The following is a 114,871-nucleotide window of genomic DNA, read 5'->3' as shown; positions in this document are numbered from 1 at the left end:
TAGTTCTTGGTATGAGCTTTCGTGTGCATGCACACTTCGTCAGATACTTCGTCAGAATTCTGACGAAGTGTGCATGCACACGAAAGCTCATACCAAGAACTAACTTAGTTGGTCTTTAAGGTGCTACTGGAAAGAAAAAAATTTTTTTTTGTTTTGTATATAAAGCAGATACTTTGAGGGGACTTTCATTCATTCCTCCTCACCACTATGAGCTGAATGAAATCACTTTGCGACTCTGAGTATATTTCAGTACATGTGAAAAGGATCTAGGGGTCTTGGTGGACCACAAACTTAAGTCAACAGTGTGATGCAGCAGCAAAAAACCCCTAATGCTATTTGAGGCTGCATCAACAGAACTATAGTGTCCAGATCAAGGGAAGTCATAGTCCCCCTCTATTCTGCCTTGCTTAGACCACACCTGGAATACTGTGTACAATTCTAGGTGCCACAGTTTGAGGAGGATGTTGAGAAGCTGGAATATGTGCAGATGAGCAAGATGATCAGGCGTGTGGAAACTAAGCCTTACAAGGAAAGATTGAAGGATGTTTAGCCTGGAAAAGAGGTGACTGAGATAAAATATGAGAGCCATTGAAATATACTCAGAGTCACAAAGTGATTTCATGCTCTTTATTCAGCTCATAGTGGTGAGGAGGAATGAATGAATGTCCCCTCAAAGTATCTGCTTTATATACATTATTTACACAATGGGCTGCACATGATTGGCTAATTCCGGAATTCTACTGTAAGCCAATCAGGTTGTGGATTCACTTCTATCTGGAGCATGATTGGGTGGTTCCTGCCAACCAATCATACTGCTGCATTGTTCTAGGACCAATCAGACTGCTGCATTCTGAATCCTATTGTTCTAGGACCAATCAGACTGCTGCCTTTTGGATCCTATTGTTCTAGGACCAATCAGACTGCTGCAGTTTGGATCCTATTCAACTCAGTACATAACAGCCATCTTCAAATATCACATGGGAGAGGGAACAAGATTATTTTCTCCTGCTCTGGAGGGTAGGACTCGAACCAATGGCTTCAAGTTGCAAGAAAGGAGATTCCGACTAAACATTTGGAAAAGCTTTCTGACAGTAAGAGCTGTTTGACAGTGGAACAGACTCCCACAAGAGGTGATGGACTCTCCTTCCTTGGAGGTTTTTAAGCAGAGGTTGGATGGCCATCTGTCATTGGATGCTTTAGCCGAGTATATCCTGCATTGTAGGGGTTTGGACTGGATGATCCTCAGGGTCCATTTGGCTCTGTGTAGGAAACCTCTGGCCTACCATAACCCTTTGCGTTCCACGGTTTTCAGCATCCCACTGCTTGCATCCAGAACGTATATTGTGTGTAGACCTCTGTGGACTTGTGGATAACCTGCCATGTGTCTTGACAAATGGAACTCCAGTCTACAAAAGCTTACACAGTGGTACCTCAGGTTAAGTACTTAATTCGTTCCGGAGGTCCATTCTTAACCTGAAACTGTTCTTAACCTGAAGCACCACTTTAGCTAATGGGGCCTCCTGCTGCTGCTGCGCCGCCGGAGCACAATTTCTGTTCTCATCCTGAAGCAAAGTTCTTAACCTGAAGCACTATTTCTGGGTTAGCGGAGTCTGTAACCTGAAGCGTATGTAACCTGAGATACCACTGTACATACCACAGAAAACTTTCAGAAGGGCAGCTGTGTTAGTCTGCTGCAGCAAAAGCAACAGAGACTTATGTGGTACCTTAACAGCTAACAAATTTAATTTGATTTTGTTGAGATTCCTGCATTGCAAAGGGTTGGACTAGATGACTCTGGGGTCCCTCCGAACTCACATGATTAGATTCATCATGGCACAAGCTTAAATAGGCTACAGTCAGCTTCATCAGACACATTATGCTCGTGCCATAATATATTTGTTAGTGCTTGCTTAAGGTGCCACAGAATCTTTTTTGTAATAAATATTTAAGGGACCACGAGACTCTTGGTCATTCTTCCTGAAAGAAATTCTCACAACCTATCATGACCACACACAAAAAAGACCACAAGCTACTGATCTGACAGTTAGTGCATCATCCAAGAATGTCAACTGGCAGACTTGAAAAACCAAACAGCCTTTGCTGGTATAAAGGGGTATCTTTGTTATGTACTTCAGTTCTCACCCTGGGCCAGCAGGGGGATACTGTAGATAGTTATGCAAATAAGGGATCGAAAGTGACGTTCAGTGATTGGATAGTTTTAGAAAGTTGTTACAGTTACATTGTACTGGAGCTCTATATAAGCAGGCTGACTGAACCCTCCAGTTCAGTTCTGTTCTGGCCTGTGAATAAACAAGAGCTGTTTGAAGAATCGCTGTGTCGTCTGATATGTTCACCCACAACTTAACAATCTTTATGTTCCTTACTAAATAAATAAAATTAAGCATCTCCGCTCTGATTTTTCCAAGTGTGGGTGAAAAGATATGATCAGACGTGTGATGCTTTTCCAGAATGAAACATTTCACCAGACTGCAATCAGTGTGTTTCTTATTCCCTCCCCTCTTTAAAAAAAATCAGAAATCTGCCCTCCTGTTACCACAAAATTTAAAAATATTTTATTTCATGCATTTGGGGAGGGAGAGAAGATAACAGCATTTACAGCATTTAACAAAGTACATTCAACAATGTGCCCCACATGCCAAAACAGCAGTATCTCTTTTTTCTTCCTATCAACAAATCCTTCTAGAACTAATAATTTACAATATTTAAAATCATCCATACCATGTAGAGTATGAACATATCTTGAGGATAAAGCGCTTTAACAGTGGTATTTATACTATGATAAAGGTTTGCAAAGTGGGCAGTTTTACAACCAGGATTCAGCACACAGCCCATGCCTCGTTCATGCTACGGTTTGGCAGTGTGTGATGCCCCATTGCTTTGTGGGACAATGTGACCCTTCTTATGTGCAAACGGATCTGGATGCGATGGGATCTTTTGAACTGGGATCCACCTGCTGAGTGCATGAACAGCGCAAAGGGGATACTGGCATTCTGCAAGCTAATTTCTCTTCAAGTGCTTGAGACCCTTTAAAAGCCTCTTCCTCCCCTTAGCTCAAACACAAACAAATGGAAATGGATGGATACTTCATTTTTTCCTCAACTTGAGTCCAAAAATTAACCTCATAACTGTCTCACTCGTCCAGTTTTCAACGCTGAAGTTCGAGAACACTTGTTTCTAGAAATGAGTGCATATCCCTATATTGCATATCCATATATTACATTAAACTGCACGAGCAGTCCTGTTCTGAAAGGCATTCGTTCACATTTCAAGCTTCAGAACTGAATTCCCTTTTAATTAAACCTCATTCCTAACAGGCTTTAATATTCCCCCGCTCCTCACAAAATAATGGGTAAGATTCCGTGTTAGTCCTACTGCAGACCCACTGAAGTCAATGGAAGTAAGCAATCATGAGTTAAGTTGGATTTCACCCAGTCCAATACTTTATAGGTGTCTTAGAGGAGGCCCTTTTGCTCTGGTTATGTGGCAGCCAGGGTGGGGAATATCAGGCCAAATGTGGCCCCTGGGCTTCTTGGGTCTGGCCCTTGGAACTCTCCGATATGCCTCTTGCTTGTCTGGATAGTAGAGAGGGAGGGTGTGTGTGTTGTCTAGAGAAACTAACCTAATATATAACGTAAAAAATAAAATTTATGTTCCGCTCACTTTTGCCTGTGGCCCCAGTCGCTGTTGCCATGTGGCCCTTGGAAGGTTTCCCAGGAGGGAATGTGGCCCTTAGGCTCACGAAAAGGTCCACCAGCCCTATATTCTAGCCTCAGAATGCAAAGAAGACACTTCTGTACCCAAAGCTATTGGTTTCCCTATGCACCATGTGGACAACAAGATAAAAAAGAACCCCAGAACTTGTCTCTTACTATCTATTTGGGAGGTGAGAGGGAGCGAGAGCACTCATTTTGCAAAGTAAGAGAGTCACAGCCTCAGCAGTAGCTGGGCAGCACAATAATAATAATAATAATGCACCAAGAAAGATCCTGAGCGTGGCCTGTAGTAGAAAGTCTGGTGGCTTTTCCTTTTGGGTGCAGCAAGACACTAAATGGCTCTTTGGTCCCTTCTAGCTGTTAGATCTGTGAGCATGTCTGCATTGTGAATTTAAACAACTTTCAATATGGGTTTCCCCCCCTGCCCTGGCTGCAGTAGCCTAGGAACTGTAGTTGTGTGGACAATTAAGGATCTGTAATTTTAGGTTTCCCAGATATGCAAAACCACCACTTCCCCAACTTCTTGGCAGGAAGGTGCAACTGTTAATCCAGTTTCACACCAGCTTCAGAGATCTGCTTAAGGGCTGGATCTGTAAAGTTAGATATACAGTTTCACTCCTAACCCTTTTTTTCCTGTGCAAGGACAGACAACAAACAACACCACCACAATCTATCTACATGATGATATAGTCTTTGGGATGAGATTGAAGTACTTTCAAAAGCAGCCACCCCCCCTTACACCTGGAACTTACCTCCTGATAGGCTATGCGCCTTTTCAACGAATCGAACAATTTGCTTCCCACCTCCCCTGCCTCAAACTTCTGTCTTGTTCTCCCTTGTGAACCTGAATTGCTGCAAGAGATTTTGATGATGAGGAAGCGAAGGTACCTGAGGAGGAAGCTCTTCACAACTCTGTACATATAAACATGGAAGGGGAAAGGGTGACATCAGTATATTGGTGACAAAGTCTGTGTATGCTGTGGCAAGAGCCGCCAAAATAAGCAGGGGTGATCAATGCGCCAACTGGGGTAAAATCCTGTGTCATGAAATCCAGGTCAGCCCAGTGAAGACCATAAAGAAAAGAATTGCCGTATTTTTTTGCTCTATAAGACTCACTTTTTCCCTCCTAAAAAGTAAGGGGAAATGTGTGTGCGTCTTATGGAGTGAATGCAGGCTGCGCAGCTATCACAGAAGCCAGAACAGAAAGAGGGATTGCTGCTTTCACTGCGCAGCGATCCCTCTTGCTGTTCTGGCTTCTGAGATTCAGAATATTTTTTTTCTTGTTTTCCTCCTCCAAAAACTAGGTGCGTCTTGTGGTCTGGTGCGTCTTATAGAGCGAAAAATACGGCAGATTCAGCAAATGTGGAACAACATAAAACTGCCGGGTGAGCAAATGGCTCTGTCAGAATCAGAGATGGAGAACCTGTGGCCCTCCGGATACTGTTGGACTCCGAATCCCATCATCTCTGACCAGGCTCACGTGGGCTGATGGGAAATGGGGAGTCCAAGTGCAAGTGGAGAGTCACGGGTCCCCATTCTCTGATTCAGAGCACCAAATATTCTGGCTCAACACCCCTTCAACTCATTTTCACTCTTGGATCTGCTCACACTTTTCAGAGGGTGAACTGAAGGCAAGAAGCAAGGCTAAGAAACTTGTGGGAAAATGAGCCACGTTTGGGTTCTCTGCCCGTCTTCATCCTCGGATAAGCAATCTCATACACAGGAACAGGGTTGTTTTTGTTTGGTGGCTGGAGTTCACAGTGCGACAGAGCACTCAGTATCCAATGAATGACTCAAAATAAGAGTTGGTATGACTGACAGAGCCTAGCATTTGATGCTGGTGTAGACAGGGGTCAGTTCCTCGCAGTATCAGTCCTGAGATACCAACCTCTGATTTTCCTGGGTGTGCGAATAAGGCCTTAGACACCATCTTGTGAAACTTGTGAACAGATCTTTTGGAAAGTAGGTCACGTTACAGCCCTGCCCAGGCAAAGCCTCTCTGCCTTTTGACATTTTCATCCTTCAGTATTAACATTTTCCCCAGCACTCCCTGCGGAGCGAGAATGAAATCCAGATGGCAGGAGGTTAGAACCAGCAATCTGCAATCAAATTCTTCAGGGCAAGTGTTAATATATGAAGAAAAAAAATAGCAACAGGGGAATCACGTCCCTTAAAAAATGAAAACAGAAATTCCAATGAGAACTGACATACATGCAGAGTCTGAGTGAACCTTCTCAAATCAAGAAAAGACTGTTCTTTTCATGGACTTGTCTATTTTACCAGCTTACTGTAATTCCACTGCCTAGTTGAAGCCGATTTTTGGAGTAGTACAGATAAAAAATAAATGAGTGGAACGCAATCACGCCCTCACTCAGAGCTGGCTGAATTCCACTTATACTGAAACACACCGTGTAATCCAAAACAACTGATATCTGGCACAAAATTCGGCATCCAGACAATCTCTGCTTGTTTTAGTTTTTATGGCTGTAGAGATGATCCGGAAAATATGTGCCTTTGCCTAGTGAAATTCTAGGTGCTCAAAGGCACAGCCAGAATGTGGGGGTGGAGAGGAGCAGGGCTCCAGCGTCACGCGCAGAACTCCTCGTATTTCTACTGTGGGCAGCAGAAGACATAATGTAAACGAAGCAAAACATATGCAAAGAACACACATTTGCTTAAAATGCACAACTGACTTAGGCCACACAATATAGAATACACTTTGGAACACAATCTGATTTTTTTGATTTTTTTCTTTTTTTTTGTGGGGTGAGGAGATACTAAAAAAAACATAGCCATGGGATCTGCTGTTATTTGCCATGTTTCCAAAGGATTGCTAAACTGGCACTGAGCAACTTCGATCAACTCAGGAAGGAGATGACCAGATACAATTTTCTGTGACTGGCTGGCGGGACATCCCCTTGCAACCAAAATTGAATATGATGACATCCACTTGCAGGCTGCTGAACAGCCTTTCCTTATCAAGGTTCCTACCATTTTAATGCTCCTTAGCATGTACAGTGGTACCTCTGGATACGAATGGGATCCGTTCCAGAGCCCCGTTCGCATCTAGAAGCAAACCTAACTAGCGACGGCACGTCTGCGCACGCGCACGTCGCTTTTCGCCGCTTCTGCGCATGCGCGTGACGTCATTTTGAGCGTCTGCGCATGCGCAAGCGGCAAAACCCGGAAGTAACGCGCTCCATTACTTCCGGGTTGCCGCGGAGCGCAACTCGAACGCGCTCAACCCGAAGCGCATTCAACCCGAGGTATGACTGCATATTCCCCTAAGCAATGCCTTTGGTGAAAAGTAGGGATGTCACCTGAATTAATCTTAGTTCAATTCTTCATAGGGGTTTAGTTGATTAACCAACTACACCCACATTTAAAAATGTCATCTAAATAATCATTCCGAAGAAACGAGATAGATAGTACTTTCTTTGGTTTTAGAATATGTACAAATGTGCCACAACAGGCATCAACGTAGAAGAGGGAATGTTTCTTTTAAGACAGCACTTGACAGCTGTAGTTTGCGGAAGCGCTTCCATAAAAAGAAAATTATATATATAAAAAACCCTGCTGGCAATTAATGGGGGTGGGTGGGCACTTTTTAATCAATAAAAATGAACAACTGATTAATCCAATTGACAAAAGCTGCAACCCTGCACACAGTGGCCTGGAAGGGGTTCCCATTGAATTTAAGGCGACTTATCTCTAATGGCTAGGATTGCATTGCATATGTTGCAGCTCTAGTAGTAAATCGTTTTGAAACATTACTTCTGCCTCAGGAAAATGTTTTTTGAGAGCTTCCATTGCAAATAAGCAAGACGGGGGTCTTTAACGTGTAAACTGGCCCCTTACGATTGCAGGAAGCGGAGCCAAGCGAGAGCTTGTGGATTCATTAGCAACCTCCTGTTTAGGGTTCCGGGCAAGGGAATATATTGCAGAGACAGACTGCTGTGGTCTCCATCTCTGGGAATTTAAACAATTATTTCTCTCCTAGGTGGGTAGGTTAGAACTGCTTCTCCTTTGGGTCCAAGGAAAAGATAGCTTTGCGGGAATCTTACAAGGTTCTACAATTCCCATAGTTTCACGTTTGACATGATCACTTTTGCAGTCATATCCCTGACTTGATAACTTTAGGATGGATTGCGAATACGTTTGCCCTCTGGAATATAATTGCCACCCGATATACAAAGGAATCCTCTTTGCTTTCTGCTCCCAACAGCCAAAGACAGTTCTATGTGCACCATAACTCTTTGCTTCTACGACTTAGTAATGGCTTCTCCTTTTTCAAACAGAAGTAGATATGTGCCTTTGATCTTTTGTGCTGGGGATTTATTTCCACTGGCTTCACGCCACGCCTGCTTTTTTTAAGGGTTGCCAACCAGGTGACAAGCTAGTTCTACAGAGCACCCGGCCCATTCTGCGGCTTTCAGCGCTTGTCTCCCAACAAGAGGCTGCCAAACAATCTTTCCTTTTTTGTTCTTTCGCGGCTGATCAAGTCCGTGAGACCCTAACGGACACGTCACGCAAGCAGATAATTCATTGGCGTTCGTAAGGCAAAATGTCCTCCTTACCAGCATCACCTCAGTTCCTCCAAATCCCTCCATCTCAGTGACCCATCAGCCCCCACAAAGCCAAGATGGCTGCAAGTACACTTTGGAGACTTGGCAAGATGGACGCCGCCTGGCCAACAAGGCGTGATTGTCAGCAGCGCAGCTGATATGGCAGTAACCCAAACAGGAGATTGAGGCTGGATCTGGAAGTTTGCGGTTTTTGTCCTGTTGCTCAGTCCTCCATGATGGTGTGAATCTTTGGTCCTTTCCCCGTCCCTCCCGATAACGGGAAGGTCTGCTAGAGGCTAAAGCTCACGAACGGGTGCCTCAGGAGGTCTTCTGCGGTGGGCCTTCGCTTCTCTTCCACGAAGATCAACTTGAGGAAGCTGCGGCAGTAGTCCGAGACGCCATCTGGAAGCTGGGGCTTTGTGGGCTGTGTTGCGATCTTGAAAATGGCGGCCATGGCTTCAAATTCTGCCCAGGGTGGCTTCTCGGTCAGCATTTCCACCACGGTGCAGCCCACACTCCTGCAAGACGACGCCAAGGGGAAGGAAGGAATTAGGAAAGAAGAGAGGCTTTCTTACCCTCACAATTCATTGATTATTACATTTCAATCCAACCTTACATCCAAAGGAGCCCAGGGCAGTAAACACAAACATGTTAACATAATATAATTAAATATATATATATATATATATATATATATATATATATATATATACACACACACACACACACACACACACACCGTATTTTTCGCTCTATAAGACGCACCAGACCATAAGACGCACCTAGTTTTTGGAGGAGGAAAACAAGAAAAAAATATTCTGAATCTCAGAAGCCAGAACAGCAAGAGGGATCGCTGCGCAGTGAAAGCAGCAATCCCTCTTGCTGTTCTGGCTTCTGGGATAGCTGCGCAGTCTGCATTCACTCCATAAGACGCACACACATTTCCCCTTACTTTTTAGGAGGGAAAAAGTGAGCCTCGTAGAGCAAAAAATACGGTATTTCAAAACTCAATCAATCACACATATTATGGTTTTTATAGCATTTATATCAATATACAAAATGCCTTAGGCAGTCCTTTCTGATCTTTCCTCACAACAACTCTCTGAGGAAAACCTGGCTGATAGAAAGTGATTCGGCCTGTTTTATCCATTGCCCAAAAGGAAGGTGGAAGTTGAGAAGTCTGGAAAATCTTCTACCACATGCAAGCTGAAGACTGTTACCAATACGTGCAAATCTCATTTATTTCCCGTTCATTTGTAACTTTTCTTAAAAATCCAGCGCTTATTGTTCTAACAATCTTATTTAAACCACTTTGTGAGATCTGCCTGAAAAGCGGAATGCCAATACTCTGAATAAAAAGGCATTCACAATTATATACACTAGGAGATTCCAGCAATAACTCTGCTATTGCTACCCGTCCACCTCAACAACCGAAACACATTTCTGGGATTAACTGAGATCTTACCACACGTCAGCTTTCCTTCCATATCCTTCCCCGCTGATCACCTCGGGGCTCATCCAGTATGGCGTCCCCGTGACGGACTTCATCCCTGTTCCAGACATACAGATGGTCTGAATGCGTTTGCTGGCACCAAAGTCTCCAAGTTTCACGTTCCCGGCAGAATCTCTCAATATGTTGGCACCTAAAGAAAGTAAGAAAAAAGCCCACTTCTGAAACAGAAGCTTAGTGGCAGAGCATGTTGGAGGATATGGTGGCACCATTCACACAGCGAAAGCTACCACGGAGATAGCAACGTTTTCAAAAGCAGGGGGTCCATGTCTTGGCTTCTGAAAAACCAGGGGTCTGCAGGACTTAGCTAATGGAGATCCTCTGGCCTAGATGGATCAATGGTCTAGCAGTCTTGCACTGTACAAAATGTTGAATATCTTGTTTAAATATTAGGGTTCATTATTGTTCCATCTTAAAAAGCAGAGACATCACCTTGCCAACAAAGGTCCGTATAGTTAAAGCTATGGTTTTCCCAGTAGTGATGTATGGAAGTGAGAGCTGGACCATGAAGAAGGCTGATCGCCGAAGAATGGATGCTTTTGAATTATGGTGCTGGAGGAGACTCTTGAGAGTCCCATGGACTGCAAGAAGATCAAATCTATCCATTCTGAGGGAAATCAACCCTGAGTGCTCACTGGAAGGACAGATCGTGAAGCTGAGGCTCCAATACTTTGGCCACCTCATGAGAAGAGAAGACTCCCTGGAAAAGACCCTGATGTTGGGAAAGATGGAGGGCACAAGGAGAAGGGGACGACAGAGGACGAGATGGTTGGACAGTGTTCTCGAAGCTACCAGCATGAGTTTGACCAAACTGCGGGAGGCAGTGGAAGACAGGAGTGCCTGGCGTGCTCTGGTCCATGGGGTCACGAAGAGTCGGACACGACTAAACGACTAAACAACAACAAATTGTGGTTGTTGTTAATTAAATCTGTTGGTTGCTTTATCTTGCCCAAAGTAACCCAAGGTGACTTCCGGCCAACTAAAAAAACAAAACGGAAAACTCACAGGTACAACTAAAACTGGGGGAGGAAGAACCTTATGCATGGGTTCTGAACAAATATTTAACTTTCTTTGTACCGGAACCAGTGTTTTTGCAACATTACATGGCTGAGTCTTTCCCCCCACCTTCAACAATCAGAATGTTTGCTGGCATTTCTTAACATCAGCTTAACTCAGCTGGTTGGAGGTGGTTCTGGGCTCATGGTCAGTGGTATTACGTGTTCCTTTTCCCCGCTGAGAGCATGCTTGCGGGTTGCAATAGGCCAGGCACAGGCAAACTCAGCCCTCCAGATGTTTTGGGACTACAACTCCCATCATCCCTAGCTAACAGGACCAGTGGTCAGGGATGATGGGAGTCGTAGTCCCAAAACATCTGGAGGGCCTAGTTTGCCTATGCCTGCAATGCGCCCTTGGGGTTTATGCAAAATGTGCCTGCGCTGAATGGATTGGACTTCTTTGTCGCTTACAGTCAACAAGCTCACCTAAGCGAGCGGAACATTCCCCTGGGATCTCCACCTACCTTTGATATCTCTGTGTACAATCATGTTGCTGTGCAGGTAGAAAACCCCTTGCAGGATCTGCCGTGTGTATTTCCGAGTCACGTTCTCGGTCAGGGCTCCGTAGGCTTTCAGCTGGTCTTTGATGGAACCCTAAAGAACGTGGGGGGACAAACAAGGCTCCGTTGGATACTCTGGATAATGGAACCGTGTCGTTTTATTAACGGCTCGAGCCATTTTGGTGAGGCTGGTCAAAAAGCAAGCTACATATCAAATAAGTAGCAACATTTCGAATCATATAATCGCAGGGACCCCGAGGGTCAAATGCAAGCTGTCCCATACAGAGATCGAACCGGCAACCTTGGAGTTATTAGCTCACGCTCTAGCTAACTGAGCTATCTGCCAGGCATTTATGAAATGGAGAAGTGAACTATTAGCTGACAGGACTGAAGGATCCTTCTTGCACCTGCTGAAAAGGGGGATATTTTGCTGCAGTTTCCTCTGATAAAGAGAGTTTAAATGCCAAGGGGAAGGGAACATACGGTACTCAGTTAAAAATGGTTGTTGTTTTTTAATGTGGAAATTGTCTTAAAGTTACCTTAAACCACAGGACAATACTGAAGATTCCAAATACTAGCTGCATTTCTCCCACCGTAAATGAAGCATACTGACATTTTAACACACATAGGTGTGCAAACTGCGTTTTCTTTTTCCCCGAAAGCATATTGAAAACATTTCAAAATAGATGCAAAATTGCTTTGGGAAACCACTGAGGACAGGAAGGGGCCATGACATCACGAACACTGGCCAATCAGTGGCTACCGAACCACCTCAGCCTGTATAAAATGTTATATCTTTTCGCAGTTTATATCAGCTGTCAGGCTCCGATCTCTATGTAACATTTCTCCAAACAGGAGTACGTTCAAAATTATTTCAGGAAAGCAGGGGCACAGGCCACGTGGGCTGCAAGAAAAGGTTTGCTGGTCGAAGGAAGATGAGCAACACAGAGAGCGCCGGTTTCAGGGCAGTGCAGAAATTTCCCTTCCCTTTTCGAGTTGAGGCGGCACAAAATAACAACAACAACATCTGTTTTTTGTAATAATGTGACGTTTCAGTGAGCCTGTTGGGCAGACCCATAACGAAAGCAACTGTGCCAAAAGGAATTATTGTGGAAATAAGCAGTATTTAGAGGGGAGAGTATAGCTGTCAACTTTTTCCCTTTTCTTGTGAGGAATCCTATTCGGAATAAGGGAATTTCCCTTTAAAAAAAGGGGAAACGTTGACAGCTATGGGGGAGAGGCACCAGATTTTGTCCTCGCTCAGGGAGCCATATGACCAAAGTCTGCTCCTGGGACACTGAAGGTCCTAAACAATTTGGAGTTTGGGAGCTCTGGGTTTATTAAGAAGTCCACAACCTTTACAAAAACGCCCATGCAGGCTGACTTACCCCTGGCATGTATTCCACGAAGATGGACAGCTTTCTTTCCTCGGCATCCCGCAAGCAACCGTAATACTGGACGATTCGCTCGTGGCGGAGGGTTTTGAGCAGCTGGATCTCGCATTCCAAGGCATTCACCTCCTGCAGAAAGACAGAAGCAGCTGCAGGTGGAAAAGGAAGGGACCGTGGGCATAGCTAGTTGTTCTGGGGTGCAGGGCACGGATGGTGTTCGTGCAAGTTTGGGCCTAATGTCCTTCAAACCCCGACAGTCCCTGAAATGTCGAGCAGCACGGCAAGGAACAGGCGTGGGCTTCCAAAAATAGAAGACGGTTTCTCCGTGCTAACTGGATTCACACAATCGCTTCCTTCTCCCAATATGAAGCCCCAACAGATGGGGAGAAAATAATAAGAGCATCCTGCAGATCAGAAAACCCAAAAGGTCCACCTTGCTTCAGCATCCTGTCTCCACCACTGGGCAGTCAGGTATCTCTGAGAAGCTCACATGCAGAACATGTTTGTGCCCAACACATGGTGTGGAGAGGTCTATTGCTTCAAAGGTGTTGTGATGGGATGGTGAGCTGCTTGTGCGTAAAATCCTGATCCCTCAGAGTTTGGCTAAGTTCCCAAACCTCTGTCTGTGATGGAGCTCCTTAAGCATGGCTCCATCAATCGCTCGTTGAATCGGACAGTGGGTGTTTACGGAACTTCTTCCAGCATAAAAGCTCCTTAACGGAAACGCGTCTTCTGGACTCTCGGCGTGACAGTTTCCGCCGAGGAGTGGGTGTCCCTACGGGAGGTCCTGAAACCTCCCCACTGTTCTCGCTTGAAGTGTCTCTGAGCCCTCCCTCCGACTCACTTTCCCTTGGAGCTCCACTTCTCCCCCTGCTGGTCCCCTCCTCCGCTGAGTGGTCTCTCTCACCCTCCATGAGCCCTTTCACCTCCTTCGTCTCAGATGACAGTTCCCTGACATCCACCTCCCCTCCAGGGCCCCCTTCACCCCCTTCCCTCCCCTCCTCTGCGGGAGGCGAGGGAGCAAAACCCCTGAAGGAACCTCCCTCATCTTCCGAAGTTTCGAACACTTCCCTCCACCTTTTGCTGTTTCCGGTTTCCAAGTACTCCTCCTCCTCGGAGTCTGTACCTCCTTCCACCTCCGATTCCCTGAATCCCTCCAGTTCCTCCTCCTCGTCGGTGGTGCCAAAGTACTCCCTCCGGAACCTCGCTACTGGCTGAGGTTTCCTGGGGAACCTTTGGTGGAACGTTTCGACCAAGATCTCGTCATGGACCTCCTCTGCCTTCACCCAGGTGTTTTCCGACTCCGGTTCCCCTTCCCACGCGACCAAATACTCCACCTGATTACCCTTCCACCTGGAGTCGATGATTTCCGCCACATAGTTGTGGCTTTCCCTTTCTTCTATGGCTGGCCCCCGTGTGGATACCCCTTCACCTTCCCCCCTGTATGGTGACAGTAATGACCTGTGGAATACTGGGTGCAGTTTCATGTGGTTCGGTAACCGGAGTCTGAAAGCCACTGGGTTGACCTGTTGGATGACCTCAAATGGTCCCAATCTTTTGGGTCTCAATTTCTTGCAACCCCCCTTGAACGGCAATCCTTGGGTTGATAGCCAGACCCGACTCCCCACCCTAATTGTTTCACCTTCCCTTCTTCTTCCTCCCTTCATTGGGATTTGAAACTGCGCGCGCGCGCGCTGTTCCAACTTCCATCGGCTCTCCGGGCGGGAAACTGGGTTCTGGAATCTCTGGAATGCGGAAATCCCTCCAACGCTCTCCTTTCCCCTCCCGCTTCTCCAAGGCTCTTGCCTCCTGGCGCGCTCCAATGGTCAGCGCTGATTTGGTCAGCTGGTCCATAGACTCCGCCCTGGGCGCCCGGGAAAGTTCGTCTTTCACCGCCGAAGAAAGCCCCTCTTCAAAGAGCATTTGAATGGGTTCCGCCGATAGGTCCCACCCCAATTTATGTATCAACATTGTAAACTCAGTCCAGTACTCACGAACCGATCGGCTCCCCTGTTTGCAAGCCATCAATTGTCTGCGCACCAGTCCCTGTTCAATCTCGCTGGAAAACATCAAATCCATGGCGCGAAAAAACTTCCTCGCGTCCTTCAGCATGTCACTATTCCCTGCCATCAGGGGCCTCACCCAGTCTCTCGCCCCGCCTTCGAGATGGCCAATCACAAACGCCACTCGCGATGCCTCATCGGGAAAGTCGTTAAACTGCAGTTCGAGAGCATACTGCATCTCTGTCCTAAAGGCTTGGTAGTTCCTGGGGTCCCCCCCAAACTTCTGCACCATTCCTGGCATCTTTCTTGCTAGTGTAGCGCCTTTTGCCTTTTCTGCATCCTGCGCCCTCCTTTCTTCTAGCCTCGCCGTTTGCATTGCTAGCTGGAGTTCCAACACTCTGTACCTTTCTTCCAGACTTGGACCTTCTCCAGCTCCTGCTGCTCCTCCGGCTCCGGCTGGGTTGCTCATGATGCCTCTCTGCACAAGCTGCTTTCAGGGACTGTCCGATTGCTGTGATGGGATGGTGAGCTGCTTGTGCGTAAAATCCTGATCCCTCAGAGTTTGGCTAAGTTCCCAAACCTCTGTCTGTGATGGAGCTCCTTAAGCATGGCTCCATCAATCGCTCGTTGAATCGGACAGTGGGCGTTTACGGAACTTCTTCCAGCATAAAAGCTCCTTAACGGAAACGCGTCTTCTGGACTCTCGGCGTGACAGTTTCCGCCGAGGAGTGGGTGTCCCTACGGGAGGTCCTGAAACCTCCCCACTGTTCTCGCTTGAAGTGTCTCTGAGCCCTCCCTCCGACTCACTTTCCCTTGGAGCTCCACTTCTCCCCCTGCTGGTCCCCTCCTCCGCTGAGTGGTCTCTCTCACCCTCCATGAGCCCTTTCACCTCCTTCGTCTCAGATGACAGTTCCCTGACAGGTGTATATTACTATTATTACAGTGGACGCTCAGGTTGTGAACGTGATCCATGCAGGAGGCACGTTCGCAACCCACAGCATCCGCAACCTGCAGCGCCGCATCTGCGCACACGCGGGTTGTGATTCGGCACTTCTGCGTGTGCAGAAAGCACATTTTAGTGTTTCTGTGCATGCGCGAGTGCCGAAACCCAGAAGTAACCTGTTCTGGTACTTCCGGGTTTCGGCGCATCCGTGACCCGAAAATGCACAGCCTGAAGCATCTGTAACCCAAGGTAAGGCTGTATTATTATTATTATTATTATTATTATTATTATTATTGGCAATGGCCGACTTGCATGGGAATTAAATTCCGGACCAATGCCAGTGGGGCCCTGGCAAGACCACCCCATCCCATTCCACCCCTTTTTGTGACATTTTTGGGTCACTTCCAGGACCGGCGTGAGGCACACAGTCACATACATATCGGATGCACCTAAACATTCCCTGCCTGTACAGTGGTACCTTGGTACTTTAACGGTTTGGCTCCCGAACAAATCAACTCCCAAACGCCTCAAACCCAGAAGTAAGCTTTCCAGTTTGCAGATGTTTTTCGGAAGTCGAACGTCCGACGTGGGTTCCGGTTGAGTGCAGGAAGACTCCTGCAGCCAATCGGAAGCCACACGTTGGTTTTCAAACGGTTTTGGGAGTCGAACGGACTCCTGGAACAGATTAGGTTCGAGAACCAAGGTACTGCTGTAGTGAGATTTGTATAAACGGCCCTTCATCCGAAGATCTGAGGGTGCTTCGCAGCAGAAAAATACAAAATGAGAATGCACAAAGAACAATTACTCCCCCTCTATTAAGCTGCCATGTCTAACAGCCATGGACACATCTACCCTCCTCGACTTTCCTCTGCAAAAGCAAGCACAAAGAACCAGGGTGCGCTATCTCTCTGCGCTTCCTCAATTGCTTATGACCCCATATTGCCCCCTCCAGACCTTCTTGTCCCACAAAGGAACACACACAAACACACACGTGTTGATTTGGGCAGGGGGGAGAGTTCACACTGCGTCTTATCTGGTCCACATACTCACTTTGCTTGTCTCTTGGCTGTCAGGGTCAAAGGGCACCTGCTTTACGGACAGCTCCCGGCCAGTGTCGACGTCGTAGCAAAGGTAGACCTCCCCAAAGGCACCTCGGCCCAGCAGCTTCCCAAGTCTCCAGTTCACTGGGGCCTGAAGCGCTACAAGGGAGGCAGAAACCAATGTCAGGGAGGGGTGGGGAGAAAGGCTTGAGACACCCTAGGTCTCCACACCAGTGCAGCCCTCACCATGTCAAAGAATTGCAACGACTGCATTTTTTTCCGCTTGCACAGAATATGATGGCACCTTCAGAACACCAGTTTTCATTTCGAAAACCAGAAGATACCCGCCTCTTTCTGAGCACAAGAGGGAAGCAAGCCCCCAGTTTTGATTCAGGAAAAAAAAACCAGTTCCTGAATTGTCAAAAACTTTGGCAGGGTGGCATTGCTGTAGCCTTTCTGACTCCAGGGGGTCTGCGAAGCCGCAATTGCGATTCCAAGCCTGATATTTCATACACTGCGCAACTGGGGACTCTCCAAGCCAAACACAGCTGTGGCCTCCCTGGCGCTTGACAACGCTCCTGTTACTGCAGTCCCTTCCAAAAACAGCCAGACCTAAAGGGTTCTGGAGTCCTTTAATGGTTCACCATAGATGGGGCAGGGACGCGGGTGGCGCTGTGGGTTAAACCACAGAGCCTAGGGCTTGCCGATCAGAAGGTCGGCGGTTCGAATACCTGCGACGGGGTGAGCGCCCGTTGCTCGGTCCCTGCTCCTGCCAACCTAGCAGTTTGAAAGCACGTCAAAGTGCATGTAGATAAATAGGTACCACTCCGGTGGGAAGGTAAACAGCATTTCTGTGTGCTGCTCTGGTTCGCCAGAAGCGGCTTAGTCATGCTGGCCACATGACCCGGAAGCTGTACGCTGGCTCCCTCGGCCAATAAAGCGAGATGAGCACCGCAACCCCAGAGTTGGTCACGACTGGACCTAATGGTCAGGGGTCCCTTTACCTTTAGCTTTATAGATGGGGTGCATTCAGCCGCCCCAGGAGTTCACAGGGCCTTTTTTGTTCTCTGTGACAACTGGTGGATCCCTCTAGCCAAGTACTACCAATGGAAGGTTTCCAGCAAACTCACAACGCAGGGGTTGGAAACCCATGGCCCTCCAGATATTGTTGGGACTCTGACTCCCATCAGCCCCAGCCACTGGGACAAATGATGAGGGATGATGGGAGTTGCAGTTCAACAACATCTGGAAGGTTCCTTTCCAGTGAAGCAATCCCTTCAAGGCCAGCTCACTTTGCTTTTTGAATTTCAGGACCAAACAAGACAAAACAAAACCCTCTTTGCTGGCAAAACGCAGGTCTGCTCTATGTTACATCTCTGTGGGAGCACCAAGTTTCTGTGAAGTTGGCAAAATGCAGAGCCCCCTATGGATCATGTTCACCCACCTCAACAGGCACGAAAGATCTCCACAATCTGAACAGCCTTTAAATGTGATTGCCTTGGAATGTTCACTACATTATGCAATTGCATTGGAATGTTTATCCTGTTTGTCATGAACTGATAGGTTCAAATGATTGGCAGTTTGCTTGACGGGGACATTAAAATGTTCTAGCAGGCCACGTAATCAAAATGAGAGTCATTTGCTGGGTTGCCATGCTATGCTTCGAAATGGTTGAGTGTCTCATCATTACTGAAACAGAACATTGATTGGCTTTTTCGTTTCGCTGGAAAATTTGCAGCGTGCAAATTCAAGGAACAAATAATAATAAATAAATAACCAGGTGTCCTGCAAGCTACGCCCTGATTTCTCCGCAGTCCAAGCGTTGGTTATTCAAGTCGGCATTCAGTTTTGCCGATGATGCACAGAGCAAGGCAAGGTTTCGCAAACTTGGCTTTCCAGTTGTTTTTTTGGACTACAATTCCCATCATCCCTGACCTGCTAGCTAGGGATGATAGGAGTTGTAGTCCAGCAACAGCTGGAGACTGAAGTTTGGGAAACCCTGGAGTAGGGAAGGCCCTTCCTAGCCCACCCCCCAACAGCCCCTTCGCTGGGGGGCCCACTTACTGTTCCTCGTCTTGGCTGGAGAGGAGCCGAAACCTTGGAATATCTTGTCGCAGTTGTGCCACCACTTGTTTCCCCCGCGTTCCTCGTACCGCAAGGTGACAAGCTTGTTGTCTCCATTGAAGCTTTTCGTCCTGCTGGACGGCATGATCTGGAAGAGGTTCTCCGGCGGCGCGTAACTCCTGGGGAAGGTTCTCCGGCCTTTCGGGACAGGAAGAAGAAGAAGAGTTTGGATTCGATATCCCGCTTTATCACTACCCGAAGGAGTCTCAAAGCGGCTAACATTCTCCTTTCCCTTCCTCCCCCACAATAAACATTCTGTGAGGTGAATGAGGCTGAGAGACTTCAGAGAAGTGTGACTAGCCCAAGGTCACCCAGCAGCTGCATGTGGAGGAGCGGGGAATCGAACCCGGTTCACCAGATTACAAGTCCACTGCTCTTAACCACTACACCACACTGGCTCTGACTGCCTTTTGGCTTAAGTGAAGCTGCAAGTGGGTACAGTGCACGGCGAATGCATGCCGAACTCTGCATCAGTGAGGACGCTGCCTTACACCGAGTCAGACCACCAGCCCATCTAGTCTGAATATTGTCTACACTGACTGGCAGCATCTCTCCAGAGAGGGTGACTTTTCCAGTTCTATCTCGAAATGCTAGGAACCGACACCTGGGCCCATTTGCATGCAGAGGATGATGATGATTGGGTGGCGCTCTGGGTTAAACCACAGAGCCTATGACTTGCTGATCAGAAGGTCGGCGGTTCGAATCCCCGCGACAGGGTGAGCTCCCGTTGCTCAGTCCCAGCTCCTGCCAACCTAGCAGTTCGAAAGCACGTCAAAGTGCAAGTAGATAAATAGTTACCGCTCTGGCGGAAAGGTAAACGGCGTTTCCGTGCGCTGCTCTGGTTCGCCAGAAGCGGCTTAGTCATGCTGGCCACATGACTCGGAAGCTGTACGCCGGCTCCCTCGGCCAATAACGCGAGATGAGCGCCGCAAGCCGAGTCGGCTACGACTGGACCTAATGGTCAGGGGTCCCTTTACCTTTACTATACCCACTCTGGGAGGCTCCCAACAGAATATTAAGAATATGAAGAACAAAATAAAACATCAAACATTAAAAACTTCCCTAAAGAAGGCTGCCTTCAGGTGTCTTTTTAGAAAAGTCAGATATTTGTTTATTTCCTTGACATCTGGTGGGAGGGCGTTCCACAGGGCAGGTGCCACTACCGAGAAGGCCCTCTGCCTGGTTCCCTGTAACCTCACTTCTCGCAGGGAGGGAACCGCCAAAAGGCAGTCAGAGCTGGACCTCAGTGTCTGGGCAGAACAATGGGGGTGGAGACGCTCCTTCAGGTCTACTGGGCTGAGGCTGTTTAGGGCTTTAAAGGTCAGCACCAACACTTGGAATTGTGCTCGGAAACGTACTGGGAGCCAATGCAGGTCTTTCAGGACCGGGCTTATATGGTCTTATATGGTGTTATATGCAGTGCGTTTGTTCTTAAAAAATGTTTATGGGTACTCTCTCATTTCGAGTCAAGGAAATCACCATTTTATAGTTCAAATGGTGGAAAATAAGTACAGTAAATGGACAAAAGTTCAAAGATTCACAAAATGTTTAGGGGTATGCGTACTCCTGCGACCCTACAGAAAAAAAGCACTGGTTGTATGGAAGGATGTGCTCATGCACTCAGCTACAGGCCTTTCCTAGTGCAGATCAGCCAGGACCCACCACCTGGAGACATTCGGTCTACTCACATTGTCGCCACGTTGGGGAAGGAAAGCTATTATTTGGTGCCCATCTTATAGGGGCCCCACCCTGAACGGCACCCCTCTCTGGAGCTCGAGAGCCAATGTGCTCAACACAGCTGCAACAAGCCCAATTCTGGTTCCCAGTTTCTGCCCAAGACACCCACCAAGCTGCCCTCTGCACTCTTCCCCTTGAAACCCACCGATTTAACCAGCCTTACCGTCGTTGTAGTCCTTGCGGCTCTGGGACAGGTGATACTGCCTTGGAAAAGTCCCTCCCTTGCCGAATCTCTCGCAAAACGGGATGTCAAAATCTGGCAAAAGTACAAAAATGACACTTACATCTAGTTCCTCTCCCCCTGCTTTGCCCACAACACTCTTGCATAATAAAATCCAAGATGGCAGCACTTACGTTAAGATTGTACACGGCCATGTTGAGATATTGGATCATGCTTTGGGTTGAACTAAGAGCAGAACAACAAACAATGGCCACAGCTGCACCTTGCATTTAAAGCATACTACTTTAAGCAACTACGGTTTTCCCCAAAGGATTCTGGGAACTGTAGTTTGTTAAGGGTGCTGGGAGTTGTTAAGAGATCACTATTCGCCTCACACAGCTACAATTCCTAGAGTTGTCGATCCCTCTTCCTAGGTAAGTCTGTGAATTGTAGCTCTGTGAGGGGAACAGGGATCTCTTAGCGTAAGGTTACCAGATTTTTTCTCTCTTGGCACCCATAACAAGCCACACCTCCCAGGATGCTTTGGGGGAAACCACGCCCATTATAGTGGCATCATAGTGATTTAAACGTAAGGTGCAGACAGGGTCTCTGGATTCTTTTTGCAGATTTTGTTGTTGTTGCTGCTGCTCCTCCAAGCTGCTTTTGTCAAGAGGGGAAAGGGCTAAGAAACTACACATGGGCCCCTCAAGGAAAATATATCTGTGGGGAAAACTGGAGGAAGTGTGGCTTCACCCTAAACTCAAATCCCGCCTTCTACGTGCCACATTTAATTGGTGCAAGAATGTTGCAATGGTAGCCAGCTGCCTCTCTGAGACATGACGGATGGTTCAAATGAAAGCAAGGAATGTGTGTGTGCTTGCTGAAAAGTAATAATTTTGCATATATATGCACACACACACACACACCACAGATCACCAAAACGGATGCAACTCGAGGGCTATCTGCCGGCACAGCATTAACCAGGCGGCAAATCTAAAAGGTATATTGTTGCAAAAAGCTTATCCCTGGGTTCACCGTCTTCCGCTGCCCAATTTTCCACTGCCGCACTTTTAACTCAGTCAAAAATCCTCCACTCACTGACCTCGCAAAGCAACTACTCAATGGTTACCCCTTTAGAATCGGGTTTCCCAAACTTGAGTCTCCAGCTGTTTGGGGACTACAACTCCCATCATCCTGAGCTTGCAAAATCAGTGGTCAGGGATGATGGGAATTGTAGTCCAAAAACAGCTGGAGACCCAGGTTTGGGACACCCTGCTTTAGAGCCAAGGGGGCTTTCCTCCCACCCCCTTCTAGGAGCAGAGCACGTAGCGATGGTCGCACAATCAGCGTGAACAGCAAGCCAGGGAGGGGGCCTACAAAGCCAGCTACATCCTCGACGCTCTGACGAACGGCCTTTTAAAGGGAAATCTGAGCGCTGCGACCCAGGGGGCATATTAAAACTTCACAGGATCCCTTGGCCTTATTTGACGCTCGACTTCCATGCCTCAGCCCAGCGGCACCTCCACGAGCCAAACATTGTCTTTTCATCCTCTGGGCCCCCTGCCACGCATTCATTTTTTAATAGCAGAGGTCACTACGATGCAGCAATGATGAAATTTTCCGTGATTTCACCAGCTGCACATGTGCGCTCAAGCGAAGGCTTCTCAAACCAGAGCTCTGCGAGTTAACGTGTGCGATTTTGATGTTCTCCATCTTCCAAAACGCCTGTTGTGTGGGTACGCTTGCCCAGCAGTGCAACTGCCCAATTTTTGCCACAGCTCCATCCCTCTGGCTTCTCAGGGTTCTAGTCCTCAGGTAATTTTGTTATCTTATTTACATGGGCACTGCTGAATTGAAGTAACCTATAAGCGGACCACAGTAAAGCTGGAACATAGCCCCGTGTGTTTGGGGGGATTCCCAGCCGTGTCACCTCCTGGCCAGCTAATTGGCTGGCTTTGGGGGCATGGCCTGCACTATTTAAGGTAGGACACAGCCGGTGATCTCCCTCTTTGCCGCCTGTCAGCTGTTCCTGCTTTTCCCACCCTCCCACCCTATAAGGTTTTCATTCTTTAACCTTGCTATGGACCTTGGTTGGTCGCCGTTGAGGGGCCTGGTAGGAATTTTTCCACTTGGCAAATTGGCACCAGCCACTTGGTTTTCGCCTGCCTCGTAGCAAATCGTCACAACTTCCTTGGTATTGGCGGTTAGGCATTGGTATTGCTCTGTAGATGGAAGAGGGGAGGTAGTGGCATCACCTGCCCCACATATTGAAGGGTAGTCCGATAAAGGATTCTGGGGGGCGTGGCCCTGTCCAAAGGTTAGGGCCTAAGGCACGCCCCCTGGCGGTGACCCCGGGGGAGTTCCTAGTTGATGTGCATCAGCAGGACTCCCCCTACTGGTGGTTAACCCTTCCTGGACTTCTAGTGGATGGGCTGAAGCCAGATATAGTCAGTTAGGACCAATGCCTAAGCCAATACCGTTCATCACCTGTAACCAATAAAGTTGTGGCCTTATTTAGCCCATTAACCGTAATAATTGTGTCATGTGCCCTTATTTCCACTGATGGGGATGGGAACTCGCCGCGCAAGATGAAGAAATACAACAGAGATAAAACCTAACTCCAGAATCAGAAATGATTCTTCAGTATGGGCCTAAAGTTCAGCAGGGAGCGGGTTCCGCAAAACTGTGCCAACAAAACGGAACTGGCAGATATGAGCTGAGCACGCAAGACTTCAAGGATCAGGTAGGGATACAAGAGATGAGACTTTCCAAGGAAAAACATGGAATGGCATCATTTCACTCAAGGACTTCTCACAGTCTAGCCTTCAGCAGTCTCATGAGATTCTCAGGGTATCTCCAGGGATGTTGGAAATGGAAACAGGAGCAGAAATTTCCACCATTTGCATGTTTGCCTGAGGTCAGGAACACAAGCAAACATAAGCAGCACTCGCTGTCGCTTTTTTTTTTTTTGGTCCGTGAATGTTGCATTTTAACAATGAGATTTATTTGCCACCCTTCGTCACAAGATCTCGGGGTGGTTTGCAAGACAAAAATACAAGCAAAAATAAAAACAGTTAAAACAAAAACAACAAAATAACAACTCCTCTCCCAAGAAATTATAACGTTTTCTGAATTGTCCTGATGTTTCCCTTCCACCGAAATGCAATGGAGTTAATTACGTGATTAATTTGCATTCATTTTGGCCGCAGCAGCTAGCGAGTAAGTGACATAGTTGTGGCAGAAGCCAAACTGCAATGGAACAGAAACAGTGCTGATTGCAACCAACGTAGGTTGGGGTGGAAATTGCTGCCTCTGTACATCCCTAGAGACCTCTCTTGGCGACAGTATACAATGCTGGTTCAGAGGAACTTACCTAGGCAATCAAGGCTGTCTTTGTCCCTTCTTGAAATAGGTGCTTGGCTAAAGGGGGGGCTGCATGAAGAGAAAGAGGTGCATTAGACCCAGTGACATAGCCCTGGTCTTCAGCATCACTTATTCTAATGCAACTATCACCAAAACAATAGTAAAGCTTTGCATTTATATTGCGCTTTTATCGCAACCCAAACCTCATGGCTTCCAAATGTTTTGGACTATATAACTCACATCATCCCTGACCATTGGTCACACTGGCTGGGGAAAATGGGAGCTGTAGTCAATAACATCTGGAAAAACACTGCCTGAGAGCAGGGGTCTCCAACATTTTTAGGGCCCAGGGCAAATCTGGAAATCTATGACACTGTTGTGGGTACTTCAAAAAAAATATATGTACCCATTTCAGAGAAGGAAAGCTGGTGATGCTCGCCAAACATTGCCATGCACACTTCAAACAGGACCGCAATACCTAAAGGACCGCCTCTTCCCAAATGAACCTACCCGGACCCTGAGATCATCTTCTGAGGTCCTTTTTCATGTGCCTCCTCCTCGAGAGGTCCAGAGGGTGGCAACAGGGCCTTCTCTGCAGTGGCTCCCCATCTATGGAATGCTCCCCCCAGGGAAGTTCGCCTGGTGCTTTCATTATACAGTGGACGCTCGGGCTGCGAACGTCATCCATGCGGGATGCACGTTCGCAACCCGCAGCAGCGCGTCTGCGCATGCGCGGGTTGCGATTTGGCGCTTCTGCGCATGCGCAAAGCACGATTTAGCGCTTCTATGCATGCGCGGCCGCCAGAACCCGGAAGTAACCTGTTCCGGTGTAACCCAAAAAAACGCAACCCGAAGCGTCTGTAACCTGAGGCATGACTGTACTGTACACCTTTAGGCGCCAGGCAAAAAGGTTCCTTTTTACCTTTTTAACCAGGCCTTTGGTTGATCTTATTGACATCCAACACCCTTTTAGAATGTGGCCTTTTTTTGGGGGGGGGAGGTGATTGGGTTACTGCTTTTGGTTTGATTTTGTATGTTGTGGTCTTATTGTAAACTGCCCTGAGGCCTCTGGGTATAGGGTGGTGTATAAGTTGAATAAATAAATAAGTAATAATAATAATAATAATAATAATAATAATAATAATAATAATAAAATAATAATAATAATTAATAATAATAATAATAATAATAATAACCAGACTAAAAAGGAGGTAACAGCCTCACCCAACAGGCAACCCCCAACTATACAAGAAGCCCCAAAGAAACAAACACATCTGGAAGGAGCAGGGCAGGTGTTTGAGGGCCTTGTGAGTCTCACAGGTGTGACTTTGGGGACCCCAAATTTGGAAAGCGTTTGAACCAATTCACGCACGACAGACTTGCAAGGCAGGCCAACGATACCATTTTGCCGTTCACATGGCAGTCTCCGCTGACCAGCCGTTAGAGGAGGCAACCATACGTCTCCCTTACCTCCTGGTAGCAATTAATGAAGTAAATACTAAACGGGGCGTCCTGGCCTGTAGTGCTTTCTCACACCTCAAAAGCAAAAGCCAATTAAGTGTAGTGCGGGGAAACGGGAGAGAACAAATGTGATGACGTCCTGGCACATGTTTCTTTTACTGGACGTTGCCAGGGAGACCTGGGGGGGAGATGAGGGTCAGTGGTAGCCATACGTCTCCTGTAACAGTCAGTGAGGGCCGTAGGCCACCCAATTTGTTCACAGCTAAGGTAACATCTGAGGTGGAGACCTCCCAGCTCATGTTCTTCATCACTAGAGAAACTACCAGAGACCCGTCTTGAGTGCTTGTGGAGGTGAACTGGGCCTTCTAGAGTATCCAGCTCCTTGCTAAGTGTGCAGGAAAACTTGAGGCAGACGGTCTTCCCCAACAGATGGTCCTCTCCAGCTTCTGCTTGAAGGCCTCCAGTGATGGTGAGATCCTTCTAGGCTCTCCTCCCATCTTGCCACCTGCCGGACATCATCCAGACTATGACCTCAAGGACCATGTGGGCAGGTATGGACACAGGCAGCCCCTTCAGGTATCTTGGTCCACTAGCCGTAAAGACGACCATATCTGGCTTACCTGTCTCCAGATCTATCCAGGGACTGACAGCTTGACGAGAGCGAGTCGTTTGGGCTGATGAACGGCTCCAACAACTTTTTGAGAGGAAAGGAGGAAAGAAAGCAGGGGAGAGAGAGAGAGAAAGAGACAGAGAAAGACTCATAAATTTTTAAAGAAACAATGAAAGCTCCCTCTTTTTTTGGCATCGAGACGCACACTGCACATCTGTGCTCGGCTTCTGCCAAAGCTCACTCGGAGCGATTTTGGATCTCGTTGTTGTCATGTTAAAAATATGAGAAAGGTCGCAATAGCATCACGGAACGAAAAGACCTAACCTTGCCAATGAGAGCAGCCGCTGGGGGCTTAGTAGGAAAATGGGGCACTCTCTGGGATGCCTGCAAGGAGATCATGACTGCAACAATCGTCTCCCAATTTGCAATTCCTAGCAACTGGTTTTCAGAGGGACGGTGTTTCCCATACAGTGGTACCTTGGGTTACATACACTTCAGGTTACAGACTCCGCTAACCCAGAAATAGTACCTCAGAACTTTGCTTCAGGATGAGAACAGAAATTGTGCTCTGGCGGCATGGCAGCAGCAGGAGGCCCCATTAGCTAAAGTGGTGCTTCAGGTTAAGAACAGTTTCAGGTTAAGAACGGACCTCCAGAACGAATTAAGTACTTAACCCGAGGTACCACTGTAGTGCAGGGACCATGATATAATGCTCCAGCCTTTCAGTTAAGTAACACAGTGGTACCTCGGGTTAAGTACTTAATTCATTCCAGAGGTCCGTTCTTAACCTGAAACTGTTCTTAACCTGAAGCACCACTTTAGCTAATGGGGCCTCCGCGCCGCCGGAGCACAATTTCTATTCTCATCCTGAAGCAAAGTTCTTAACCTGAAGCACTATTTCTGGGTTAACGGAGTCTGTAACCTGAAACGTATCTAACCTGAGTTACCACTATACGGTGAAGCTTGTGCCAGGGGGCATGCGAATCAGGAGTCGCAGTCCCACAAATGCTTTGCATGCAGAAGGTCCCGGGTTCGGTTCCTGGTATCTCCAGGTAGGGCTGGTGTGGGGTAGCTCTCTGCCTGAAATCCTAGAGTGCTGCTTCGAATCAGTGCAGACTATAGTGAGCTGTGAGGCCCAATGGTCTGATTCGGTTCCCTGTGTTCCTGGGTGGAGGGGCAATTAACAGTAGGCCAGCTTCAGTCTAGCCCAGGGGTCAGCAAACTTTTTCAGCAGGGGGCCAGTCCACTGTCCCTCAGACCTTGTGGGGGGCCGGACTATATTTTGGGGAGGGGGGAATGAGCGAATTCCTATGCCCCACAAATAACTCAGAGATGCATTTTAAATAAAATGCTCATGTAAAAACACGCTGATTCCTGGACCGTCCGCGGGCCGGATTTAGAAGGCGATTGGGCCGGATCCGGCCCCCAGGCCTTAGTTTCCCTACCCATGATCTAGCCAGAGTGATATGCCATAGGAAACTCTGCTACCCCTGGACCTGGAAAGTCAGGTGATGCGAAAGGGCCAATTGGGCACTACCGGAGGATATTAAGACTTACAGACCGGCTGTTATGTACTGAGTTGAATAGGATCCAACATGCAGCAGTCTGATTGGTCCTAGAACAATGGGATTCAGAATGCAGCAGTCTGATTGGTCCTAGAACAATAGGATTCAGAATGCAGCAGTCTGATTGGTCCTAGAACAATGCAGCAGTATGATTGGTCCGCAGGAGCCACCCAATCCAGCTCCAGGTGGAAGTGAATTCACAACCTTATTGGCCTACAGAAGAATCCCGGAATTAGCCAATCACGTGCAGCCCATTGTGTAAATAATGTATATAAAGCAGATATTTTGGGGGGACATTCATTCCTCCTCACCACCATGAGCTGAATAAAGAGCATGAAATCCACTCTCGACTCCAAGTATATTTCACCGGCCGAATTCCTTCAGTCTGGGCAAATCGTCCCTGTCCACCTCTCCCCCCCCCCAAAGAAAGCTAGCTGACTTTCTGTATTGTGGTGCAACTCCGACATGAAGAATTAGTCTGCGATATGCTCCTTCCTGGACCGTACCATTTCAGGATGCAGTCCAGGAAACCATGGGATTTGAATGCTCCCCCGCGTTCAGATAAAAAGCCACCTCCCTGCATGTGGAAGGCTAACAGTTCAGGGAAAATGAGACTCTAAAACGATCTTCCTTGGCAGGCTAGGTGTCCGAGTGCAAGGCTTTTGGAACAACCATCATAATTATGATGATGCGGGGAGGCACATTCGCTGAGGCAACCCTTCACTTGAACTAGTCCAGAAGGAGCTGTGCCACATAATAAAATTGATTCCAAGCAACCTAACCTAAGGAAAATCATCGTATTTTTTGCTCTATCAGATGCACCAGACCATAAGACGCACCTAGTTTTTGGAGGAGGAAAACAACAAAAAAATATTCTGAATCCCAGAAGCCAGAACAGCAAGAGGGAACGCTGTGCAGCGCTCCCTCTCACTGTTCCGGCTTCTGGGATAGCTGCACAGCCTGCATTCGCTCCATAAGACACACACACATTTCCCCTTGCTTTTTAGGAGGGAAAAAGTGTGTCTTATAGAGCGAAAAATACAATAGGTTGGAGAGCAACATGAGAGTGCTTCAACCTTGGGCATCCCCACATGTTGTTGGACCACAACTCCCATCAACGATGGGCCGTTACCCAACGGTCTGTGTTGACGGAGACACATGGTTGAAGCGCCTCCATTAGAAAGAATCCCAGGAGGTCAGAGAAAAAGCTCCCAAAGGCTTTGTTTTGCAAGGGACACCCAGTCACTTTTTGCCATCTTACGCCCTTCCCCAAACAAAGACAAGGCAATCGCTTCCAGGTTCTAGCTTACGTTTTGGTCCATCATCTCGGGGATGAACTCCCCTTCGCTGTTGATGCTGGTGTAGGAACCCTGGCGGGCGATCTGCTGCTGTTCTTCGGGGACGCTCCCGGGGGGCGGAGAACTGCGGCCGGTGTGCAGCGAGCCTGCAAAGCAGAGAAATAATAATATAATAATAATAATAATAATTTATTATTTATATCCCGCCCATCTGGCTGAGTTTCCCCAGCCACTCTGGGCAGCTCCCAATCAAGTGTTAAAAACAGTACAGCATTAAATATTAAAAACTTCCCTTAAGATGTCTTCTGAATGTCAGGTAGTTGTTTATCTCTTTGACATCTGATGGGAGGGCGTTCCACAGGGCGGGCGCCACTACCGAGAAGGCCCTCTGTCTGGTTCCCTGTAGTCTCACTTCTCGCAATAAGGGAACCGCCAGAAGGCCCTCGGAGCTGGACCTCAGTGTCTGGGCTGAACGATGGGGTGGAGACACTCCTTCAGGTATACTGGGCCGAGGCCATTTAGGGCTTTAAAGGTCAGCACCAACACTTTGAATTGTGCTCGGAAACGTACTGGGACCCAATGCAGATCTCTCAGGACTGGTATTATGTGGTCCCGGCGGCCACTCCCAGTCACCAGTCTAGCTGCCACATTCTGGATTAATTGCAGTTTCCGGGTCACCTTCAAAGGTAGCCCCACGTAGAGCACATTGCAGTAGTCCAAGCAGGAGATAACTAGAGCATGCACCACTCTGGCGAGACAGTCTGCAGGCAGGTAGGGTCTTAGCCTGCGTACCAGATGGAGCTGGTAGACAGCTGCCCTGGACACAGAATTGACCTGTGCCTCCCTGGACAGCTGTGAGTCCAAAATGACTCCCAGGCTGCGCACCTGGTCCTTCAGGGGCACAGTTACCCCATTCAGGACCAGGGAATCCCCCACACCCACCCGCTCCCTGTCCCCCAAAAACAGCACTTCTGTCTTGTCAGGATTTAACCTCAACCTGTTAGCCGCCATCCATCCTCCAACTGCCTCCAGGCCCAGGGATTCAAGTGCAAGTACCAGGAGCCTGCAAAGGAGAGCGACTCCGTAACGCTGTGGCACTTGAGAGTCGTGTTTTTAACTGGAGATGTTGGAGGGAGGACCTGGGACCTCCTGCAAGCGTTTTCCCACGGATCAAAAGGTGTTTCCCAGTTATCAGCAGAGAGGGGGCAGGGGGGCAATGCTAAGAGCAAACATCTCCACACAAATGGCAGCTGTTAAGTTGTGGGTGAACCTATCAGAGGACACAGCGATTCCTCAGACAGCTCTTGTTTATTCACAGGCCAGAACAGAACTGAACTGAAGAGTTCAGCCAGCCTGCTTATATAGAGCTCCAGTACAACGCAACAGTAACCACTTTCTGTAACTATCCAATCACTGAACGTCACTTTCAATCCCTTATTTGCATATGTGGACCTGAGTGAAAACTATCTACAGTATCCCCCCTGCTGGCCCAGTGTGAGAACTTCAGAACATAACAGCAGCAAAGGAAGCCGTTCCTCTTGGGCTGCAGCAACACTGCAACCACAGAGCAGAGCGCGCTGCCATTGGCTAGGGAGTCAGTACTGGGTTCAAGTCCACACTCGGCCACCATGTTTGTGATCTGCATCAGAGAGCAACATACAGGGATGTGTTGATGCTTGCTATTAGCACTAGGCTGTATTGCTATGAGCAATACGGTCCTGCTGTTTTGGCTTCCACCCAATCACCCCTGGGGAGGAGGATTTGAATGGTTTTATTTTACTTATGCAACTGTAAAATAAAATAAAATAAAATAAAATAAATTGGATGGGGACCAGGTCAGCGATCATCAGCCTAACTCTTCCTCACAGGGTGGTTGTGAGGATAAAACGGGAGGGGGAGAATAGGCCAATGTATGCCCCCCCCATGAGATCCTTAGAGATCTAGGAATCTAATCCTCTGCTGCTTGGCTTTCTCGCGCCCTTCATTTCTTTCAAAAGAGAGGGTTAAGGGGATGGAAGAGAGAGAGACAGTGTGGAGCAGTGGTTAAAGTATCAGACCTGGGAGACCAGGGTTCAAATCCCCACCCGACCACGAAGCTCACCAGGTGCAACCTTCGGCCACTCACTCCGTTTTCTCCGCCTAACCTGCCACGCAGGGTTGTTTAAGGGAGTTAAATGAGGAAGTCAAAGAATTGGAAGAAACAAGATTTACCAACTATCAAAGAATGGCAGATGAAGATGATGGACTATATGGAACTTGCCGAACTGACTGAGAGACTCCGAGACCAGAGAGAAGAGACGGTGGAAGAAGATTGGAAGAAGTTTAAAGAATATTTGAAAAAATATGTTAATATTTAAATTCTAGAATAGCTTTGGAAGTGGATATAGGCTGTAGGGTTAGAAGTAGAAGGTAGTGTATTTTAAAACAGTATTATTTGTAAGCGATAAAATGTGAAGATTTTTATGGTAAAAGTAAGTGTGATTAAAAAAATGGTTAAAAATTATGATATATGTAAACTGCTAAAGATGAGGTAAAATGAAAATCAGATGGGGGGACTTGGGGAAGCTCACTTAACAATGCTTAGAAAAAATAAGGATAAGACAAGAATTTGTTTGTATTGTTTTTTTCTGTTTGTGCTGTGTTTTTTAGTTGTGTTATAAAATGAATAAAAAAATGGGGGGGAATGAGGAAAGGGGAGAAACCAGTTCTGTCCCCTCGGAGCTCCATGGAAAACAAGACAGGATATAAAAGCAATAAACACATTAAGTCAGTGAATAAGATAGGGGCAGAGAAATATGTGGGGTTCTCCCACGCTCCAGGTTATTAAAAAGTACAGCATGTCCCACGAAGAGAGATGCCATTCCAGGCTGGCAGGCCCTGGAGCCTTTCAATGTCCTTTTCCACTCCGTTATTTTACAGCCAGATCCACTGTGACCTCGCTTGGCTGTTTCCAAAAAAGCAGGGGTGGTGCTTTGTCTCTGTGTGTGTGTGTTTTGCCTGGCTCCCTTCTCGCTGCTTCCTCACCACATCCAAAAGCTGCTCATCGGAAAAATGCCACAGTCTTGGCATCATTCCTCGCAGAGATCCAGCGAGGCGAAGGAAAGGCTCCGTTATAAGGATCCTGAACGGCCGCCGGCCATTCAGGGCGTCAACAACAGCAGTGGCACCCAAAGCAGGGCACCTCATCTGACCCCGGACCCCGGAGGGCGCAACGGGTGTGCTTGGTGCTGCACTTTGTGGGGCTCTGGGGTCTCGAACCAGGAACGCACGGGGCTCAGCAGCATGCGCCACCATGGACGTTTGCCACAAGGGGGAGCCGCTCCGTACCTCGCAGCCATTATTCTTGGGTCTCAGCCACCATCTATGCAGCCGATAGACCCTGCAGCCGGGCTCTGTGTGACCGAGCCCCAAGTAACCCCTTAAAATCTGACTGCACGTATGGATGCACCCAAACAGGAGGCTGGATCCTGCCCCCGGTATATGGAAGACTATGAATGTAATCTACTAATAGCTCCACCTGAGCAAACAATACAGTATTGGCCTAAATATAAGCCTCACTTTTTTTCTTTTTCCAAATTCCAACCGTGAAAAGTTAAAGCGTGACTTAAATTCGCGACCTTACAAAAATGGGCTTTTACTGCTGCTGAAACAGACGTATGCTAAAATGCAACGGGTGTGAGGGCCTGCAGAATTTTAAGGGAGCAGCTTATATTTGGGCATTGTCTTTTTTCCTCCTCATCCCCCTTGAATTTGGGTGCGGCTTATATTCGGGCCAATACGGTATTTGTGCACATGCACACACACACACTGAAGATTGAACTTATCTTTTTTTGTTTTTAAAAACCTTACTGCAAAGTACCTGAAACTCTGCTGTAAAGACAGACAAATTCTGCAATTCTGCTTTTCATTTCGAGAGTCGTTTTTCTTCCAAGAGACTGCTATCAAAACTTGAGGTGTATCTCTGCCTGCCCCCCTCCCCCCTCCTTATAATCATGAGGACCAGAAAGTTGCTTTGTTTAAAGGAAACAAAGTTTTGGTTTTCAGTATTTCCTGTCTTGGGGGGCCTACACCGCAGCCGTGAAAGTTTTCCATTCGGCCCAGGCATGCCATAATAATAATAATAATAATAATAATAATAATAATAATTGCACTTATCGCCATAGTGATTTATTTAGGACAACTCAGTAAAATCCAGGCCTTGGCCTCCATAATAATAAATAATAAAGCAGCCCCATAAACCCTGTGTTGAGCATCGGTTGTCCCCATTACAGAAGGACAGGAAGTTTATGGGTTCTGCCAGCAACAAACTTGCATCAGTTCCAAATTCCATTGGGTTATTGGTGTTTGTGTGTGGCACAGAGAACTGGCTGGCAGTCCAAAGGAAAAAAAAATATTGTTAACTTTGTTCGAGTACAAGAAGAGTCTGCAGTGACTCGATGTAACAGCACATTTTGTTTCAGAAGGAACCATCCCAGAATTCTGGGCACAGTCTCAATGGCAACGTCGAGGGAGGAAAGCTTTGACAATTAAGCAGAAATTACAGGCCCCTGGTTTGTGTCAGCAACTGGGGGAATGTGTGGCAACCTACCCGCTTCTCCAGCAAAAGACTGGGGCATTTGGTGGTACAGGGAAAAGAGCAAGTTGCCTCAAGGCATAGCTTGTCGGTTGGACAACTGGATGGGGTCAAATCTGAAGACCTTGAGAGCAGAGATGCTGGATTCGGCCCAATGCCTATTTAGTCCAGCATCCTGTTCTGACAGTGGCCAGCGAGATGCATATGGAAAACCTGTAAACAGGCCAAGAATCCATCAACACCTGTGATTCCCCAAAACTGGTATTCATACTGCTTCTGACAGTGACGATAGATTTATCTAATCAGATAAATCTCCGGCCATATACCCCTGCCCAGCGACTGTGCTCATCAGAGTGTTGAATGCTGAGAAGTGTGCTTAGCTTGCACTAGAAACCGGGCTTTTAGTGTTTCAGCTCCAGCCCCCTGGAATCAGTTGGTTCTTGAAAATAGACAAGGAAATCCACCACTAAGGCACTGTTACTGCATCAATGGCATATTGCAGAATACACTTTGGGGGGGCTGGGGACTGGAGCGGCCCCCTGTTTTCGGAAGCGAAAAGGTGGCTGTCACTGTCCTGGCAGACTCTGTGGGAGAAAGAGAAGCTGCGTTTCACCGACCTGTGGAATGCTTCCGTGTCCTCTCTGCATCTTTGTACAGGGACCCCAAGATATCTCCCATCGATTTGGAGATCCTCATCTCGTGCTGCTTGCTGTTGTTGGGTTGCAGAGACTACGGGAGGTACGAGAAGAGAGAGTTGTTAGGTTTCAGTCTCCTCCGCAGGGAGGGATGCTTAAAATATTCCAGGCATACGCATGAGTGCCGAAGCCCAGGGTCAACTGGGACTCCCTGTCCAGAACATAGCTGTCAACTTTTCCCTTTTCTTGTGAGGAATCCTATTCGGAATAAGGGAATTTCCCTTAAAAAAAGGGAAACGTTGACAGCTATGGTCCAGAAACATATCGCTGGACCCTAATCTGTAGTGGCTGGCACCCATGGGAACTGGTAGGGCGGAAAGCAGGGAGCCCAACAGTAGGGGGCGCCAGAGCCAACGACAGGCAGAGCTAATTTATTCATTCTCCAGTGAAGGAGAATCCACCACTTTCCAAGGTCAGCTGTTCCACGGTCAAACAGCTCCTACTGTCAGAAGGTTCTTCTTGCCTGGTGTTTTATCAGATCCTCCTTTCTTGTAACTTGAACCCATATCTGGGTTGGACTCCAACTCCCATTGTCTCTGACGGAGGGCAGAAGGAGGCTGGTGGGGAAATGTTCCCTTTGCACTATGGGTCAGTCTTCACTAGCCCCAAGGCTGGGGAGCCTGAGAGATTTTGCTTTGTCCAAAGTGGCTCAGGAAGGCACACGAGGAGACTTGCTCTCCTGCCAGAAATGGTGTTTTCCAGCTTCAAAATACAGTGGTACCCCGGAAGTCGAGCGGAATCCGTTCTGGAAGTCCGTCTGACTTCCAAAACGTTCAAAAACCAAGGCACGGTTTCCGATTGGCTGCAGGAAGCTTCAGCAGCCAATTGGAAGCCACGTTGGACGTCTGGGTTCCAAAAAAAGTTCACAAACCAGAACACTCACTTCTGGGTTTGCGGTGTTCGGGAGCCAAAACGTTCGTCAACCAAGGTACGACTGTAATGGCAAGGGGTTTGTCGCTGGACCCCAGGCAACCATGGAAGGTGAGAGGGAGACAGAAAGATTTGGTTCTGGTGGGTGGGAACTAGAGGGTGCAGGCTTGTGTAGAGAAATATCACACTACCACACAAAGTTCATGCCATGGGGTTGAATCTAGGGCAGGCACGTCCAACAGGTAGATCGTGATCTACCGGTAGATCACTGGACATCTGTGGTAGATCACTGGTAGATCACTGACTCCCCCCAAAGAAGCCCAAGAACTTCGGCTCCCCTAAAAAAGGCTAAATATTTTAGCTCTGCAGCCCATAAAAAGAAGCTCAACAATTTTGACCTGAACCCCCAAAAAGGGGGTAGATCACTGCCGGTTTTTAACTCTGTGAGTAGATCGCAGTCTCTTGGGAGTTAGCCACCCCTGATCTAGGGAATCCAAAGGGAAATCTGTCTAGTTAAGCTGAAGAATTAATCGCAATAGACTTTTTGCCAACTGGGCTGGGTTTTGCTTGAGGGCTGCTAAATGCTAACAGGACGGCAATTTCATCATCCAGGGGCTGTTCAAAAAGTGGGGTGGAGTAAAATGGACTCCAAAGCAGAGCTGAGTGAACAAAAAAAAAACCCTGAAATGACCAGATGCCAGTTCTAATGTGTCCCTTGCGACATATTTGCCACCTGATACATCATTAAAACACGCAAGAGCGTTTTGACTCCCTGGGACAAGAGCATCACATTTTGTAAAGGTAAAGGGACCCCTGACCGTTAGGTCCAGTCGTGACCGACTCTGGGGTTGCGGTGCTCATCTTGCTTTACTGGCCGAGGGAGCCGGAGTACAGCTTCCGGGTCATGTGGCCAGCATGAGTAAGCCGTTTACCTTCCCGCCGGAGCGGTACCTATTTATCTACTTGCACTTTGATGTGCTTTCGAACTGCTAGGTTGGCAGGAGCAGGGACTGAGCAACGGGAGCTCACCCCGTCGCGGGGATTCAAACCGCCGACCTTCTGATTCGCAGGCTCTGTGGTTTAACCCACAACGCCACCCGCGTCCCCATCACGTTCTGCTTTGTACACAAATGGAAGGAGGAAGGGGGTGGTTGGGGAAAGCGCAGCCGCTCTCTCACGTTTGTTTTCTTTGCCGTTTTCACAAACACTTTTAGGCTCTTCAGAGAAGGGCTGAGGTCCAAGTGTTCCACTGCCCGGTCCAAGTCTTCCTGGGATTTCAGGGGAATCAGGAGCTGGGAAAAGATTGAACAAACACCGTTGTTGCAGCTGAGGTACAAACAGAGGAAGCCAGAGAGCAGCCAGGGGCTTGGGAACTGGCGGGGAGGTGGGCAGTTGGACCCGGGGCACAGCAAAAGGAACCCGAGGCCCCCGGCAGAAAATAGCAGCCAAACATCTGGGGGCTTTGACCTTTTCTTCCAAGATAGCATCCCCCCCGGAGGAATCGGATAAAAGTTATCAAAACAACGGCCTGTGAAAGGGAAGGTGCAGAAGCGCTGCTGGCTCCGCTGGAGGGAAGACCTGTGTGGAAAAAGTAAATAAAAGACTCCAGAGACTTGGATCCGACTTGCAAAATGTTACCCACCAAGAGAGGGACACATAAACTGCAAACGCAGCATCCAGCTGCTCTTGCGTAGTTTGTCGGTTTGAAAACAAGACAGGCGTGCTTCTTAAAGGCAGCCGCTTCTGAACGCTGGGCTGCAGGGAGAGAACTCTTAGCATGCCCAGAGAATTAAACTGGTTATTGAATTCATCAGATAATTGCAGGTTCCCCTGCAAGCCCTGAGTGTTGAACCACCAAGGAAGCTGCTCATTGTGTCTCTGTGTGATTCCCTGCTCTGGGTTTTGTTTCCTTCCAGGTTTGTTCAGACGAGTGACTCATTTAGAAAGAAAAAAAAGAGAGATGGGCTCCTCTGAGAGCAAGGTAGGAGAGTACTTATTTTGGATATAAAAGCTGCTCCAATTTCAATTCAGAAAACAGTGTGCTTTAGCTATCCGGTCGTGGAGGCACAGATTTCATTTGCGATTATTATTGTTAGGAAAACTTACATCTAAAATAAACACCGACGGCAGCTCACAATATAATTTAAAAGCCGATCAGTCCACAAAGAGGCAAAACTAACATGCAATTTAAAAACACCAGGGAGAGCAGCTAAAAATTTGTAGAGTGTAATAAAAACCACTGAGAAGGGCCTCTCCAAACGTCCCAACCAATTGTATTTCTGCTGTTGAGACTGGGATTCGAATCAGGTCCTCTTTTGCACTTCCCAGACTAATATATGGATTGGAACTCAATTAAAGAGAGGCCTCATAAATGTTCAGAATGTGAAGCCAGGCCTTTGGCTGACTGACATGCAATGCCCTTTTAAATGTGTTTGTGGGGGGCGGGTATTGTTTTGCCTCTGGTTTTACTTTTATTACGTATTTTGTGTTCTTATTCTGCATTTTAATGTTGTGGAGCACCCTGTGATTTTCGGACGAAGAGCCATATACAAATTTAATAAAGAAAGAGAACAACGGTTATCCTTAAGATTTCGCACTTCTTCATAATTTGCGTTGAAGTTCTCTGCTCAAAAAAAGGTACTGCAATGCTTTAAAATACATTTATAATTGTGTGGATGGAGATGATGTATGTTTTTAAGCATGTGTTTCGTAATAAAATGTTTTTTAAAAAAACACAAATTGTGTGTGGATTTCTTTTTTTTTAGAATAAAATCCACAGGTAATGCCAAAATGGGGCAGAACAGACTTATGAATATGCATATGTGAAAGTAACATGAAGTTAGTTTTGTGAACAATGGGAATAATCCACCCATTCCAACTTTGTATTTGAACATTTCCCCACCCCTAATCAGTCTGGCCTGGAATTTGGAGCTGAACTTTGGGGGCAGTTCCCTGGCAGTCCCCTAACCTCACCCCCCCATCCTCCACCCCCAAACCTACACAGGCCTTCCAAAAAACTGCCTGTGCTTGGAATAAAATGTCCTACGGACTTAGGAGCCTCTCCACCAATGTTCCATGTGGTCCCGTGCCCGGTTATCGAGACGCCAAAAAAAGAGACACCGTGTTTGAAAACTTCTGCCTGTGGTCCTTTTGCCTAATTGCTTGTGTCTAGCAAGAAGGTTTTCTGCCTCGCTTGCCAACGAGGCTGCTCTTTACATGAAAGTTCCCTACCAGACACGGACCTAAATATAGACACACGTAAACCAGAGAGAGAGAGAGAGAGTTGGCAGGTTGCAGGCTCAGGAAATGGAGCAGAGCTTTCTTACAGCCGGTAAAACTGAACAGCTAAGTTAATGAGCCAGGGCGCCCGTGGCAGGGGGAGAAGGGGGGGGCACGATTTGCTGCGTGCTGATTCATCACCTCGCTAAGCTTCTCAAGGTTTGAGCCTGTGAGGGTGAAGAAGACAGGTGTAGGATATTAAGAATGGTGGAGGTGTCTTGGCCATCGTGCTGCTGCTCCCATGCAAAAACACATGTTTTTCAGCCTGAGAGTAAGAAAGAAAGCAGGTTACGGGGAGTTCCGTAGGTTTCCAAGCGAGATTTACATTGAACTGGGGGGGAGGGTGGCTGGGGAGCGGGGAGCCTACCTGAGATAACAATAAAAGCACCTTGAAAACAATTTGGATTAGATGATGCAACTCTATCGACAATTCCAGCACAGATGAAACAGGGGAAGATCTCCACATAATGATTAAAGGTAAAGGTACCCCTGACTGTTAGGTCCAGTCGCGGACAACTCTGGGGTTGTGGTGCTCATCTCGCTCTATAGGCTGAGGGAGCCGGCGTACAGCTTCCGGGTCATGTGGCCAGCATGACTAAGTCGCTTCTGGTGAAACCAGAGCAGCGCACGGAAACGCCATTTACCTTCCCGCCGGAGCGGTACCTATTTATCTACTTGCACTTTGACGTGCTTTCGAACTGCTAGGTGGGCAGGGGCTGGGACAATGGGAGCTCACCCAGTCACAGGGATTCGAACCGCCAACCTTTTGATCGGCAAGTCCTAGGCTCAGTGGTTTAGACCACAGTGCCACCCGTATAATGATTACAATTTATTAAATGTCTGTATCGCCCGTCACCTGAAGATCCCAGGGCAGTTCACAATAGAAAGATACAAAAATACATACCGTAGTAACAAAGAAAAGCAAGAGCACCTGCTCTCCACAACACACACAATTTAAAAGGCCAGATAAGTTTAATGAGCCAAAAGCCTGGGAGAAGAGGAATGTTTTTGCCTGGTGCCTAAAGCTATGTAACAAGGGTGTAAAATTATTATTGTTTATTTATTGTTCCTGTTCCTGTTGTTGTTGTTGTTGTTCTTATATTTATATCTTGCCCATCTGGGTTTGTTGGAAGGTATTTGGTAGGTGCTGAAAGAACAGCAGAGGTGGAACTTGTCTAATATTTAAGGGGAAGGTGCCACAGAGCTAAATGCCCAATTGCTAAATTGTGCAGAAAGGGTCTCCTGTTCAGGTGGCATTTGCAAGCCTCTCCCCAGGCAGAAAGCAAAGCAAAAAGGTTGTGCTGCCCTGGTGCTCGGCTACATCAAAGCAGAATATGGCTCCTGTAGCTTCCATAAGAGCAAGGGTTAATTAAGCAGTTTATCATTATTGTTTATTAAATTTGTTAGCTGCTCTTTATCCTGCCCAGGGCAACCCAAAGCAACTTGCAAGCAAATTAATAGACCCATTAAATGTTAGGTGCAAGGAAAGCTTTGGCAGGTGTCGTGAATGGCTGAGAAAAGGTGCCATTGTACCCAATACTTAATTTATACTTAACAAGATATAAAAGGTAAAGGACCCCTGGATGGTTTGTTGTTGCTGCTGTTTAGTTGTTTAGTCGTGCCCGACTCTTTGTGACCCCATGGACCAGAGCACGCCAGGCACTCCTGTCGTCCACTGCCTCCCGCAGTTTGGTCAGACTCTTGTTTGTGGCTTCGAGAACACTGTCCAACCATCTCCTCCTCTGTTGTCCCCTTCTCCTTGTGCCCTCCATCTTTCCCAACACCAGGGTCTTTTCCAGGGAGTCTTCTCTTCTCATGAGGTGGCCAAAGTATTGGAGCCTCAGCTTCAGGATCTGTCCTTCCAGTGAACACTCAGGGCTGATTTCCTTCAGAATGGAGAGGCTTGATCTTGCAGTCCTGGACGATTACATCCAATCAAAGGTGAGTATGGGGTTGTGGCGCTCATCTCGCTTCCAGGCCAAAGAAGCCGGCGTTTGTCCGCAGGGAGCTTTCCGGGTCATGTGGCCAGCAGGACTAAACCGCTTCTGGCGCAACGGGACACCCGACGGAAACCAGAGTGTACGGAAATGCCATTTACCTTCCCGCCGCAGTGGTACCTATTTATCTACTTGCACTGGAGAATCTGGTCTGGGACCATAATAAAATTCATTTCATACTTGCACTGGGGTGTTTTTGAACTGCTAGGTTGGCAGGAGCTGGGGCAGAGCAACGGGAGCTCACCCCGTCACACAGATTCAAACCGCCGACCTTCTGTGCGGCAAGCCCAAGAGGCTCAGTGGTTTAGACCACAGCGCCACCCACTCCCTAACAAGATATATATACAGTTTGATTTTTAAAAACCCAGCCAACAAGCTCTAGGGAAACTTTCTTAGTTTGCTGTAACCCGCCTTGCAGAGAGGAGATTGTTTTAAGCACACACACATACAAGAAGAAAGAAAGCAAACCAACCTCGTTGTTGGCGTATTGCAAGTCCATCATCTGCCCAAAAGCGTCCATGGCTTTCTGCAGAACTTCTTTGAACTTAACTGGCCTCTGGAACTGCATAATCCTGCAAGGAAATAATAGACGTTTTGTTATTTAAAGCGTTGCTCTGCCTCTGCTCCGTAATGTGGGGCAACAGTAGATTCTTCCCTTGCTTTCACTTCTGAAAAGCAAATACACATAACAACATTGCATGCAATTAAATTAAACTCAATCAGTTTTAAACAAATTAGCATATTGTTAGTACGGGTTACTCCTTTTGGTTTTTAAGGATCCTGAAGGACAGGCAGTTTCTCTCTGTACGTGTGAAACAATTAATGGAACGGAGAATGACTGTGGGCTTTATACGATTTAACGAAGCACAATGACACACATCAGTCTTCATGCAGCCAAGGAAGGTAATAATAATAATAATAATAATAATAATAATAATAATAATAATAATAAAATTATATTTCTATCCCATCCTCCCCAGCCAAAGCCGGGCTCAGAGCGGCTAACAACAGCAAAAATAGCACAATTTACATAAAACCACAGTCAATTAATTAAAATACATTCTACCTTTTCTCTCCATCGTGGTCAAATTTGATCCTGGCATTCCGCAACTGAGGAACGAAAAGAATTAGAAACCCATTAGCTACACAGCCGATGCAGCGTAGTGGCAAAAAAACGTGGGCTAGACAAATCTGGGAGCCCCTGACCCAAATCTCCACTTTACGGCGCTCTCACTAGAGGTTTTAAGTGAGCCAACTTCGGCCTCAGTTTGCCTCCCCTCCATCTGCAAAATGGGGGGAATAATAGCAAGCTGTCCTGCTGGGTTGCTAAGAAGCTCCAAGAAGGAGAAAGTACACCAAACACTTTGAACGTTCTCTGAAGCAGGGATTGGGAACCTCTGGCCCCTTAGACAAAGCTTGACTCCAACTCCCATCAATCTTTGCCAGAATGGCCAATGTTTAGGGATGAAGGGAGCCACATTCCAAGAAAACCTAGAGGCCCAACACAGAAGAAAACTGCTCTAGGTGTTATTGGAGTCTAATCCCCCATTGGGAAAAGAGTACGACAAGGCTGTACAGTGGTACCTCGGGTTACATACGCTTCAGGTTACATACGCTTCAGGTTACAGACTCCGCTAACCCAGAAATATTACCTCGGGTTAAGAACTTTGCTTCAGGATGAGAACAGAAATCGTGCAGCGATGGCGCAGCAGCAGCAGGAGGCCCCATTAGCTAAAGTGGTGCTTCAGGTTAAGAACAGTTTCAGGTTAAGAATGGACCTCCGGAACAAATTAAGTTCTTAACCCGAGGTACCACTGTATATTGTCTCCCTGCTTATTTAACTTATATGCAGAATTCATCATGCAAAAGGCTGGGCTGGATGAATCCCAAGCCGGAATTAAGATTGCCGGAAGAAATATCAACAACCCCAGATATGCAGATGACACAACCTTGATGGCAGAAAGTGAGGAGGAATTAAAGAATGTTTTAATGATGGTGAATGAGGAGAGCGCAAAATATGGTCTGAAGCTCAACATCAAAAAAACGAAGATCATGGCCACTGGTCCCCCACCTCCTGGCAAATAGAAGGGGAAGAAATGGAGGCAGTGAGAGATTTTACTTTCTTGGGCTCCATGATCACTGCAGATGGTGACAGCAGTCACGAAATTAAAAGACGCCTGCTTCTTGGGAGAAAAGCAATGACAAACCTAGACAGCATCTTAAAAAGCAGAGACATCACCTTGCCGACAAAGGTCCGTATAGTTAAAGCTATGGTTTTCCCAGTAGTGATGTATGGAAGTGAGAGCTGGACCATAAAGAAGACTGATTGCCTTCTGGATGCTTTTGAATTCTGGTGCTGGAGGAGACTCTTGAGAGTCCTATGGACTGCAAGAAGATCAAACCTCTCCATTCTGAAGGAAATCAGCCCTGAGTGCTCCCTGGAAGGACAGATCCTGAAGCTGAGGCTCCAATACTTTGGCCACCTCATGAGAAGAGAAGACTCCCTGGAAAAGACCCTGATGTTGGGAAAGATGGCGGGCACAAGGAGAAGGGGACGACAGAGGTCGAGATGGTTGGACAGTGTTCTCGAAGCTACCAGCATGAGTTTGACCAAACTGCAGGAGGCCGTGGAAGACAGGAGTGCCTGGCGTGCTCTGGTCCAGGGGGTCACGAAGAGTCGGACACGACTAAACGACTAAACAACAACAACCCACCATCAGCCCCAGGTGGTGCAGCCAATGTCTAGATGATGATGAGCGTTGTAGATTCAACAACATCTGCAGTTCACACCAACACTCCATACCAGAAGGGTACTTTGTTGGAGATCTGGCCCTGGCAGAGGTTGCAGGGGAACGGTGCCAAGCGCCTGGCAAGCCAGCCGAACAAGGTCAGTTGGCTGTGTCTGTTGTGACAGGTCGCAAGTGGTAACAGGCCCATTCTGGACCAGAGATCTCTTTGCCGGGTTTCCAGAAAAGAGTTCTAGAGTTCTAGAAGGAGCAGATAGCCAAAGTTTGTAAGCCTTAAGACAGGCTTCCTCAAATTCGTCCCTCCAGATGTTTTGAGAATACAATTCCCATCATCCCTGACCATTGGTCCTGCTAGCTAGGGATCATGGGAGTTGTAGGTGAAAAAAAATCTGGAGGGCCGAGATTGAGGAAGCCTGCCTTAAGAGCATAGCTGTCAACTTACAGATTTGAAAATAAGGGACCAGCAGCCTCGAAAATAAGGGTTTAGCAGCCAAAATAAGGGATAAACAATTACTTTGATAAAATAAATATTTTGTTGCATGCAAATGGCTTTAGATACCTATTAGGTCCATAAATTACCATATAGCATATATTCAACACAAAAAACAGCAACAATTTGTTGTTGACTAAGCACAGCTGGACACAGAAAGGGCCCCATTACCTTCAGTAGCTTATTTAAGGGACATCATCAATAAGGGACAGCAGCAGGACATGGCGCTGGGATAAGGGACTGTCCCGCCAAATAAGGGACGCTTGACAGCTATGCTTAAGAGATGGACATTGGGAAGGCCTGGATGATGCCATAGGGGCACAGGAAACTTGGCTAGTTTGCCTATTCTGCTTTCCAGAGATGAATCTGCGAGCGATTCCTGGGCCTTAATATGAGTGGAAAGTTTACATACTACAAATGGATCGCAGTCCTGGTTTCCCAACACACCCTAGAGTTGCAGTCCTGCAGTCCTGGGGTTTTTGCCCCTCCACTTCATAGGCACAGGCAGTTGGGTATGTGTCAATTTCGGCTTCTCTTGGTTTCTCATCTTTTGTAGACTTAAACTCAGTTCAGTTCTCCACACGTCTGCATCAGTTCGCAATTCTTTTTTTTTTAAGTCCTCATGAAAATTCATCAGCATTTTAGTGCAAATTTCTTCTAATATGCAATTCCCCCCCCCTTGCAATTTATCCTAATATACATTTTTTTTGCACAGCAATTTCCCCTGATGTAATGCAACTTGGTACGTTTATTTTTAAATGCACATGTGTTCATGCATATTTTATATTATTTAAGAAAATGCATATATTCCTTGATTGTGGCAAAACTTCTAAGTCATGGGTAGGCAAACTAAGGCCCGGGGGCCGGATCCGGCTCGCGGACAGTCCGGGAATCAGTATGTTTTTACATGAGTAGAACGTGTCCTTTTATATAAAATGCATCTCTGGGTTATTTGTGGGGCATAGGAATTCGTTCATCCCCCCCCCCCAAAAAATATATAGTCCAGCTCCCCACAAGGTCTGAGGGACAGTGGACCGGCCCCCTGCTGAAAAAGTTTGCTGATCCCTGTTCTAAGTGTTTTACAAGCAATTACCCTAGTAAATGGGTATTTTCGTGGAAATTACACGGCTAGAGAAATGCACCGCAAATTTCGAAGCAGTGGCTGAGTTTGGGTTTCTGTGACGCTTCAGAAAGTATGGATTTGGTAGGCTCACCTTTCAACACGAATGGGACTGAATTTCCCCCACATCCCTAGCAAGCGTACACATTCCTTGTGGCCTGAAACCAAGCAGCAAAGCCCATTGGTTGGAGGGGCCCACTATTAATAGATTTTTCAGAAATAAATAAATACAGAAATAAATTACAGCGTCATCTCTCTCCTCCCTTCCTTTCTTTTCTGGGTGGAAAAAAAAATGTATTCCCTACCCTGGATAAAGCAGGCCTTGGAAAAATCAGCCACACGTTGCTTTCTATCAAATAAGGAGAATTCCTAGATGGGCGAGTGGGGTGACGTCTCTTCCTGAAAACGCTCCTTATCTTTTACTCATACTTTGCCCAGAGCGCAGTTGGCAGTCTCCATGCTCCCATCCTACACTTCATCAGGGTTTTGAAGAACTTGAAAACTGCCACTATTTTGTGACATTCTGGTTACGGATACAGCTTTTAAAAAGGAAAAAACCTACAAGGAGGGTGGCAACACCAGAACAGGGCCTTCTCTGCTGTGGCTCCCTGTCTGTGGAACGCTCTCCCCAAGGACGTTCGCTTGGTGCCTTCATTATACACCTTTAGGCGCCCGGCAAAAATGTTCCTTTTTAACCAGGCCTTTGGTTGATCTGATTTACCGTATTTTTCGCTCTATAGGATGCACCGGACGATAAGACGCACCTAGTTTTGGGGGGAGGAAACAAGACGAAAAAAATTCTGAACCCCAGAAGCCAGAACAGCAAGAGGGATCTGGCTTCTGGGATAGCCTCTCACTGTTCTGGCTTTGGGGACAGCCTTTGAAGCATCCGCAGGGCAGCGGGGTGAAGGCACCCGACTGCCCTGCGGAGGCTTTGCGCAGCTAACCCCAAGCTAGAACAGTGAGACGGAGCACTGCGCAGCGCTCCGTCTCCCTGTTCTGGCTTTGGGCTTAGCCGCGCAGCCTGCATTCGCTCCATAGGATGCACACACATTTTCCCTTACTTTTTAGAAGGGAAAAAGTACGTCCTATAGAGCGAAAAATACGGTACATCCTATGCCCTATTGAAATGTGTTTGGGGGGGGTGATTGGGTTGTTGTTTTTATTTCAATTATTTATTTTGTGGTTTTATACATTGGTACCTCGGAAGTCGAACAGAATCCGTTCCGGAAGTCCATTCGACTTGCAAAACGTTCGGAAACCAAGGCGCAGCTTCCGATTGGCTGCAGGAAGCTCCTGCAGCCAATCGGAAGTCGCGGAAGTTGCGTTGGGACATTTGGGTTCCAAAGAACCTTCGCAAACCGAAAGACTCACTTCCATAGCTGTCAACGTTTCCCTTTTTTTAAGGGAAATTCCCTTATTCCGAATAGGATTCCTCGCAAGAAAAGGGAAACGTTGACAGCTATGCTTCGAGGTTTGCACTGTTCGGCAGCCAAAACGTTTGACTCGCAAGGCGTTCGGGATCCAAGGTACGACTGCATCTTGATTTTATTCTGTGATCCGCCCTGAGACCCCCGGCTTTAGGGCAGTATAGAAATTCTAATAATAATAATAATAATAATAATAATAATAATAATAATACACACACAAACTCGTATTCAGGTGGTTCCCTCCCCATCTCTCTGCTCACGAGTCACATGGCCTCCTTGATCCTGGCTGCAAAATGCAAAAGGGGCAACAGAGGACTCTGCTTTGTGCTGAGTCAGATCATTGGTCCATTTAGCTCAGTATTGTCTTCACTGACTGCCAGCAGCTCTCCAGGGACCAGGCAGGAGTCTCTCTCAGTCTTACCTGGAGACGCCGGGGATTGAACCTGAGACCTCCTAGATGTAAGGCAGAGCCTCTACCTCTGAGCTACAGCCCTCCCCATGCAAATCGTATGTCCTGGAAGTGTCCTACAGAATTCTGAAGTTTTATGCAATGAGCGCCGTTTGCTTCGCTGAGCAAGAGAGCTTTGAGCTGCCACCCCCACCCGCAAGACTCGACACCGTTTCTGCTGACCAGAACAACTCTGTTTAGGAACAACGTGTTGCTGGAAATCGCCAGAGCACTTGTTTAAAACAGCCCCAGAAGAGCCCCAGAAGAGAGGGGAAAATAATGACTGCATCCTTCTTCTCCGGAATGAAACAATAACAACAACAGTGACCTCCTCTGGACGAGGGCCAAAGAAAACACACCAGCCGCCTCTCACATAACAGCACTTGGCTCGAGGAGAGGAATCTGAGAGAGCCAGATGCAAAAGAAGGGGGGGAGAAAAGATTTGCAGGATTTCGACTTCCCCTGCACTCAAGTGTCGCTCGCTAGGGAAACAACTATTTGAGAAAAAGGGGCCCAAAGATCAACTTCATTTGAAGCGGGTGGATTCTGTACTCTTCGCAGGGTAAACGTGAGGATGGGAATATGTGTTTTTGTATATAGGGACGTCCAACTTTTATGTAAGGGACGCGGGTGGCGCTGTGGGTTAAACCACAGAGCCTAGGGTTTGCTGATCAGAAGGTCAGTGGTTCGAATCCCCACGACGGGGTGAGCTCCCGTTGCTCGGTCCCTGCTCCTGCCAACCTAGCAGTTCGAAAGCACACCAAAGTAAGTAGATAAATAGGTACCGCTCCAGCGGGAAGGCAAACAGTGTTTCCGTGCGCTCTGGTTTCCGTCACGGTGCTCCATTGCGCCAGAAGCGGTTTAGTCATACTGGCCACCTGACTCGGAAAGCTGTCTGTGGACAAACGCTGGCTCCCTCGGCTTGAAATAGATAAATAGGTACCGCTTCGGAGGGAAGGTAAATGGCATTTCCGTGCACTGCTCTGGTTTGCCAGAAGCGGCTTCGTCATGCTGGCCACATGACCCGGAAGCTGTACGCCGGCTCCCTCGGCCAGTAAAGCGAGATGAGCGCCACAACCCCAGAGTCGTCCGCCACTGGACCTAATGTTCAGGGGTCCCTTTACCTTGAACTTTTATGTGGCTGGATGTAAGACATAAGAAGTCGCACCCATTGATCTGGCCACCTCGGCCTTTGACCCCACCAGGGCCGGCCCACTGAAGCAGCCGCCTCAGGCGGCGGAATACCATGGGGCAATGCCCAGCACCCCCAACGGGGTCATACGGCAGCTATACTGCAAGTGCTCCCTGAGATCTTGCTGGAAGCCACCGCCATTGCTGACCCTGTTAAGCAAGACTTTGACAGGAGGAGCGGGGAGGGAATGCAGTAGCCCCGTCACATTTTGTCTCAGGCTGTGAAATGGGACGGGATGGCCCTGGGCTCCATTCACCATTGCCCTGTGGCCCCTGAAAAGTTCCTCATAAAGACAACCAGTGTGGTGTCACAGTTAGAGTGTCGGACTCAGGAGAGCAGGGTTCGAATCCCCACTCATAAATAAATAAATGTGTCCCCCTGCCCCAAAAGCCCCCCCCCCCCGTTTTAGTAAAGTTATCCTTTATTAGGAATAGCAAACCACACATTATCAAACAGACACTGTATACAAATTGTGCAAAATACGAGCTGAACATAACAAGGTTTGTCCCGGTCAGATCTTTAACTCCATAGAAAATCAATTTGCATAAATAATACAATGCAGCACTACCGAATCAATTAAGAACCACTGATTCTCTTTATAATGACCCAGTCTTTCTACATGGGCAGCACTAAAAAATTCAGCCACTATTAAAGTAATTTGATCATTCCTGTCCGAAAGCAGGTCCTGAACCGTTGGTGGCAAAGAAATCAGCCTACTGAGTTGTAAGGCCTCTAATAATTGTCTTCTGGCATAAATGCCAAAATCACAAGAAAAGAAAATATGTTCCAAAGTCCCCCCGTTTTATCTGTTGTGCAGCAGCAACTGAACCTGGATCTTCTGAGTTCTCACCCCTGTGCTGTTTTCCCTCCCATTGCATCAAACTCATCCATCAGGAAGGAGCAAAGTACAAGATCCCTCTCCCCCTGGTACAGGGTCACTTTCTTAGCCAGAAACTCCTGGCCAGCTGCCTCTTTCCTTCCTGCTGGTGGCATCCTGGAAGCAAAACCAGGGTTTGTGGCAAGCTTGTGGAGGGCCTTGCTGTGAGAAATGTGCCCAGGCAGGTCACCCCAGGCCAGGACATCTTGCTAACATGTGACGAAATCCCATCGCCGGGCAAGGACACCTAATACTTGGAGAAGCTGTGGAAGACTCGGGCGTTGGCCAGGACTTCTCGGAAGTGTGCCAATGGTAGGGTCAGTGGGAGCTAGCTTTCCACCACTCAACGGGCTGGTGTAGGATGTCAGGGCAAGTGCCGTGAGCCCATTGCCTCAGGAGGAAACTAGGGGAGAAGCTACGCTGGCCTCCTAACTCACTTTAATAGGGGGACACACAGACATATACCCCCAACAGACAGAGAGACGCAGAAAAGGACCGCTGTCCTTGCATCTTTCGTGGCTGGAGAAAAGGGAAATTCAGATAGTACTCCTCGACGCATTTCTTTGTTTACCCTAATCCCTCACCTGCAGCATTTAATAGATTAATTAGACAGAATTTGATTTTTAATCAGCGAAGAACTTAGATGGGCCCTAACTCCTGCAGGGCCCTTGCCAAAAGAAAGTTTGCAAGTGGTGTAGTGGTTAAGAGCGGTAGACTCATAATCTGGTGAACCGGGTTCGATTCCCCGCTCCTCCACCTGCAGCTGCTGGGTGACCTTGGGCTAGTCACACTTCTCTGAAGTCTCTCAGCCTCACTCACCTCACAGAGTGTTTGTTGTGGGGGAGGAAGGGAAAGGAGAATGTTAGCCGCTTTGAGACTCCTTAGGGTAGTGATAAAGCGGGATATCAAATCCGAACTCTTCAAACTCTTCTTCTTGTCTTGCTATGTGTGGCTTAGACTTGTTCATCTGGCCCAAAAGGCTGGTGTTAAGCGCATCACGCAAGCAGGTCAGTTCATTGCAGGGAGGCCTGTTTTCAGCAGAAAGCTACATCACAACACAGCAATTCTGGAGCATTCATTGGGGTGGAGCGAATAGCTGCCCCCATGATCCTGCTCCTCCCCAAAAAAACCCATTTATCCGGTACTCATTTATCCGGCCCGCGGTGACCCCCACCGCCCCCCGATCTTACCGGCACTGCGCTGCGTAGCTGCCCATTTCTGGGTCGGAGGAGCATCGGAAATAGCTTGTGCACATGCGCAGGTGTTATTTGCACATGCACAAGCCTTATTTCCGGTACACATCCAGGTCGGAGGAGGCCCTTGCACATGCGCACAAGCTATTTTCGGTCCTCCTCCGACCCGGAAGTGCGCCGGAAATAGCATGTGCACACATGTATGGGCACGCGCTCCCCTGCCCTCCAGCCCACTGCACGATTGGTGCTGGAGACACCGGCCCGAGGCGCGGTAAGTTTGCTGACCCCTGCCCTAGAGCAAAGGTCAATGGAGCAACAAAGGCAAATTTACCTTCATACTCTACCTAACTTCCAACACCTCCTCACGCTCCCCTTAATATTCTCCATCCTGGCAAGCAGGAGGCGTTACCTGATTTCAAGGACACATTCCACCCATGTCAAAAAGTGATGCAGCAGCAAAAAAAGCTATTCTAGGCTGCATCAACCAAAGTCCAGTTTCCTGATCAAGGGAAGCCATAGCACTGTTCTGTTCTGCCTTGGGCAGACCACAGAAGGGATACTGTGTCCAGTTCTGGTGATCAAGGGTCTGGAAGTCAAGCCATATGAGGAACGGTTGAAGGAGCTGGAGATGTTAAGATTGGAAAACATGACAATGAGAGGAGATAGGATGTTGTTGTTTAGTCGTTTAGTCGTGTCCAACTCTTCGTGACCCCCTGGACCAGAGCACGCCAGGCACTCCTGTCTTGCACTGCCTCCTGCAGTTTGGTCAAACTCATGCTGGTAGCTTCGGGAATACTGTCCAACCATCTCGTCCTCTGTCGTCCCCTTCTCCTTGTGCCCTCCATCTTTCCCAGCATCAGGGTCTTTTCCAGGGAGTCTTCTCTTCTCATGAGGTGGCCAAAGTATTGGAGCCTCAGCTTCAGGATCTGTCCTTCCAGTGAGCACTCAAGGCTGATTTCCTTCAGAATGGATCGGTTTGATCTTCTTGCAGTCCATGGGACTCTCAAGAGTCTCCTCCAGCACCATAATTCAAAAGCATCAATTCTTCGGCGATCAGCCTTCTTTACGGTCCAGCTCTCACTACCGTACATTGCTACTGGGAAAACCATAGCTTGAACTATACGGACCTTTGTTGGCAAGGTGATGTGTCTGCTTTTTAAGATGCTGTCTAGGTTTGTCATTGCTTTTCTCCCAAGAATAGGAGATAGGATAGCCATCTTCAAATATCGAAAGGACTTTCAGATAGAGGATGGAGCAAGCTTGGTCCCCCCCCCCCCCGTTCTGGAGGGTAGGACCCAAACCAATGGCTTCAAGTTACAAGAAAGGAGATTCTGACTAAACATAGAACTGTAGAGTTTGAAGGGACCCCGAGGGTCATCTAGCCCAACCCCACGCAATACAGGAATATGCAGGTGGCACGTATGGGAATCGAACCTGTGACTTTGGTGTTACCAGACCACACTCTGACCAACTGAGCTAGCCACAGGCATAACTTTCTGGCAGTAAGAGCTGTTCGACAGTGGAACAGACTCCCCAGGGATGTCTTGGACTCTCCTTCCTTGGAGGTTATTGAGCAGATGTTGAATGGCCGCCTATCCCGTATGATCTAGCTGAGATTCCTGCATTGCAGTGGGTTAGACTAGATGACCCTTGGTGTCCCTTCCAAATCTACAAGTCTATGACTTCTGGGAATAGCAATCAAAGGAAGGCAGCCCATTAGAACTTGAGAAGCATCCTGTTTGATCAGGGCAAAGGGTCCAGCATCCCATTTTCCAAAGTGGTCAGCCAGTTGCTTACAGGGAAAAGGGTTCTTCCCCAGCAACTCTGCCTCTAAGCTTGGAGGTAATGTATAGCCCTCAAGATGAATAGTGCTTGATAGTTCCATCCTCCACACGCTAACCTAAAGAAAGGGGGAAGGAGCAAGACTGACGGCTACATTAGCAGTGGAATCACTGGTATGTACGCCTGTCTTTTAGAAAACGAGGGCAGGAAGAAGATGGCCTCATCCCAAGGGAGGAAAAAACCATGGCGATCACTGTTTGGATGTATGTTTACGTTCAATGCGTGTAATATATGTGTGTGTGTGTGTGTGTGTGTGTGCACTCAAGGATCTAGCGAATTTCTGCTCAGCTTTCATTACAGCTTTGGAAGGAGGTGTGGAAAGAGCCAAGCTGGCTGGTTTAGATTAAGAGAACAGTTGGAAAAAACTGGGGAGAGAGAGAAGAAAAAATAATAATAACAAAGCGCCTCTGAATGAGGTGAATCATGATCTCATGCAGCATTCCCTGAAGAAATAGCTGCTGTTTATAATAAAACACAGAGTACGCAGTTAAAAGTTGCAGCGGGCTGTTCGGAAACTCGCAGAGAGGAACCGAATGTTTTCTGTGGGCAGAGGACCACAGATATAAGGAGGAGCGGAGGGCATTATGGGCAGAGGGTGTGGTGCATTATGGGTAGCAGAAGGGCAACTTGGCCAAGGCATGAGAGGCATTATGGGTAGCAGAAGGTCAATCTGACCAAGGCATGAGGGGCATTATGGGTAGAAGAAGGGCAATTTGGCCAAGGCATGAGAAGTACTGTATTATAGGTAGCAGAAAGCCTGAGATGGGCAAAACCATCTGTGCCATCCCCTGCCACAGTGTTGAAATGGACTACAACCCCTTTATCTGGAATATTAGAGGCTGTCCGCAATGCAGACAGAATGTTGGGTAACACACACAGGACCAAACTATGTTACATGGAAGCACATTTGCTTGTAGTCCTTTTTTCAAATGCCACTTTGCGAGGGAGCTATTGGAAGCTGATAAGTGTGTGTGGGCGCCTCACCTTTTTTCACTGCTTTACATTTCTCAGCTCTAAATGAATTCCACCCCTGCCCAGGTGGCTTTTCTGCCTGTTATGTACTGAGTTGAATAGGATCCAAAATGCAGCAGTCTGATTGGTCCTAGAACAATAGGATTCAGAATGCAGCAGTCTGATTGGTCCGCAGGAGCCACCCAATCCAACACCAGGTGGAAGTGAATCCGCAACCTGATTGGCCTACAGGAGAATCCCGGAACTAGCCAATCATGTGGGGCCCATTGTGTAAATAATGTATATAAAGCAGACATTTTGGGGGAACTTCCATTCCTCACTACTATGAGCTGAATAAAGAGCATGAAATCCACACTAGACTCCGAGTATATTTCACTGCCCCATGGGATGGTCGATGCACAATCAAAATCCCACAGAGGAAAAATAAGATGGCAGGGGAGGAGAGCTATCTCGATTGGAGAACGGCAAGGCGAAGAAATGGCTCAGCAGCTCCCCTCCTCCTTGCCATTTTTATGCACACATACATGCACACACAGCACAGTTGTCAGAAGGCGAGGCGTCTTATTTCCACACTCACCTGTTGACACCTGCTGCAACCATCGGCTGCTAAAAAGTACAAGGCGGTTCCACAGCGAACCTTTGCTTCAGGTCTCCCACAAATCAATGGTTGGTGCAAGGAGGGGATGGCACAGAGAGTTTGGAAAGAGGAGAGGCCAGATATCTGAGAAAATACCTGGGGTGTGTGTGTGTGGAACATGTGAAAAAGGAAAACAAGGAAGGTGCAGCTTTTGCAAAAGAAAGCACACAACTCGTTGAGCAAATCCCGACTTTCAAGCTGTTCTGCAGATCATTCCAGGGTGGTCTCCTGCCTTCACCCGTCACCTTTCATAAAACGTTAACCCACCAGCCAAGCCAACAAAGTCTCACTGGGTCATCGGACATCACTGCAGCTGTTAGGGAGCCCACGGGTTTGCTGAACATCTTGGATCCTTTTCAGCAGCCATCAGATCTAGTGACACTCTGGAGCAGCAGTTCTCAACCTGTGGGTCCCCAGATGTTGTTGGACTACAACTCCCATCATCCCTGAGCTCTGGCCTTGCTAGCTAGGGGTGATGGGAGTTGTAGTTCAACAACATCTGGGGACCCACAGGTTGAGAAAGGCTGCTCTGGGGATGTGTGTGGACACGGACAGATGCATTTTGAGCTTCTGTCAAGCAGCTGTGCATCACTGTGGTGCGTGGAAGACTGACAGTACGTGGAGCCAGACCCAACGACAAGCAGAGACAACTGACTCTGGTCTTTCTAGGAGACCAGAGTTAGTTGTCTCCGCTTGCCGTTGGGTCTGGCTCCACCTACTGTCAGTGCCAGTGATGGAAAGAAGATAAAGTCCCTACCAGAGAAGAATGGCAGATCAAGTTGATGGACTATGCCAAAATGGCTAAAATGAGAATCAGAAATCAGGAAGACCAAAATTTTAACAAGGAATGTGGAAAATTGAAAACTTATCTTAAAGACCATTATAAACAGTTATTAGGACTGGAATATCACTTGTAGTTTAATGGCGGATTTTGGATACAATGGATTTGGATTACAGTCATCCCTCATGTTATGTCCGCTTCATGTTACGTTCTTTCAGGTTACGTCTTGCAGTGACCCGGAAGTACCAGAAAGGGTTACTTCCAGGTTTTGCCGCTCGCGCATGGTCAGATGCGCAAAATGATGTCATGCGCAGAAGTGGCGAATCACAACCCGTGCGTGCGCAGACGCGCCGCTGCGGGTTGCGTTCCCTTCATGTTGCGAACGGGCCTCCGGAACGGATCCCGTTCGCAACCAGAGGTACCACTGTATTATAAAAGATGCATCTATACCTGTAGGAGGAAACGATTAATAACAGGACCCACAAAGGGGAGGAGGGAAGTCCAGGAGATTCCTTAGAATCTCGTTTTTATGTTGTATGCTGGACAAGTGACTGTGAAATTTTAATCTGAAAAACCAAATAAATAAATTTATTTTTAAAAAAAACAAAAACAACTAACTCTGGTCTCACCACTGGGATCTTCCTCCATGCTGAATTTTACCAAGACTAAAATGAAGGAGGGAGCCTACAGGCAGTTCATTAGTTTCAATGGGTCTACTCTAGAGTAAAACATCATTGAATACCGCCAGCTGCAAGCAGAAAGGCAGGCAGGTGATGGCTAGCTAAGGATCAGATTAAGGATGGTGGGGAAGTACCCCATTCATCCTAATGGACCAGAATCTGGTGTTTGAGAAAGCACAACGTTTGAGCCCTGTAGGAAGGTGTTCCCTACAACTCAACTCACCTGTTTGTTGGAATAGACGTGGTTTTTGTTCCGGTTGGTGTCCAAGAGGCCTCCGCATTTGCCCAAGGCTGCGAGATCTTTCATAATAGAGTTGAGTGCCTCCTCTTCGTCTGCAGAAGAAAGGAAATAGATTTAGTCTTGTGAAACCTGAAGCTCTCTCCTTCTGGACCTCTCCAAGGCCCATACCACAGCACTTAAAAATAATGATAATAATATGCGGATTTTTCTCAATATCAGCAATTGAGTTAGAAGACCGGGGCAGAGGCTAATTCAAGAACGAGTGATCCGAGATTCCCACATGTGTAAAATAAGCTACGGCAAGAAACTTTTATTATTAGCAGAGCAGAAAGGAAGTCTACAACGAGAACCAAGTATGCACAGAGAGATAAGTGCGTTAAAATGAGAACACTTCACACAATTTATATAGTTGCAAATTTGTTTGTATTTCCAGACAGTGACTCGAGTACATTTTTTAAAAAACCAGTCGTAAGTGCCAGTGTGGCAGACTGCGAAATCTATACATGTAGAAAAGGCTAAAAAAAATTATTGGGTACAAATACGTGCATTGATACTGCAGATTTAAAAGGTTAATATCTAATTGAAGCCAGAACTTTTTTTCTGTTAGGGTTAATGGATACACAACTGGAAAAGGACTGTGGAAGATTATTATATATGATTACAGCGGCGAGTTTTACACGCAAAAAGATGGAAAGATACAGTCCTCCCCTACTATGGAGGAATGGCTGATACAATTATTGGACTATTCTGAGATGGCAAAATTAACAGGTTCAATTAGAGAAAAATTATTATTGACATTTAATAAGGACTAGAAACGTCTTATGGACTTTTTGTGCGTAAGAGAATATGAACTCGTAACATTTGGATTTGAAGACTGAAAAAACATTGGCTTATAGAAAACAGAATAGCTGGATGCTAATGAGTGAATACTATATTTAGCTGATATATATTTTCCATTTTCTTTCCTTTCTCTTTTTCTCTCCCTATTCCCCCTTCGCTCCTCTTTTTTTTTCTTTTTGCCCCTGTTCCTTTTTAGATTATAATTTTTAGTCTGGCATATTATAAAAAAGATACTTTGAATTGGGTATGAACTTTTGTATGTATATCTTTTTATAAGTATCAATAAAAACAGTTGTTGCTGGTTTTTAAAAAAGGAAATCTATACCTGTAGGTTTCTCAGAAAATTCTGACGGGGTGCTTGGTGGAAAAAATAGGAAAATGCGAGTATTACCCTGGTTGAGCCGGAAATCCCCTTCCATAAATTACCAGAATGGGGCAGTGTGGTCCTGTAATTGTCAGTGGTAAGGAGCTGTCATTATGTTTCCCTGGGGTTCCCCACCCAAGAGAAAGAAGATCACCAGTCTGAAGTGGCAGAAGATGCTGCAAATCTAAATGTTTCCTTTATGCATGGAAACACTGAACCAGTTCACAGGTTGCAAGTAACCAGGCCTGGATGCCAGCAGTCGAAGGCTTTTGGCAGTGGCCAAGAGTCCCCATGTGTTAGAAGGGTGACTGGTCATTCTGGCATTGCTGTGCCACCTTAATGCCCTCTTTGCAGGACTCCCAGGTGACATCTTAGCCACGGATGGGCAGCAGGGCCACTTCTCAACAGGAGCTAAACTTGGCTCCTGTCCGCGGCGGTCGTGCACCATTTTAAATTGCCTCAAATGCGATGCCCCAGCAGCCGGTAAGTCTTTACAAATCTCTGGATTGGTGTGTTACATTCTGGGCAGATTAAGATGGCAGGCAGTCACTGTGGATGAATCCCATTTCAAAGGTGGAGGAGCACCTCTCCTCTGCTAAAATGCAGCAAGGAGGACAATGGAAAGTGTGACTAATAATAATAATAATAATAAGTTTTAAGTTGTGGGTGAACATCTCAGACGACACAGCGATTCTTCAAACAGCTCTTGTTTATTCACAGGCCAGAACAGAACTGAAGGGTTCAGCCAGCCTGCTTATATAGAGCTCCACTACAACGCAACTGTAACACTTTCCAATCACTGAACGTCACTTTCAATCCCTTATTTGCATATGTGGACCTGAGTGAAAACTATCTACAGTATCCCCCCTGCTGGCCCAGGGTGAGAACTTCAGTACATAACAATAATAATCATACATTTTATTTATACCCCGCCCTCCCTGACCAGAGCCAGGCTCAGGATGGCTAACACCAGTCAAATTACAGTAAAAACATAATGGGGGGGGGGCAATTTAAAATACAGGTTAAAATGCAATTTAAAATGCAGCCTCATTTAAAAAGTAGCCCATAGATCAAAACCATAAGGGGAGGGAAACATAAGGGTCCAAACCAAAGGCCAGGTGGAACAGCTCTGTCTTGCAGGCCCTGCGGAAAGATGTCAAGTCCCGCAGGGCCCTAGTCTCTTGTGACAGAGCGTTCCACCAAGTCGGGGCCAGTACTGAAAAGGCCCTGGCCCTAGTTGAGACCAATCTAACCACCTTGCGACTTGGGACCTCCAAAGTGTTGTCATTTGTGGACCTTAAGGTCCTCCGCGGGTCATACCAGGAGAGGCGGTCCCGTAGGTACGTGGGTCCTAGGCCGCATGTGGTGGTCGTGGCAGCAGGGGGGAAAGTACAGCTGCATTGGTACATGTTGGGGTTTGGGGGGCAGTACTGTGCTGCAGGACCCCTGAAATCCCTGAGAGCCAGTGTGGTGTAGTGGTTAAGAGCAGTAGACTTGTAATCTGGTGAACCGGGTTCGATTCCCCGCTCCTCCACATGCAGCTGCTGGGTGACCTTGGGCTAGTCACACTTCTCTGAAGTCTCTCAGCTCCACTCACCTCACAGAGTGTTTGTTGTGGGGGGAAAAGGGAAAGGAGAATGTTAGCCACTTTGAGACTCCTTCGGGTAGTGATAAAGTGGGATATCAAATCCAAATCCAAACTACTACTGAAATCTGGCACCAGCCCCTTAGTTAATGCTTTACTGTGAACGTGCTGAATTGGGCTCTTTTCTCTGTCCCTGCTCACACTGGGGAGAAACAAGTCACGATCCCTGACTTAGCATTACAACAAAACCAGGTCGTAGTTTGTTTTGCTCTGAAGGAACCACAAGTCAGCAAGCCTTGGCTACAGACTGAGGTTTGTCACGAGCAAAACATAACACGATCCCTGGTTCTGTCGTAACACTTAGCCAGGGCTTGTGGTTTGTTGATTGATTTATTTAATTCGTATACTGCACACCATCCGTAGATCTCAAGGAGGTTCACAACATAGAGATGCAAAACGAGAACACAAAATACATAATAAGACAAAAACAAACCAATCACACACACACCTCTCCCACAAACACATTGGAAAGGCCACAGAAGGGTCAATCAGCCCAAGGCCGGTGACAGAGAAACATTTTCACCTGGTGCCTAAAGGTGTATAATGAAGGCGTCAGGCGAGCCTCCTTGGGGAGAGCATTCCACAAATGGGGAGCCACCACAAAAAAGGCCCTGTTCTCATATTGCCACCCTCCAAACCTCTTGTGGAGGGGGCACGTGAAGAAGGGCCTCAGGTGATGATTGCAGACGACTGCTTCTCTCCAGCGTGAGCCAGGAGGCATGTGTTGGAGCAAAGTAGCAGCAATTCGCTTGCGCATAATAAGTTATTGGTTTTCAGCTTCTCCAAATGCGCAAAACAGGTCTCTGTCTGCCTCTCCCTCACACGCGCAATATCCATAGAGATAAAAACCTAGAAAGCACAAGAGCTTGTGAGGATATCAAGAGTAGCCTTATGTTGTTGTTTAGTCGTTTAGTTGTGTCCGACTCTTCGTGACCCCATGGACCAGAGCATGCCAGGCACTTCTGTCTTCCACTGCCTCCCGCAGTTTGGTCAAACTCATGCTGGTAGCTTCGAGAACACTATCCAACCATCTTGTCCTCTGTCGTCCCCTTCTCCTTGTGCCCTCCATCTTTCCCAACATCAGGGTCTTTTCCAGGGAGTCTTCTCTTCTCATGAGGTGGCCAAAGTATTGGAGCCTCAGCTTCAGGATCTGTCCTTCCAGTGAGCACTCATGGCTGATTTACTTCAGAATGGAGAGGTTTGATCTTCTTGCAGTCCATGGGACTCTCAAGAGTCTCCTCCAGCACCATAATTCAAAAGCATCAATTCTTTGGCAATCAGCCTTCTTTATGGTCCAGATCTCACTTCTATACATCATTAGTGGGAAAACCATAGCTTTAACTATACGGACCTTTGTTGGCAAGGTGGTGTCTCTACTTTTTAAGATGCTGTCTAGGTTTGTCATTGCTTTTCTCCCAAGAAGCAGGCGTCTTTTAATTTCGTGGCTGCTGTCACCATCTGCAGTGATCATGGAGCCCAAGAAAGTAAAATCTCTCACTGCCTCCATTTCTTCCCCTTCTATTTGCCAGGAGGTGATGGGACCAGTGGCCATGATCTTCGTTTTTTTGATGTTTAGCTTTAGACAATATTTTGCGCTCTCCTCTTTCACCCTCAATAAAAGGTTCTTTAATTCCTCCTCACTTTCTGCCATCAAGGTTGTGTCATACTGGTATAAGTAGCCTTATACCCGGACATAGAATCGTAGAACTGTCAAGTTGGATGGGACTACCAACGGTCATTTAGTCTAACCCCTTTCAATGCCGGAATCTCATCTACAGCATCCATGACAGATGGCCAACAGGTCAGATCACTGAGCTACCCTGCCTCTTCTCATGGGCAGTGGGAGATCTTTCCTCACCCTTCTACACGATTTTGGTTTTAACCAGATATGCCAGCTGCTGAATCCAGGGGCTTTATGTGTGCAGCTACGGACTATGTGTTCTACTAAGCTACCACCGTTTTACCCAAAACCATTCAAATCTTGCTTCAGGCCTTGTCCTGCTGGCTCTACTGTTGCCCGTCAGTCAGGTGGTTTAAAGACAACATCTGCCTTCAGTGACTGGAAAATGTACAGTCCTGTGTTTTTCTCCCTCAGCAGCAGTCCAGAAGGATGAACTAACAAGCGAAGACCACACTGATTCACGGAAGAGTCGCTTCCCCCTCTGCTTGATCTCCCAAAACATTTGTACTTCAGGAAACCCCTTTCTCCTGAGTTCTGTAAACAAAAATCGATGGCAGGATGCTCCTTCAGACAGTCCCATGTATGTGGCTTAAACAATAAGAAAACTTGTTTGTTAAAGCATCGGTGGAGCGATGCTCAACCTCCAAAATAATAATAATCAGAATTCATTGGAGAAGACAGATCAGAAGAGTTGGCACCACGGCTTGCAAAGCTGCTGCTCACTCAGTCCTGTTTACAAAGGATCTTGGGCAGAAATGGATTAATCCTGGCTCTTGGGGTCCACAATTCCCACCTCAAAAATCAAAAGGCTTCCCTGAAGGGGCAGGTGTGCTATTTGAGCAACCAGTTCAATCAAGGCCCAAACAGTAAGGGGTGGGAGGGGCAGAAATTTGACTCCGTTTGCATTTAAAAGCGAACCTATCAAATCTGAACTTTCTGAAATGATCTGTGGACTGAAATCCATACTTCAAAATCTGCAGTTCTCTGAATTTTGCGGTGCGGTTTTTCAGCCAAGTAATGTGCAGAAAAAGTGTGCCTGAAAATGCATGTGTTAGTGAAAATAACACACACAAAATGCACTATATGCTTAGCAAAAATGTATGCATTCGGCAAAACTGCATACAAACATTTGCACGTCAGGAGAAATGCGCTCTGAAAGGCTGGGAAATTTTCCTGGGGATTAAAATAAATAAACAACCCACAAAGCAGAAACGCGAAGAACTGAATTGAAGACATGAAAAATTAGAAACCGACAGAACCACCCATCCCTACTTGTAAAAGTGGAATCAGGATCACGTTTGAACAGAACAAACCTTCCAATAATTGCCTCTGAGAACATGCAGGACCTGCTGCACTGTTCTCCAAGTTTCTGCCCCAACAGCTCTTTTCAAGGCAAAACTCAGGAAGCCTTTTGTAGTAACTGCTTTATAAGGGACACAAGTTCCTCACTGACCAGGAGAAAGGCAGCATATGACCGAGAACCCTGAAACATGTCAGGTGAGCAAAAAGAACCGCCAACTTGAAGGCATGCAGAATGACATAAGAACAGGGAATGGGGATCAATGGTCCCACATCAGAAATAGGGCACTCTGCTATTAGATAAAGGTAAAGGGACCCCTGACCGTTAGGTCCAGTCGTGACTGACTCTGGGGTTGCGGCGCTCATCTCGCTTTAATGGCCGAGGGAGCCGGCATACAGCTTCCAGGTCATGTGGCCAGCATGACTAAGCCTCTTCTGGCGAACAAGAGCAGTACACGGAAACACTGTTTACCTTCCCGCCGGAGCGGTACCTATTTATCTACTTGCACTTTGACGTGCTTTTGAACAGCTAGGTTGCCAGGAGCAGGGGCCGAGCAACGGGAGCTCACCCCGTCGCGGGGATTCGAACCGCCGACCTTCTGATTCGCAAGTTCTAGGCTCTGTGGTTTAACCCACAGCGCCACCTGCGTCCCTACTATTAGAAGTGCCAAATTATGGAACCATCTTCCTGGACAGTGCTGGTCCTAGGTTAGATTTGATTTAGTTTTCTTCTGTCGCTGCAGTCCATTCATTTGGATGACTGGCTGTGAACCATCCTTCGCAATCTCCTTTGGGAGGCTGTGGACTCTCCTTCCTTGGAGGTTTTTAAGCAGAGGTTGGGTGGCCATGTTATGGATGCTTTAGTTGAGATTCCTGCATTGCAGAGGGTTGGACTAAAGGACCCTTGGGGTCTCTTCCACCTCTAAAATTCTATGAATCTATGGTCAGGGCGCAAGGGAAGTGGAATATGTTGCAACCTTTGCAAGCCACAGCGATCTGCTGATCCCCAGAGCTTCCACAACCGATCATTGTGTGCTGGGGCCGGGGGTTAACCCGAGCAACGCGGTCCGGGTCCGCTCCCAAATCCAAGGATTCCACGAGGAGTCAGTCCATCAGGGCCAAGGCAGGAAACCAGGCTAGGTCAGGCACAGGGTCACAGGCAGGTTCCAGCAAGCAGCAATGTTGCTCCCGCAACCTGGGGCGGGGTCCGGCAGCCTTTTATTTCTGTTGGGATAGTGGCAGGTCCTGATCCCCCAGCGACTCACCTCCCTGTCTCGTCCGAAGGCGAGCACTCCTCCTGCGAGTACTCAGGTCACTCCTTCTCTCAGACTTCAGTCTCTGCAGCTCGGGAGATGTCAGTGGGTTACTAGACCCAGGGGCCGCCTCAGCCTCTCCTGACCCAACTGGTAGTGGAGCAGCTGTAAGTGACTGCCCAGCTGAAGGCCCTATCTGGAGCCAGGGCAGGCTCAGGCCCCTGACTCGGCCCAGCTGGTGCTTGTTGCAGGGGAACCTGTGCAGACTGGGGCTCTTCCGAATCAGGCCCCAGACTCGGTTCAGATGCTGCCTGAGGCAGAGGATCTGGTGCGGACCAAGACTTCTCCGGTTCTGAGCCTGAGCCCGAGTCCCAGGCCATCATACGTTGGTGCTCCCACAGCTTTTCAGCCTCACCCTTGCCTGTTCCACCCATGAAGTCGTAACTGAAGTCCTCAGATATAGCAAAGGTTGGTGGGACAGGACGGAAGCAGCCTCACAGGCCAAATGGGGAGGACCGGTAGGGCTAATCGGGCTCACAAGTTGGAGGTTCCTCTCCACTGCTCTCTCTCACCTTTCTTGCAATTTCCTGACCACTCAGAGAGAACAGTGGAACAGTGGCAAAAAGGAGGAGGAAAGCAGGGGCAGTGAGCTTTGAGGAGTTGTGGGGTGCCTCCTGCTGGGGTGTGGGTCTTGGTAATAATAATAATAATAATAATATTTTTTATTTATGCCCCACCTTTCCCAGTTCAAAACCGGGCTCAGGGAGGCTAACAACCAATTTAAAACAATTATAAAAGCGGCATAAAATACAGTACAGTGGTACCTCAGGTTACATACGCTTCAGGTTACATACGCTTCAGGTTACAGACTCCGCTAACCCAGAAATATTACCTCGGGTTAAGAACTTTGCTTCAGGATGAGAACAGAAATTGTGCTCCAGCGGCACGGCAGCAGCGGGAGGCCCCATTAGCTAAAGTGGTACTTCAGGTTAAGAACAGTTTCAGGTTAAGAACGGACCTCCGGAACGAATTAAGTACTTAACCCGAGGTACCACTGTATAAAAACATGAATAACAATAAAAATCAAAAATCAAAAATCAATTTAGGGGAAATAAGTATTAGATATCTACACCTGGCACCTGCACCATTGCTGGGTCAGCAGCTGGCACAAGACCCCTCGCTAAGTTCGGGGCAGGGGAAGGTGAGGGAGCTGTGTGCCAGGTGCTGAAATTGACAGCCGTGGCAAGGAATTCAAGACAGCAACACAGACAAAAGCCAGAAGGCAACGTAACTCAAGTCCCAGCGCCAGCACTAAGACAGGACTGTCTGCCTTCTGCTCACCGAGGACATCGGTATCCGGTGCATTTGAAAACATTGGCACATTCCTCATTCTAATGGCTGAAGAGTTAAGGCGGAAAATGTGTGGGGAACGGCTGGCAACGTCCCCAGAAGCCTGCTTGCCAGTGGCAAGTGCTCTCTCTGTGTCTTCTCTGGGGACGGCAACACAAGCATCTCTCCACAGTGAAGTGTATCAGCGATGTGAGCCCTCTCTCCGCTCGCAGTGCGAAACAGCACGGCCCAGGTGCCTCTTTGGCGCCTCTCTAAGAACCAGCACTTAAAACATGCTCCCTGGCAGTTTAGCATGCAAGGACATGGGAACACGTGGTCCTATAAATGTGTTCACTGGGATAACGTTAGTGTAAGCCGGGGTCCCCAAACTAAGGTCCGCGGGCCGGACAAGGCCTGAGGGACTCGTTTATCTGGCCTGCAGCGACCCCCGCCGCCCACTGCCCACTCTTACCGGCTGCCCACTTCCGTTTGGACGAGCACTGGAAATAGCTTGTGCGCATGTGCAAGCGTTATTTGCGCATGCACAAGCGTTATTTCCAGTGCACATCTGGGTTGGAGGTTGTGCACAAGCTATTTCTGGTGCTCCTCCGACCCAGAAGTGCGCTGGAAATAGCATGGGCACACACGTACGGGCACACGCTCCCTCGCCCTCCGGCCCGCCGCGCAATCGGCGCTGGAAACACTGGCCCGAGGCACGGTAAGTTTGCTGACCCCTGGTGTAAGCTGGATGGGGGACACTCAAGGGGGTGAATCAACAGGAAGGAGGGTGCTTCATCTCTTCTCTAAAGGTAAAGGGAGCCCTGACCATTAGGTCTAGTTGTGACCGACTCTGGGGTTGCGGCGCTCATCTTGCTTTATTGGCCGAGGGAGCTGGCATACAGCTTCTGGGTCATGTGGCCAGCATGACTAAACCGCTTCTGGCAAACCAGAGCAGCACACAGAAACGCCGTTTACCTTCCCGCTGGAGCAGTACCTATTTATCTACTTGCACTTTGACATGCTTTCGAACTGCTAGGTTGGCAGGAGCAGGGACCGAGCAACAGGAGCTCACCCCGTCGCGGGGATTCGAACCGCCGACCATCTGATCGGCAAGTCCTAGGCTCTGTGGTTTAACCCACAGCGCCACCCATGTCCCCATCTCTTCTCTACTCCCCAGTTATTTCCTCACACGAACCTCCAATGCCCCTCAGCTTGCATTTTCAGAGACAAATGGCAGGGGGAGAGAATTGAAGAAAACCTAGTCCCTGGGTCCCTTTGCAGGGGAGAATATGAGGGCAGGGGGAAGTCTTAGGCACCCACTCCTGCCTGCCACTCCCTGATGACTCTGCATTAACATTTCAAGGGAAACCCCCTCAAAATGCACCATCTGCCCTAAACCACCTTTGGGTGGGATTTTTGAGATGAGTGCAAAATAACAAGCACGTCCCCTGCCCCACCCATACGATTCGTCCATCCACCTTCACTCCCCGCCCCCCCTGGCACCCCCAGCTAAGTGGCGCCTTCCCCTCGCCGACTTTCACATCACCTCAACTTCCCTTTTCAAGCAGTTCTTGAGAACCCGTTTGGCTTTCCCTCCCATTGCTTAGCTTTCAAATTCTATCTTTTGCCTCTCGGCCTGAAAGAGGAAATGAGAGGATTTCCAAAAAAAGCCGAGTTTAAGAAAACACGCACTGTCTTGACAGTGGAACGGACTCCCTCGGGAGGTGGTGGAGTTTTTAAAGCAGAGGTTGAGTGGCCATCTGTCGTGGGTGCTTTTGTTGAGATTCCTGAATCACAGCGGGTTGGACTAGATGACCCTCGGGTCCCATCCAACTACAGTTCTATGATTCTACATAGTCCTGTTACCGCAAACATGAACCATCAAATCTTTTTGTTCAAATAAAACACACACACACCCTAAATGCTTTTTCCACCTCACAACCCCGTTGCTAGCGTAATATTTAATGTGAGAGAGGAGGAACAGTAAATGACAGGCACAATAAGTGCTATTAGCCCTGCTTCCAAGTCTTCTCCACTGGCTGACTCAGGATTGTTTACTTACAGCGCAACCCTGCGCACGTCTCCTGAGATATGCAGTCATACCTCATGTTACGCATGCTTCATGTTACGTTCTTTCAGGTTACGTCCTGCGGTGAACCAGAAGTACCGGAAAGGGTTACTTCTGGGTTTCGCCACTCGCGCACACACAGAAGCGCTAAATCATGCTTCGCGCATGCGCACAAGTGCCAAATTGCAACCCACGCATGCGCAGACGCACCGCTGCAGGTTGCGCTCTTTTCATGTTGCAAATGGAAGAAGAAGAAGAAGAAGAGTTTGGATTTGATATCCCGCCTTTCACTCCCTTTAAGGAGTCTCAAAGCGGCTAACATTCTCCTTTCCCTTCCTCCCCCACAACAAACACTCTGTGAGGTGAGTGGGGCTGAGAGACTTCAGAGAAGTGTGACTGGCCCAAGGTCACCCAGGAGCTGCATGTGGAGGAGCGGAGACGCGAACCTGGTTCCCCAGATTACGAGACTACCGCTCTTAACCACTACACCACACTGGCTCTCACTACACCACACTGGCTCCGGAACGGATCCCATTCGCAACCAAAGGTAACACTGTAAATATTATTGAGCTTAATGGGACTTGCTCTCCAGTGCAGGGCTGGAAAACCTCTGGCCCTCCAGATGTCGCTAAACTACGACTCCCATCATCCCTAGCAGCATTAACGAGGCAGATAGCCAACAGGTAAAGCTGGCCCCCGGAACCTGCACTGTGAGGAGCTGGGGTTTTAAAGAATATAGCCTTCTTCCACCACCCTCCTTTCATTCAAATCACATTTGTAAACTGAACTGTGCCAATTTCAGCTTGAAATCATGATCTGAGGTTGCCTTCTTATCACTTGGACATGGGGCTTTCCCGCCCGGCCTGAGATTCGAAACCGCAAGCCCTCAAACCTTTGCCACAAATCTGCCGCTGATTCAGCCACCTGGCAGAATACCAGCGCCTGCCTCCCACTAACCTAGTTGTGACGGCTCTGGTAGGCTGAGATCCTGTCTATATTTCCCAGGCTCCGCTCCTCTCCTTGTGTGTACGTGTGTCTGTGTGCGTGGGGAATCGCTAAGATGAGAATCTGCGTTCCTAGTTCGTCTTCGCCGTTTGAGAGCCGGATGAGAAAACAGCCGCGAGAAAACAGGGTCAGCATCAGACCACCCAAACAGCTTAGCTGTCAAATGAGGGGGGAATATGGGAGAGACGAAGGAACAACTTAGCAACATTTGGAAGGTCTAGACAGGCCTGTTATTGTTGGCTTTCCTAGCAGGCTATTAGTTGGGAGAAAATTTGCCGTAGGTTCCAAGGATCTGCTTCCATCAACAATGGGAAAAGAAACAGAAACGCCCCGTTTTGAAAGATTTAGGGGGCAGATGGTTGGGGGCAAAAGGAGGAAAGGGTTTGCAGAACGCTATATTTTCAGAATATCGATCCGAAAAGACCACCAGGGAGTTGTGGTCCCCTATCTATTTTAAAACTTGAAAACACAACAGGACCACCTGTGAGTTTGGTGGTCCTTTCCCAAGGACTTAGGCTCAAACGTGGTTTATGTGAGGATGGGAGACCCCTGCAGTCCAGAGGGCACCAAGTGATCACTGAACAAAAGCCTCAGCATTCTGCAGTCACGGATTAAAACCTAGGATTAAGATAAGAAACTGTAGTCGTCACAGTCTTGGCTCTTTGTGGCTGCTAAGAGCAAACAATGACTGCTAACACGTCCTGTTTGTACAAATGCTGCCTTCACTTTTTACTGCAACAGCAAACAGGCAGCCAGGTGGCTTCAAGTCTCAACTTCCTTGGTGGAATCTATGTACATATAAAAAAACCGCTGTGAAGATCCCTTTAAAAAAAAAAAAGTTTGGAAAAATACATTGAATTTTGCATAGCTCACTGTAGCCATCTAGTGTCATATTTGTATACTGCATGTCACAATACATTTAAAATGTTTTATTTGCAGCTGTGTAGCCGAATCCCTTCCCTGTGCAGATGTGTGGTAGTGTTTGATACAACAAAGGACATATACACCATATGTTCACATTCCCCCTTGCCTGCAAAAAATTGTGGAAACTGTAGTTCCCCCCCTCACAGGACTACAATTCCCGGTACCCTGAACAAACTACAGTTCCCAGGTTTCTCTGGATGGGGGGGTGCTTTAAATGTTTAGCTTTGGCCTAGCATGTGGTAGGGTGGGACGCGGGAGGCGATGTGGTTTAAACCACTGTGCCGCTTGGACTTGACAATCGGAAGGTCGGCGGTTCGAGGCCCCATGACGGGGTGAGCTCCCGTTGTTCGGTCCCAGCTTCTGCCAACCTAGCAGTTCAAAAGCATGCAGTGCAAGTAGATAAATAGGTACCGCTCTGGCGGAAAGGTAAACGGTATTTCCGTGTGCTGCTCTGGTTTCGCCAGAAGCAGCTTAGTCATGCTGGCCACATGGCCCGGAAAAACTGTCTGCGGAAGCAGACAAACGCCGGCTCCCTCGGCCTGTAAAGCCGCAACCCCAGAGTCGTTCACGACTGGACTTAACTGTCAGGGGTACCCTTATCTTTACCTTGCATGTGGTATACATTTTACACATTCCTCCAGGGAGCTGAGAGATATGATACGATATTCTTTATTGTCATTGTCCCATACAGAAGAACGAAATTGAAAAATCGACACCCCAACCTGGTTAGCCCCCTAAAAACTCTGATACGCCATTTTTAAATACAATATACTCCCATACAGAGAGGCGCCATTTTGGGATTTGTACATGTGGAGAGACATCTTTTTCTTGAGCAGGTGCATGAACACATGGAGGGCCAAGCAGAGAGGCTCGGAGGGCCACATTCAGCTTATGGACCTGAGATTCCCCAGCCTTGCACTACAGTATAGGGACTGCCATCTGTTGCCTCTGCCCATCCCAATGACAAACACATGTCACTAGTAATAAAGATAAATATAACGGTGGAAAACAGCACAAGTGGGCCTTTAAAAGGAAGAATATCGTTACTAGGCCCACACACTGTGCAGATAAAAAACCAACCAACCCAGAAATCCCTCCTCTCTCTCTCTCTCTCGTAATGAAATACTTGGGCAGCTGTTTTTCCTGGACCTTACAAGCGCTGTGTTCTCCGATACGACTAAAAGAATATTTGAGTTCTAAAACAGGGATTTCCCTCCCCTGTTCCCCAGGCTAGCTTCCCCTATCACTGCAATAAAACCATAACCAGAGGGGTTTGCAAATCCGTTGCCACGGCAACCGCCCTGCGGTCCAAAACAGAGAAGGCCTGAGGGAAGGCCGGAGTGGCCGCGTTCCTTGCATCCCACTCGCTCCTGGCTGAGGTTTCTGGTTTCTCGTACACGGGGGGGGGGGGGGCAGGGAGCAGCGGGAAAGCAGCTGCATCAACACTTTGTGCCTTCGGCGTGGCGTGCGAATCGCCTTCGGAGCCGAATTGCACAAGGTTGATCCCCCGCAAACACACCCCGTTCCACCTTCCTCCTTTGTTCGGGAGAGGAGGAATCTCAGCAGTGTCAGGGATCCAGCCCACTGACTAACTTCTGCATTTGGTGGTGGGCATGCCATTTGTGCCTGTTGTCTTTGTCCATGGAGCTTTTATGGTGCTGGAGGAGACTCTTGAGAGTCCCATGGACTGCAAGAAGATCAAACCTCTCCATTCTGAAGGAAATCAGCCCTGAGTGCTCACTGGAAGGACAGATCCTGAAGCTGAGGCTCCAATACTTTGGCCACCTCATGAGAAGAGAAGACTCCTTGGAAAAGACCCTGATGTTGGGAAAGATGGAGGGCACAAGGAGAAGGGGACGACAGAGGACGAGATGGTTGGATAGTGTTCTCGAAGCTACCAGCATGAGTTTGACCAAACTGCAGGAGACAGTGGAAGACAGGAGTGCCTGGCATGCTCTGGTCCAGGGGGCACGAAGAGTCAGACACGACTAAACGACTAAACAACAACAACTGCCCTTTGTGAACAAGCGGACCCACAGCTGAGAGCCAGCTGCCCGCCAATCATCCCAGTCGTTTAATCACAGAATTGTAGAGTCAGAAGGGACCCATCTGGAATGCAGGAATATGCAGCTGTCCCATACGGGGATTGAACCTGCAACCTTGGTGTTCTCATAGGAATCTCATGGGTAAATATGGTCAAAAGGATGTTGAATTGGATGGGACATTATATACTAGGGATCGGCAAAGCTTACCGGGCATGGGCCGGCTCACTCCCGCAGAGATCCTCTGTGGGCCGGGCCGGCGCAGCGCAATGCTCGAAATCACTTCTGTGCATGCCCAGATACCGAAAATCGCTCCTGCGCAGAAGCTTCTGGGAATGCGCAGAAGCGATTTCCAGGGTCTGTGCATGCGAAGAAGCAATTTCTGGAGCCGAGGAAGAGAGTCCCAGCGCCATGCTGGTTTAGCGCAGTGCGCGGGAACTCGCCGAACAAGCAGCTCGGTTCAGGGGTGGCTTGTGGGCCAGTTAAAAGGCCTCCGTGGGCCGCAGGTTGGGGACCCCTGTTATATACAGATGAAACTGAGCATCCCATCCAGATTTAAGTTTAGAATCTTGGTTGGAGCAAGCCATGGGAAATCCAGCTAGATGGTGGGTTTTTTAAAATTCTCTTGTTTGATTAGTTTATTATCTTGAATATGGAAACAGAGTCTGTTAACCTGGATAATTAGTAGTGGTGCTGCTATTTAAAGAGCCACCCACGTAGCGGTCAAAAGTAAACATCAGCATTCTGCTCAAAATATCTGTATGTTATCACTCTGGAATAGCATGCAAAAAAAAAAAAAGACTGTGGGAGTAAAATTAGTTCAACTTTAATTAATATTTAGGATTTAGGTCTTTGTTGATTTGCTCCTATACATGGTAAACGAATGCCCAGGGTTCCTGCCCCTTTTAATTGTCGGTTACACATAGGAGGAATGCTGACAACTGAGGCTTGCAATGCTGCCCGTGTTCAGCTTCAAAACAACAGCCAGGTGAGAAACAGTAAGGTGAGACAGCCAGGTGAGACATTCAACGCAGAAAAGGTGACACCAGCACAGACTCTGATGGAACTCATCTAGAGAAGCTAATGTTTGAAACTGATAATGGCTACTTATAACAGCACAATGCTCTTGAGAAGGGTGGTTTTTTTAACGGTATCAAAATCCTGTTAAATAAAATACCAATTTCCTAGAATGAAAGTTGGCAAAGTTCACAACTCCACTCCCCACAAACCAGGCAAACCATCAACAGTTCAGACAGTAGAGTATGAGCCTCTTAATGGGTTTTGGGTTCAAGCCCCGCACTGGGCAAAAGATTCCTGCATTGCAGGGGGCTGGACTAAATGACTCTTGTGGTCCCTCTACCATTCTATGACTCTACCAGCTCATGCAAATGCACAAGATGGATAAAATATGGACAAAAAAGCAGGTAACACGCCACACACCCCGTGCCTCAAAAAAGCAAGCTACCCCTCAACTATGAAAGTCGGGGTTCTCTGCAGGCCCTAAGGTTGTTGCCTGATGCAACCCACTATCTTTTATTTTTATTTTTAAATATTTTTTATTGAATGCTTTTATGTTACAAAAAACATTACAACCATACTACCACAAAATATAACTGAGAAATAAAAATTACATACATCAATATTTTGTTTGTTATTTGTTATTTACCGTCTTATTTCCTCCCAAACATTCCATACAAAACACACACCCGCACAAACACAAAGAATAATGAAAATAATGAAAATAAATATTTTTCCCCTTTTATCTTACAACATCTTTTCTTCAATTTTGACTTCCTGTCAAATCCCTTCGCATATGTTTTATCTTGCAACTGAATGTACACAAAACAATAAACCTTTCTATATAGATTTCCCAATGCATTCAGAAAACGTAATAAATCCTTAATTGTTGTCCACCATGGAACCCACACTCTTTAAAGTGTCACAATCTGGGGCTGACATCTATTGTGATTAAAGTCATGGGCATCTAGCAGCAAATGCAAACTCTGCCTGTTGGTTCTCTCACTTGATTGATGGCCCATGTACCACACAGAAGTTTTGGCAGAACTTAAAATGTCCGCCATTGTGCTCTGCCACCAGCAGGAAGCCAAGGTTGGAAAAAGCAAGGGAGTCTTACCCATGGTCATATCTTCATCAGGTCTGTATCCCACGAGTCGAGGGCACTTGTGCCGTACAGGCCTTCAGGTTCAAGGGCTGCTCCTGTGACAGGAAGAATGAAGATTATTAGACAGTGAACCTTGTAGACGGACATGGCAGAGTCAAACGTGGTCTCATCGCCTGTACCAAAAAAGCATCTCATCGTGACCTTTATGTGACTGAAAACCACAGCATTTTGCCTCCATCCTCCCCACGTGCTGTGTCTTCCTGTCACCCCTTTGGAGGCAGAACAACATATGTCACTACAGTCTGTTAATTCAGACAGAGCACCAAACCATGGTTATTGCAAAGTCACTACAAACCATGGTTTCCCATTCTCAATTGCTGGGCAGGCACAAACCATGGTTTGTCAGGTCAAACGTCACGCCAAACCGTTGTAATACTTCTTTGTCTGAATTGGGCTCACGGTAGTGTGTCCTGCCCTAAATCACTGAAGGAGCAGTCGTTTTCAGCAATCAGTTGAACTATTTCTAGGGTTGCCATATGCCCTCCTTTTCCAGGACATGTCCCCTTTTTCATGGGTATGTAAAATGAGAGTTGCCATAGCGATCCATAGTTTGAAGCAGAAGTCGGCAAATGTGTCCTCTTTTTGCTCTTCAAAATACAGTGGACGCTCGGGTTGTGAATGTGATCAGTGCGGGAAGCACGTTTGCAACCCACAGCATTCGCAACCCGTAGTCTGCGCACTCACGGGTCGCGATTTGGCACTTTTGTGCATGCACACCGCCAAAACCCGGAAGTAACCCGTTCTGGTACTTCCAGGTTCGGCGCAGTGCGCAACCCAAAATTGAGCAACCCGAAGCATCTGTAACCCGAGGTATGATGTACGGCAACCCCAATTTCACTAGGTGCCAGACAAGTGCTGCTTCTGTGTGCCGAGGCCAATGCTACAGCAACCAACGCTTTAGCGGCACCTAGTGGCAGAACACAAACATTGCAACACCAACAAAATACCTGCAAATTCCTACCTAGAAAGGAAGCTCCTTTAACATAAAACCCCCAGGTATCAACTTGCAGATAACCAACCACAGTAAGATATGTACACTAGTAAACTCACCCTGAACCCTCCCTCTCTCTGCATTTTCTTCTTAGACCTCATAATGAAAACTGTAAACTGTTCACAAATAGGCATGACAACCACAGATAACACAGAAATCACTTCAAGGTGCAATCTAAAAATAATGTTGTAAACACCCGAGACATCTTCAGACTCTAAAGCAAGTACAAGGATATTTATTCAAACCTATTTTGAGATATTTGGGCAGGAAGAAGAGATAGATGCATCAAGCCAATAATCTGAAATGGACATCTGAAGCTAAACATGTTGTTCCTTTCGCTTGCTGCTACTTCCTATCTGAGAAACCACATGGCTCTGTTTGGGAACCGAAACCCAGCTATGCCGCCACACATTCTGTAACTTTAAGCAAGAGGCAGAATGACGTATACGGCTTCAAAACAAACCCTGACCGAAAGGGTGACAGAATTCATCAAGGCTGGAGACAAAAACTTTTAAGTTTCAGGCCTGTCCCTGATAACACCACATGAAAAATTCCCCTCAAACGCTGACGGAAATGGAATTTGGAAACAATCTACGGGAGATTCAAACTGTGCATCTATGGGAAAGATACAAATGCGGACTGCAACAAAATGTTGCAGGGTGGAGCGCTTCTGTTCAGGGTCCCAAACAAGCAGCTTTGCCTTCTTCTAGAAGACTCCATTCTGTTCTCCCTCCCTGGGTTTTCCTCCCCTCTCCAGATCCTCAGCATTTGGTGGTCACTGAGCATTTTCTTTTTTCTTTTTTTCAAAAAAATTTGTATTCATTTTATAACACAAATAAAAAACACAAACAGAAAAGACAAACAATACAAACCAATTCTTGTCATATCCTTATTTTCCTAAACATTGTTAAGTGGGCTTCCCCAAGTCCCACCTATCTGATTTTCATTTTACTTCATCTTTAGCAGTTTACATATATCATAATTTCTAACCATCTTTTTCTTTTCTCCACACTGACTTTGACCATAAAAAACTTCACATTTTATCACTTATAAAATACACTACCTTCTACTTCTAACCCTACCGCCTATATCCACTTCCAAAGCTATTCTAGGATTTAAATATTAACATATTTTTTTCAAATATTCCTTAAACTTCTTCCAATCTTCTTCCATCGCCTCTTCTCTCTGGTCTCGGAGTCTCCCAGTCAGTTCGGCAAGTTCCATATAGTCCATCATCTTTATCTGCCATTCTTCGATAGTTGGTAAATCTTGTTTCTCCCAATTCTTCGCTAGCAATACTCTCACAGCTGTTGTGGCATACAGAAAAAAAGTAGCATCCTTTTTGAGGATTTCACCCCACACTATACCAAATAAATAGGCTTTTGGTTTTTTAATAAATGTGTTTTTCCACACTTTTTTCAATTCATTACAAATCCTTTTTTTTTTAAATAGATTTTTATTGATTTTTCAACATATATTAAAACACAATACAGAACAATACATAAACAAACATATAAACACGTATAATTTCTTAACCTCTTTTTCTTAAACCTTATTTCAACGACTTCCCCATACCTCCCTTTTCTGCATCCCTATTTTGAACTTTTCCAGCAAACCCTAATTTCAATTACTTATAATTCCCTTTCTTTAATCCTTTTTCTCTTACCCAATTATTTATCACTGCAATTCTGTTTCACATTACCCATGACATTTTAGCACTCATTAATTTTACAACAATTCTTAAGATAAACTTTAAATTTCTTCCAATCTTCTTCCACCGTCTCTTTCCCTTGGTCGCGGATTCTGCCAGTCATCTCAGCCAGTCCCATATAGTCTATCACCTTCGTCTGCCACTCTTCCAGCGTGGGTAGTTCTTGTGTCTCAATTCATTACAAATCCTTTCCCAGAAGTCGTTTACCTTGGGGCACGTCCACCACATATGGTAAAAGGTTCCTTATTTTTCTTTACATTTCCAGCATTTATTATCATGAGTATGATACATTTTTGCTAACTTCACTGCTGTTAAATACCATCTGACACTGAGCATTTTCAATCCTCCTTGCGTCTCTTCCTCTCCAATTAAATTTTTCCCAACTTCTGAAAATCTTGGGGTTCCCCCAAGCCTATTGACACCAACTTCTTGCATGTGGGTGGTGGTGTTTTCGCTATGTAAGGATCCACCTGACAAATCAGTTTGCGATTAGTATACAAGATCTGCTCTTGGAACATCTTTCCCATCACCACCGGGCAAGCCAGGCACAGGCTGCAGCTGCCAGCTGCAATGTGAGCTACTCAGGAGGAGAGAGGGAGCACCGGCAAACACATGCCTGTCTCTTGCCAGGGTGAAGCAGTTTCAGTCTAAGATGCTTCACAGCTGAAGCAACAGCTCCCTTGCAGCTCCAAGCTGCTGCACTAAGCCTTCCTGAGCAGGAGAACTGGACACTGGGCTGTGATGTGGCTGTAGTCTCTGGGAAAACCCCTGTTCTTCAGGCAACTCATTGGCTCACCCTGAATCTGGGTCACAGCAGACTCAGCTCACCCCCCTTGGCTGCAATATCTTAGTTCCCTCTCCACACCGCAATATCTAGTCTCAATCTGACCCTGCCTGAGAATCCAGCATTGGCACACACAATATCTTGCGGCATGCGATCTTCTCTGTACAGTGGTACCTCGGGGGTTAAGTACGGTACTTAATTCGTTCTGGAGGTCTGTTCTTAACCTGAAACGGTTCTTAGCCTGAAGCACCACTTTAGCTAATGGGGCCTCCTGCTGCTGCCACGCCGCCGGAGCACGATTTCTGTTCTCATCCTGAAGCAAAGTTCTTAACGCGAGGTACTATTTCTGGGTTAGTGGAGTCTGTAACCTGAAGCGTATGTAACCCGAGGTACCACTGTACACCAAACTTAAGAGGCAAGTGGCCTGTTTTGTACACTTGCAACTTCTGGTGTCAAAGAAGCACTTCTTCTAGACGGGATTTTCTGTTTGTGTATCCACATACTGACTGGCCTGGTTGCCGCATAATGCTAAGCCAAACTAAGTACAGTGGTACCTTGGGTTAAGAACTTAATTCGTTTTGGAGGTCTGTTCTTAACCTGAAACGGTTCTTAACCTGAAGCACCACTTTAGCTAATGGGGCCTCCTGCTGCCGCCGCGCCGCAGGAGCACGATTTCTGTTCTCATCCTGAAGCAAAGTTCTTAACCTGAGGTACTATTTCTGGGTTAGCAGAGTCTGTAACCTGAAGCGTATGTAACCTGAAGCATATGTAACCCGAGGTACCACTGTACAGTTGTACGCAGCTAGAAAATCATGGCCGCTTCACTTCCCTGTTACTCCTGCTGCTGCCACCAGGAGCTAACCCATGGTTTGGCCTGTTTCACTCTGAACAAACTATTAACTGTATCTTCTTCTTCTTCTTCTTCTTCTTCTTCTTCTTCTTCTTCTTCTTCTTCTTCTTAATTTATTTATTTATACCCCGCCCATCTGGCTGGGTTTCCCTAGCCACTCTGGGTGGCTTCCAGCAAAATATTAAAAACACAGTAAAACATCAAATATTAAAAGCTTCCCTAAACAGGGCTGCCTTCAGATGTCCTCTAAAAGTCAGTTCTTTATTTCTTTGACATCTGGTGGGAGGACATTCCACAGGGCGTGCGCCACTACCAAGAAGGCCCTCTGCCTGGTTCACTGTAACTTCACTTCTTGCAAGGAGGGAACCACCAGAAGGCCCTCAGCGCTGGACCTCAGTGTCCGGGCAGAACTATGGAGGTGGAGACGCTCCTTCAAGTATACTGGACCGAGGCCGTTTAGGGCGTTAAAGGTCAGCACCAACACTTTGAACTGTTCCTGGAAACGTACCGGGAGCCAATGTAGGTCTTTCAAGACCGGTGTTATGTGGTCTTGGCAGCTGTTCCCAGTCACCAGTCTGGCTGCCATATTCTGGATTAGTTGTAGTTTCCAGGTCACCTTCAAAGGTGCATAGAGCGCATTGCAGTAGTCCAAGCAGGAGATAACCAGAGCATGCACCACTCTGACGAGACAGTCCACGGGCAGGTGGGATCTCAGCCTGCGTACCAGGTGGAGCTGGTAGACAGCTGCTCTGGACACAGAATTGACCTGCTCCTCCATGGACAGCTGTGAGTCCATAATGACTCCCAGGCTGCACACCTGATCCTTCAGAGGCACAAAACCGAGGTTTGTTCTTGGTTCACCACTCATGGTTTGTTTGCAGGAGACGAACAATGAGAATGGTTTTGCAGGTAACACTAAGCCAAACCGTAACTTAGCTTCCGGTAGTGCAATGACAGCAGGAACAGGAGGAGCAAAGTGGTTTTGATTTTGTAACTGTGTACTGTACAGTGGTACCTCAGGTTACACACGCTTCAGGTTACAGACGCTTCAGGTTACAGACGCTTCAGGTTACAGACTCCGCTAGCCCAGAAATAGTACCTCAGGTTAAGAACTTCGCTTCAGGATGAGAACAGAAATCGTGCTCTGGCGGCATGGCAGCAGCAGGAGGCCCCATTAGCTAAAGTGGTGCTTCAGGTTAAGAACAGTTTCAGGTTAAGAACAGACCTCCAGAATGAATTAAGTACTTAACCCGGGCTACCACTGTACCAGTATGCTTGTTCATTCACACTTAACCATGGTTAACGAGAATGAGGCACTGCCTGATTCATGCCAATATTCCCAAGCACGTCTGCAAACATGCATGTCTTATGAGAAGTCACTGGCTGTTTATCTATAACTGAAGCTCTCTTGTAAACTGGCACGAAATAAAAATTACAAAAAGTGCCGATTTGTTCCAATCCGCCGATCCATTTTTTAAGCAGCTGCAAATGCAGGTCAGTGCAAGCTGAAAAGTCATCCGGATTTAATTTAATTTGCTAACAAAAAGGGGCTTTCCTTTGCTTCCTAAGCGGTGTTGAAGCAATAGACCGAGCCTGGAGAATTTAACAAGCAAAATAGAGAGTCAAACGGAAAAGGAAAAGAAAACTTTTCTTTAAAAAGATTCCACCACACTAACTTTCAGCAAGTTTCCGGGAGGCCTGCCAGCTAATGCGCAGGAGGTTGTGTGTGTTGTTGTTTTAAAATGTACTGTGGTACTGCTCAAAAATATTATTGCCAGAGGGTTTTTTTCTAGCGAACTTGGGGCCAGCAGAGGGATAGCACTAGCAAAAGCAATAACCAAATAATGAGAAACGGTTTCAAATGCAAGCTTAGGCGCTGAAGAAACAAACTGTGTAGGGTTTGAAAAAGCGAGAAATCATCATCATTACAGTTTATTTGCAGCTGAACAATGAAACTTGCAGCTGGACACCTAAAAACAGCTTAAAATTAAAGACTGAACTTTACTTAATGGATGGTGGGCATATATACTTCCGCTATACGTGTCTTGCTAGCCATAAGTGCTCACAACATCCTCTTTTTGTTGTCTGTTAATCCCCATACTGTAAAAATATAGTTTTAAAGTACATTAACATCTACAAATACCAAAGTTTTGACCGGTACAAAATTGATACAGACAACTTCACACCAAAAGAATATATCATTGAGCAAGCCTGCATCAGATGAGAATAGACAACACTTTATTGTAGAGGTGCTGTGGAGCATATCAGATCTTTGGGGGGGGTTGCTGTTAGCGGTCCCAATAACCCAAAAGCACTTGCATATGAAGACCCCCAAACCCCCTCCAAAATAAATCACACAGGACACAGAATATTTGTTTAAGATTTTTGGCGTTAATTTGGCCACAACATTATTGATTACAGCATGTGAGTGGTTGCTTAGGCATTGGTTCGGACTACCTGAATGGGACATGGGTTAAACCACAGAGCCTAGGGCTTGCCGATCAGAACGTTGGCGGTTCGAATCCTTGTGACGGGGTGAGCTCCCGTTGCTCAGTCCCAGCTCCTGCCAACCAAGCAGTTCAAAAGGACGTCAAAGGGCAAGTAGATAAATAGGTACTGCTCTGGTGGGAAGGTAAATGGCTTTTCCGTGCGCTGCTCTGGTTTCGCCAGAAGAGGCTTAGTCATGGTGGCCACATGACCCGGAAAAACGTTCTGCAGACAAACGTTGGCTCCCTCGGCAGTAAAGCGAGATGAATGCTGCAACCCCAGAGTCGTTCGCAACTGGACCTAACGGTCAGGGGTCCCTTTACCTGAACCTGAACCTGTACTGGCAGGAACAGGACTGACAACTGGAACCTCCAGAGGTCAGTAAGGGGAAACATACTGGGGAGCACAGAGGCAGATGATGGGGACTGTAGTCCAAAAACAGCTGGAGGCCCAAGTTTGGGAGCCCCTGGGTCTAGATGCATTTGGGATTATGCGCAATGATTCCGTCCTGCAGTAAACTTTCAGATTGCCCTATCACTCAGCACAATCATAATGAGGAAGAAGGCAATTCAACCGCTTTATATTCCTGCACTTGGGAGGCTGTCCTGTGCTTTTCAGCTACACACTTTCAGACCCTTACGGGACTTTTATGCAGAAGTTGTCGAGCGATGGAATGTGCGTACTTGGCGTATCGACTTCCAGGTCTGACTCATCTCATTAATTTCACTACCATCTATGGAATGAGCATGCCTGAGTCGCGAGGGGTTTCCAGGATGAAGGCGGCTGGAATTTCAAAAGAATATTTATAAGTCCTGTGCGCGCAACTTTGTATATATTCAGAGCAACTCATCTTCCAAATGCACATGAAGAATCCGAAAGGAAGACTAGCTTTAATTAAAACACTGCATCGGAGAAAGGGAGCCTGTGGTGGACTACAATTCCCATAATCCCTGCCCACTAACCATGCTGTCTGTGGCTGATGGGATTCGGAGTCCATCTGAAGAGCCACAGATTTCCTCATCTCTGCACTAAAGCAGGCTTCCTCAACTTCGGCCCTCCAGATGTTTTTGGCCTACAACTCCCATGATCCCTAGCTAGCAGGACCAGCGGTCAGGGATGATGGGAATTGTAGTCTCAAAAACATCTGGAGGACCGAGGTTGAGGAAGCCGGCACTAAAGGCACATGTTTCTAGCTCTCAAGGTTGGACAAGCCTATCTAGCCTGTTGGTGTGTATTTTAGTCTGCTTTTAGTTTATCGCTTTTTATTTTTTAAAAATTGTTTTAAATAGTTGTTTTTAACTGATTTTACCAATAATGTTACTGTTTTATTCATTTTGTAAAGTGTTTTGAGGCTTTTTTTTTAAATAAGAAAAACAAATCAAGCTGTTGAAACATTTTATGAAATAAATAAATACATAACAAATGCAAGCAGGAATAAAAAGGGGCAATATTGCAGGACTGGAATTACTGGGCTCCTCTCTAAAGGGTCAATTTAAGTTTCTCATCTTTCTAATCATAAGTGTAGTTCTCCCCAGTTCCACATCAGCATGAGATTATTTTTTTTAAAGCCATCATGCAAATTTAACAGCACGTTAGCCCTAATTTCTCCTGATGCACATCTCTGTATGCAATTTTCCCTAATATGCGTATGTTGGCAAAGCAATTTTCCTAAACGGAATGTATTTTGCTAAATGTTACATTCACACATATATATATATATATGTATTTTTTATGGGCACTTTATCCCAGTATATGCATTTTTGTACATTTTTTGTACACTGGAGATCTGACCTGCAAAATTCAGAGAAGTGTGGATTTTGAAGGACACTTGTGTTTTGGTTCTCATAGCGTTCTTGAAAGTGAAAGTTAGGTAGGTCCACCTTTTAAATGTGAACTCACTCAGATTTTGTTCCCATCCCCACACCCACCTCTGACGGGGGTTAGACTAGATGGCCCTTGGGGTCCCTTCCAACTGTATAATTCTATGATGCTACGATTTCCTTTCGCTCGTGTTGTCCTGCTGATACAACCACCAACACTTTGATTTATACACACCCTGCCTTCAAATATCCAGTTCACAATAACAGCATGGGCACACACCACTAAAAATAAACTGCTTTTATTTCCTCACATTTGCAAAGTGGGTGACATTAATTTTTATTTATATCAAATTTGTATGCCACCCTTCACCCGTAGATCTCAGGGCGATCCACAGTATAAAAATACAATATAAAAACACAAAATACATAATAAAAACAAGAACGAAAAAACTCACAAATCCGCCCCCACAAGACATCTGTGACTCTCTTATACCACAAGAGTTTATCATATTTGTGGTTTCAAAATAGCGGGGTGGGGGCGGGGACTTCTCCTCAGCTGAGTGGCTGCCATTACTTTTAGAGTAGAGGTGTGCAGACTTTGAGCTTCTGGGATCCACTTTGATTTTTACTAGGACGCCCAGATCCACATACAAAATCGTGGCTCAGCTGAGCGGACGTGTTCTAAGGATTGATGGAGACCTCCAGGCACATGTTCAGCCCAGGAATCTATAATCAGTTCCAGAACACAGCTCAGATTTTCCCCCCCCCCCTCCACACAAAACCCCACTCTCATTCCCGCCACAAGAATTCTGTTTCACCGGCCTGATTTCAGAAAACTTCCTAGTTATTTCTGTTGGAAGCTGCAGTTGGAAACTGCTGCTGCGGACCATTAAGAGATCTCTAAAAGAAGTTCCTGATTTACATTCTGTTTTACAGCACTCTGAGCAGGCGCTCCTGCACTTGTGAACTTATTATCCTCTCCATGTTGGTGGGACTTATTTACACGTCAACCACCATTAGGCTCCTTCGTGGCTGCAAGGACTTAAGGCTCAGATACGTCCCCCCGATCAGAAACTGAGAAAGCAAACGCCCACAAACACCCACTTTGCTTTTCCAGGAAACGGGCACATTCAACAGAATTAATCCAAGCTCCGCAAAGCTCCTAGGATGTGAAAGAGGAAATGGGAATTTCAAATTCCGCCTTTCGTTCGGCGTGCGTTTTCAAGGGAGAAAATTATACTCCTCACCTCATGGGCAAGGGGGCAGTAGGACTCAGAGGGTTTATGGACTACAGGAAACAAACTCAAGGGTGCCATTGCACCGATGGGTAGACACTCCTTGATGTACACAACTGGAAATTTTATCTGCAATGGGTTTTATTTTTTTATGGAGAACCATTTTTATCGTTTTCATCATACAGCTGACTAGGTTTTTATGGGGGAGGAGGAAGCATCTCGAGATGTTTAGACAGTCTCTCTCATGATCTTGCTTAGTTTCTGAATCTTGGTCTTTGTCGACGTGTCGACGAATTGCTGACAACCATTCCACCCAAGATTGTTGGGTCAGTCTTTATCTCCAGTTTCCGTATTTCTCCTTTAGCTAAAAAGCCATTCAAAGCTGCCTTCAACTCCGTAAGATTAGCTTCATCCAAGGGCTGGGCAGCGGTTACGGAGCATAAAACTTCTCCGCGGAATGCACTCATAATCTTAGCAAATGCAGAAATTACACTTGGCATGTTTTTCAAGCGAACATTTTCAGCAAGCAAATTGATAAAGTTGACAGTGACAGGTGACACTTTCTCTTTAGCTAAAATTTCATTCACAGTCTTTCTGAGTACGGAAGTACAGTACAGTACGTTTCCGAGCCCAATTCAAAGTGTTGGTGCTGACCTTTAACGCGCTAAACGGCCTCGGTCCAGTATACTTGAAGGAGCGTCTCCACCTCCATAGTTCTGCCCGGACACTGAGGTCCAGCTCTCAGGGCCTTCTGGTGGTTCCCTCCTTGCAAGAAGTGAAGTTACAGGGAACCAGGCAGAGGGCCTTCTCGGTAGTGGCACCCGCCCTGTGGAACGCCCTCCCACCAGATGTCAAAGAGAAAAATAACTACCAAACTTTTAGAAGACATCTGAAGGCAGCCCTGTTTAGGGAAACTTTTAATGTTTAATAGGTTACAGTGGTACCTCGGGTTACATATGCTTCAGGTTACATACGCTTCAGGTTACAGACTCCGCTAACCCAGAAATAGTGCTTCAGGTTAGGAACTTTGCTTCAGGATGAGAACAGAAATCGTGCTCTGGCGGCGCAGCAGCAGCAGGAGGCCCCATTAGCTAAAGTGGTGCTTTAGGTTAAGAAAAGTTTCAGGTTAAGAACAGACCTCCGGAACGAATTAAGTACTTAACCCGAGGTACCACTGTATATGAATAATTACTGTAAAAATGTGAAGGGATTAGCAGGACTGAAATAAATCTTGCAACGATAAACTTTTCTGACCAAAGAGAAAGGGTTGACTCTAAGAGTAGAAAGGTCAGAAATGGATGGTCTAAAGTGCGAATATAAAGACTTGAAAATAAAAAAAACCAGTTGAAGGGATGGAAGGAAGTCATGTGCCCGGCAGGGCAAAGTGTGTGTTTGTCTGTCAACGTAATGTTTGAAATATTGTGTTAAAAAAGGAATCAATAAAAATAATATTAGAAAAGAAAAGAAATAAAGGCACAAGAAACAGCCGCGAGCACAAACAGGGCGAGAGGGCTGCGTTCCACATGCATCGGCTCAGCCAACTTTTTCAAACTTGCTGCCCACACAGCACACACATTCCCGTTCCATGTGACACTCCTGCAAGTGTTAACTACACATAAAACACACACACAGGCAGCGGAAATATTTCAAAAGCTACGGCTGCAGTGACTCAGGCCTAGCAACCCTGATGTAGAAACCACAAAAGCCAGTAAATGTATAGTGTGGGAGGATAAGTGAAAGCTGCAAGAAACTGGGTTTTCTTCTTAAAGCTTTGGGGTAAAAAGCCTGGACCATAGACCAAAATATTTCAAGGGGCAGGGGGGAGAGAGATGCAGACCCTCCAATTGCCCCTATGTTCCAGGGACAGTCCCGAATTTACAGAAGCCGTCCCGGTTTCTGAGTTGATCCTGGAAAGTCCCGCTTTTCATTAGGACGTCCCTATTTTCATCGGAGAAACGTTGGAGGGAATGGAGTTATGTGACACACACTCACCGAGCCAAGGAGATAAGGAACTAGACAACCTTTAGAAGACTTCTGAAGGAAGCCCTGTATAGCAAACTTTGTAAATGTTTAATATTTTATTATGTTTTTATATATGTCGGAAGCCGCTCAGAGTGGCTGGGGCAAACCAGTCAGATGGGCGGGGGAGAAATAGTAAAAATTATTATTATTATTATTGAACAGGACATACCTATTTTCTTTCGAGAAATGTGTTGCATCAGAAACCAAAGCAAAATAGACGGCCTTTATAGCTAAAATTTTGCGAACAGGGCAATCCTGACCTCACCTACTCAGAAGTAAGTCCTATTGAATTGAATGGGGCTCCCTCCCAGGAAAAGGGGAGGGTGAAGAAAGCACCCCAAACGTATGACCTGGAATAGCTCAGTTGGTAGAGCATGAGACTGTAATCCTATGCACGGAAACTCTAGAATGAGCCCCACTAAATTCACTGTAATTTACTTCCCAGCAAACCTTATTATTATTATTATTATTATTATTTAAAACTCCCTCCCTTTAATTTAACCATAATATATAATTTTAAGAACACCGTTTAAATTTTAATAACAGTGTTTTAAAATGTAAGTGCTGAAGAGCCGTCAGTCATCCCGGTGCCATTGCATTTATTAGCTAGAAGCACCGTAATCAGGTTTTCACTTTCCTGAACAAGTGGACTGAATACAATAAATTCCCCTTAAGTCATCAGGGCTAACAAAGAGATGGCGAATCTGCGCCTCTAAAAATGGGGTTGAACTCCAGATCCCATCAACTCCAGCCAGCATGCCCAGTGGTCAGGGATGGTGGGAGCTGTTGTTGGCATGCATCTGTCTCAAGAGACAATGGAGTGTGCCTCCGGAGGGCAAAGCCAAATGGCCGCCCTAGCAGCACCCAAGTGACCTCCCCGGGGTGCAAGCCTGGGCAGTGGGGCTGGAGGTCCTGGGCTGCTCAGATGACAAGACCCCTCTCTCGGTTTCACTGATGTGGTCCAAAGGAAAGCAGAGCAAGACGTTTGGCACCAGTTTGGCTGCAGGAGTTGCAGGAAGGAGGCATGCAAGGCACCGTCCAATCGCCTTAGGGCTTTATGTGGGGTTTCCCCCTTGTGGGAATCTTCAGGGTGGCAGGAGAGGATATATTGTTTATTAATATCCTTCCTAACTTGCTCTAAGGGACGCGGGTGGCGCTGTGGGTTAAACCACAGAGCCTAGGACTTGCCGATAAGAAGGTTGGCGGTTTGAATCCCCGCGACAGGGTGAGCTCCCGTTGCTCGGTCCCTGCTCCTGCCAACCTAGCAGTTCGAAAGCACGTCAAAGTGCAAGTAGATAAATAGGTACCGCTCCAGCGGGAAGGTAAACAGCGTTTCCGTGCACTGCTCTGGTTCACCAGAAGCAGCTTCGTCATGCTGGCCACATGACCCCGAAGCTGTACGCCGGCTCCCTCGGCCAGTAAAGCGAGATGAGCACTGCAACCCCAGAGTTGTCCGCGACTGGACCTAATGGTCAGGGGTCCCTTTACCTTTAACTTGCTCTAGCAAGTTCCTTTACTTAGCAGAGTTGTGCAGCGGAAGCATGCTGGGTCCATAACCCTTTGTGGGAATGTTCAGAGTGGCAGGAGAGGACATATTGTTTATTAATATCCTTCCTAACCTGCGCTAGCAAGTTCCTTTACTTAGCAGAGTTTGCATTCCCCTTTAAACAGCAGAAAACTAGTTGCAAACTCGTGTGAGTTTCTTAAGACAATACGCAATTCAATCTGGCTCGTCCGGATTGAAATGTGTTCTAGTATTTTCCTGGTAAGACCCCTTGAATCCCTCCTAAAAGAATAAAGACACCACAGTCTTATTCATAAGCAATAAAAAGAAAGTTTACTCGTGATCAGGCAGAGCACAGTGTGATCCCTGAAGGCAGGCTTAAGGCTTAAAGCAGGCATGCCCAAACTTGGCCATCCAGCTGTTTGCGCACTACAGTTCCCATCATCCCTGACCACTGGTCCTGTTAGCTAGGGATGGTGGGAGTTGCAGTCCCAAAACAGCTGGAGGCCCAAGTTTGGCCATGCCTGGCTTAAAGTTACAAATATACACCCACAGGTTTACCCCATAAGGGAGATGGCCTTGGAGGACTGCTTGGCTGGCAGCCAGCATTTCAGTCCAGGAAGTTCACAGGATGAAAAGAAGATGGAAAAGAGAGAGAGTGACAGCATGCCTCGTCCTTTGACCAGGTCTGGGAAGGTCACGCCCGCCCACTAGTCACATGCAAGCAAGGATGCTCCAGGCCAGGAGGAACAGGAAGTTTTGACTGGCTGGACCAAACATTCCCTTGCATGTCCACTCTAGGAAAACAAGGAATGTTGCACTTGACTGCTCCCACTGGATTACGTCCCATACTCCTGAGCCTTTTCTTCTCCCAAAGATACCTTGCAAGGCAGCAGAGTTTTAGGATCAGAGACTTCCTTCTCCTAGATGGGCTTCCTTCCCAGGTGGAAAACCTCCCATCTGCCCCTCACTTCCCTCTACGGCACGTGCAGAAACCACCTTCTTGACCACTGACCCTTTATTGGTCTCGTCCACTCAACCTGCTGGACCCTGTCTTTGCAGGCATTGTAAACCTAACACACTGGCTACCCTCACCTGGTTTTGCCGGCCAGTCTAAGCCATTTCCCAGGGTATGGCCGTTGTCTCATGCTGACAGCATCTAGGAACCACGTCGTGTCCCCCACCAGAGGTAATACTCCTCCCCCAATACCCCAAATAGTCCCTGCCCAAGCTTAACAGCATCTTCAGAATTAATGGTGTTTCAACCTCTTTGCATTGCCTATGTCTAAACGTGGAATGTAAAATCTACTGCCTCACTAGAATACAAGCTCGTTTAAAACAACAACGATAAACTGATTATTCTTCTTTCTGCCCTATGTGGACAGTATTTCTGCTTTCCAAATATACAGGCCTCACACTTACCTGGGAGTAAGCCCCCACAAAGCATAGTGGGGCAATTTTCGGCAAACATGTTTAGGTTTTGCAAAGTAATGACCAACATGGAATTGGCATGCTAGTGACTTATGACAGGACAAGATTATTATACCCTTGTTGCTGGGACGTTAACCACTGGCGTATGAGACATTTTTATTTAGTTTGTATAATTTATATACCGCTTGTCTGTAAAAAACAAAAAAAAAAGCCTCAAAGATTGTTTCCAAAAAGTAAACCCAATAAAATTATCAACAATAATTTAAAACTTTTTGAAAGGCTGGTATAGAAGAACCGACATTCGGGACGGCCTAAGAAAAATTTCAAGCTCTATAAATCCAACCAGTGGTCTGGCTGACATGTGATAAACACAAAATGTGCTTCTGGAAATGTATCTTGCCTCCGTACTTCTCGTGTTGTCTCAGTTCTTTTTTTATAAAGGGGCGAGGAATACTTAACACCTTCCTTCCACTCCTCGATCGATACCCATTTTTGAAGTCAAATTCCAATTTGGGCGACAGAGCGCAGTCCTTCGTAATGAGCTCTGAGCGGCTCAGTGTCATATCGGGCTGTTTGAAACAGCAACTCCTAATTGGCCGCCCATCTCAAACGTGCCAGACGCCTATTGACTGGGCCGGATTCTGCATGGCTTCAAGGAACTTCTAATCCTTGAAGAGTTCCTGAAAGCGTGCGCTTTGTTTAAACTTCTTTTTTTTTTGCTTGGACCCTGAAGAAAATAACCCGGGTGTGAACAAGGAGACAGTTGTTACATAAACAAGAAGAAACTGCTGTTGCTCTGTAATAATCAATGTGCAATAACTGCAGCTCTCTAAGGTGGCCTCTGATGTAGGGGCAAAGGTGTTGAACTGCTTTTCAAAAATTTTGAAGTTTTTAAGCTCTGGCTTGGACCTTCCTTTTGTTCAGCTCTACCATCGCTGGCCACTGAGAGCTTTCCTGGTCCCTAAAGGGCTCTCTACCTGTGTTTTATTTTATGTATTATATACCACTTTTATCTTCCAAGTGGGACGCGGGTGGTGCTGTTGGTTAAACCACAGAGACTAGGGCTTGCCGATCAGAGGGCTCAGTGGTTTAGACCACAGCGCCACCCGCATCCCATATTGACCTTCAAAGCCCTAAATGGCGTTGGCCCTGTATACCTGAAGGAACGTCTCCATCCCCATTATTTAGTCAGGACACTGAGGTCCACCTCCAAGGACCTTCTGGTGTTTCCCTCAGGCTGGTTTCAGGGAACCTTGTGATGCTACAAAGCTCCAGCCTGTGGGACAGATCCTGCTACAATTGCCTTTGGCCTGCAGTTTGTAGCACATGTAGCTTGTGGAAAAGAAACATGAAGTCAGGTGCTCAGGCTCTGGGGTTGCCAAGCCCCTGACGGGCAGCAACCTAGTAGTCCTCCTTAGTAATAAATGGTCAGGGGTGAGGATGCACAGTGGATCTGGGCCATTTGTAGGAGCCATGTCATGAAGTCACCCGATTCCCAGGCCCAAGAGGAATTCTGAGGCTCTAGTGAGAGCGCCCTGGCTTCGGCTGCAATTCCTTCCTCTGGCTAGCAGTGCAGGGAACCAGCACCTGACCCACAAGGCTCCCAGCCCATTTTGAGCACATCTTGGGATGCATCTACGCCAAACAATTTCATGGTGGTTGTTTCACAACTGGAAATCTCGCCCTGCACCAATCTCATCCCGAAATTAAAATGACGAAAGCAAGCCTGGGACGACAGGATGACAAACAAGGCTACTGACCGGGTACTCACATGACTACAAAAAGGAAATCACGATGCTCTGTTGTTGGCAAGAGTGAGAGGTTGCCTCTGTGTGTGTCTGTGCGTGCTGAATTAGCTCATCTTCAGAATTATAAGGAAACCCGAGCACACCTGCTCAGTATGATTGTTGAGAACTGCTGATAAACTTTTTTTGACTGCTGTCTTTCCTGCTGCCTTTGCATGCAGGACGGAGGCGGAGGGAATGTTGGACAGGATTGTGCATTAACAGAGAAGCTCCACAAATCCTCTTGCTGGGTGGCCGGTGACATGCGCGCACTCGTTTAACGTTCTTCCGTCTGCTTTGCAAACTTTGAAATTCACACTTATCCAAATTTTGCAATGCAGCTCCCAAAAATGTATATATTGAGAATATTGCATATAAATGCATTAAACTAGAGAAATCTGTCCTGCAAAAATGTGTACATCGGGCAACATTGCATATAAAAATGTGTGTAGCAGGAGAAAATTGCGCAAAATGCTGAATAATTTTCATGAGAACTTTAAAAAATAATAATTGCAAACCGATATAACGATGTGGATAATTAAATCAAGATTGGGGAGAAATGAGAAACTGAGAGCAACGGAAACTGACCTCCTCACTTATCCCTAGCCACAGGTCAGTCACATCTACTTTGCATCCTTTTCCCCACAAAATGAATCATTGCACTCTCTTCTGTTGTTTCTGGTGTCAGCACTGCTCCTATTCTGGGTTGCTTTCAAATAAAGTCCCATTTCACTATTAAAGAGAGGAGGGGAAATGCGAGGAAGCCAAGAATTAAGAACCTTAGAAAAGAGAACAGGGGCTGACTACTTAAGGGACAGTTCAGCATCAATCCCCCAGACACAATGAACAGATACAATAAAAGGTGCAGAAGCTGCCAACAGGAAACTTTTAACCAAAAGGCACTGCAGCCTCTAAAAACCTAACCAGTGCTTTGTGTGTCCATACTAGACAGCCAGGCACTGCAACTGCATTTAATGTATTCCTTCCTCCACAAAATCAACACAAATACAATGGCGGGGTGGAATGGGAGGAAAAGAAATGCTGGAATGTCTTATTCTTATTTGGCAATCACTCGTAGCCTAGTAAGATTGTCTTCCATGAACATGGTCTTAAGTGTGTGTCCATAGGTGACTGAGGAGGCCAATTCTGGAACCACACATCTTTCCACAGTGGGGCCATAGGTTTCCAGACGGGAGTTGATCACGGTGAGGGTTTGCCAAGCGTGCCTTCCTCTTAGCACGTTTCTCCCTTTTCTCCTGAGTTCAAGTGTCTTCAAAGCCCACGACACCTTTGGTAAAGGCTGTTCTCCAATTGGAGGGCTCACAGACCAGTGTTTCCCAGTTGCCTGTGTTTACACTACATTTTTTTAGATTTGCCTTGAGTTTTTAAACCTCTTTTGTTGACCACCAGCATTACGCTTTCCATTTTTAAGTTCGGAATAGAGTAGTTGCTTTGGAAGATGGTAATCAGGCATCTGAACAAAATGACCAGTCCAACGAAGTTGATGTTGAAGAATCATTGCTTCGACACTGTTGAAGAATCTTTGCTTCTTCCAGTACATTGACATTAGTTCGCCTTTTTTCCCTAGTGCAAAAAGCTTGGCCTATCACTCAACGTCCAAAAAAATGCTGGAATGTAATTGGATGACCACAATGCTATCTAGTTTCTCCATTAAGAAGTGAGTGAACAGATAGCAATTCCAGAGAAAAGGGCTGATATGGAAGACAACCATGGCTGCAAGTTTCCATATGATACCACAAATATGCATGTGTGTACAGTGTGAAAAAAATTACTCTCCAAGTAAATACACCTGGGAATAGACAGTACATACTGCCCACTACCCAGGACAGGAGCCATGACAGTTAACGTGGTTTGAAGCTAATTTTAAATGCTGTTGTGTAAAGTTAAGACAAGTGATCTTTCAGATAGGTTACAGGTTGCTTTCTCTATTCCCCCAGGTAGCTAGAGCCAGCCCACACCCTTCTGGGATTTTAGGTCAGAGGGAGTGGCTCCCAAGCATCATCTCCTAAGAGATCAGTGGCTGCTGATGGACAAAAGCAATGGAGCATCCTGGAGAAAATGGACAGATCTTATTCAAAGCCATTTGGGGGCATGTATGTCAGGTTATGAGATGGAACAAGGAAAAGTGAGGAAGAGAAGGTCAATTGGGTGTGGAAGATGCACACTCTTGTATTTATTTACCAGAGCAATTCATTTTGTGAGCACTTTAGGGTTTATGGCCAATATTTCTCATACTCAAGAGTAAAAGGTAAAGGACCCCTGACAGTTAAGTCCAGTCGCGAACGACTCTGGGGTTGCGGAGCTCATCTCGCTTTACTGGCCAAGGGAGCCGACGTTTGTCCGCAGACAGTTTTTCCGGGTCATGTGGCCAGCAGGACTGAGCCGCTTCTGGCGAAACCAGAGCAGCGCACGGAAACGCCGTTTACCTTCCTGCCAGAGTGGTACCTATTTATCTACTTGCACTTTGACGTGCTTTCGAACTGCTAGGTTGGCAGGAGCAGGGACCAAGCAACGGGAGCTCACCCCGTCGCGGGGATTCGAACTGCCGACCTTCTGATCGGCAAGCCCTAGGCTCAGTGGTTTAGACCACAGCTCCACCCGTGTCCCTACTCAAGAGCAGACCCACTGAAATTAGCAGACATGACTGACTTAGCTTTATTAATTTTAGTGGGTCTACTCTGAGAAGAACTGAGTTAGCTACAATCCTTAGAAGTCTGTTTCCATCGACACACCTACAGATGTTTGGTGTTTCTGTGCGCAAAAAAAAGAGAAGGATCTGAAAAGCTGCTCATTTCTAAAATGCGAAGAGATGTGGCTCAGCATTGTCATTCTGATCCTCGAAGGCTTCCTGTATCCTGTTCACGTAGTACAGAGCTGCGCAGAGCAATGAACGTCTTAAAATAAACCCCCACAAAAGTAAGTAAAGGGCCTGGAAATCCCCTGTTGCCCTTCCACACAGCTTCTCTCCAACCATTCACTAAAGAAACCAGATGCTCCAGATCAGCCCAAATAATGAGCTCATCCAATCTTAGCCGTTTCTGACTGGCATTTCGTGAGTCATGGAAAACACGAGTCTGGTTGCTCGGGTAACTGCAAAGCAAGCCTGTTGCCTGTGGGTTGCACAAGAAGGCGTCCAGCCTTCATCCAAAACAAATAGCCCCATTTGTCTATGGGAGCTCCATGGCATGCGGGACTAAGACACCTTGAACTGAGCTCCCTCCTCCTCATGAGAATGCAGTGGCTGCGCCTGGGCAGCGGCCATGAATATGGGCAAGAAAGGTGCGGTGACTGGCATTTCAGGCTTAGCCACCTATGGTAAGAATCAGCTCTAGGCCTGGAATTGGCACAAAGCTTTTTGACTTTTGCTTTAAGTCAGGGGTAGCTGAACTGGGTCCCTCCAGATGTGGCTGGACTACAACTCCCATCAACCCTGACTCTAGTCATTGGCCATACTGATGGGAAATGCTGCCCAGAGGTCTCACACTAAGAGATAGGTAGGCGCAAGTGATTTCTGAAGGCGTCTATCCTGCCCCAACTCTGTGACTTGTGCTTAGGTAGCCAGATGCCACGGAGGGAAGGAAATCTTGTCCACTTAATAAGGCTGGCGTGGCTAACCTGTGGCCCTCCAGATGTAGCTGAACTACAACTCCCATCATGCAACTACCAGCCATGCTGGCTGGGGCTGATGGGAGTTGTATTCCAAAACGCCAGGAGGGCACTAGGTTGGTGAAGGCTGCTGTGGAGCAATTGCTTTGGATATTGAGTTGCTCAGGCTGAAGGACGGCCAGACCTGTACAACACTCATTGCTTTTTAGATCTCAGATCATGAGACTCTTAGTCTCAGGGTTGTGAACTGGAGTCCCATGCCGGGTAAAAAGATTCCTGCATTGCAGGGGGTTGAGCTGGATGACCCTTGTGGTCCCTTCGGACTACCATTTTGTGGTTCTATGAAAGAGCTATCGGAGCCTGACGGGCTCCCCAGATCACCAGGAGAGGCTGGGCTGACGACCTTTTATCCATGATCAGGGTGTGTGTGTTGTGGATCAGCACAGTTTCCTGCACCCAAGGTAAGGTAAAGGTAAAGGGACCCCTGACCATTAGGTCCAGTCGTGACCGGCTCTGGGGTTGCGGCGCTCATCTCGCTTTATTGGCCAAGGGAGCCGGCGTACAGCTTCCGGGTCATGTGGCCAGCATGACTAAGCCGCTTCTGACGAACCAGAGCAGCGCACGGAAACGCCGTTTACCTTCCCACCAGAACGGTACCTATTTATCTACTTGCACTTTGACGTGCTTTTGAACTGCTAGGATGGCAGGAGCTGGGACCGAGCAACGGGAGCTCACCCCGTCACGGGGATTCAAACCGCCAACCTTCTGATCGGTAAGCCCTAGGCTCTGTGGTTTAACCCACAGCACCACCCATGTTCCTTCTCCTGCACCCAAAAGCTGCCCCAAATAAATAAGGGCGCATTCCACTGTCTGAGCCCACTGGAACCTTATAACACCACAGCCTCGCGAGAGCGAGAAAAGGCACACCTTCTGCAATTCCATTTTTCAATTCCGTTCTTCACTGCCTGCTTTCTATTGCACAAAGCCATCTTCATTCAGGGCAACACAGCTGCCTGTCTTATACAGAGTCCATCTAGCTCATAACTGCCTACACGGACCGGCAGCCGCTCTCCGAGGTTCCAAACAGGTCCTCTTTTTCAGAGCTCCCTAGGGATGCTGAGGGCTGGACCTCAGCCTTTCCCCATACAAGCAGGTGCTTCCACTGCTGAGCTCCAGCCTTCCCTCAGCACCTGAAAACGCCTCCATGGGCTTTGCACAGGTATAACGTCCACCGTCTCATGCAGATACGACCAGCCAAGCTCACAGGTGCACCATAATGTGGAGATGTCGTATGGGAAGGGAAAGAAGGAGACGCCCCTTACCTTACAAACAAACAAAAAAAAAACTCTGGTCCAAGCACCTGCTATGAAGCCCTGTCCTGGTTTAAAGGTGGCAGCTCCAGGAAAGAGAGAAGGGGCCGTATCTCCATGGTAACCAGGCCTCAGAGCACCAAGGCCTTCAAAATAGGTCAAAGCCGCATGCAAAATGGTGGTAAATGAGTGCAGACCGCAGGTGTGAAGAGGTCTCTGCATGAAGCCGGGCCTCGGATCAAAACTGTGAGGTGAAGTTCTTCACAGAGACGCAAGCAATAGCGAGGAGGAGGTGAAGTCGCAACTGGCTCCCTTCCTGCCGCCAAGCACCACGTTCAGCAAAGGCCACGTGGCGCGGTCCTCCCTGGACTGCGCCACAATTGCGTCTCCTCTCTCAATTGCGTCGTTTTCACGGTACCATCTGCAGATGCAACCCTCGTGATGTTGTCGGAGGCCGGCTCCCGCCAGCCCCAACCAGCCCGCTTACCCTACAGCTCTGGGGTGATGGTGGGAGTTGCAGCACCCCCCCAATATGTGGAGGGCCACAGATTCAAAGGATGGAGAACCTAACAGAGGAAGACGGGCAGCTGAGCTCCCTGCTCCTGAGCTTAGCAAGGAGGGCTTGGAACATAGAAAACTGCCTTCGACTGAGTCCGAACACTGGGTCCAACTATCTCAGCACTATTGTCGTAGTCCCATGCTGCTCAGTGGCCGGAGAGCTCAGCCAACCAGCCAAGTCTCGGGGGGGGGCATTGCCTGGAGGCAACGTCCCTATACAGTCATACCTCGGGTTGAAGTAGCTTCGGTATAAGGATTTCCAGGTTGCGCGCTGCGATGACCCGGAAGTAACAGAGCCCGTTACTTCTGGGTTTCGCTGCTCGCGCATGCGCAGATGGTCAAAAGGCGCAGGTTGTGTTCGCTTCTGGATGTGAACGGGGCTCCGGAACGGATCCCATTCACATCCAGAGGTACCACTGTACAAGGTCCAGTCAAGTCCTAAGATCAGGTGTATATCAGTTCACATACACACAGTAATACCTCCTTGCGAACCCTTCAAGCATGGTAGGCAAACTAAGGCCCGGGGCCTAGATCCGGCCCAATCGCCTTCTAAATCTGGGCCCCGATGGTCCGGAAATCAGTGTGTTTTTACATGAGTAGAATGTGTCCTTTTATTTAAAATGCATCTCTGGGTTATTTGTGGGGCCTGCCTGGTGTTTTCACATGAGCAGAATCTGTGCTTTTATTTAAAATGCATCTCTGGGTTATTTGTGGGACATAGGAATTCGTTCATTTTTTCTCTCTTCAAAATATAGTCCGGCCCCCCACAAGGTCTGAGGGACAGTGGACTGGCCCCCTGCTGAAAATGTTTGCTGACCCCTGGGCTTTGGGTTATGAGCTCCACTAACCGGGAAGTAGCTGCTCCCGGTAGCGAACTTTGCCCCAGGACACGAGCAGAAATTTCGCGCCATAGGCGTGTGCGCAGGGGGAGGCTCCATTCGCTAAAGCGCGCCTCAGGATAAGAACAGTTTCCAGTTACGAACGGACCTCCAGAACAAATTAAGGTCATAACCGGAGGTACCACTGTAGTCAGACGGTCCACAGGTCAAGAAAGCAGAGTGTCCAAGGTCACGAGAAGCAAGAAGCAGCAAGGTCTAGCCAGAAACGACAAATGTTGTTTCCAGCAACTGATTTGAGGCTGGAAACCCTGCTTAAGAAAGCTGGAGCCAGTTGGTTCTCCTCAGGAGCAAGAAGGCTGATCACCTGCAGGTGGAGTCACACTGCCTTCTGCTCCTTCAGGCTGCTGTTCAGCAGGTGAAGCCAACTCCTGGCCAGCGACAAATATCTACGCTGGCAGGCAGTAGCTGTCCAGAGTTTCAGACCAGAGTCATTCCTCTCTCTACCAGTATTAGAAACAGAATGTCTAGTTGCCATTTGGGGGCAAGATGGCTCTATAGTTTTATTTTTCAATCTCCGAAATCTCCAGGTAGCGTTGTGGGTGAATATATCAGACGACACAGCGATTCTTCAAACAGCTCTTGTTTATTCACAGGCCAGAACAGAACTGAACTGAAGGGTTCAGTCAGCCTGCTTATATAGAGCTCCAGTACAATGTAACTGTGACAACTTTCTAAAACTATCCAATCACTGAACGTCACTTTTGATCCCTTATTTGCATAACTATCTACAGTATCCCCCTGCTGGCCCAGGGTGAGAACTTCAGTACATAACACATTGTGAATGCCTCCAGTCCAAAACCCTGGAGAGCTGCTGCCAGTCCGTGTGGACAATACTGAGGCAGGTGGACCAATGGCCTGAATCGGTACAAGGCAGCTTTATATTCTCCCGCGCAGGAAGTTTCAAATGTAGCTTTGTTTTTCAAATCCTGAGTTTTAAATCCCCATGTAGATGACATACCAAGAAGAAACCTGGGTGAGATCTCTCTTGCTGACCTGCTAGCTTTCTTCTGCCAGAGAGCTGTACGTGAGGAAGCGTGCAATATGGAGGCAAGCCTTCAAAATGACACACTCCCACAACTGCAACCTGGAGGACTCTTTGTTTTTTGCTAAGCACGTACTCTCACAAACCCCGAAATCTTGATTGCCCAAGAGGAGGCAGAATATAGATCGGAAGACACCCTCTTCTACCTAAGAGCTGGTGAGATCATCGCCCATATCTCTTCGCAAAGGCCTAGTAGATCTCAAAGCTGTGCAGCCACTGGCTGCAATTCCTCGCCACCCATCCTTGTATGTTCTTCTGCTATTTACGTATGAACTTGCTACGAGCTGAGTACACAACCTCAAGGCTTTTACTGCCAACAGAGGCAGGTGCCAAGTGCAACGATTGTGCTACTCCCCTCTCTCACACACACACTGGCCTGTGCCTTTCACAACTGCGTGGTCCACAAAATTTTTGCAGGTCATCTGGAACCCAGGAGCAGGACCAAAAAGACCCTGCTAAAATTTATCTGGGTCAGGAAGCTGCCGAAGGCCTAGAAGCATAAAAAGTAAAACAAGAACACCTCAGCTCTCCCTACCATCAGGTAGACTTTGTCCTACATACCTTATCCTGGCTCGGATCCCAGTTTCTAACATCCTCCGCCCTCCCGTCCACAGTCTCGCTCTTACTTTTCTTTCCTCTCGCCGTTTTCCATCACGGTTTGCAGGGCAGGAGCGTGCTGTCTATAATTAAGGAGGCTGGGTGGAAAGCGAGGTTCCTTGGTGTAGGCAGAGGTCGACAAACATAACATCGCCTCGTAAACAGTTTCTACAGCTGCAGCGCTACACGCTTCCCTGGGAGTAGGCCCCATTTTACTCAGCGGGGCTGACGTTGTCTTATTCCTACCTAGTTCTAGGTGCGGCCTCAGCGTGGGACCCAGGTTACTTAGAATCACTGAATCCCAGAATTGTAGGTTTAGAAGGGACCCCGGGGGGTCATCCAGCTGAACCCTCTGCAACACGTGGGGTCACCATGTATGCCCACTTGATTGCATCAGTCTGCAGAACTAGTGCTAATAATAATAATTATTATTTTTTTTATTTATTTATTTATTTATTTATTTATTTATTTATTTATTTATACTCCTCCCATCTGGCCGGGCCTCCCCAGCCACTCTGGGCAGCTTCCAACAAAATATTAAAATACAGTAATGCATCAAACATTAAAAGCTTCCCTAAACAGGGCTGCCTTCGGATGTTTTCTAAAAGTAATACCTGTTCTGCCCTTGCAATAAATCAATATTTTATTTTAGTTTGGAACTCCCTGACGATTGACAGAAAGCAGGCATCTTCCCCATACACGTCTTACCAACTGCTTAAAATTTTTTTGTCTGCCTTTCCCGACTGATAAGTGCTTTATCCCCGTTTTAGTTTTCTGTTAATTTTAACTATATTTTGAATTTTTCGAAATACAGTGGTACCTCGGGTTACAGATGCTTCAGGTTACAGACACTTCAGGTTACAGACTCCGCTAACCCATAAATAGTACCTCGGGTTAAGAACTTTGCTTCAGGATGAGAACGAAAATCGCGCGGCAGCGGCATCGCAACAGCGGGAGGCCCCATTAACTAAAGTGGTGCTTCAGGTTAAGAACAGTTTCAGGTTAAGAACGGACCTCCAGAACAAATTAAGTTCTTAACCCGAGGCACCACTGTACCTGGTTTTTAAATGGTATTTCATGGACAATGTTAATATCGGGCGTTTGGGTTTGTTTGTTTTTTTGGTAAACTGCTTAAGTGTTCTGTTTGCAGTCAAGTAGCATGTAAATTTTATCAAACCAAAACCTGGCCAGGCCACTCCCCAGTCCTGCTCTGCACGCCCCACAAACGCTTTCGCACCTTGCATAAAAGCATCCTTCAACCACGATAATCCCTCTTAGTTGCCCGGATGGAGAGAGGTAAGAATGTTCATGTCAAAGGGAAGAGTCATAGCTGTTGCGCCACACACTATTTTTCCCTGGTCCTACTCCTCACCGCCATGCGGCCCCCAGAATATTCCCATGGGGGAAGGGTGCTGCTTTTGAGCTGCTAAGGGTCCCCCACTCTTGGACCAGGTCTAGGAGATCCAGGTTCGAATTCTCTGGCAGCCATGAATCTCAATGGGTGACCTTCGGCCACCCAGTCTTTCTCAGTCTAGCTTACCTCACAGGGTTATTGTGAGAATCAAGTGGGAGGGAAAATAAACATGCTCCCCAGAGCGCCTTGGAGGAACAGCGAGATAAGAATCAACGCAAACAAATAAACAATGACTACTAACCAATGACTAGTATAGTGGTACCTCAGGTTAAGTACTTAATTCATTCCAGAGGTCCGTTCTGAACCTGAAACTGTTCTTAACCTGAAGCACCACTTTAGCTAATGCTGCCGCCGTGCTGCCGGAGCACGATTTCTGTTCTCATCCTGAAGCAAAGTTCTTAACCTGAAGCCCTATTTCTGGGTTAGCGGAGTCTTTAACCTGAAGCGTCTGTAACCTGAAGCATATGTAACCTGAGGTACCACTGTAAAAGCGGAATTGTGCAAAACGGGGATGAGGAGGAATGAGATGCTCAAATTTAGAAGCAATCTGGCGGTTTCTTTAACTCAAATCTGCGCCCGGAAAGATCTGGCTTTCTCGGGTGTGGAATTTTGATAGGTTTTTTAGCATTCCGGCCAATGTTGGTTTCGCATTACGAAGAAGTTTAGGCAGGGAAGAATCCGCAAAATCAAGTCCTTTCGCTTTCATAGGAGAAAATGTCGTAAAAAGTCGGCTTCTCTTAGTCCCTTAAAGCAGAGGTGGGCAGGCTTCAGTCTTGCACAATATACTTTGGGAATTTTTTTTAACTGGAACCTTGCAAAAGGCATGCCATTAAAATTAAAGAACTCTCAGCCCAAAATTTGCCAACTATCAGAAATGAACTGAGATGACATACAAAAAACCCCACTCCTCCTTGCCTCCTGCCTGCCTGTACATTCTTCCTCTCAACAGTTAATTGTGCGGGAGGGGAACTAATTACGTCGCTACCACCATTAAGAAATTGGGAATCGGAAATCCTTTCCAATCTACTTCAGATCACTCGGAGATCTTACCAGTAGAACCTGATCTGCCTTCAATGCCGTGGGAGGCTACCAAAATAGCTTTCCTGGTGCTATTTCTGACCCAAAAGTCTTCTGGCTTCTATCACCTGCAGGAAAGGTCTACACCTGAATCCCTAAGAGTTGCTGCGTTCGGAAACCGCTGCATAACCAATTTCAGCTTCCTGCAATCACAACTGGAAATGAGCGAGCAGGGGAAAGGCAGGAGGTCCATCAGCCACATAGATGGAAGAAGCAACACAGCCTTGGGGTTGTCAAGGTCTTTTCTAGTAGGGCTCCTATGCCTGTGACGGCTGCTCAGCCACCAGAAACATGGGAGGTAGAAGTTTGTCTCCATCACTGAATTAGGATACTGGGAAAAAGCTTCACCTGTTGTCGAGTGGGTTCCAGGTTACTGAAGGCTCTAAGGCAGTGATGGCCAAACTTGGCCCTCCAGCTGTTTTGGGACTACAACTCCCATCATCCTTAGCTAACAGGACCAGTGGTCAGGGATGATGGGAACTGTAGTCCCAAAACAGCTGGAGGGCCAAGTTTGGCCATCACTGCTCTAAGGCACCTTGGCCAACCTATCATATTGCTCTGACTGGGTAGGAAGGGATAGCAAACTTCTAGTGCTCCAGATATTACAACTCGCATCAGCCCTGGCCAAAATGGCAAATGGTCAGAGACAATGGGGATGGCAGTCCAAGAGCATCTGAAGGACTACAGGGTAGCCACTCCTGACCTACATACAGCACAGTCTGGGGACTGAGAAGGAATGTGGGCGACGTCACCGGCACTAGCCAATGCGTCCCCTTCTATAGCTGGCATTTCATTGGTTTGTTGAACTGGACCACTCTGAAAACTTGTGGAATTGGATCAGGATACAAAAGAAGAAGCACGTTTGTATGGAACATCACAAGGCTGTCTCCAGATCAGGTACACGGATCTCAAAAACGAAACATCGGCCTTCATCCTAGCACGTGAGACTTGCAGGAAAAGCAACGGACCCGGCGTCTACAACAACCAAATGCACTGGGTGGCAAAGTAAGGGGTGTCTCAGGGCAGGAACAGGTGTGAAATCATCTGTCCATAAGAAGCCAACTTCTTCCTTGCCGCTCGAAAACACGCCGCCTTCCTTTGACTTCCCTTGAAGCGATTCCGAGCGCAGCGTGGTTAGTCATTCTGGCCCACGCTTCTTAAGACGAACGACGGGGGTTTGCGGGAAAGCCACAGCCAGGCCTCGCTTTGGGACCAGCAGCCTACGTATCGCTTTCTGAGAAAAGCAAACATCATGTCTGGCGTTTCTGCTCAAAGAAAATAACTGAGATGAATCCCATATTTCCTCCCCGGGCTCATATAATCTATTTTCCAGAACACGTGGTGCTCAGAAAAGACATTCAGTCTGATTCTCGTGGAAGGGGAAAGTTTGCAATTTAATCGCACACAAGGTTTCCATCGCTACAAACGCCCCGGGAACAGAGGCAGCTAAGAGGGATTTCTCCAGCTCGGCCTTATGGGACATGAAACCCTGACTTGGACGTTTCTCGGTCAAGGATAGGAGAAACTCTTAGTGGCCTTGTTCCTTTCTGGGCAACCTCCCAGAAGCCACATGCCATGGTTTGGCATAGTCATTGGCAAAGGTGAGCGCAACAAGGGATGAAGATTCTCTCTTTGTGCAGGAGACTAGCGTCAACACACTCACACATCCCTCTGAAGCCTCTATCCAGGGAAGCAAGAAGCATTCAAGAGTTCAACTTGGACCCATTCCCACCAGGTAAAGGTAAAGGTACCCCTGACCATTAGGTTCAGTCGTGACCGACTCTGGGGTTGCAGCGCTCATCTCGCTTTAGTGGCCGAGGGAGTTGGTGTACAGCTTCTGGGTCATGTGGCCAGCATGACTAAGCCGCTTCTGGCGAACCAGAGCAGCACATGGAAACGGCGTTTACCTTCCCGCCGGAGTGGTACCTATTTATCTACTTGCACTTTGACATGCTTTCAAACTGCTAGGTTGGCAGAAGCTGGGACAGAGCAACAGGAGCTCACCCCGTCACGGGGATTCGAACCGCCGACCTTCTGATCGGCAAGTCCTAGGCTCTGTGGTTTAACCCACAGCACCAAAAAGGTACAAAGCCGGCTGCAGAAATTCCCAAGTGCCAGAGAAGCCTGGAGGACCACATTTGCCCCTCACCCTGGACCTGAGGTTCCCCATCTCTGCTCTATGTGGTCAGGGAAGAGACCCGACCCCCTGGCACATCCATTCACCCACACTTCATGTCTTTGCCTTGCAAAGGATGTAAAAATATGGGCTCTGTGCATAGGCACACAGACAAGACCTACACTGTCCTTACTTATCAAAATGACAGGATAAAGGGTGATGATTATTATTAAATTCTATACTGACCATCATCTGAAGATCACGCAGCGGTTTGGAATATAAAAACACAAAATACGTACCATAATATCAAAAGCAACACACACACACACCCTATTTCAAAAGCCACAGGTGGTTTTCTTAGTCAAAGGCCTGGGGGAAGAGGAGTGCTTTTGCCTATAGATATGTAATGAAGGTGCCAGGCGAGCCTCTCTGGGGAGAGCATTCCACAAACGGGGAGCCACCACAGAAAAGGCCCTGTTCTCATGCGGCAGCTTTCTGGAGCTCTCACAGAGGGGTCACACAAAGAATGTGTGTATGGCAGCTCAACACGGTGGATTCTACGTGTGTATATCTCAGTGGTAGGAATTGGCAGGGGGGCGAAATGGTTTGTTTCACATTTTTAAACGTGAACCTACCTAATTTGCACTTTGCAAATTGGCCTTACACCATTTAGGGCTTTTAAAAAAGAAATGTACCACCAACCAGAACCAGTGTGCTGGCTGATCCCAGGGGATTTCCCTTCTGCCACTTGCGTGTCACTCTTAACATCCAGAGTCTTGGATGGGATGCTTCAAAATGCTCTGCTTGTTACAACCCAACACACACAAGCCCCATGAAAACATTTGCATGTGTGTCAGAAGTGGGACATTTCAGCCGAGGAGGGGAAATCCAGGCGTAGTTTCAAACCCATGAAATAACACGCAGCCCAGGGGGAAAATGCCTGCAATCCGCACGTAACAACGTCAACCTCTGTTTGACAGACCACAGAAGGGCCCACATCTCAATCTAGTCCAGCAGCTATTAAGAGAGCCTTTCCCTCTTTGCTTCAGGTTTCAAGTTCAGTCAGCCTTCTGCCCCCACCGCTGTCTGAGTGGATGCATGTCTCCACGAACCAGCTCCAATGCCCTACGACATAAAGCGTCTCTTTTTAGCACTTGCAAAACACAGCGCCAGTTGTGGCTTTCTGGGCACTGAAAACCAAGACACATCGAGGAGGAGCAGAGGTGGGGGAGAAAAAGACCCAAAAAACACCACTTTAATGGAGAGGTATATAAAGGGGCCTTTGAAATCGACAGCGGCACATTCTCCTGGAAGCCGCAGGAATCCCACCGAGCTCAGAGACGCCTTCCACCGAAGAGGTTTATTTTTCTGCATTTCCACACAGTCCAAATCAATTCTCGCTTTGGCACAAGGCGAGCGAAACTCGTCGCGGCACGTCCGTCCGCTGGCCAAGCAGCGACTATATTTAACTGTTTCGGAAGTCCAGCCTGCCCCTTGTGTGTCCCTAGGGCCAGGAGGCGGTCTTAAAACACACATACAAAGAAACAGCTCTGGAGGGAAGCTGGTCAGGTGGGCCACAGGTCAGAAAAATGATCCCCTGCTACGGGAAAGAAGCTGGAGGAAGGAGCCGCAAGCAATTCAACCTGGGATGCCGCCATCACATCCCAGAAGTCTCCCAATGCTGTCAATCACTGCCCAGAGAGCCAATCTGACCCAACCTGTGTTCCACTTGTTCTGCTTTTAGACTGACTGCTGGCCAGCCATCAACTCTGGCCCAGTTTTCACATGCTAATAACCCATCCTGTAAAGGTGAAAAGGTGAAGGTGAAACGGTTACATCCAGTCAAAGGCGACTATGGGGTTGTAGCGCTCATCTCACTTTCAGGCCGAGGGAGCCAATGTATGTCCACAGACAGCTTTCTGGGTCATGTGGCCAGCATGACTAAACCACTTCTGGTGCAACGGAACACAGTGACGGAAACCAGAGCGCACGGAAACACCATATACAGTGGTACCTCCGGTTAAGAACTTAATTCGTTCTGGAGGTCCGTTCTTAACCTGAAACTGTTCTTAACCTGAGGTACCACTTTAGCTAACGGGGCCTCCCACTGCCGCCGTGCGATTTCTGTTCTCATCCTGAAGTAAAGTTCTTAACCCGAGGTACCATTTCTGGGTTAGCGGAGTCTGTAACCTGAAGCGTCTGTAACCCGAGGTACCACTGCACCTTCCCGCCACAGTGGTATCTGTTTATCTACTTGCACTGGTGTGCTTTTGAACTGCTAGGTTGGCAGAAGCTGGGACAGAGCAACGGGAGCTCACCCCGTTGCGGGGATTTGAACTGCTGACCTTCCAATAGGCAAGCCCAAGAGGCTCAGTGGTTTAGACCACAGCACCACCCGCGTCCCATACTATCAGTTATATTTTATCTGCACAACTGGAATGAATTTCAGGAACCAAAATGCTTTCTCTGTGCAGTCTGAGCAGGAGCAGTCACCATTAGGAACAAGAGGTCAGAATTGCTCTTACTCCTACTCCTATTGCTATTACCCCACCAGATGGGTTTCCCCAAGCACTCTGGACAGTTTCCTGTGCACATAAAAACATAATATGTCAATATACAGTGGTACCTCGGGTTAAGTACTTAATTCATTCCGGAAGTTCGTTCTTAACCTGAAACTGTTCTTAACCTGAAGCACCACTTTAGCTAATGGGGCCTCCTGCTGCCGCTGCGCCGCCAGAGCACGATTTCTGTTCTCATCCTGAAGCAAAGTTCTTAACCCAAGGTACTATTTCTGGGTTAGCGGACTCTGTAACCTGAAGCATCTGTAACGTGAAGTGTCTGTAACCCGAGGTACCACTGTGTGTGTGTATATATATATATATATATATATATATATATATATATATATATGGATTTTCCCTGGACAATTGACTTTTCTTTTTTAAGCTCTCAAGGTTCTTAACCTAGCTCAAGATTGCCTCCTGAACTAGCCAGGTGCTTAACTGATAATAAATCACAGTCAGCCCATCGTTTGAAAAATAAGACTTTCGAGCCATCTTGCCCCAAAATGGCAACTAGACATTCCGTTTGGGCGACTATAACCTTGGTTTAAGGAGCCATTTGGCACCTTGCTTAAATATCTGAGTTTCTAACACTGGGAGAACCCCAATGACATGGAGAGAAACCCACAATAATCCCAAGGGAGCCCACCCCTCCAATAAGCTCCTGTCCTACCCTCAAGAGTGAAGGGGCCAGAAGACCCTGGCAGAAGCACAGAGCGGCTTTAGGAGTGCCCATTTGGCTTCCAGAGGAGGGTCTGCAGAGGAGGGGAAGGAAAGTCCAGCTGCAAACAGTGACCCAGCAGCTCATCAGAGACAGAAGATGCTGGTGGTGAGAATATAAGTCAGGGTAGGGAAGTTTTCTCAGCCTAGGGACCGCATTTCCTTGCTGTCAAAATTCCATGGTCCACGCAACAATGTTGCTTGGGGTGAGAGGCAAAAAAACAATACAGTGGTACCTCGGGTTAAGAACTTAATTCGTTCTGGAAGTCCGTACTTAACCTGAAACTGTTCTTAACCTGAAGCACCACTTTAGCTAATGGGGCCTCCTGCTGCCGCCGCGCTGCCGGAGCACGATTTCTGTTCTCATCCTGAAGCAAAGTTCTTAACCTGAAGCACTATTTCTGGGTTAGCGGAGTCTGTAACCTGAAGCGTATGCAACCCGAGGTACCACTGTAGGGCCAGAAGCAAAACCGGGCAGAGCAATGGATGTGACTTTTACCTTTGTACAGCTGATTGTACTGAAAAACACACAGCCCTCTCTGTCGCCAATCCAGTAAAGCAAAGGGCTTTACAGGGTCGAGACTCCACCTGGGTTTTGTACACCTCCCCACAACTGGGTCCACAACCGACCGAGGTCAGAAACACAGTGCCATCACTCAGGAGAAACCCAAAAAACAAGCGTATCCGTATAGCTGAGGTCAGCAACCTCAAAGACCGAGAGGCAAGGTCTTTGAAAGGTCAGTAGCACAGAAGATCAGTCAATGAAATCGAAGCACAGTTCAGAAGAGTCCTGTGACCTGAAAGACGTTTGTCCCAACAGCTAGCAGACTTCAACTGAGAGGCACAGGCCATTGACATGGGAGCTTGCCCAGAAAGTGTCAAAATCCAGTGTATTCAAAAGGACTTCTGAGTTGACATGGTAAGGACTGCTCTGCCCTATAGCCTGGTGCCTCAGGCCTCACCCAAAAACAGCTGCAAGCACTTAATTCTGCTTTCATTGAGTCCTTTCCTCCCAAGCAATCCCTTACTCATGAGTCGCTCTGTCCCCCTTGGGCTTCAAGACACACGTTCCTCCATGATGTGGCCAACTGACTTTGGCCTCTGTGGCATCTACATTCTCTGAAGCTGGGAGGGATTTTTTCCTGCCACAGGTGAGTCATAGACCCCCCTCCATGGGTCCTTCCATAGCAACAGGCTTGATGAGGTCTTCGTTCGGATGCAAACCATACTCAGTGCCAGAGTTGGGGGCACCATCTGTTCCCCCAGGATCTCCTGGATCTGTGATCACTCTGGGTCTTTTGACAGAGGAAGACCCGACCGAGACTCCATCGATGGTCGATGAACGGGATCCCCCTAGAGCAGGTTAACTGCTTTAAATATCTGGGACAAGTAATACGGTCAAATAGGTCTTTTCTGGCCCATAGAGACTATATAACAACTAATGCATCTAAAGCAGCCATCCAGATTAGATCTCTATATGCTAAGAATCAGGCTCAATCAGTGAAGATAGCTTTGAGACTCTTTCAAATGAAAGTCCTCCCCCTTCTTTTGGTGGGCATCTCTTTAGGCTCCCGTAGGGATTTTTTGAAACTGGATTCTATCCAAACGCGATTCCTTAGAGCCATCCTTAGGATTCCCCCCTCGGTAGCGGGTGCGGTTATGAGATTAGAGGTCGGCTGGCAAGCTCTACGGTATGTGGCCTTGAAGACGAAGCTCTGGCTATGGCTCAAGCTTTGTTTTAAACCAGTGGGTGTTGCCCCCTTGATATTGAGGGACGATTTCCAATCATCGTGGGAAAGGGAGGTCATTAACGAGGTTCAATCCTGCGGATTGTCTCACCTTTACTTTGAGTCTATGACGTACAATCAAGCTAGAGCTGTGATCTCCCGGAGGCTGAGTGACATTGCCAGACAAGAGGACATAGCCCTGGTAAAACCAGGGATGTTCCTAGGGGACCAGATTTATCGGACCATACCAGCCCCCTACCTTGCAGAAATCCACTATGTTGAATACCGCAGACTTCTTACAGCGGCTAGATTAAATGTCCTTGACTCTGCGATATTGTGGGGAAGGTACAGGGGAGTACCATATGCCCAGAGAACCTGTCATTGTGCCATGGGTGTGGTTGAGTCCACTGAACACATTCTCTTGACTTGCCCTTCTTATGCAGAGCTTAGACAAAATTTTATAGACCCACACCTATGTCAATTTAGCTTCCTACCCGGAGAAAACCAGGTTTTACACTTGCTGAATAATGTCACTAGAGCTATACCTTCCTTGGTGGCCAAATTTCTTTTTTTAGCTTTTAAGCGTCGCAAGACTATAATTGACTGTATTGATATGGGGCTATCTGTTTAGCCCATTTTAGTGTTGGCTAAGTTCTAAAATCTTCCTGGATGTTTTAACTGTGTATTGACAAATGTACTTTTTTCTGACTGACGGTTGAATAAAAGGTTGATGATGATGACAGAGGAAGAGTTTGGGGTCAGGCCAGGGCCTGGCAGTCTCCTCAGGACCCATGCAAAGTAACAGCTCCTATTGACCTCCAAGACATGGGGCTCGCTTGCTCCAGCTCCCACATGGACACCCCAAAAGCTGAGAAACAGCACATAGCAACTCAAGAACATAAGAGGAGACTGCAGGATCAGGCCAATTCTAGTCCAACATCCTGTTCTTACAGCAGCTACCCAGATGCCCCAACCAGAAACAAGAGCACTCCCACTCAGCCCAGTGGCTTTCGGCAACTGGTCTTTAGCAGCCATTGATAGTCTTCCTCTCCGTGAACTTGTCCAGTCCTCTTTTAAAACCATCCAAGTTGGTGGCCCATCACCGTCTCCTGTGGCAGGGAGTTCCACAGTCTACCTATGTGCTTCATGAAGAAGCCCCTTTATTTTATCTGCCCTGAATTTTCCAGCATTCCGCTTCATGAGATGCCCCTCAGTTCCAGTGTTATGTGGGGGGGGGGGAGTCTTCTCTACCCAACTTTCTCCAGGCCATGAATAATTTTGTAACAAGAAAGGGCCTTCCCAGTGGTGGCCCCTTGCTTGTGGAATGACTTCCCCAGGGAGGTCTTCCTGGTGCTTAATTTAAGGTTATTTTCCCCCCTACACCAGCCATATAGCCCTGTTTATTCTCACCAACCTTTTAGTTCTGATCCTTTTAGCTGTTTGAGGTTGTGATCCAATGTTGTTGGCATGGTTTTCAGCCCCGGGTTTACACTGACCATTTCAGTGCTGTGTTAACACTCTAGGAATTGTATTATATCTGGCCCAGAAAATGCTAATTTTTTAGGTGACTTATAAATACAGTTTTTAGAAGGCAGGTGGGTTGGGGATAGGGTAGCCTAGAATCTTTGTTGAACTGAGATGAACCAAAAGGGTGAAATCTGGAAATCTTTTCAACAGAATCAAAGCAACATATGTGGGAGCCAGCAGAAGTTTTCACCCTCTGTTGCAGCATCTTAGGATGAAACCAATTCCTATTACAGGGCTGGTACCAAGATTCCAGCAGGATTCTTCTCTAGTGCCCCACAAAAGCTCTTTTCTCCTGAAACAAGTTCTGATGCAGAACTGGAGGGGTGTATGTTTTTGTAGCACGAAGAATCCAAGGTTTTAAAATGCTCTTCTCATACTGTGTATGGAGGTTTCGTGTGTCAGTTACTGAGTCAGAGATTACCTGCGAAGCCCAGCATCCCCACCTCGATTAGAGGAAGGTGGCAACAAAAAAATATAAACCAAGCAATGGCTACCTGACTGCCATACCTTTTAGAAGACATCTGAAGGCAACCCTGTTCAGGGAAGCTTTTAATGTTTAATAGGTTTTTGTATTTTAATATTCTGTTGGAAGCCGCCCAGAGTGGCCGGGGAAACCCAGCCAGATGGGCAGGGTATAAATAATAAATAATAAATTATTATTATTATTATTATTATTATTATTATTATTATTATTATACCCCCAGCCATTTGCTGAGCTGCTGTGATGTCACAGAATGCCCACCCTCAATCTAACTATCCATATTCTAAGCAAATGTTCTGTTTTGTGTTGCAAACTGCCCTGTGATCTTTGGGTGAAGGGCGGCGTACGAATTTAATTAAATCAATACTATTCTTAATTCGTATCCTTTCATTTGAATGCCGCCCTATCCTAGATCTGAGGGTAGTTCACAGCATAAATAAATAAAATGTAGCCATTCCAGCTATTTTCTTTCCTCTTCTATGCCCACAAGGGATCATGGTGTGTTTAAAATAATAATAATTCAAAAACAACTCCCTGCACTATTCTCTACATTTGTAATAGATTTTAGTCAAATGCAATAAACGAATGAATGAGTCAACCACTATTCTCAGAGATGCTTGCAAACATCTGGTTTTGTATCTTGATTATATTCTGCAAACCGCCCTGAGATCCCCAGGTATGTTGTTGTTGTTTAGTTGTTTAGTCGTGTCCGACTCTTCGTGACCCCATGGACCAGAGCACGCCAGGCACTTCTGTCTTCCACTGCCTCCCGCAGTTTGGTCAAACTCATGCTGGTAGCTTCGAGAACACTGTCCCACCATCTCGTCCTCTGTCGTCCCCTTCTCCTTGTGCCCTCCATCTTTCCCAACATCAGGGTCTTTTCCAGGGAGTCTTCTCTTCTCATAAGGTGGCCAAAGTATTGGAGCCTCAGCTTCAGGATCTGTCCTTCCAGTGAGCACTCAGGGCTGATTTCCTTAAGAATGGAGAGGTTTGATCTTCTTGCAGTCCATGGGACTCTCAAGAGTCTCCTCCAGCACCATAATTCAAAAGCATCAATTCCAGGTATAGGGCGGTATATAAATTCAATAAATAAACAAACAAACTAATAAATAAAATTTGGTTGGCCCCGGTGGGAACATGATGTTGGAGTGCATGGGCCACCGCCACTGGTCTGATCCAGTAGCCTCTTCTTATGTTCTGCCCTTTAAAAAGGGAGGGACTTATTGAAGTACCTTCTAGGAATGTAAGGAGAGTCTGTCTCCTGGATCAGGCCAATGGCTCTTCAAGTCCAGCATCCTGTTCTCACAGTGGCCAACCCAACAGATGCCCTTGAGAAACTCGCAGGCAGGATCCGCCCACAATAATACTCTCCCCTCCTGCAGTTTCTAGGTAGTTTCGCTCCCATATATTGTAGCGTTGTCACTTTTAGTTTTAGAAAAATGGGGGAAATGGAGCTAATTCTGATCCTCATTTGTTCCTTTCCCATTAATCCAGAATAACTACCACCAAACACTGCTACTCCCTGCCCAACTCCTTCATTAAAAAAGCAGATTAAGACTCTCCAACCAATACTTACATATCATGAATTGAAAAGCGAAGGGGCCAGAGAACACAATTTCCCTGCCCCTCCTTGACGGCCTTCGCTTATTTTGTCGCTTTAAAAGGTATCCGCGATACGCCACAAAGCAATCAAACGTGTGTTAAATTACCCGGAAGCTGCCTCCAGCTGAACTAATAATGGAGTCTGAAGTCTTTACTGCTGTTCAGATTATCTAATTGCTTTGACTTCTTTTCCTCCAGTTATGTCAAGAACAAGAGCAGGGTGGAGGGTGGGGAGGAAAGCAGGAGGAGGAGGAGGAAGAGGCATCCCATAATAAATAAATCCGTGGGAAACGGCAAGAAAACAAACAAATAAACCCTCAGCAAATTCAAAGCCAGGTTTTTCTCAGTCCAAATTTCCCAAATCTGTGCAGGAGATGGGATTTGTAGATAATCAGTGCGCAAGAGTGTGGCGTGGTTTTGACACAAGTGCCTCAAGAGTGAGGGGTGTGAGTTGAGCGCCACACCCCTTATTTCCATCCTCCCTGTGTTGTCAGGATGACACCCACAGATTATCCACAAAATTGTTGTTGGCTGGGCCGGGCCATTACATGCCAAGGCTCACGAGCATGTCTGAAATTGACCCACAGTCTTTGTTTTAAATCCAGATCTGTGCAGGAGTTGGGAAAAGAATTCTGCATATTATTATTACTCCCCTGTAGGTTCAGAGGCTCCTACTCAAAACAAATTTCCTGGACTGGTTCCCAGCTGCAAAAGCAACACCTGCCGCAGCAATGCCAAGCTCTGCAAGAAACCACTTTTTAACACAGCTAAAGTGGTAAATAAAAAAATAAATATATGAACTCCTCGGAAGCACGTCAGCCCGGTTTGCAGGAAACGATGCAGCCCCAAAGTCTCTCTCGCATACTGCTGTGTATGCAGATTAACTAAAGTTACTTCCCGCAACGCCCAAAAGAGAAACCTTAAGTAAATATAACAGACAATAACATACACACACATATATAAATGCAGGTTTAAAATGTAAAAAAAAAAAAAAAAGCAGTCTGGTCCAAGCCAGAACTTTCCCCCAACTTTAGAACACTTTTTGAGATTACTCTGTGCTAAGTGAAAAGCACTCTGTACATGCACATGGGCACCCACTTAAAAAAATTATTTCATCAGAATTTTCAGAACTGAACCTGGAACTTCTGGATAAGGACTAAGAGGTTCCAGAGCAAACAAAGTTACTCATCTTTTAAAATCCTGCTTTCATAGGGTGAAAAAAATCATGGATGCAACCTTTATAGAGTTTTAGACAGGACTTTGGAAGTTTGTGCCACCGATCGCTATAGTTAATCCCGAAGTTTTGCAGCTCTCGGACTCGATCTCAGCCACCATCACTGACTTAGCATTTCATAACCCAAAAGGTCACTGGATTATGGTGAATCAGGGGAGGGCTGGGTGGCTGATCGCGGAATATCTGGCAAGCTTTTTTCGGAGCGGCGCGCGTTAAGAAGACGACGCTTGTACTACAGTCTTAGGAGCCAACAACACGAAACAGGAAACGCGAGACGCGGAGAGGAGAAAAAAAGTTTTCAGAAGCAGCAGAAGGTGGAGTCCCAACAAACTTCGCTCGATCCCGCAGCACTAAAAATAAAATAAAATAAAGTCGTCCCCCCCCCAAAAAAACCACACACACACACAACCTAAACCGACCACCCCTCCATCAAAGCACATTGTGACATGGGTGGCAGAGGAAAGATATTAAGGCTCTACCCCTCCAGGAAAAGCTGCAGTAAATAAAATAAATCTTGCCTTTTTTCGTTTTTGCAAGAAGTCGAGGGAGATTCTTATGAGGTCGTCCTCGCTTCCGTGGGCTCCATATCCGATGCCTTTTTCCCCGATGCCAAACTTGGAGAGGAGGCGGAGGAAAATTGGCTGAGATGGGGGGGGGGCCCACTCCGCACACCAGGATGGGGAGGGAGGGGGCGCCGGATCGGGACCTCTTTCGCCTCCAAGCCCCCTCAGAGGTCCACGGCAGCTGAACACCCCACCCCAGGAAAAGAAGGAAATCCAGAATCTGAGTGCTTTCCCCAGCTGCAAACTCCTGATGCAATCCGTCCGTGCGCACCTCTTCGCGGAAAAGGGAGGAAAAACTCCGCCGCAACAAGTTTCCTGCTTGCACCCAAAGAGAAGAAAACGAATCACGGAGGAGAAGGTAGGGGGGTTCAACAGGCCCCCCTGGATCAAGCCCGGGTGGGTGCAAAAAAAAAACAACACAGAAAAGATGCGAGGATTTAATAGCCAAGCGCCTGGAAACTTTTCGCTCTCTCGGGTTCGTCCTGCACAGCTGCAGAGCGCAGCTCTCGGCAAAGGGCTCGGGGACAAAAGCTACAGGAAGAGATGACGGCAAAGGCGCCCGCAGCCAATAGGAGCCCGGGAAGGCTTCTGCGGGGTCGGCGCTTTTCGGATCCGGGCGCTGGACCCTTTCCCACCTCTTCTTCTTTCTTTTTGCAAGCTCTCCGGAGGGAGATCTCGCTGCTCAGGTGGTGCTCGCTCAGGGCTGGCCGGATTCTCTTTTTGGGCACCCCTCTAAAAGCTGTAGATAATCTGTGATAAATGAAAGATTAATATGAAAACCTGTTGAAGGGAAGGAGGGAAGTCCGTGCTTGAAAGCTTTGGAAAATAAGTGTATATAGGATTGTTGAACATTAGTGTATTTATTTTCTTTTTTGTTTGTGTTAATAAAAATAAATTAAAACCTGCTGATATTTTTATTATTTCAATCATCATCGTAACAATTTTATTATTTAATACTACACCATCTGCCTGGGTTGCCCCAGCTTCTGGGGGGCTTACGACAAAATACAGATGGAAAAGGGAAAAAATAAAATATAAATCAATAAACATAATTGTCATCAAACATCAAAAGCTTCCCTAAACAGGGCTGCCTTCAGATGATGATGATAATAATAATAATAATAATAATAATAATAATAATAATAATAATTTATAATTTCTACCCTGCCCACCTGACTGGGTCTCCCCAGCCACTCTGGGCGGCTTCCAACAAAAGATTAAAAATACATTAAAACATCAGTCATTAAAAACTTCCCTGAGCAGGGCTGCCTTCAGATGTCTACTAAAAGCCAGATAGTTGTTTATTTCCTTGACATCTGACGGGAGGGCGTTCCACAGGGCGGGCGCCGCCACCGAGAAGGCCCTCTGCCTGGTTCCCTGTAACCTCACTTCTCACAGGGAGGGAACTGCCAGAAGGCCCTCGGAGCTGGACCTCAGTGTCTGGGGTGAACGATAGGGATGGAGACGCGCCTTCAGGTATATAGGGCCAAGAAGCCGTTTAGGGCTTTAAAGGTCAGCACCAATACTTTGAATGGTGTTCAGAAATGTACCGGGAGCCAATGCAGATATATTAGAATCCTATATTTGTAGAGTTGGAAGGGACCACAAGGGTCATCTAGGAACCTTTTTGTGCAATGTATGCTTTAAACAACAATAAAAGGTAAAGGTAAAGGGACCCCTGACCATTAGGTCCAGTTGTGGCTGACTCTGGGGTTGCGGCGCTCATCTCGCTTTATTGGCCGAGGGAGCCGGCGTACAGCTTCCGGGTCATGTGGCCAGCATAACTAAGCTGCTTCTGGCGAACCAGAGCAGCGCACGGAAACGCCGTTTACCTTCCTGCCGGAGTGGTACCTGTTGATCTACTTGCACTTTGACATGCTTTCGAACTGCTAGGTTGGCAGGAGCAGGGACCAAGCAATGGGAGCTCACCTCGTCGCGGGGATTCGAACCACCGACCTTCTGATCGGCAAGTCCTAGGCTCTGTGGTTTAACCCACAGAGCCACCCGTGTCCCTTCATTATAGTCATACCTTGAGTTAAACATACTTCAGGTTGAGCGTTTTCAGGTTACGCTCCGCGGTGACACGGAAGTAACGGAACGCGTTACTTCTGGGTTTTGCCGCTCACGCATGCGCAGACGCTCAAAATGACGTCACGTGAATGCACAGAAGCAGCGAATTGCGGCACGCGCAGATGCGCAGTTGCGGGTTGCGTTCTACTCAGGATGCGAACGGGGCTCCGGCATGGATCCCGTTCGCATCCAGAGGTACCACTGTATTCTCTGCATGGCTACTCAAAAGTAGGAGACTTTGGGGAGGCCCAAGCTTAAGAGCATCTGATCGTGAGAAACGAAACCTCTTCTTTATCTTCTCATTGAAAGTAGGATATTGCTGAAATTTTAGCAATGCTAAAAATAAAAGATCGCTTTAAAATTTGTAACCTTTAATAAGTTTACAAAAGTATGGACATTCATGCAGAACATTCATAGGGGAAATGAGAGCTCTGTTATAACATTACACTACGTACAGAGTCGGAACAGTTTCTTTCGAGCTCTTCCAAATTATTCCTTTGATCACAGCTGTTCGCAACCTAGAAATAAGCATTATCGCTTAATTTTGCAGCTCACACGACTGTTATAGGCACAGGGCGGGGAGGGAACAGAACAGGCTGCTATAGTTTTGGGTGAGCTGGCCATTACAGATATATGATTCTGTGCCTTTAATGAAGAGACTTTCCTTTTCTGCAGGAAGTGTCTGTCCCAGCCCAGCAAGGTTCCTGTCCCTGTCAGTTGCAATTGGCCAAATATTGCACAGCCGTGTTGGTGGGACTTGGGACTTATTCTTTCATACTGAGATTTCGCTGCTTGAAAATTCAGACAAGGGTCCAGGAAGATCCTTGCTCCCAGAGGCCCCTCCCCTCCCGGTGCCTCTGGCCTTAGAGGAAGCACAACTCGCGTTTCCTTTCCAGCAGCTCCTTTAGAATGGCTTTTCCGGTATTGTTTGGGGTCAGCGTTTAGTGGTGCGAATGCCACGTATATAGAGGCAACTGGTGGTTGGCCGCAATACACTCTGCCTTGCTCCACCTGGCCTTTTGGGAAGTAGCAACAATGCTGTAACACACAGCTGGGTTGCAAGAAGCTTCTGGTCCCCTCCTGCCTCTGCAGGGGGGGGGGGCGGATGGCAGCACTGGGCCATATTACTGGGGCTTAGCAAAATCTATTATTATTAACATGGACCACTTACAGAGAACAAGTAGTACAGTGGTACCTCTGGTTGCGAACGGGATCCGTTCTGGAGGCCCGTTCACAACCTGAAAAGAACGCAATCCATGTCTGCGCACCCATAACATAATATCATCTCCCACATTGTTTTCAGAGGGGACCTGAATATTGCAAAATGGAGTATTCAGATATTACAAACAGGGTGTTGCGTTCTTCTTCTTTT

General features: G+C 47.2%; 1 protein-coding gene and 1 long non-coding RNA gene across 3 annotated transcripts; one reads left to right on the top strand and one right to left on the bottom strand.

Annotated features, from left to right (window-relative positions):
* Positions 1-2,550: 2,550 nt before the first annotated feature.
* LOC310746046 (mitogen-activated protein kinase kinase kinase 3-like) lies at positions 2,551-111,969 on the bottom strand. 2 transcript variants are annotated; one of them, XR_014540476.1, is made up of 18 exons: positions 111,385-111,969; positions 71,708-71,790; positions 55,106-55,215; positions 41,540-41,583; positions 40,946-41,045; positions 36,376-36,489; positions 34,250-34,361; positions 29,072-29,205; positions 26,207-26,280; positions 24,136-24,194; positions 20,766-20,858; positions 18,806-19,003; positions 16,752-16,900; positions 12,753-12,884; positions 11,329-11,458; positions 9,765-9,942; positions 6,971-8,817; positions 2,551-6,931 (listed from the first exon to the last, which is right to left on the bottom strand). XR_014540476.1 is itself a non-coding variant. In XM_083579672.1 (17 exons), exons 2-17 carry the CDS (start codon positions 71,715-71,717, stop codon positions 8,589-8,591), a joined length of 1,866 nt encoding a protein of 621 aa, XP_083435798.1. In that variant the 5' UTR covers positions 71,718-71,790; positions 111,385-111,963; the 3' UTR covers positions 2,551-8,588. The 2 variants fall into 2 exon arrangements, 1 of the variants encoding a protein (XP_083435798.1); XM_083579672.1 differs by having other exon boundaries at positions 2,551-8,817; positions 111,385-111,963.
* On the top strand, positions 52,217-53,136 carry LOC310746406. The gene is made up of 2 exons (XR_014540708.1): positions 52,217-52,509; positions 52,558-53,136. It is a non-coding gene; the product is annotated as an uncharacterized lncRNA (long non-coding RNA).
* Positions 111,970-114,871: the final 2,902 nt, after the last annotated feature.

The sequence above is a fragment of the Podarcis filfolensis genome, assembly GCF_964270895.1.
Source record: "Podarcis filfolensis genome assembly, chromosome: 12".
Lineage (NCBI taxonomy): Eukaryota > Metazoa > Chordata > Lepidosauria > Squamata > Lacertidae > Podarcis > Podarcis filfolensis.
Note: the sequence above shows the minus strand (reverse complement) of the source record. Positions and strands in the feature narration are given on the sequence as shown.

Bases quoted from the DNA above. Each gene is read 5' to 3' on its own strand.
- LOC310746046 (XM_083579672.1), bottom strand. The intron at 26,281-29,071 runs GTAAGCTAGAAC...CCTCTCAAAAAG, and splicing joins CCGAGATGATGGACCAAAAC to TTGTTGGAGCCGTTCATCAG. The intron at 11,459-12,752 runs GTAAGTCAGCCT...CACGTTCTTTAG, and splicing joins TCGTGGAATACATGCCAGGG to GGTTCCATCAAAGACCAGCT.